General features: G+C 53.5%; 4 protein-coding genes across 7 annotated transcripts; 1 reads left to right on the top strand and 3 right to left on the bottom strand.

Moving 5' to 3' along the window:
* Positions 1-22340: 22340 nt before the first annotated feature.
* Positions 22341-32472, bottom strand: MRPL21 (mitochondrial ribosomal protein L21). Its single transcript, XM_055415327.2, has 7 exons — positions 32352-32472; positions 28457-28514; positions 26501-26586; positions 25744-25907; positions 24222-24274; positions 23776-23879; positions 22341-22477 (listed from the first exon to the last, which is right to left on the bottom strand). The coding sequence occupies exons 1-7, from the start codon at positions 32446-32448 to the stop codon at positions 22413-22415; spliced, it is 627 nt and encodes a 208-aa protein (XP_055271302.2). The 5' UTR covers positions 32449-32472; the 3' UTR covers positions 22341-22412.
* Positions 32473-32510: 38 nt separating this feature from the next.
* On the top strand, positions 32511-57594 carry IGHMBP2 (immunoglobulin mu DNA binding protein 2). 4 transcript variants are annotated; one of them, XM_088832084.1, is made up of 17 exons: positions 32511-32669; positions 34796-34965; positions 38349-38532; positions 39103-39200; positions 42649-42812; positions 43699-43899; positions 45740-45887; positions 48533-48658; positions 49441-49615; positions 51095-51277; positions 51541-51659; positions 52059-52153; positions 52705-52761; positions 53062-53185; positions 53787-54611; positions 55907-56079; positions 56528-57594. In XM_088832084.1, exons 1-17 carry the CDS (start codon positions 32584-32586, stop codon positions 56723-56725), a joined length of 3126 nt encoding a protein of 1041 aa, XP_088688210.1. In that variant the 5' UTR covers positions 32511-32583; the 3' UTR covers positions 56726-57594. The 4 variants fall into 4 exon arrangements, with proteins under 4 accessions (XP_088688210.1, XP_088688212.1, XP_088688211.1 ...); XM_088832086.1 differs by lacking the exon at positions 48533-48658; XM_088832085.1 differs by lacking the exon at positions 52705-52761.
* A 19532-nt stretch (positions 57595-77126) lies between these two features.
* LOC129548671 (mas-related G protein-coupled receptor member D-like) lies at positions 77127-83353 on the bottom strand. Its single transcript, XM_055415326.2, has 4 exons — positions 83240-83353; positions 82810-82953; positions 79513-80468; positions 77127-77568 (listed from the first exon to the last, which is right to left on the bottom strand). Exons 3-4 carry the CDS (start codon positions 80464-80466, stop codon positions 77542-77544), a joined length of 981 nt encoding a protein of 326 aa, XP_055271301.2. The 5' UTR covers positions 80467-80468; positions 82810-82953; positions 83240-83353; the 3' UTR covers positions 77127-77541.
* A 22012-nt stretch (positions 83354-105365) lies between these two features.
* On the bottom strand, positions 105366-113832 carry LOC129548329 (mas-related G protein-coupled receptor member D-like). Its single transcript, XM_088832259.1, has 4 exons — positions 113814-113832; positions 111000-111057; positions 105498-106331; positions 105366-105441 (listed from the first exon to the last, which is right to left on the bottom strand). The coding sequence occupies exons 1-4, from the start codon at positions 113830-113832 to the stop codon at positions 105366-105368; spliced, it is 987 nt and encodes a 328-aa protein (XP_088688385.1).
* Between the last annotated feature and the right edge of the window lie 6537 nt (positions 113833-120369).

The following is a 120369-nucleotide window of genomic DNA, read 5'->3' as shown; positions in this document are numbered from 1 at the left end:
GTGGGCAGTGAGTAAACAGGGACAGTTACACGCCAGGGTAGTGACAGTGATTTCTTCGCCAGCATCACTGGGGTTTGGAGAGGACAGAATGAAGTAATGCGGATGCAAGCAAAGAAGGCAGGCAGCTAGACCGTGTGCCGGTGAAAGGCACTCAGAGTGAGAGCATATCCTTAACTGAATGGGCTCAGCTTAAGACCCGGTAACCCTACTCCTGCATGTGGAACAAAAAAGAAATGAGAACCCACGTCCTGGAAAAGACGCATGCGTGAAGGTTTATGGAAGATTCGCTTCAGGTGACAAAACTCCAGAAACAACCTAGATACCCAGCAGCAATAGAATGGGTAAATAAATCGTGGTTTCGCCGTACAGTGTAATACTACTCAGAAAAAAGTAAACTACTGAGACATGCGGCAAAAGGAAGCCAAACAAACACACAAAAGTAAGTTTATGGCATGATTTCAATAACAGAAGTGAGGCTTACTGATGGCAGTGATGGTAATCTCTAGAAATACACAAAGAAGCCCCCGGTGTGGGCGTGGGCGTGAAAATGCATCGCTCTGTATGCTTAAGATTATACTCTTCACAATCTTTGCTCCCTGTGTGTTAAGCCTCAATTTCTGAAATCAAAACTTTGGAAAGATCCTTGAGGTCGAGATCTTGACAGGCCTGCCTGGACACTGGGACCTCAAAGACCAGAAAGAAGCGCCTGTCCTGCAGCAAGTATTAGCAGATGCCTTCATATGCAGATGAGAGCACTGAGGAAAGACTCCTGTGTCAAGATGCTGCCTCTCCCCCTTTGCAGAAGGAGATGGGGCAGTCAAGAGCTTTTGAGTGAATAGTTTTTAGACTTGCGGGAGGCTGGTTCACTGACCCTTTGAAAACCTGATGACAGCTACAAACCTTTTTTTCCAGAAAAATGCACACACACATAAAGAGCGGTGAAGAATATCAGCCGAGGAGCTTCCTAAGCCCTTGTACCAACTCCTGACCCACACAGATTAAGAAAAAGTATCCGCAATTTTGAAACAAGGTAAAAGGATATCTAAAATGTCCTTTCACTGGCTAACTGTCTTAACAGGCTACCCAGGGATTAGCTCTTTCTTTAGGGAATTGTGTCTTGAGTAAACCCTAGATGCTACAAAGTTACATGTAACTGGTAAATTTTTGTCCAACAGAAATGCAAGGGTTAAAACAGATCACAAATAAGGACCTACCATATAGCACAGGGGACTCTACTCAGTATTCTGTAATGGCCTATATGGGGAAAAAAATCTAAAAAAGAGTGGATATACGTATATGTATAACTGATTCACTCTGCTGCATACCTGAAATTAACACAACATTGTAAATCAGCTATACGCCAATAAAATTTTTTAAAAAAGAAAAAGAAATGCAAGGATTTCTATCGGCTGAAAAAAAGAATTTTCCCCAAAGTTGTGGTTTTGTTGCCCTGTAGAATATTAACCAGTTTTGTATCTATTTAGGAAAATCAGATTTTTGTCTACCTTCCTGTGCAGGGGAACCCCCAGCTCTTCCCCATTGTATATTTCTTCCCTGTTTGTTTTCTTTACTGCTGACAGGAAACATTTCACCTCCTTTTGGAAAGAATTTTCTTGTTTAAAACTTTATTTATTTGCCACACTGCATGACACTTGGGATCTTAGTTCCTTGACCAGGGATCGAACCCCTGCCCCCTGTAGTGGAAGCTCCGATTCCTAACCACTGGACCACCAGGGAATTCCCCAACACTTCACTTCTGAGTTTCTGGTCACCCAGTGTGTGGAGGTTTTCCCCACACCAACAAGCAATTCAGACACTGGCAGGGTGTCCAGGAACCAACTCCAGCCTGACACCCTCTATCCATTGACAGCGTCGGACTTCACAGGTTAAGGGCTTGGACCCACAGGACTGTCCCCCCTCTTCCCCTTCATGTCAGGCGCAAGCCCAGATTATCAGCTGTGCTTCTGACCACCTGCTACAGATCAGAGGTTCCCAAGAGCCCCTGACTTGAGTCCGATTGATCACAGAACTCAAGGAAACATATTCACAAGCTCAGTAAAGGGCACGATGAAGGACGCAGACGAACGGCAGGATGAAGGGCTAGGCAGGGCTCACCCGTGACCGTGGGCCCCGCCCCTTCCCTGGGCCCTGCCCTACTGAGACCCTCTGCTCCATTTCACTGTCGCCCCATCTCCCGCCAGGAGACTGCTCCTTCTGTAACCTGTGAATCACCCCTGCCCCGTCCCCCTCTCCCCTGGGACCTGTTCTGAGATGCTTTCCCTGGCTCGCTTCCATCTGCCCCTGCCTAGATGAGGTCCCCAGCTTCCTGCCTTGGCCCTACCTCTGCTTGCCAGCCTTGCTCCCCTGCGAGATTCCACCTTGCCACACTGGCACCTCCATTCTGACCCTCCCAAATCCCCAACAGAGGGGCCCGCTCCAAGAGAAATGACTCAACCTCCTTGCTCCCTGGGCCTGAGTGACCCGCCAGGAGAAGTCAAGCCTCAGGTGCCAGCAAAGCAGGGCCACAAGGAAAGGAAAAATGGGGGAGAGGTGTTATATTTTCTATGTTAAAGAAAGCAGCAAATAGCCTTCGAGGGGAAAATGAGACCCTTGATGGGATTTTCTTGCACTTATGTTAGTAATATGAGGGCATTTTTTGCTTGTTTTTGGCCATACTATGCAGATCTTCGTTTCCTAACCAGGGATGGAACCCACACCCCCTGCAGTGGAAGTGCACTGGACCTCCAGGGGAGTCCCAGGTAGGACTCACATGATCTGAATACAGCCCTGGTCCTATCCAGCCTATTCATTCACTTGTCCGTTCATTCGTTCACTTGGGAAATATGTACTGAGCAACTCAGCAGTGACAGAGCCTTTAGATCAAGGCCTGTCCTCAGGAGTCCACATTCTGGTGGAAAAGGCAGGCAAGAAACAAGTACCCTCTCCTGTGAAAAGAAAGGGAAAATGAGGAAACAAAGTTGAAAGTAGGAGAGAGGGTGTGTTGCCTCGGACAAGGTGGGTGGCGACTGGTATTCAATGGACCACAAGTTCCAAACAATGGGAACCCTATAGCCAGAACCTAGTATATCACAGAGCCTTAGAAATGTTAGCTGCATGATTAACTGATGAATCGGTGGGTGGGTGAGTGGTGAATGGATGGGTGGGTGGGTGAGTGGTGTATGCGTGGAGGACCCTGAAGGTTTTGGCTTCCTGGTGCCCCTCCATCTGGCCCTTCCTTTCCAGGCCCTCATCCCACTTCAAAGTCCCCTGCAGGAACGTCTATAAACTGTCCTGCACCTGAAGTCACCTTCTGGATCTCAACACCTTCTCTGCATCCTTTGACCTCAGGCAGATCTAGCTATTCACACATAATTTGCCTGGCACAACATGAAGTGAAAATGCAGACCCTTATTCAAAAGTTATCAAAACTTTCAAGACAGTGGTAAGAGCATTAAACCAACCACAGGGCTCTTCTGCGTGCTGACCCCACAGGTGGGACATCCATGCGACCCTCTGTGTCTCCAGGGCAGGCCCAGAAGGCCTCCCCAGACCCGCGCCCAGGGGACCACCCCAGCCTGTGCTGACAAGCCTTGATCATTCCTGTGCTCCTCCCGCTCAAGTCTTCACCCCACTTCCTGCCTCTGGACATCCATGCTTGCTGTCTCTGCTGCCCAGGGTGCTGTCCCATGCCATGGGCTAGGTGCCAGGGAGTGAGAAGGGGAAACCACACCCAGTCCCGACTCCCCAGATAAGATGGGTTTTGGAGCAGCTGCGGCCCTGCCCAGCAGTGAGGCCCAGATTGGGTAAACTTTCCTTTGTTGCAAAATGGGAGCAAGGAAGATCACACTAGGGCCACCCTTTCGAGGGAGGAGGGCTACGAAGTTGTGCTCATCATGGCCCTCCTCTGTCTAAAACATCCTGCTAAGACAAGATGAGTTCCCTGGTGGATCAGACAGTAAAGAATCTGCCTGCAGATGCAGGTTTGATCCCTGGGTCAGGAGGATCCCCTAGAGAAGGGAATGATAACCCACTCCAGTGTCCTTGCCTGGAGAATGCCATGGACAGAGGAGCCTGGCGGGCTACAGTTCACGGGGTGGCAAAGAGTCCAACATGGTTTCCTCTGACTGACTAGCACACACTTGATGGATGCCCTCAGCTCTTTCACCGATGAGCTTGATGGATGCCCACCAGCTTCCAACGCCTGCTGGTGTGTGTGTGGGGGTGCAGCCTCCTCTCTGACCTACATCCTGAAATACCAGCCACTGGCCACCTCCAATTTCACTTGAAAAATCCCCACTTAACCTTCAAAGTCCAACTCAAGACACTGTCAGCCCCAGAAGCCGGCCTCAGATGACCCCAGACAGATGCCCCTCCCACCCAGCCGGCTCCAGGACACCGGCCTTTTCTGAGATCCGAGGCGTCTCCCAGCCTCACTGCTGGTCCGGAACCGCGGTCCGGTCCCGTTTCGGAAGGCCCTGGGCCTGGACTCAGCCAATCTCCAAACCTTTTGTAGACAGGAAAAGAGGGAGACTGGCTGGGCGCTAACTGGCCGCCTGATACACGAATCCTTTCCCGGAGATCTCTTGCTTTTGGCGCGAGGAGGAAGACCCGGGGGATTTCGGGGTGGGTGGGGTGCGGAGGAGGAAGTGACAGCCCCGGCAGAGGGGGGCCGCGGGTGGGGAGATGCTGGGGGCGGGAGCGGCCGACCGGCAGTTTCTGGCGGCTGCAGGATGCAGTTTCAGTTGAAAAAAAAAAAATGCCCAACTGTCCTGCTCCCTCGAATCTGTGTGTTTCTCGCAGGAAGCGCGGAGGCCGATCCCGAAGCTTCAGTCCCCTCCCCTGCCCACCGGGGTACCAGCCGCAGGCCCGGGGAAGGTCAAGGCCCCGCGGGCCCAGCCGGCTGGGGAGGCGCTTGTGGCGGGAGGGGAGGGGCCCGGCTTCCTGCACTCTGCCTCCCCGCCTCCTCTCGGCGCGCACCGACGGCCTCCTATGCGTCCCGGGGTCGCCTGGGGCCGCCCTGCTACGCAGGAGGAGGAGCTGGAGGTTAGGTCCGGGAGGCGGCCTCTGCAGCGCGCGAGCTGTCAGCGCTCCCGCCGGGCTCAGCAGGCGGGCGGGACGGGGTGCTCCTCGCGCTCGCGGCGGGCACTCCGCCGGATCAGAGCTGACTTCGGGAGGTGCCGGTGGGGCGCGGGGCCGCGCGGGGGTGCGAAACCCACCCCCCTCCCCGGCCGATTTCAGGCCGCAGAGGGGAGGCTGGAGGGGGGCGGCGCGCCTGCCCTCCAGGCTGGAGACCCCACCGGCGGCGATCGGAGCTCGCCCGCCCTGCGCCCCCTCCGAGCGCGGGGCTTCCTCGTCGCCGCGCGCTTCCTGCTGGGGTGCCCTTGTCTTTGCGACCCCGGACGGATCCGCCTACGCCGCGGCCGGTGGCCTCAGGGGCTGAAGGGGGAGGTGGCTTCCAGGGCTGCCACCCCTTTCTTAAGCTTTTGAATGACGCAGTTGAGGTGTATTCAACAGGAAGCACTTTAACAGTAATCCCAAAGCTTTTTAATTGCCTGGAATCACACGCCCGGATAACACGCGGGTGCATTTCCTTTCCGACGTTGGTCAGCGCTATCTTTAGGTATCGTTTCACTCTCCTTTCCTGCTTGTTTACAAAACAGAAGTCGTAAGGTACCTAGTTTAGTTCAGTTGTGTCGCTCAGTCGTCTCCGACTGGGCTACCCCATGGACTGCAGCATGCCAGGCCTCCCTGTCCATCACCAACTCCCGGAGCTTGCTCAAGCTCACGTCCATTGAGTCGGTGATGCCATCCAACCATCTCGTCCTCTGTCGTCCCCTTCTCCTCCTGCCTTCAGTCTTTCCCAGCATCAGGGGCTTTTCCAATGAGTCAGCTCTTCGCATCAGAAGGTACCTAAGTGTTCCTGTTGGTGTTTTGATTCGACGCCTTTTATTTTCATCAAGTGCTAGATGGATTCTCTTGGAAGACGTTGGAAGACGTGGCACCTGCCCCCTGGTCACCTCCCTACCCACCCCATCCAACTCCCCTGTCTGGTAGTAACCTCAATTGTTAGTCTACTGGATATTCTTCCAGATTTTTCCACATTTTACATCACACTAAATATAGATGCTTTTATTTAGGGGTCTCTTTTACATAAGTCAGATTGGGTTGTATGGAATACCCCCACCTCCCACTGAACAGTCTGTTCAGACACATTGGAAATCACTTGGTTCAGACACATCTCTTTCTTAGCTACAGTGTTATTATATTCCACAGTTTGAAGGCACCTTCCTTCATTTTGAGCATTCTCTGTTGTCTGTTGTTGTTAGTTTGTTTCTAACCACTCACCCCAAATGTGTTTCCTGGACTCCTGCTGTGTCCCAGCCCCCTCCTAGGTTCAGGAAGTATAAGGATGAACAAAATCACACCACCCTCCTGGACCTGACCTACAAGGGTACTGCAGGTGTATGAGGAGGGGGTATTTATGTTTTTAATAGGGAATATGTTCCAATCATTCATTTGGCTCATATCAAATCAATACAAGAAATGTCTAGAAAAACATTGAACACACTCATTAGTTGCTTATATTTCCTTTCAGAATTTCCTTATGAAAATATAAGCAAAAATGAGTTGTATGTATATTTCCCTCCTTATTGGTATAAAATGAAGCTTGCTATAGCCCCCTGCTCTGTGTTTGCCTTTAATAGATTAAAAAAAATTTACTTATATGTCTTGGCACTATTTTCCTGTCCTCACAGGACAGAGCTTCCTGTTTAATTTTATCTGTGTATGATTTCCGGGTACACAGTACTATCATAGGGTTTATTTTGCTACAGTATAGCTGTGCCCTGTGACATTTTGCTGTACAATGTTGTAGCAGTGAATAGCTGTACAAAGGTCAGTTCTTCCACCTGGAAGTCAGTCCATAGAGTGGATTTTCAGAACTGTGGTTGCTGGGTCAAGGCCTTGTGTGTGTACAGTGTTGATGTATGTTACTGTTTGCTTGATGTATTAGTCAGGGTTCTCCAGAGAAGCAGATGGATATAGGAGATTATGTATATATAATATACATGTAATTTTATATATAGTATAATATAAAATAATAGTTATAAGGAATTGGCTCACCACTATAGAAAAACAATATAGAGGTTCCTCAAAAAACTAAAAATAGAGTTGGCATATGATCCAGCAATTTCACTCCTAAGCATATACCCAGACAAAACTATAATTTGAAAAGACGCATGCACCCCTATGTTCATAGCAGCACTAGTTAAATAGGCAAAACATGGAAACAACCTAAATGTCTATTGACAGATGAAAGGATAAAAATATACATATATACAATGGAATACTATTTAGCCATAAAAAGAATGGAATAATGCCATTTGCAGCAACATGGGTGGACCTAGAGATTGTCATTTAGTAAGTCAGAAAGAACAAGAAAATTGCCATATGATCTCACTTATATGCGGAATCTAAAATATAAGACAAATGTATATACCTAGAAAACAGACTCACACATATAGAAAACAGACCTGTGGTTGCCAAGCGGGTGGGAGGTTGGGGAGGGAAGGAATGGGAGCTTGGGATTAGCAGAGGCAAGCTATTATATATGGGGTGAATAAACAAGGTTATGCTGTATAGCATAGCGAACTACATTCAAAATTCCACGACAAACCATAATGAAAAAGAATATGAAAAAGAGACTGAGTTATGTTGCTATTCAGAAGAAATGAACACAACACTGTAATCAACTGTACTTCCATAAAATTAAAAAGAATTGACTCACCTAATTATGATTTGCAGTCTTCCAGTTGGTGAGCTGGTGGCTAGTTCCAGTCTGCAGGCCTCAGGACTCAGGAAGAGCCAATGTTTCAGTCTGAGTCCGAAGGCAGGATGAAAACCTTCCAAGGCAGAGCTGCCTCTTACTCAGGGGGAGACCAGCCTTTTCTATTCAAGCCTTCAACTGATGAGATGAGGCCCACCCAAATTTAGGGGGAGCAGTCTGCTTTCCTTAGTCTACTGATTCAAATGTCAGTGTCATCAAGAAACACCTTCACAGACAGACCTAGAACAATGTTTGACCAAGTTTCAGGGCCTCCTGTGGCCCAGTCAAGTTGAGATGTAAAATTAATCCTCATACCTTCACCAGTGTGTCTTTTTTTTTTGACAGCCTGTTGCACTTTAAATGTGTAATACTCGAGGTGAAAGAAAACTGCATCTAACATTATAAGTAAAAGAAATCAGTCATCAAGGGCTCCAGAGTGAACAGCATCTTCAGAACCTCCATGCTTATGTCTTTGCTTTCTGGGTGTAATTTAATAAGATCATCAACTCAAAGAATGGTAATTGCATCTTCAGTTGCAAATTTCAGACTCTTAACTTTAACCATGGTTGATTTAAACACCCCTGCTTGTGTGTTGTCGCAGGGTTTACCATTGACCAAGTCAAGACTGATCCATTTTAGATTTTTGTATTCTGGGTTTCCTTGAGCCTCTGAATTTTGCAACCGGATCTGTGGAGTCTTGGGCAGTATTAACTGCCGGAGTAGTAAGAATAACAAGAAGAGATCTTGCAAACTCTGCAATAGCAAGCACCAGTGTGTCTTAAAAAAATTTTTTTTAAATATATTTATTTATTTATTTTGGGCCGTGCGGGGTCTTTGTGGCTGTGTGGGCTTTTTCTCTAGTTGTGGCGAGTGGGGGCTACACTCTAGTTGCGGTGTGTGGGCTTCTTGTTGCAGTGGCTTCTCTTGTGGAGCCTGGGCTCGGGTGCACAGGTTTCAGTAGTTGAGGGGGTGGGGTCAGCGGCTGTGGCTCCCGGGCTGTAGAGCACAGGCTCAGCAGTTGTGGTCCACGGGCTTGGTTGCTCAGAGACAAGTGGGATCTTCCCAGACCAGGGATGGAAGCCATGGCTCCTGCATCGGCAGGCAGATTCTTTACCCCTGAGCCCCCAGGGAAGCCCCTGCCCCCCCAAGTGTGTCTTTTAAAAAACAGCATTATATTGGATGAACCTAGCACTTATTATAGAGAGTGAAGTGAGTCAGAAAAAGAAAGATAAATATTGTATTCTAATGCATATACATGGAATCTAGAAAAATGGTGCTGAAGGATTTATTTCCAGGGCAACAATGGAGAAATAGACATAGAGGACAGACTTGGGGACATGGGGAGAGGGGAGGAGAGGGTGAGGTGTGTGGAAGAGTAGCACGGAAGCTTACATGACCGTATGTGAAATAGACAGCCAATGGGAACTTGCTGCTGTATGGCTCAGGAAACTCAAGAGGGGGCTCTGTGTCAGCCTAGAGGGGTGGGATGGGTAGGGAGATGGGAGGGAGGTTCAAAAGGGAGCGGATATATGTATACCTATGACTGATTCATGTTGAGGTTTGACAGAAAATAGCAAGATTCTGTAAAGCAATTATCCTTCAATAAAAAATAAATAAAAACCCCCACAGCATTGTAAAAATATAATTCACAGCAGTTCCCTTGTTGCCCAGTGGTTAGGATTCCAGGCTTTCACTTTTGTGGGCTGGGTTCAGTCCCTGGTTGGGAAACTGAGATCCCATAAGCCACGCAGTGTGGCCATAATACATAAAATATAAGATATATATGTTATATATATATATTTAATTCACATATAAGATATAGTTCATCCAGCTGAAATGTATTCTCAATGCTTCTTAGTATAGTTACAGAGTTGTGCAATGATCACCATGATCAATTTTGGAAATTTGCATTATCCCCCAAAGAAACCTCTATAATTAGCAGTCACTTCCCATTTGACCCCATCTCTCTCAGGCTTAAGCAATGACTAATCTGCTTCAGGTCTGTGTGGATTTGCCTGTTCTGGACATTTCACACGCATGGAGTCATACTCTGTGTAGGCTTTGGGGCCAGCTTCTTTCACTGTGCATACTGCTTTTGACGTTCATCTGTGTGGTAGGATATGTCAGTATTCATTTCTGTGACTGAAGACTGTCTCACTGTATGGATATACCACGTTTTAAAAGTCCATTCATCTGGTGATGGATATTTGGCTTCTCCCCGCTTTTGGGCTGTGCACCATTTTATGCTCCCATCAGCAGTATATGAAGTTTCCACTTTCTCCATGTCCTCAGCAATACCTGTTACTGCCTGTAGTTTTGATTATAGCCATCCTCGTGGGCATGAAGGAGTCTCTCATTTTGGTTTTGACTTGCTAAACAGTTAATCTTTTGACAGATACTTTTAAAGAAGATTTTTTTCTATACATTTATTAGACTTTTATGGCTTCTGAATTTTGACTTAGAGAAAAATATTTTCCCTACTCTAGGATCATAAAGAAGATTTCCTATATTCCCTTTTAGGACTTTTATGTTTTCAAGTTTCACATTGAAAACTTGGATCCATTTGGATTTTATTCTGCCACATGCTGTGAAGTATGCATCAGCTTCTTTCCCTTTTCCAGAAGTTATACTGTGTCTTGGCACCTGTGCGGGGTGGAGAGAGGATTTTGATTGGGCGGCTGGGAAGCCCAGTGTAAGGAGGTGACATTGCACGAAGACCTGGATGAAGTGAGGAGAAGCGAAACCAGCGTGGCTGCAGGTGTTGGGGAGGCCACAGGTATGAAGAGGACCAGGTCACGTAGGGCCTTATAGGTAACCATGTGGAACAGGATTTCATTTGGAGTTTAATAGTACTGAGGAGCTGAAGGAAAGGTGTTTATAGCTGTTTACTTGATAAAATAACACCTGGAAAGGAAACTTCTGAGTCCAAGGTTGTGTGCGTGCCTGCTCAGTCATGTCTGACTCTTTTCAACCCCATGGACTGTAGCCCGTCAGGCTCCTCTCCATGGGATTTCCCAGGCAAGAATGCTGGAGTGGATTGCCATTCCCTTCTCCAGGGGATCTTCCTGACCCAGGGATCGAACCAGGGTCTCCTGCATTGCAGGCAGATTCCTCATCTGAGCCCCAGATACCACTCTCCCTTCCACCTAAGTCTGCGTTCTTTCAATACCATTTGGCATTTTATTAAATATTTTTGAAACATGGTTTAGTTGCTGAATTAAAAGAAAAACTTAATTGGGGGATGGGTGACAAGTAACTGGGGCTTCCCTGACAGCTCAGCTGGCAGAGAATCTACTTGCCAATGCTGGTGTTGCTGGTTTGGTCCCTGGTTCAGGAAGATCCCCTGGAGGAGGAAATGGCAACCCACTCCAAGATTCTTTCCTTGGAAATCTTATGGACAGAGGCGCCTGGCAGGCTATAGTCCATGGGGTCATAAAAGAGTTGGACATGACTGAGTGACTAAGCACATATATATAATACACAAGTAGTTGTGAAAACTAATAAAGGGAAACCTTACTTAAAGCGGAGTCCTGGGACTTCCCTAGCAGTCCAGTGGTGAAGACTGCAAGCTTTGGATGCAGGGGGCGCAGGTCCGATCCCCGGCCAGGGAACTGGGATTCCGCATGCCACATGGCGTGAATGAATGAAAGAGCAAATGGATAAAATGGGGCGAACTCTCCAAGTGCGGCTCAGAGGCCTCTCCCTGGAGGGAGGGCTGGCTGGCTGGGGGAGGTACTTTTGTGGCCATGAAAGCAACAAGCATTAACCTCTGATGGGATCGCCTCTTCTGTTGGCCCTGAGGGTACTCTGTACCTTGGTGGGGTCCCACCCAGAGCAGGCTGTGGTGGCACCAACAGCCCCAGCTGGAGAACTAATGATAGGTAGAGGAACACATCTTTCCTCCCCTGCCAGGACAAGCCTCCCCAGCGAGGCCTGGGGCCTCAAGCCCAGGTGCCTCTGCTAGTGCCCACACCAGCAGTGTGGCCTTGGCTGTGTTTCCTAACTTCTCCCAGCTTCAATTTCCTTATGTGTATTGATAATTAGAGGCTAAAAAAAAGCCTGCCTTGTAAGATTATTGTGAGAATTACATGGGTGTGATGGTTAATTTTATCTGTCAACTTGGCCAGGCTGAGGGATGCTGGTGAAACATTGTTTCTGGGTGTGCCTGTGAGGGTGTTTCGAGGAGAGATTAGTGCTTGAATCACAGAGCGAGTGAAGAAGGCGGCCTGACCCCCATCAGTGGGGCAGCACCATCCCCTCTACAGAGGGCCTGAAGTGAACAAAGAAACGGAGGAAGAGCAAATCTGCTCTCTGCTTGAGCGGGAACACCCACTCTGTCCTTGGACTTCAGTGTTCCTGGTTTTTACCTTTGGATTGGAATTTATATCATTGGCTCCCCTTATTCTTGGGGCTTCCCTGGTGGCTCAGACAGTAAAGAATCTGCCTGCAACGCAGGAGACCAGGGTTCAATCCCTGGGTTGGAAAGATCCCCTGGAGAAGGAAATGGCAACCCAATTCAGTATTCTTGCATGGAAAATCCCATGGACAGAGGAGCCTGGTGGGATGCAGTCCATGGGGTCGCAAAGAGTCAGACATGACTGAGCGACTAATGCCCCTGGTTCTCATGCCTTCAGGTTTGGACTAGAATGATACTCTTCTGGGTCGCCAGCTTGCGAGACAGCCTCCATAATAGCTGAGCCAGTCTCTCATAATAAATCTCTTTCTCTATTTCTATATATATCCTATTGATTCTGTTTCTCTGGATAGCCCTAATACAATGGGGTTATTTGGGGGATTTTATTGTTAACCTAAAACAATAAACAGCCAGGTATTTATTTATTTATTTTACCAGTAAACACGTTTATTCAAGAGCAGCAAAGAATGCAATACAGTCTCTAGGACAATGGCAAACCACATACGAATCCAGACCAGAGGAGAGGAAAGTCTTTTATAGAGGAGAAGGGGGCGTTGGGAAGAACTGTTGTAAACAGAAAGCCCATTGGAGGAAACTGGGGGCTGGAAGTGTAGTGTCTTTTCATTGGCCGAGTTATGACAGTCTCTCATTGGCTGAGCTGTTGCCAGGCAAGGAGAAAATCTTTGTTCCTCCGTCTGGAGGTAGTAAGCAGTGTTACTTCCTGCTCAGAATCTGAATTGGGGTCAAGTGGTGAGAGCGCCACCTTGTGGCCTCCTGAATCCATTTTTGATGAGGTTTCCCTTTATTAATTTTCCCAGGGTGAAAGCGCATGCAAAGTGCCTGGCACATTACGTGGCCTATAGCTAGCACCGGATGGAAGGTAGTGATGGAGTGGGCTCAGCTTGGCTTGAGGCAGAGGCAGACACCTTGCAGAGGAGGGGAGAAGGGCAGGGGCTGGGGGCAGAACCCCTCCCACAGCTGCTGTGGGCCACTAGGCAGTCCACATACAAACTGACCTCCCAGCGACCTCACCAGCCAGGTCCTCTCCACTTCTCAGAGGTGGAAACTGGGGCTCAAGACCCATAGCCATAGGAGTCAGTACAGGCTGGGACCCAAAGCGGTCTGGGTGCGTCCGGGCACGGGGTGAGATTTGGGTCACAGAAATGCAGTCTTGGACTTCCCTGGTGGTCCAGCAGTTAAGACGCCACCATTCCACTGCAGGTCCATGGGTTCAATCCCTGGTTGGAGAAGTAAGATCCCATATGCCACCAGGTGTGGTGGGTGTGTGTGTGGGGGTGAACACATGCAGTTTCATTTTCACAGTTAGGTATTTGTTTAATGGACTTCCCCGGTGGCTCAGATGGTAAAGCGTCTGCCTACAATGTGGGAGACCTGGGTTCAATCCCTGGGTCGGGAAGATCCTCTGGAGAAGGAAATGGCAACCCACTCCAGTACTCTTGCCTGGAAAATCCCATAGATGGAGGAGCCTGGAGGGCTGCAGTCTGTGGGGTCACAAAGAGTTGGACTTCACTTTCACTTTCACTGGTGGTTCAGCCGTAAAGAATCTGCCTGCCAATGCAGGAGACGTGGGTTCGATCCCCTGGAGTAGTAAATGTTAACCCACTCCAGTATTCTTGCCTGGGAAATCCCATGGACAGAGGGGCCTGGCGGGCTACAATCCATGGGGTTGCAAAGAGTCAGACATGACTGAAGTGACTGAGCACGCATGTACACAGCATCTTTACAATAAGTGAGTAATTTAATAAGGAAACTGTTTCCCTGTGTTCTGTGAGCTTTGCCAGTGAACTGTGGACTCTGAGGATGGAGTTATGAGAAACTCCAGTTTATTGCTGTTGGTCAGAAGCACAGAAGCCCTGCACCAGCCATGGGCTTTGAAGTGGGACTGGGTCAGGGGTCTCCCCAGGCTGGTGGTGTCGGAATTCAGCTGTCGGACCCCCAGCTGGTGTCCTGAGTCTGAGGACTGCTTGGTGTGGTGGAAGCTCCGCGTGCGGTGACCAGATGTGCAGTCCGGGTGGCCAGCTGTGTGGTCCTGAGCGTACAGCCATGTGAGGGTGTGGCGGAGCAGAGACTCAGAGAGGCGTTGCTTCTCCTCACAGGCCTTTGACGTTTTTTCTCTGTACATTTGGTCCTTTACTTCCTACCTTGGCATTGTATTCTCAGAGGCATAGAATTTCACTTTTTTTTTTTTTTTGCCTCACTGGGCGGCTTGTGGGCTCTTGTTTCCCTACTCAGGGATCAAACCTGTGCGCCTGCAGTAGAAGCTCGGATTCCTAACTGCTGGATCAGTGGGGAGTCCCAAAATGCCTCTTCTTTGTGCTCGCGTTTAGTCGCTCAATCGTGTCCAACTCTTTGTGACCCCCTGGACTGTAGCCCACCAGGCTCCTCTGTCCATTGGGTTTCCCAGGCAAGAATCCTGAAGCGGGTTGCTATTTCCTTCTCCAGGCGATCTTCCTGACACAGGGATCAAATCCATGTCTCCTACTTGGTAGGCAGATTTTTTTTTTTCCCACTTGAGCCAGCAGGTTTTTTTCGAGTTTCATTAATTCTCTCACACAGGCAACACTTGCCCGTGGCAAAAATTCCAAAGATACTAAAGGGCAGATGCTAAGTCACTTCAGACACGTAGGACTCTTTGCAACCTGCCATGGGATTCTCCAGGCAAGAATACTGGAGTGGGTTGCCATGCCCTCCTCCAGGGGATCTTCCCCACCCAGGGATCGAACCCGTGTCTCCTGCACTGGCAGGCAGATTCTTCCCTGGTTCTTTGCCACCAGGGAAGCCCAAGAGTTCCTGAGAAGACCAGAGAGGACCAGAGAGGTCATTTTCATCCCCAAAACATAGGCAAGTTCTTCCCAGGATGACTTAGTTTCCCCTTCGTTTAATATTTACAAGCCTTTGAAGATAAACAGGGAAGGCCTTGGGGGTGGTAGAAGGATTTCGGGAGCCACCCTTCTGGTCCTGTAAAGACTACATTTGTAAAACAGGGACAGTTTTGTTGTTTAAAAACAAAAACACCCTCCCCCCAAAAAAACAAAAAAGGCAGATCAGTTCAGTTCAGTTGCTCAGTCGTGTCTGACTCTTTGCAACCCCATGGACTGCAGCACGCCAAGCTTCCCTATCTATCACCAACTCAAACGCATGTCCATTGAGTTGGTGATGCCATCCAACCATCTCATCCTCTGTCTTCCCCTTCTCCTCCCGCTTTCAGTCTTTCCCAGCATCAGGGTCTTTTTCCAATGAGTTGGCTCTTCATATCAGGTGGTCAAAGTATTGGAGCTTTAGCTTCAGCATCAGTCCTTCCAATGACTATTCAGGCTTGATTTCCTTTAGGTTAGAAGGGTTTGATCTCCTTGCTGTCCTCGGGGTGACCTCGTCTTATCTAAAGTGTTTGTCACTCAGTCATATCTGACTTTTTGTGACTCTTTTGGACTGCAGCCCGCCAGGCTCCTCTGTCCATGGGATTCTCCAGGCAAGAACACTGGAGTGGGTTGCCATGCCCTCCTCCAGAGGATCTCCCCGCGGGACTGAACCCGCGTCTCCTGCAGTGGCAGGCGGGTTCTTTACATTAGCGCCACCTGGGAAGCTAATCCCATCTGCAAATGGCCTGCCTCCAAACAAACCTCATTTTTTTTTTCTTTTTAATATTTATTTACCTATTTGGCTGCACCAGGTTTTCGTTGCAGCTTGGAGGATGTTTAGTTGTGGCATGAGAAATCTAGTTCCCTGACCAGGGATCGAACCTGGTCCTCCTGCATTGGGATCTGAGTCTTAGCTGTTGGACCCCCAGGAAAGGCTCAAAGTCATGTTCTGAAGTTAGGATTTCAACGTATACATTTTGGGAGGACACCGTCCAGCCCGTTATGGCCACCCGTCATCCTTTTAGCAAGGCTGTCTGATTGGGCTCCCTTGTCCACGCCCTCCCTGGTGATGTGCTCAGGCTTCCTCCCAAGCGTGGGCTGCGGCGGGCCATGATGCCCCCAGACTGGAATTCCCCAAGGAATTGGCATGCCGCTTCCCCTTGAGGAGCCAGAGGCCTTGGACTTGGCTCTCGGGTGATTGGAGGACACTTGGGCTCTGATGCCCTGGCATAGGGGGCAATGCCCCAGGGCACTGGCTGCGGTCTAAGAACCTCATAAATCTTTTGTCTTCTTACCTGTGAGGCCATGAGCAGAGTTCAGAAGACTCAGCAGAGAGGCCAGGTCACCTGCCCACAGCTCTTGGTTCCAGAACATGGACAGAGAGGCCAGATATCCTTCCATCCCCGTCTGCACACACCCAGGCCTGAATGACCAGCAGGCATGCACTGTGAGTCCTCCACGTGGGCAGGCCCAGCTTCACCAGGAGCTGGGAGCCTCTGGGTCCCACCTGGATACCTCGCTGGGCTGTGTGCCGGGAGGCAGGCCCCAAGGTGTGCCTTGTCCGACACGAGACTCAGCATTTTATTCAGATGCCCCCTAAACAGAGGTGCCCGCGTGTCACCATACTTTTGCCTAAAAGCCCATGTCTACTCTTTCCACAGAGATTTGGGCCCTGCTGGTGGGGGATAGGATTGGTGCTCCTTGCGGCGACTGCCGGGGAAGCCCCGAGGTTTCTTTCTGTAAGTCCAGTTTTCAGGATGGCCATCTCTCTGGCTGTCTCTTGAAACGCTCTTCCTCTCTGCAGCGGCTGTCAGATGGACAGTTTCGAGGACATTTGAGCTTTTTCCCGTCTCTGAACCCCCTTTTATTTCATGGGTGGCGTCATGTCAGTGTCATGAAGGCTTCCTGGTCCTCCACTGGGGGTGCTCCCTCCTGGTCAGCTTCTGCCCCGGCTTCCTGTCTGCTGCTGCTGGTCTTAGAGCTCCCAAAATTACCTTGTCCATTCTGTGCAAACCACTTACTCAGTTGATGCCAGGGTCCCCAGCACAGCCCTGGGGGTCCATAGGAGGACTCTAGTATGTGGGGGTTGGGGGGCTGGTGGAAAACAATACCTCCCCACACCCCACCTGTTCTGGGATCCTGATATAAGTGAGAGGTGTTGTCCAACCTGCACTAGGTTTTCTGCGAGCGGGAAATAGACCCTCCCTGTGCGGAGCCCTGGAGGGAGGGGTTGATTTACTGTGGTGGGGTGGCAGAGTCTGTGCTGACAAATAACACAGGACGACTCTGCAGTTCAGCCAGCATTGAGACCTGTTTTCTGTCCTCTGTGGTTGACTTTCTTCGTGTGTAAAATGGTGAGAAATGATGGTGCCCACGCTGCGGGGCTGTTGGAGGCATAGAGGAATTAGCCCCCATGCCTGGCCCAGGGCCCAGAGCAGCTCAGCAAACATCACCACCGTCAGGGTCTGGGCACAAGTCTCCTTGGGGCAGGGGCTGCGTCTCACCCTCCCCTTTCAGAATTTCCGCTTTGGTCTGCTGGCTGCAGGCAGGCCCCACATCAGGTAATTCCACTTGAGCATGAGCCTTCACGACGTGCTCTTTGTCCCTCTGCGATTGTTCCAGGAAGACCTGATAACAGCTCTGCCAGTCGTGGACGCTGTCAGAGCCTGGGGTATGGCAGGGCGGGGTTGTAACTGTTCTGCACACAGAGGCCTGGGAACGTGGCCCAGGCTCTAGGGCATGACTGGTCTCTGGGAGGAGGGAGGGAATAGGACCAGATGGCGGGCGGCTCTGTGCCCCCCCCATTGCTGCCTCCCAGGAAGTGGGTCAAAGGGCACCTGGCAGCCGGGTGTGCCACCCTTATCTCCGAGAGCTGGGCCCTGGGGATTTGTGTTCTGACTCAAGAGGAAGTGGCCCCAGGAATCCGAGGTCCCCCAGGGTCCTGACAGCTGGGCCTCTCGCCTTCAGGAACCAGAGCAGCAACTGCCCACCCCGCGCCCCCCACCTGGCATTGTGATGTAATGTACAACTTTTAATTTTTTAAGAAAATGTTTGCGAGAGCTCAGCCTGGTGCTCTGTGCCCATGGGGGGACGTTGAGGGGGAGGGAACACTTACATCCTTATGGCTAATACATGTGGCTGTGTGGAAGGAACCTGTACGACGTTGTAAAGCAATGATCCTCCAGTGAAAACATTTTTTTTTTCTTTTTTGCTTCATTGTGAGACATGAAGGATCTCAGTTTCCCCATCAGGGATCAAATCTGTGCCCCCTGCAGTGGAAGCACAGAATTCCAACCACTGGGCCACCCAGGAATTCCCAGCCATTTACATCTTTAATGTTCATCTGTCTGACGGTGGCCCCGCCAGACGCGAAGAGCTCCAACTCTTTCATTAAACCACAGGGCCAGCGGCCTCCCCGACACCACTGGGTGGGTTCCCCGCAGCCCCCTGCTCCCCCAGCCCCCATGCCGCCCTCTGCACCGCCCGGAACCCAGCCTGGGACCCCGCAGACAGATGGAGCCACTTCAACGCCTCCCTGTCAGCAGCTGCGTGGAATCAGGGGTCCTGATGGAGACATCGCTGCGTTTACCTCCGTCCCTGTCTTGGGTCAGGTGTGGGAGTGGATGCTGGGTGTCCCTTAGTGAATAAAACTGAGGCCTCCCCTCTCTAGAGCCGGCGGTCTGGGCTGGGAGGGGGAGAAACTGGGAGGGGGAGAAACCCGGGACAGAGCAAGACCTGTGCTGACAGCAGGCAGGAGACGGGGAGCAGACACAGTGACAGGGAGGGACCTGCTGAAACAGCCCCTCTGAGCTTACGATGCGCTGCAGCAGCGGCCAGGCCCGCTGGGCAGGGACGGGCTGAGTCTGCTCAGAGCCCTCGTGCCGGGCCCCTCGCTGTCCCGCCCCCCCCGTCACCCCTTTCATGCCCTCCTTATGTTCTCACACCAACTATCTCGTGGGACCCGCTGGGAGGCTCTGGGGGGGGGCAGTGGCCTCAGCCACGCCTAGCCCTGAGAGGGTGAGCCCCGCAGGCTGGTGGATGAACTGGGGCAGAGGATGGAGTCCTTGAGGGGCAGGCGGGCAGGGTCAAGGTGGGGCCGGCGGGTGGGTGGCTGGGTTACTGGCGGGGGGTCGGGGGGCAGTGAGGCAAGCCGGTGCTCGGAGGCCAGGGTGGAGCCCCCACTGCTGAAGGGAGCGAAGTGAAGATGTCAGTCGCTCAGACTCTTTGTGACCCCGTGGACTGTAACCCACCAGACTCCTCTGTCCATGGGAGTCTCCAGGCAGGAGTCCTGGAGGGGCAGCCTCCCCTGCTGCTGACTGAACAGCAAAGTGTCCCTGTCAGAAAGGGAACAGAGACACTGTCCTGAGAGGCGGTGAGGGTGGTGCGGCAGCAGCCGCCTGCCGGCCTCAAGTGACCCAAGTCACCGCTAAGAGTCTAACAGCTTGGTCATCAAAGTCACGGGGATCCAATTTTTGTTTTTTGCTTTTTTTCAGTCAAGTGACGTGACTCATTAACCTAGTTTTTTCTTTCCTATTTTGAAAGAACTGTGGTGAAACGTATACATAACACACAGTTTACCAACTTAACCACTTTTAACTGACAATTCATCACCATTAATGACATTCACAACATTGTGCAACCATGAAACTCTCCCCTTCCGGACTTTCTTATGATCTCAGACAGAGACTCTGCGTCCCGGGAGCAACAATCCCGTGCTCGCCTCTCTCCCAGCCCCTGGTGACCTCAAGTCTCCTTTCTGTCTCTGAATCTGCCTATTCTGGGTATTTCGTATAAGCTGTTGCTGCTAAGCCGTGTCTGACTCTTCACGACCCCATGGCCTGCAGAACGCCAGGCTTCCGTCCTTCACCATCGCCTGGAGCTTGCTCCAATTCATGTCCATTGAGTTGGTGATGCCATCCAACCATCTCATGCTGTTGTCCCCTTCTCCTCCCACCTTCAATCATTCCCAGCACTGGGGGATTTTCCAATGAGTCAGTTCTTCGCATCAGGTGGCCAAAGTCTTGGAGCTTTAGTTTCAGCATCAGTCCTTCCAATGAATATTCAGGACTGATTTCCTTTAGGATGGACTAGTTTGATTTCCTTGCAGTCCAAGGGACTCTCGAGTCTTTTCCAGCACCACAGTTTAAAGTATCTATTCTTCGGCACTCAGCCTTCTTTATGGCCCAGCTCTCACATCCGTGTGTGACTGGAAAAACAGCCTTGACACTACAGACCTCTGTTGGCACAGGGATGTCCCAGCACAATCATAGGATGTTCATCCTTCTGTGTCTGGCTTCTCTCACTCAGCACAGTGTCCTCAAGGTCATCTGTCCCGTAACGTGTATCAGAACCCCATTCCTTTTTTTGGCTGTGCTGTGTGGCTTGTGGGATCTTAGGTCCCTGACCAGGGAAGCCCCACCGTTCCTTTTTATTGCTGAGTTTCCATCGTTAGAACTAATATTGCATTGGAGAAGTAAATGGCAACCCACTCCACAGCATTCTTGCCTGGAAAATCCCATGGATGGAGGACCCTCATAGGCTACAGTTCATGGGGTCGTAAAGAGTCGGACACGACTGCGACCTCACTTCACTAATATTCCATTGTAAGTAGAGGCTACATTTGTTTACCCATCTCTGGTTTACCCATCTTGTGAGTCACTTCTGCCCTCTGGCTATTGTTAAGGATGCCTAGCCTGGTTTTTAAAAGGAGTAAGCTTTCACCGGTGCATCGCTGGAGTCAATGCTCTGTAAGCACAGCACCAGCTCCTTAGAGCACAGCGGCTTTGCCTCGTTCTAGATCACAAACTGGCTGAGTACTGGCTGAACAGTTACTGTCGGCCAGAGTCCTCCACAGGAGAGGGTGCCAGGCTGGCCCAGAGGACTGGGAGACAGGCCCCGGGATCCAGAGCCGTGACTCTCAAGAGAAGTCTGCAAGAGCTATGAACTATGGTGTGTGGAACGTCATCCCAGGTCCCGAGGTGGCAGGGTCAGAGGGACAGCTCTGCTCGCTGAGCTGGACCCCCGCCCCTCCAGGACAGCAGCCCAAACCGCCAGCCAGAATCCGGGATCTTCATGTGCAGAACTGCTGCCCCCTGCTGTACAGGGAGGGCACTGCAGCAGGGCAGTGCCGTGTGCCCCAGGGTTGGACCAGAGGGCATCCGCCAGCGCCCCAAGGATGACCAGAACCTGAAGGGGGCAGGGAGGATGGGGAGGTCTCCTGAGGGCGGGCCTCAGCCTTTCTCGGCCCCCCACCCCTCGTCACAGGGACGACGCCCCCATGGACTTGCAAAGCCATCTTGCAGAATAAAGTATGAACTGCATTTGATAAAAAGGCTTTTTGTGCTGCTTGAAAGTCCTGACTTTTCTCTTGGAACAAAGCCCGGCCTGTGTGAAGGACACAGAACCAGGGGTCTGGACTGTCTGGGAACCCCCTCCCCAAGTCCTTCCATCTGCCCTCCAGCCCTGCCACTCTGGATTGGGACCCGTCCCTTTGCACAGGGGTGAGCTGCCTGCCTGACCTGCCCCCACAGGCCTGGGATCCCGAAAGGCTGCAGTCAAGATCTAGTCTGGAACTTCTCTGGCCGCTCTGCTCCGTCCTTTACATCTAGCTCCCGGAATGCGCTGTGCTGCTGCCCTGGGGCTCCAGGCACACGGCCCGCCCCGGCCGCCCGCTAAGCTGTGCTGCCCACCAGCATGGTGACCTTCCTTCCCTGCTGGACCCAGCGGAGCCGAAGGACGAGGGTGGGGGCTCAGCGCCCAGACCCCTGGTTTGAACCCCAGCTTCTCAGAGAAGCAAAGCACTAGCAGCAATCACTGGATTACCCAGGAGATGGCACTTTGTTCATCTTGCCCAGAAGCAGAATCCGGACAGTGTTTCTCGCAGTCAGATGCGGGCCTGAGCTGCGCCGTGCCCTACGTCACACCCCAGTGGCCCAGCGCCGGGGGGGACAGTGTTTCTCGCAGTCAGCTGCGGGCCCAAGCTGCACCCCACATCACGCCCCTGTGGCCCAGCGCGGGGGGAGGGTGGCCGGTAACGCCATCCTGTCTTTACACAAGCATCCAGGCTCCAGCCCCAGGAGGGCCATGCTTGTGATTCTTCCCGAATTCCTGGCCTCTCTGGCTCAGGGAGACTGCTGCTTACTAAGAATAAGCTCTCAGTCAGGGTGCTCAGTTTAGAACCACCCACAACAGGATTCAGCTTTTCATATCAGAGTTTTCTACAGCAAAACATAGAAACCTGGTGTCCTCAGAAAACAGATTTATTTTTATATTCCTATAAATATCAGCTAGATGATCAACACAGACGGGGAGCAATCTCGATGGTGTTTATCCGGAGGATGGTCTGCGGGTTCACGATGACTGAGAGAGAGAAAAGGGCCGGGGCGTCAGCGCAGACCCCGATGCTGTGAACGAGCTACCGTGAGACCAGCCACCACCCGCTCAGCCCAGGGGCGTTGGACTCAGCGAGGTCCTGCGTGGCGCGTCCCTGGGGCGCGCAGACCACAGGCCTCACCACTGACTCCCCGAGCCCTGTCAGACGCAGCAGGGGCTGCGACACTCCGGGAGCCCTTGCTGCGGCTCCTGGCCTCGCCCTTCCACGTGCCTGGAGACCCCTGCATGGCGTGGCGGGGGAATGGCGGTGGCATCTGAGGACCCGAGGCTCCTGGAGGAGAGTTTTCCTAATGACCTGACTCTAGGAAAGCTGAAGCTACGCCTCCGGTGTGTTTTGCCACCTGTAACCGAGGACTGGACCGATGTACATCTGCATGGGGGGCTCCTGAGGATTCCAGCACACAAGGACGCTCAAGCCCCTCACGCTAGATGGCGCAGTGTCTGCGTGTAGCCTGCACACTCCCTCCCGTACACACTAAACCATCTGCAGACCCCGCGCACGGCCTAACGCTCTGCAAACGCCCCTGTGAATAGTGGAAACACAGTAAGTTCTACGTTAAGGACCGGACCGATGTACATCTGCAGGTGGGGCTCCTGAGGATTCCAGCATGCAAGGACGCTCAAGCCCCTCATGCTAGATGGCGCAGTGTCTGCGTGTAACCTACACACTCCCTCCTGTACACAGTAAACCATCTGCAGATCCTGCGCACGGCCTAACGCTCTGCAAACGCCCCTGTGAATAGTGGAAACACAGGAAGTTCTACGTTACGTAGTTGAGATTCTGCCGGTCTCATTCCTCTTGTAGAAACGTGCCATCGTGCACGCGTGTGTGTACACGTGTGGATGCGTGTGTGTGCCCGGCAGCACAAGAATAAGCTCCGCCCACCAACCGGCTGTTGGAAGCGGTCGCACCCTCACACTCTAAGATCATCCCCCTGGGTGGAGGCAGGCACTCCCTGCACTCTGGGCAACATCTACCGACAGGGCGTCCTCCACCTGCGTGTCCGTTTCCCGGGACGCCAGACATGCTGCGGGGGTCTCAGCAGCTGCTGATGCTCCCGGCCGTGCTTCCAAGGGCCACGCCCTCCAGTCGGGGGCCTCTTCCCACCCCTGGTCAGAGCCGGGGCGGGGCTGCGCCCACCTGCTGGTCTCTGGGCGCCGCAGAGAGTAGGTGCCCACCGAACCCGCCCAGGGCAGGGCCCAGGGCAGGACCCAGGGCAGCACCAGGAGGACGGGAGCGCACAGCTCCGCTTTCCCCAACTTACTTCTCTTCCTTTTGTAGTTCTTCCTTTTCCGAAATCTCATGTTGACCCTTGGCCACGATTCTGTCTTTTCTATGACTGTGGCTTCTACTCGAACGAGGTCCTTTCTAGAAGACAGGAGAATGAACAGTGATGTACCTTCTTATTTTTCCATTTTCCTAGTACATTACACGTGAGAACTTCTGAAATAAAACTTCTTTTCTGCTAGTTATCAATGTTTCCCCCTGCCCCCTGCAGACACTACACGGTGAGGGACAGGGTCGTCCCACAGCCAGTCCTAAAAGGGCCAAACTGCAGTGAAGCAGTATCAGGCCAGAGACGTGGTCGGGACGCTCTGCATGCGGGGCAGTAAGCGTCCATGAACTGCAGGGTCTGCGTGTCGAGCTGGGCCTGACCAGGTGTGACGGAGCCCCTGCCCGCCGCCCGCCCAGCCCCCGAGGGCACGTTACCCGAGCAGGGGTCTGCCGAGGAGCGTGAAGTCGTTGGCCCCAACCAGCAGGACCTGAAACCAAACAGGCATGTCACCAACAGATAACACAGCCACACAACACAGAGTCGCCGGGACAGGCTGGAGAGGGAGACGGGCTTGCTGTCGCCCGAGGGACACGGCCCATCTGACTGGCACAGGGGGACGTGGGACCTGATGGCACATCTGCTCAGCAGATCACCTCCTCCAGAAATGGACTTAAACATTCTCGCTGAAGTATATACATACAGGGAAAAATGCACAAAGCAGACGGCGGGGGTCTTTAAGCAGTTGACAGTCCTGCGGATTCTATGAAAATTTAGGTTCAAGGGTGTTCTTTCAATGACTGCAAAACCCTCCCCCCGCCAGGCAGCAGGAGGGAAGCCGTGCCGCCAGGGGTGGCCTCAGTTGGAGGGGGTCTTATTAGCCGCTGGGAGACTGTCTGCAATTTTACAGATCAGAAGAAAATTCGATCACACTAAACCTAAATGTCTAAAGACAGAGCCTATTTTGTAACAATATCCATGGACTATGCATGTTAGGCAATGACAACCTTGTTTTACTCACTCTCAGCCTGACATGGTCTCTACTGCTGGGTTTCCTATATTTTGAAAATCATCTTTATTGGGTGGGGCTTCCTATGCTTTTGTTAGTGTGAAATATTTCAAAATAATGTCTTTTAAGAAACCCTTACAAATACACTTCTGAAGTGTCCGATTTTAGACATAAGAAGTAAACACGCTCTTGTCCATGAACTTGTGATGGAGCCCCAGGCGGCCCCATGGAGAAGGCGCTGTGCTGGCCGCGGGTGTCCCCACAGCACCCTCATTCAGCTCTGACTGGAGTGGTCCTGCTCAGGCCACAGGCTGCGGGAGCACCACCCGAGGAAGGGGAGCGTAATGCTGCCCTCGGTGTAAACACACCAAGAAGCTATGATCACAAAGGAGTTTTAAATCACAAAGAAAACCATTTGTCATATTACATCATGTCAGCAGTTAACCGTGTCACAGAAACAGGATCCAGTGCAGAGATCTCATATTTCATCTCCAGGAGAACAGGCAAAAACCAAGCAGGCCCCTGAACACAGCCAACAGAATCATAAGTGGAAGCTGACGCACAGAGCTAAGAACAGCACAGACCATGGAGCGGTTCTGGAGGCCAGGGCATGATCGGTGTCCGGGGAGACGGCTCGAAACCAGCGCTCACTGTTTAGGACAGCAGCGGCTGCCACACCTCACGTCAGGGGAGTGTGTGTGAGGCAGACTCACAGACAGACCCAGACACACACTCCTCCTTGGGGAAACGTGCTGAGCGTCTCCCCGTCGGGAGGGACCCTGCCAAGTCAGGGCCGCCCTTGGGGGCAGCCCTCCCCACGCCCCCAGGCTCCCCCATGCCCACCCAGCCGGCCTGGCCCATCCTAGGAAGGGTGCCGGCCTTCTCCACCAGAGCTGACCCTGGGGAGCAGGGACCGAGGCCCAGATACACTGAGAGACCCACGGTCTCACCTTCTCCAGCCGAATCCTCTCTCCGCAGGCAATGTCTAACTTGTTCTCAATTAGAATCAGGTCTTCAGCGGTGACCTTCCACTGGTGGCTGGCAAAGTGCACCACAGCAAAGAGCCTGCCGTACTGGCCCCCGGCGATGAGCTCGTTCACCTTCTCCACGACCTCTGCGGGGGGAAGGGTGGTGAGGGTCACAGCTCTGCTCCTGCCCGTGTACCCGGCGCCCCGCAGAGTCGCGCCACCCTGAGCATCTGTGGACTGGTGGCAGGGTGTGTGCCAGGGGCTCCTCCCTGCTCTCCCACCACCGCCTTCAACTGTATCTAAAACCAGGACGATTCCACGCATTGCTATGGATCTCCAGGTTTTGGAAACTAGGACCCTCACTGCCTCCCAGCGCTGGGCGAGCTGGGCACCCTGCCCTCCTCCCGACACCCGCGCTGGGGCCGCTTCCACCGATGAGCGTGCTCCTTGTTCTCTTTCCCTGAACAGCCACGTTTCTACGAGCAGTGGGGAGCCTGGGCTGGACCAAGCCCTGCCGCCACCCGTGTCAGCTGCCTGCTACTCGGCTGGTGCCCTGGGAGGGTTTGCTAGGTGAACGAGGGTTCTGAATTCTGGTGTTAAGTGAACTTCAGCGTTCCTGTTGTGGCGCCTCCTGTGAACAGGAACGCCCACATCGGGCCCTTCTCGGGCACCTAGAAACGTGATGCCCTTGCTCTGTGGCCAGGAGGCCACCCCTCCCCCTCGCTTCTGCGCCCCTTACCTGCATGGTGTCTGGCCTCCTCCACAGGGTCTGGCAGCACAACTTCTGGCCAAGGTGGTGAACTCAGTGAGGTTTTAGGAACGTATCTGTAAAAGTATTTTTTGCATGCAGGTCACACACACGTGAAAAGACGGTTCCACACCTGTGAGCCACAGCTGTGCTCAGCATACCAGAAAGCACAAGGATCCAGCACGTCTCTGATGCCACAGTCATGCGGGAGCAAAACCTGCCCCCAAATGTCTCTTAGGCGTGTGGATTACTTCAAGCTGAAAACAACCAAGGTCCAAGACTCTGGAAGACATTCTGGCGGGAAGCAGGCAGGCCTGGGTTTGCACGCAGCTGCCTGGAGATGGTGGGCCTGTCCCGAGACAGCTTCACCACAAAGGGTGCGGGAACATGCGGGCCTGGAGGACAGGGGCTGCTCCCTGTCCCATGGTCTCTGCAGGCCCAGCAAACGTTTATCCACCAAGCACTTGCTTTCCACCTCCACGTGAACTGCCCTCTCCCCCTCTTGAAGTCTCAGACCCCTACCCTCAACATCCTCTTCTGTCTTCAGCTGAAGGGAGCTGTTTCAGCAGGGGGCTTCAGTCATTCTGGCGAATGACTCATTTCTCCCAGGTCTCTCCTGTGTGTACAAGTTAGTAAACTTGGGTCTGATTTTCTCCTGTTAACCTGTCTCATGTCAACTGAACTCTTCGACCAGCCAGAAGACCCTGGAAAACTGGGGAAACTGCTGCTTCCAGCACAGGCCCAGGGCCCCCCGGCACTGTCACAGCAGGCATGCTGAACACAGATGTCCCTGTTGCAGTCAACTGGCCCCCAAATTAGGTTGTGTTTTAAAGCCGTGTATCGTGTCCAAGGCTCAGGACCCCAGGTGGCCCAGCAGCAGCCAGTCAGGACGAGGGACAAAGCTGCGAGGGGACCAGGGCAGCAGTGACCGCTCAGAGCAGCGCTGGGGGAAATCAGCCGGGTTCACGAAAGCGCCTCCGCCTCCAGCTTCATGCAGGGAGCCCACTGCTCCTTCAGGGAAACAGCAGGTCCTGGGTCCCCCGCTGCTGAGATTCTCGCTGCAGGAGGGCAGGCAGCTGTACTGAGAGCTTCCTACTGCCAAGTGCTTGCTGAAGCTCTTTTTTAAGGAATTTATTTATTGAGGTGCAGTTGACTTACAACGCTGCTAGTTTCTGCCGTGCAGCAAAGTGACTCAGTCACACATGCATGTATGCAATCTTTTTCCTGATGATCTATCACAGGATATTGAATATGGTTCCCTGTGCCATACAGAGAGACCTTGCCGTTTACCCATGCTGCATGTCACACCGTGGGACCTCATGCTGGATGTAACGGTTTGTACCTGCTAATCCAATCTCCCAATCCATCCCTCCTTCACGCCTTCCCCTTGGCAAGTCCTTCTAACAAGCTCTCTGGATGCAGAAATTCACTTGACTCTCATGAAAAGCCATTGCGATGCAGTCTGATATCACTTCCATTTCTCAAAGAGGAACTGAAGCCCAAGGACGACCCTGCTCATGGACCTGGGCTGCAAGGGCTGGTACGGGATCCTGTATATTCCTACTCAAGTGTGATTTTGTTAAATTTACCTTTTTTAGTTTATATTTTTATTTTTTTAATCTAAATATACAGTTTTAACACTAAACATGCTCCTTCAAATTACACAAGGTCCTCCAGAGAGTCTGTCCTGTGATTCAACCTTCTTGGTTAGAAATTTCCCAATTAGGAGTTAAAAGCTTTTCCTTACAAAGACACAGCCATGCATGGCCCAGACGACCTCCTTGGACTCTTGAGGTTCCGTCTGTATGTCTACGTATTAAGGGTCTGAGTAAAATACTGTCAGAACAGTTAAAACTTATATATTTTTAAAAACCTAAAAGTTCGAAATCTTCACTTTAGAAGAAAGGAAAGGAAGAAGAGTTAGCAAAACCCACATTTTGATATTACCCTTGTGGAGATGAAGCGCTCTGCGAACTGAGCCTCCGAGAAGCGGACCACAGGGAAGCTGAGGGAACAAGAGAGACACGCGCGGTTACTAGGACGGAACACAAACTGCCCCTTGTGAGGCTCAACGCACAAGTGCTGCTATTGTGACTGGCACCCGACTCAAACCACATCACAGCGCATCTACAGAAAAATCCAGAAAGAAAACTAGAAGACCGTCACTCATAGCTACGGGTTATTACCGTAAGTGTCGAGGGGCGTTCATTGCACCATCAAAAAGGGCCTGAAACAGAATCACCTACCTGCTAACTCATACCTTGACGCCAAGTGCCCACCAAGTTGAGGCCCTGTTTGGCACCCAAGTGTGGGAGCAGCCTCCAGGATACCCCTCCTGGGGTTCTCACCCCTGAGTCCTGCTCCCCTCTCCAAGGGAGCAGTTTTCAGTGACAAAGAGCATGTGGCAGAAGGGACAGGCCAGCATCTCTAAGAGCAGGTGATCAGAGGGCAGTTGCAGGCCTGGCGTCCTCGCTGCAGCAGGACCGCTGTGCTGTGAGCAGCCCAGGGAGGCCCCTGGGATTCCACCTTCCCAATTCAGGTCAGTGGCTCAGTCATGTCCGACTCTTTGCAACCCCATGGACTGCAGCACGCCAGGCTTCCCTGTCTGGGGAAGCCAGGAAGCAGCTTCTGCCGGCCCTGCTGACTGCTGACTCTAACCTGAAATAACCTGACATGAATCTAATGAGACAGGGAGCCAGCTCAGCCATGCCTGCATCCTGACCCTCAGTGATGGGGTGACATAGTATATGTTATCTTAAGCTGCTCGGTTTGGGGTAACTCAGGACACAGCATCAGATAATAATACACCTAGGGACAAGGCACCCACAGCCTGCTAAGAAGGGCCCAGAAACAAAATGCCCCATGCATAGGTGCAAGAAGCAGAGGGCAGATCTCTCAATAACTACTGCTGGTTTTTTCAACTGAGTTATAATTCATATGCCATAAAGTTCACGCTTTCAAAGCTCACTCATTAGCAGCTGTTCCCAATTCCTGGTCTCCTGAGTTGGTTTTTCTTCCCCTCCACCATCCTGGTGTGCTTGCAGTCTAAACCTGGGTCTCTGTGCTAAGTCGTGCCCCACTCTTCGTGGCCCATGGACTGCAGACCGCCAGGATCCTCTGTCCATGGGATTCTCTGGGCAAGAAGACTGGAGCGGGCTGCCTTACAACCTGGGTCTGACCTTGTCTTTATTTGTGGCCTTTCCTCCAGGATTACACCTGCTTGAATGGATTTCAGCGTCACCTGCACACCGCTGACTCCCAAGTGGACACCTGCGGCCTGGACTTGGACACGACAGGCATCTGGCTGTCTGCCGGCATCACCTGGTCGTCACCTTTCTCAGAACCTAACAAAGGCTTCTGATCTGCACCTCCCGCCTGCTTCTCCCACACCCCTCCACATCTCACATGACGGCGACTGCATCCTTCCAGTTGCTCAGGCCAAAAACCTCAGTCATTTATGACTTTTCTCTCTCACAGCCCACAGCCACCAACCTGTCAGCAAATGTCTCTCTGAGACATCTAGGCTCTGACCACTTCAATCACCCCAGCCGCCTGGCTTGTAACTGACACCCTGCTCTCATCCTTGCCTCTCTCTCTGCACAGCAGCTAGAGGAATCCTGTTAAAACTGGGGGCAGGGGACTTCCCTGGTGGTCAAAAGGTTAAGACTTCACATTTCACTGCAGGCGCCATGGGTTCAACCCCTGGTCAGGAAACTAAGATTGCACACACCATGCGGGGTGGGCAAAAATCCCCCCCAAACCAGAGAAACAAACTATGAGGACAGATCAGGTTACTATTTAGTGCAACCCTCCGAGAGCACCCCATTTCATTCTGAGAAAAAGGCAGTCTTCACGGTGGCCAGCAGGGCAGCGGGCAGTGTGACCCTGTCTCTCTGGGCCTTGCCTCATGGCTTCCCTGTGTTCCCTGCACATCTGCCACTTGGGCCTCCTGGTTATTCCTGGAAGATGCCAAGGACAACGGCCTATGCCTTGAATGCTCTTCCCCGGGACAACCCCGACCCCAGGAGGACCCCTAGGCTAATCCCCTGTTTCCTCTGGGTCTCCACTCAAACATCATCTCACTAGAGAAGGTTTCCCCAACCATCTTATTTAAAATTGAACACTTTCCTCCCAACTCGTGCTTTATTTTTTCTCCATAAGACTTAACCAGCTTTGAACCTGCTACGTAATTTGCTTCTTCTTAAGCTTCAAACATACTATGTCATTTGCTTCTTCGTAAAATTGCTCATCTCTCTGCAAACTCCTCTCCCCATCAGAATGTGAGCTCCGTAAAAACAGGGGTTTGTTTTACAAATTTAACTGATGTATTCACCATCCTGGACCAGAGTTTGACTTGTAATGGACGCCCAATACATGGCGAATGAACGAATGAAATCTCTTCTAAGCCATCAAACGAAGCCCCTGTGGAACAGCCCACAGTTGGGAACTCACGACTGGCCTCTCTTGAAAGCCAGGTGGCTCAGTAGTAAAGAATCTGCCTGTCAGTGCAGGAGATGCAGGAGACTCGGGTTCAGTCCCTGGGTCAAGAAGATCCCCCAGAGGAGGAAATGGGGAGCCACTATCGTATTCTTGCCCAAAAACTCCCATAGAGAAGCCTGGTGGGCTATAGTCCATGGGGTCACAAAGAGTTGGATACAACTGACAGATTGAGCACGCCTGAGAGCCAGCTCACTGATGAACGGTCAGAAACTTTCTGCACCTGATCTGCTTCCCTGTAATTCCTGCCTATGGCCTTAGCTTAGCTCCGACCCCACCGGGAACAAACGTGCACCCTCCTCTCCCCCAGGACCATCTTTCAATCCCTGAGAAATGTGATGGTGTCCATCCTGTTTCCTTCAGTCACTCTTCAAGATCCTGCCTGTTCACCATTTTGATCACGCTCTCTTTACTCAGCTCACTTCACCTGTGCTTCTTTCTGAAAATGGGGGGTCGGGAATTGAGCACAGCATTCCAGAGGTAGCTTTATGTTGGTAGAACAAAGTAAGTCCCGCTGCTTTTATAAAAACTTCCCCGCCTGCTTAAACCCAAGTTTTACTATGGAAAATGATAAGCACACAAAAGTCAAGAGAATAGGGAGTCCTCCTGTATCTCTTCCTAGACTCAACACTCATCAACTCATAGCCAAGCCTGACTCATTCACAATGCCTCCGCTCCAACTCTGTGGTGTATTTTAAAGCAATTGTCAGTGTACTTCTATGAAAGATAAAGCATCTTAAAAACAAACAAATGTAACCACAACATCACTATCACACTTAAAAGAGGGAAAACTTCTTTACATACATAAACATTCCTTCACACGAATACACTCCAACCATTTTGAGGAGAGGTTTACAGTGTTTTTGACCAGCAAAACCTTGCTGAGCTTCATGACAACCCAGTGCCTAAAATACAGGTGTAGCTTTTGCTGGACTGGTTACCTCTGGGCAATGACATTCACCACCGTTTTCCAGATGAGGACAAGGAAGCTTACAGAATGGTTTGCAGCCTGGGGAGTGATGGCTAAAGCACAGGCTTTGGAGCCGGACCAAGCTATCTGATTCAGTCCTCTCCCACTTCCCTGCTGTATGACCAAGGGCAAGTTACCTAACCATTCTGAGCCTCAGTTTGCTCCCCAACTTAAATGGAGCCTATATGGAAGTTGGAGAGCTATCACCAGTATTTAAGCTATTAACTAAAGGAACCAGGGTCTGAACCCAGGGTTTCCACGACCGATAATCACCGCCATGAAAAAAAGCGATCAACACCGGTCGGACGCAGACACACGTGGCAGGGCGCCCCGTGCGCCCAGCTTCCTCCGTTCGCCCCGCGGGGCGGGCCTCACCGGCTCCGGATCCCCACGCTCTCAGGACGCTGCGGCTGCATGCAGACGCCAGCCGCCCGAAGGTGACCGGCAGGGCCCGGGCCGCCACCGCCGCCATCTTCCCGCAGCCTCCGCCGGGAGCGGAAGCGGAAGCAGCGCGAGCCTGGTGCGTCGACGCGCCGGTCCGGCCGGAAGCAGCGGCGCGCGCGGCAGCCGGGCCTCCGCGGCTCTGGGCCCGGGCCGGACTGCGGCCATGGCCTCGACGCCCGTGGAGAGCTTCGTGACCAAGCAGTTGGAACTGCTGGAGCTCGAGAGAGACGCGGAGGTCGCGGAGCGCAGGTACGGCCGCCGGCGCGGCGGCTCCCCCAGGGCCCGGTCCTCTCCCAGCTGAGGCCGCACGGATGGAGCCTCCGGGGGCTCGGCCTGACAAGCCTGGGCCGGGATTTGCGCTCCTGACTGAAGGGGGCTCGGCCGCCGCCGGGGATGGGAGCCTCTTCACCCTCCGGGGCGGCGCGTTCCGTTTTGGGGACCCCCAGGGAAGGGTCTGCTCCCCCTGAGGCGCCCCTCTGGACTTGCCCCGCGGGCCCCGCCTGTCTCCCCACTTCCATCCTCATCGAGTCCCCCGCCCGCTTGCCTCCTCGTCCCCCCGTCGGTGTTTGCGCCTGTCCGGTGCCGGGCCTCGAATGGGACGGGGTCGTTGATCGTGGGCCCCGGGCGGCCGGTGGGGGCGCGAACGGCCCGCTTCCAGCCTGACAGGTGCTGAGCTGTGAGTGCAGGCCGAGTGCTGTGGAGGCGGGAAGGACCGCCGACCCTGCGGAGCCCTAGTGGAGGATGGCTTCCTGGAGGCGGTGGTGCCTGAGCACAGCTTGCAGAAAAATAGGGGTTAGGGTTAGGGTTAGGGTTAGGGTGATGCTAAAGCTGAAGCTCCAGTACTTTGGCCACCTCATGCGAAGAGTTGTTGCTGCTGCCGCTATGGCAAGCCACTCCAGTACTCTTGCCTAGAAAATCCCATGAATGGAGGAGTCTGGTAGGCTGCAGTCCGTGGGGTCGCTAAGGGTCGGACACGACTGAGCGACTTCACTTTCACTTTTCACTTTCACACATTGGAGAAGGAAATGGCAACCCACTCCAGTATTCTTGCCTGGAGAATCCCAGGGACGGGGGAGCCTGGTGGGCTTCCGTCTATGGGGTCACACAGAGTCGGACACGACTGAAGTGACTTGTTGACTCACTGGAAAAGACTCTGATGCTGGGAGGGATTGGGGGCAGGAGGAGAAGGGGACGACAGAGAATGAGATGGCTGGATGGCATCACCGACTCGATGGACATGAGTTTGAGTGAACTCCGGGAGTTGGTGATGGACAGGCAGGCCTGGCGTGCTGTGATTCATGGGGTCGCAAAGAGTTGGACACGACTGAGCGACTGAACTGAAGGAGGATGCGGGGAGGAGTTTCCTGGAGATGTGGGAAAGCAGCGCACCCCTGCAGCCAGGACTGGAGCCTTTTACCCCTAAGGCTGAAACTGAGAGTTGACGTTTATTGACGGGTGTAAAAGCACTCCACGGGCATCAGCCGCTTTAAACCTCGTGTCAACTCTGCGAAATTGATTACTCCGGTAACCGATTCTCATCTTGTGTCTAAGGAGTATGGAACTGAGATGTTAAGTCACTTGCCCCAGGTAACACAGGGTGAGCCAGGATTTGAGGTCACGCGGGCTGATGCCAGAGTTTGTACTCAACCATTGTGCTGCCGAAGTGGAGAGGCTTTGATTTAGAAGTTTTTGATGATGACGATTGAGAGTTTGGAGTCCTGTTGTCCTCAGTGGAATCTGGGGTCCATCGTTTATGGCTGGGTGACTTTGCAGCCCTAGTCGTCTTGTCTGTAAAATGAGGTCATCCTTACAGCAAACCAGTGAGGTGGGAATGCAGTGATCTAGAAGTCAAGGGCTCAGCAGCATCCGGAGGACAGAGTAAGCACCCATGACAAGATGCACAGGGGTCTGGTTGAGAAGGGCTTGGGGAAGAAGCTTGTATTATAGTCTGTTTTTGTGTGTGTGATGAGCTGCACGTGGGATCTTAATTCCCCAACTGGGGATCGAACCTGTGCCTCCTGAATTGGAAGCACGGTCTTCACTGCTGAATGGCCAGAGGAGTCCCTCTTTATCTTATATTCTTGTGCAGAGGATGGCCCTCGGCAGTGAGGGTGCAGGGGTGGATTCTGGGTACAAATGGGAGGGCCCTGGTGGGACTCAGTGACTCACAGGGCCCAGGAGAAAAGGCAAAGGTGAGTGAAGGTGCTGTCTTGGGGTGCTGCAAGTAGGGCATGGGGGGCTGTAGGAGGAACAGGTTTGAGAGGAGGCAGGATTGGAGTTTCCTGTGCATAGACTTCCTCTGTTCTTCCTGCACATTTGGAAGTACAAACTGGTAAAATACAAATACTGAAGCCTCAACATTGGATATTTCCCAGATCCTGGCAGGAAAACGTCTCTCTGAAGGAACTCCAGAGCCGAGGCGTCTGTTTGCTGAAGCTGCAGGTATCCAGCCAGCGGACCGGGCTGTACGGACGGCTGCTCATTACCTTCGAGCCCAGGAGATGCATGTCTGCAGCTGTGCTTCCAAGTAACAGCTTTACTTCCGGTCTGTATATTGTTGACAAGGGTGTGTGTTGAATATTGCAGTCCTCAGATGTGGGCTGTAAAGATTTAGTCACATTGGACCAGCTGGGGAACAAAGCATTGCAGTGGAGAACTCTCGCTTAGAAATCCAGCAGTTACAAGGCTTTCTGGTAGTTTAGATCGGCACTGTCCAGACTGGCAGACACCAGCTGAACACCCGAAATATGGCTAGTGATTCCTGCTCATGTCAAATGCACAAGAGAGTTTGAAGATTTAGCACTTTAAAAAAAAAAAGTAATTTCTATGACTACCAATTATGTTTTGAAATGAAAATATTTTTCATGCATTGGATTAAGTAAACTACTATTAAAATTACCTGTTTCTTTTTGGTTTTTTAATGTGGCTTCCCAGGTGACTCAGTGGTAAAGAATCAGCCTGCCAATGCAGGAGACATGGGTTCTATCCCTAGGTCAGGAAGATTCCCTGGAGAAGAAAATGGCAACCCACTCTAGTATTCTTGTCTGAGAAATCCCATGAACAGAGAAGCCTGGCAGGCCATAGCCCATGGGGTCGCAAAGAGTCAGACATGACTGAGCGACTAACACGTAACAATACATGATGTGGCTACTAGAAAATGTAAGGTTACACATGACTCTCATTTCTTGTTTTTCTCTTCCAGAATATCACAGTATATACATATTTTTTAATTTTATTTTTAATTGGAGGCTAATTACTTTATAATGTGTTGCTTTCTGCCATACATCAGCATGAATCAGCCATAGGTATACATATGTCCCCCCTCTCCTGAACCTCCCTTTGCACTTCCCATAGCCCTGGACAAAATGGTTCCTTGTACACAGCTATGTAGTCCCAGACCTTCCTGTACTAAGAATACTTTGGCTAAACTTGTGGCAGCCATGTTGGAAAGAAGGGGCAGTTCGAAGAAGCTTCTTCACCGCACACCTGGGACTCTTGTTTTCAATCAGACCTGGAAATGGAGAGAGCAGCGTCGCCAAGCACTGCACTTTCTCTGGAAAAGTCTCTCGGCCCTGATTTGGTGATGACAGGGTTTGTTGGTTTCATATTTTGACTTTCTGGCCTCTTGTCCCCCACTTACTGGAATCTTGGCTGCATTTGGAGACAGATAGGAGGAGGGGATGGAGAAGGCTATGGCCCCCCACTCCAGTCCTCTTGCCTGGAAAATCCCATGGACGGAGGAGCCTGGTAGGCTGCAGTCCATGCATGGGGTTGCTAAGAGTCGGACATGACTGAGCGACTTCTCTTTCACGTTTCACTTTCATGCATTGGAGAAGGAAATGGCAACCCACTCCAGTGTTCTTGCCCGGAGAATCCCAGGGACAGCGGAGCCTGGTGGGCTGCCGTCTGTGGGGTCGCACAGAGTCGGACACGACTGAAGCGACTTAGCAGCAGCAGCAGCAGGAGGAGGGGAAGCTGCTGGTTGGAGTCAGATCTTACACACTGTGCTGCTGAGTGGCCGGAAGTCAGTCATCTGTCCTCTAAAGACAGTTGAGCTTTTGACCTTACCATTAGGATTAAGTGGGCAGGACCAAACGCCTGCTGGGCGTTTGTAAACTCTGAAAACCAAAGGAAAAATGTATTATGTTCAGTTAGGAAGTGCTGTGGAGGACAGGACCTTCGAGGCTGATGAATAACTGATAAACAGCAAGTTGGAGGAAGGTGGTCCTTTAGGTGGAAAAGCACAGAGCTGAAATCTGCTGTGTTGCTACAGCTCTCGATCAACCGTAGGTGGGGTTGGTTGTTAGGTTTCCATTTTCTGAGGAGCAGTTTTAAGGCTCTGTAGCTTAGAGATGCGGAGAAGGCAATGGCAAGCCACTCCAGTACTATTGCCTAGAAAATCCCATGGATGGAGGAACCTGGTAGGCTGCAGTCCATGGGGTCGCTAAGGGTCGGACATGACTGAGCGACTTCACTTTCACACATTGGAGAAGGAAATGGCAACCCACTCCAGTGTTCTTGCCTGGAGAATCCCAGGGATGAGGGAGCCTAGTGGGCTTCCGTCTGTGGGGTCATACAGAGTCGGACACGACTGAAGTGACTTAGCAGCAGCAGTAGCAGCAGCTTAGAGATGTGAACTCTGCAATGTGGGGCCCCACTCAGGGCGGCTGGTGGGGAAGGCACAGTGGGGTTGGAGCCCCCAGCACTCAGCCCCATGGAGAACCCCCCACCCCAGGCACAGAGTCGGACCTTGGGCCCAGGCAGGGGAACTGCTGCCACCTTCTGTTTGTCTTTAAGTTGGGGAGGGAGACAGGAAAGATTCAAGGTACAGATGAAACTCGTTTCCTAGAAGGAAAATAGGTCAGGACTAAAATCACGTCTGGTCCCTGGTTGATGTGTGGCGTGGACTCTGACTCAGAATAAATGGGGTGTGAGTATATGGGGGCTCTGCTGAATCTCCACGTGGACTCTGGTTTGGTCAGAACTGTTGGTGTTCAAGGGACAGAAGTGCTGAGCCAGGCGGGCTTAGACCGGAAGGGACGCGTGGGTTGCGATAACTGCCAGGTGGCTCCGGGGCTCAGAGGGGTCACCTGGCCCTAGCTCCTCTCTGTGTGTTGGCTTCGCCCTCTTCTGGGTTGGCTCCTTCTCAGGCCCCACAGGGTGGCAGCGCCAGCCTCTCCGTCTTCCCTGGTTTCTGGTCTAGCCGGGAAGGGTGAGGGCCACCCTCCAGCTTCCCTGGGCAAAAGTCTCAGGCTCCGAATGGCCCCAGGCTCATCCCCAAGGGGCATGTTGAAGCCCTGATTCGCTTGAGTGCGGGTCGAGTGCCCCGTGCTCCTCAGACTTGCCTGGTGGAGGGTGAGTCACCAGAGCTGTCACGGGGCGGGAGGCCCAGCTGAGAGGGCAGCACCCCCGCTTCCCTGCTTCAGCAGCGTTCCCTTTCCACCTGGAGTGCTCTCCCCCAGGTGCGCTCCTGTGGCCACTCTGTTCGGGGCCCGCCCTTCTTACCTGTCTGCCCGCAGAATGGCCCGTCTCACATGCCCTGCAGTGACCCCGTCCTCACTCTGCCCTTCTCACTGAAGCCCTTGGCTCCGACCCCACCAGGTGGTTGTGTTTGCTGTCCTTCTCCCAAAGTGAGGGCAGGGACTGTGATTTATTCCTGATACAGACGAGCGCCCAGAGCAGTGCCAGGCACAGAGGAAGACTTGAAATATTTTCCTGGCTGTCATGTTTGTGTTAAAGAGTTCATTGCATGCAAGTGAATTTAATTATGTGATGTGAGTTAGAAGTTTTTTTTTTTTTTGCTGCTACCGACTTCATTTCTAATGAGAATAACAGATACAGTAGTTAAAATGTGCTGGCATTCGTTGAATGAAGTAATTCTCGGTTAACTTTGTTTAGCATTTACGTAACTGGTCTTTGCTCCTGCAGGTGACATCGTGGGTCTGTATGACGAAAGCGGTCAGCTGGCCACTGGGATCCTGACCCGTATCACCCAGAAAGCTGTCACTGTGGCCTTTGATGAGTCCCATGATTCCCAGCTGAGTTTGGACCAAGAGCATTCCTACAGACTGTTGAAGCTTGCCAACGACGTGACTTACAAGCGACTGAAAAAGTAAGTGTACATAACTGGAAATCACATGTACTGCTGCTGCTGCTGCTAAGTCGCTTCAGTCATGTCCGACTCTGTGCGACCCCATAGATGGACAGCAGCCCACCAGTCTCCCCTGTCCCTGGAATTCTCCATGCAAGAATACTGGAGTGGGTTGCCATTGCCTTCTTCGGAAATCACATGTAACATTTTCCCTAAACATGTCTCATTCCTGCTGGAGAAGACGGCAAGCACCTGGGGTCTGGGGTTGGTTGCATGCCCATTGAGGGGGATGGTGGGCTTCCTTGGTGGCTCAGACGGTAATACAGGAGGCCTGTGTTCGATCCCTGGGTTGGGAAGATCCCCGGAGGAGGAAATGGCAACCCACTCCAGTATTCTTGCCTGAGAACCCCCGTGGACAGAGGAGCCTGGTGGGCTACAGTCCACGGGGTCATAACGAGTTGGACACGACTGAGTGACCGAGCACACGGCACTCGGGAGACGGTGGGCAGTGGCGGCAGTGCTGCGGGGGCCTCAGGCGCTATATTAGTCCTCATTGTCTCTAAGCTCCTCGTTGTCCCTGTCCCTTGGCAGAGCTCTGATCTCCCTGAAGAAGTATCACTCTGGCCCTGCGTCCTCGCTCATAGAGGTCCTCTTTGGCGCGTCAGATCCCAGTCCTCCCAGCGAGATGAGTAAGAGCTTTCGATTCTCCTTTCCTGATGGACGTCACTGTGGATAGTATCGTGACCGGTGTGACGTGACCAGTGTGATCTTGGGCGATTTTAACAAGAGTTTGCAAATGCGGTCAGGGAGACGTCTAATTTAGTGTCTTTTTATGAACTTCTTTATGTGACTGTCTTGAACACGTCAGTTACCTGCACTCAAAGAAGTAGCTCATTCCATTGTTGTTTGTTTTAAAATAACGCTGTTTCTAATGTATCTGAATACTTTATTTTGAATTGGGAGGATATTTCTTCTGTGTCAGTGACCTGAGAGAACAGAGGATAGCCGATCACATTGGGTTGGCCAAAAGGTTCATTTGGGTTTTTCCATAAGGTGTTACTCATTGACTATGTTAAAGCCTTTGACTGTGTGGATCACAACAAGCTGTGTAATAAAAATTCCCACTCTTAAAGAGCTGGGAATCCCCGACTACCTTACATGCCCCCTGAGAAACCTGTGTGCAGGACAAGAAGCTACAGTTAGAACTGGACATGGAGCAATTACTGGTTCAAATTTGGAAAAGGAGTACGTCAAGGCTGTATATTGTCACCCTGCTTATTTAACTTATATGCAGAGTACATCATGTGAAATGCTGGACTAGGTGAATCACAAGCTAAAATCAAGATTGCTGGGAGAAATATCAAGAACCTCAGATATGCAGATGGTATCACTTTAATGGCAGAAAGTAAAGAGGAACTATAGAGTCTCTTGATGAAGGTGAAAGGAGAGTGAAAAAGTTGGTTTAAAATTGACCATTCAGAAAATGAAGATCATGTCAGCCAGTCCCATCACTTCATGGCAAATAGATGGGGAAACAGTGGAAACAGTGACAGACTTTTTTTTTGGCGGGGGGCTCCAAAATCCCTGCAGATGGTGACTGCAGCCATGAAATTAAGACTCTTGCTCCTTGGACGAAAAGCTATGTCAGACCTAGACAGTGTTTTATAAAGCAGAGACATCACTCTGTCAACAAAGGTCCATCTAGTCAAACCTATGGTTTTCCAGTAGTCATGCATGGATGTGAGAGTTGGACCACAAAGAAAGCTGAGTGTCAGAGAATTGATGCTTTCGAACTGTGGTGCTGGAGAAGACCCTTGAGAGTCCCTTGGACTGCAAGGAGATCCAACCAGTCCATTCTAAAGGAAATCAACCCTGAATATTCATTGGAAGGACCGATGCTGAAGCTGAAGCTCCAGTACTTTGGCCACCCGATGCGAAGAGCTGACTCATTGGAAAAGACCCTGATGCTGGGAAAAATGGAGGGCAAGAGGAGAAGGGGGCAACAGAGGATAGGATGGTTGGATGGCATCATTGACTCAGTGGACGTGAGTTTGAGGAAACTCAGGAGACAGTGGAGGACAGAGGAGCCTGGTGTGCTGCAGCTCATGGGGTTGCAAGGAGTCGGACACAACTTAGCAACTGAACAAGAGCAGCAGGAGCATAAGTTGTTACGGAAAACATAGCACCCGCAGTCCCTGCCCTGCGGCGTCCACTGCAGAGGCGGCCGTGCCGCCTCCACGGCCCAGGGTGCTGACCCGGACAGGTTAGACTGAAGCACGCTTGCATCAGAGCCTCTGAGCCAGAGCTGCTGCATGTGTCCTGGCCCTCCACACTGTGCCCCTGCTGCCCTGCGTGCCGGCTGCAACCAGGGCACCTCGTGTTCCCTGAAACAAAGCAGAGACGGTGCTAGTTTCCATAACACCAGTAGGAAGGTACGGAAAAATCTGAACAAACCTTTTGGCCAACCCAGTGCTTTATGCCTGATAGCATTTTTTTGTGGTTTGAAGAATCTCAGTCCTCAACATATCTGGTTATTTTTTCTGTGTCTTTCAAATTGAGGACAGCTTATATCTGATTGAGTGACGTGTGTCAGTCACAGAACATTTGGAAATAAAGTGGCGTGTAAACAGGGGGAGGAAATCACTAAAACACCTGTCACGTCGAGCTGGCCTCACTGCTGGGCGTGTGTGTTCAGATAGCTGTTTTTCCACATCCATGTAGAGCGGTGTCTCTCTCACTTACCCTCACACCCACCCGCTGTTCTCACTCCCGGTGGCCTGTGCTCTCTCATTGCCTTCAGTGTCTGGGAAAACCTCATTCTGAGAGGGGTTTGTCACCTCGTCAAGCAGCCGCCCTTCACTGAGCAGTTCTGGTTCTAACACAAGGGCCACCCCACACCCTTCTCCTCTCACATTTGTGCTGATACCCTGGCGGTGTTGTCTCTCAGCTCAGGGCTGCTTCCTATGGGGTTGGCCAAAAAAGTTGTTCAGGTTTTTCTGTAACATCTTAGCAACTTTCTGGCCAGCCCAATACTTTCTCAAATTCTGAAAGCACATTTAAATGAGATTTTGTTTCTGGGCTTCCCTGGTAGCTCAGTGGTAAAGAATCTGCCTGCCAGTGCAGGAGATCTGGGTTTGATCCCTGGGTTGGGAAGGTCCCCGGGAGAAGGGAATGGCAACCCATTCCAGTATCCTTGCCTGGAGAATTCCATGGACGGAAGAGCGTGGAGGGCTGCAGTCCATGGGGTCGTAAAAGAGTGGGACATGACTTAGCAAGCAAACAAGAGCTACGCATACACAATTGCAACCTGCCAGTTTTCTCAGAAGATTTTATCTCTGCCAGCCAGTTAGGGAGAGGCCGCTCTGAGCTGGGAAGGAAGTGAGCACCATGCTCGCTGTGTTTCCAGCTGCGCAGCGTGCCCTGGTGGTACCCGGTGTCCAGGGGAGCAGGGTCACGGTGTGGAGGGCCAGGATGCACGCAGGAGCTCTGGCTCGCAGGTTCCCATGGTTCCTGCAAGTGTGTTTCGGTCTTGCCTGCCCGCATCAGCCCCCTGTGCCCGCGCAGTCAGCCAGCACAGTCGTCTCCGCGGTGGGCACCGTGGGGTGGAGGCTGCAGACTCGGGGTGGGATACAGCGGCACCGGCTCTGAGCACAGAGCTTATGAAGCAGATCGTTGGCCTTGCTTATGGAAGGTTCAGATTAGAAATACTGTCCTGGATCTGCTAGTGATTCTTTTCCATTGTTTGCTTTTGTTGTTTTATGGGCGCTTAGAAAGGAACACTAGGGTGGAAACAGATGTTCCAAGAGACATTTACTTCCCGGAATCTGTTTTTCTGGAGCGTGAGTTGGCCAGCTGTGTCAGTAAAGGGACAGGTGGTGAACATTCTAGGCTCTGTGCGCTGGTGCAGCGGCGGGCAGCCAGGGACGATCTCCCAGGGAGCCTGCACACAGGACCTGTGGATTCCTGTCCAGGGGAAGACTTTTGAAAACCAAACAGGTTGACTTTGTGTCATCTGCTGATTCGGGGAGGGCCGGCTCTCTCCCCATCACATGACATCCTATATTTCCATCGGGGTGGGGTTGAGGGAACGGCACCGGGCCACGGGGAGCTGGAGTCTCACTGTCGCTTGTCCCGCAGCCCCGCTGACCTTCTGCAACCCCGCCCTGGACGCCTCCCAGCAGGAAGCGGTTCTGTTCGCGCTGTCCCAGAAGGAACTCGCTATCATCCACGGGCCCCCGGGAACTGGGAAGACCACCACCGTGGTGGAGATCGTCCTTCAAGCTGTGAAACGGGGCTCAAAGGTGGGCATGGGCACCGCGTTCCCGCAGACGCCCGTCCTCGGTCTGCAGGGGCCGTAGCCTGGGCTCTGGGACTGGGGTAGGAGCGTCGCCACGCATTTACTGCTGCCTGCTAGGCTGCGCCCCTGTGTTGTCTGACGGCTCTGGGGCCGTGGGCCTGCACCGGGGAGGCCTGGAGCCCCTCACTCAGCCCTGCGCTGTGTGCTCAGGCCCCTGCTGGGTGTGCCCTGCAGGAGAAGGCCCTGCGGCCGGGCATGGGAGACAGACCTTGTTCGGTTAATCCAAGGGTCCCGTTAGTTGCGCAGATGGCGTGTTCCCGGTTCCTGAGTGGGATGTGATGGTGTGTGTTACCAGTCACTTAGATTGTTAATGGCTGAGAGGGGCTCTTTCGCATGGATTCCGAGCGTGTGAAGTGCCTGTTGCCCTTCTGGGTTGTAAATGTCAGGTAAGGATAAGAACGGAGCAGTAACAGCAGCTGTAGGTTGACATTCCCTGGGTCCTTCTTATGAACCAGGCACCGTCTAAGCCTTCACAGTGTTTGCTCCTTCGGTCCTCGGAGAGACGGGTGTCCCGGCCCTGACTGACCATCCCAGGATACTGCGAGGCTTTTCCTTCTGGTTACTGGTCAGCCTTTCTGGTCTTCGGGAGCCCAGTTGGGTCTTTCGACCTGAGGTCTAGAGCCCAGATGTTGTGTCCGTGTGTGGTGGCGTGTCCTTCGGGCCACCTGCACTGGTCCTTACAGCTGGGCGTTTACACCATGATGTTACCAGCTGTACACGCTCCTCCCCCATCTCTTTAACTTTAGGACTTTCCACTTGTTCTAATGTAAACTTAGGTGATTGCGTTTAGAAAGAAACCCCCAAGCTGAGCTTGAGCTGTGCCTCCCCAGGTTCTGTGCTGCGCGCCCTCTAACGTCGCTGTGGACAACCTAGTGGAGCGGCTGGCCCGGTGGAAGCAGAGGATTCTCCGCCTCGGCCACCCAGCCCGTCTCCTGGACTCCATCCAGCAGCACTCGCTGGATGCGGTCTTAGCGCGGAGCGATGGTGCCCGGATTGTGGCCGACATCAGGAGGGACATCGACCAGGCCTGGGTGAGTGGCTCTCGGCCATGTCTGCTCCTCGTGTGGCTCTCTGGTCTGCAGCCTTCGCCAGGAGCGAGTGGCTTCCTCTGGCGTTTCTGGCCTTCGCCAAGCCATGGACTGGGCTGAATCATTGGGCCTGCCCGTATCTGCTGGAGACCTGTGCTGAGCACTGAATGGGGACTCACTGTCTTCAGGGTGGTTTCATGAAGAGGCGAGCAGTTTTCTTGCAGAAAACATGCTCTTAAGGGCTCCCTGTGTTCGGCATGTTGACTGGATAGTAATGACAAGGGAAAAAAAAAGCAGCCCAAAAATAAAAACTCAAAAAAGACGCGTCATTCCTAATTTTTCAGTCCATTAATACAAAATACAGTCTAGGGGCTTCCCTGCTGGTGCAGTGGTGAAGGCTCCACTTGCCAGTGCAGTCTGACCCCTGACTTTGGAAGACCCCACATGCTGCGGAGCAGCAGAGCCTGTGTGCACCACATCTGTTGACCCTGTGTTCTCGGGCCCACCGCTGAGCTCGTGAGTTCCCTGACGAGAGAAGCCACCACAGTGAAAATCCCACGCACAGCGCCGAAGACCCAGCTTAGCCAAAAGAAAGAAACAAAAACGTGGATTGTAATCCTTGTGAGAAAGAACTTGGTAGGTGATAGGTCAGTGGGAAGTGGAGTTTTTCGAACCTTCAAGCTCTCTGGTTCTCTCGTTTACACGTCCCCCCACACCCCGATTCCCTCCGTTGCGCACCCACCCTGTGTTTGCTCACCGTCAGCTCACCTCCTTGTGTCCAGGCCTGACAGGGCAGGCGTGGAGACTCAGCCTTCCCCGAGGCCCACAGGGTAGTGGGAGCCCCGGGGGCAGGCAGGACACTCGCAGGGTCACTCAAGGTTAAAGACGCTGGAGGCCTCTGCACTGATGTGATTCATGCCACCACACATGTGGATGGCTTCATTTTCTTGTTCCTGGTTATTTTTAAATTTTTTGGCTGAGCTGCAGGGCATGTGGGATCTTAGTTCCCCAAGCAGGGACCAAACTCGTGCCCCCTGCACTGGAGGCGAGCACAGTCTTAGCCACTGGACGGCCACAGAGGTCCCTCTTGTTCCTTTTTCAATCCGTGCTGTTAGGGTTCTCTTCTCTGAAAGGTAGGCGTCCCGCTCGTTACTCCTACCAAAATACCTTTCCAAGCCGAAACCACAAATAAGGAAGGGGTTTTGTGTCTTTTGAGTGTGGAAGTAAGTCAAGGTCTAGGTGAACATTTAGGGGCTGAAGCAAATATTTTCCTCTTCTGACGAGTGTGGAAAAGAGAGGAACTCAGCCTCCCTTTGTGTAAACCACTGAAACCAGTCCTGCAGCCGCAGGCGCTGTTTCCTCCCCGGGAGCAGTGCTGATGACTGCAGGGTGGGGCTGGCTCCCCCAGGCTGAGGTTACTGTTCTCTGGGCCCCGCACTCTCCCACCTGTCAGCACAGCTGACAGGCTTTAGGACAGGCTTTAGGACGTCATCTACGTGGATCTGTTGCTCCTTTCAAGAAAGACTTTTGACTTTTTAAAAAATTTATAATGTATTTATTTATTTGACTGTGCTGGGTCTTAGTTGAGGTACAGGATCTTTAGTTGTGGCGTGTGGACCCTAGTTCCCCCACCAGGGATTGAACCCAGGCCTGCTGCACTGGGCGCGCAGAGTCCTAGCCCCTGGACCACTAGGCAAGTCCCAAGACTTCTGACTTTTTATCACCTTCAAAGGACCTTAGGGAAGCAGACCAATTGATGATAAATAAAAGCGCTTTGTGAATTAAAAGGAGCTAAAATAAAGCAAAGTCAAGTCAGAATGATTATGTTTCCTTTTCTTTGTAGGTGAAAAACAGAAAGACCCAGGATAAGAGAGAGAAGGGTAATTGTCGAGATGAAATCAAGCTGCTGAGGAAGGAGCTGAAGGACAGGGAGGAGGCAGCCATGCTGGAGAGCCTGACGGCGGCCAGTGTAGTCCTCGCGACAAACACGGGTGAGGGGCCTGGCGTCCACTGCCCCACCTGCCTCGGTTCCCCGCGGAGGGTGGGGAGTATGCCCGCTTCCTCCGCTTTCTGGGACCGTTTCATAGAGTTGTCTTTAAAATCTGGTAGAATGCACCAGTGGAGCCCCTCTGGGTCTGGAGGTTTTTAATTGCAAATTCAGCTTCCTTAATTGTCATAGAATATTCAGAGTGTCTCTTCTCAAGAGAGCTCATGTCTTTCCAGCAATTTGTCTGTTTAATCTGTCTTGCAATCCCAGGCATAACATTGTCCATAATGACCCTTACCACGTGAAACACCTGTAGCGCCTGTGACACTGCTGCCTGTCTCCCTTCTGATGTCGGCAACTGTGTCCTGTTTTCTCCTCTGGTCTTCTGGCAAGAGGGTATTAATTTTATTGATCTCCTCAAAGCACCAGCTTTTGGTGTCAGCAGTTTCTCTGTTATTTTTCTGTTTTCTGTTTCATTGATCTTGGCATTGGTTCGTATGATTTCTCTCTCTGCTCGCCTGGGTTTAATTTGTTCTTCAGTTTCTCTTTTCTTCAGGTGGAAGTGGAGGTCTTTGGTCTGTATTGATTTGAGGTCGTCACTTTCATGCTGGAGGCATTCAGTGTTATAAGCGCTTCCCCGTGCACTATTTCCATGGCATCCCATAACTTCTGATGTGTCGTGTTTGCATTTTCATTCATTGTGAAATACCGTCTCATTTCCCTTTTCTGTTTTGACCCACGGTTATTTAGAATTGTGTCATTCTCTTTCCCCGTCTTTGGGGATTTTCCAGATACCTTCCTGTGGTTGACTTCTCATTTACTTCCACGTGGGCAGAGGCTACACCGTGTCCCGCTTGGATCATTTCGTCGAGATTCATTTCATGGTCCGCAATATGGTCTTTGTGAGTGTGCCGTGCACGCTTGAAAGACATGCGTTCCTGGGTCTATGGAAGGTGCCTGCATGGCTGATACTGTGCTTCAAGTCGGCATCCTTCCTGATTCCCTGTCTTCTTATCCTGTCACTTACCGAGAGGGGTGTTGAAATCAACTGTCACTGTACATCTGTTTCTTCTTGGAGTGCTGTCTGTTCGCCCTGTGTCCTCTGTAGCTCTCTTATTAGGGGCTTGAATGTTATGTTCTCTTTATTAATTAACCAATTTATTATCCTGAAACGACCTTCGTTATCCCTAGTATATTGTTTTTTTTGAAATCTTACTATTATTTAGTCATTCAGTTGTGTCCCACTCTTTGCAACCCCATGGACTGTAGCCTGCCAGGCTCCTCTGTCCATGGGATTCTCCAGGCAAGTATACTGGAATGGGTTGCCACACCCTCCTCCAGGGGATCTTCCTGATCCAGGGATCGAACTCTTGTCTCTTGTGTCTTCTGCACTGCAGCAGATCCTTTACCCCTGAGCTCCCTGGGAAGCCTTCTGAAGTCTGCTTTGGTATAAAAAGAGCCACTCCAGCTGGAGACCACGTTTGGCGGCTTTAGGCCCTTCTGATGTGGCCACTCGATTCTTAAAAGCCAGCGAGTAAGAGTGTTGTAGCAAGATGGGTTACAGTCTTTGGTAACATCACCACGACGTGAACCCCCTGTCACCTTGGCCGTGTTCTGTTGGCTTGAAGCAAGGCCCGGGTCTGACCCACTCTTCAGGGAAGGGGCTACCCGGGGTGTGACTGCTAGGAGGCCAGGATCAGGATTGGGTGGGCGGCCCTGGGGTCCGTCTGCTGCAGCCTCTCAAAGGGGGTGCTCTCAGGAGCAGAGCCCCGCTTCTGATTCACTCTGGAACCCTTGCTTCGGCCGGTTGTCTGTTAGATCAGACGGGATGAAAACAGAATCGCACAAATACTGTCATGCTGTCTGTTACACTTACCCGTGTCGATGCCTTTACTGGTGCCTTTGCTTCTTCTGTAAGTTTGTGTTCCTCTCTAGTGTCCTTCATGTCACCCTGAAGGCCTCTCTTTAGTATTTCTCGAAGGACAGGTCTCAGCTTTTCTTTATCTGGGAGTAGTGACTGTTCTGTTGGAGACAGAGTTCTCGGTTGATAGGCCGAGTTGTATGAACGTGCCGCCCCGGCTCTCTGCCTCCATGGTTTCTCCTGAGATGGCGGCGTCAGTCTCTCTGAGGATCCGCTGTGCGTGAGGGAGCGCGGCTTTCTTTGTCTTCCGGCCGCTTGACTGTGACGAGTCTCCCCGTGGCTCCCCCTGGGTTAGCCACGTGGAGTCTGTTGAGTGCCCTAGGTCCGTGCGCTGTTTTTTTCATCAGATTTGTGAAGCTTCCAAATTCCGTTATTTTTCCAATACTCCTGGCCCGTCTCTCTCCTTTCCTTCTCGGGCTCCTGTGATGTGCTCGTCGGTGCCCTCAATGGTGTCCTGTGGGTCTCCGAGGTGCTGGGCGTTGCCCTTCAGTGTTTTTTTGTTCTGTTTCTCCGACTGAATAATTCAGCTGGCCTGACCTCAAGTTTGCTGTTTCTTCTGCCTGTTCAAATCTGCTGTTTAGCTCTTTCGGTGCATTTCAGTTGTTGTACTTTTCAACTGCAGAGTGTGTTTTTTTTTAATGGCTTAAGTCATTTATTTTTTTCTTTTTGTTTTATACCAGAGTGCAACTGATTTATAACGTTGTGAGTTTTGGGCTTTTTTTTTAAAGGTAATCTCTGTCCCTTTATCGATAGCCTTGGTGGGACATCATGCTCAGACAGCCCTTTATTTTGTTCGACGAGACTTCCTTCTCTTTGTACACATTTAAAGTGGCTGGTGATAAAGTGTGTGTGTGGTAAGTCTGCCGTCTGGGCCTTCTCCGGGATGGTTTCTGTTGATGGCTTTGCACCCGTGGGCGGCCGCACTGTTTCCTGTGTGTCCTCAGACTTTTGTCGCAGACTGGCCATTGTCGGCGGCCCTGTGTGGGGCGCTGCAGGCCAGGCCGTCTTCCCTCCCCCGGCCTGTTTCTGCTCCTTGTGGGCCTTGTCTGTCCAGCGGTTTTCCTGAGCGGCTTCTTGTCCTGGGGGCCACTGCAGCCCTGCTGCCTTAGCTCATGGCCGGGTGATGGTTGGACGGAGGCCCGGGTGATGGTTGGACGGAGGGCCTCCAGGTCCTGGGACCACTGAACCGCTCTGTGTCCAGGAAGGAGGAGCTGGGTGTGGTGGTTCTGTGTCCTTGGGTACACGGTGATTTTCGCCCAGCAGTTAATTGTTCTGTGTGTCCAGAAAAGCACCTGAGAAGAGAATTAACTTAAGTTCTAAATTCAGAAAATGATACAGAAGTAGTATTTAGAATTAAGGCAGCCTTCTTTGGGGTCCCAGCCCCAGAAGAGAGATTGACTTTGGTGAATGAAGTGTTGGGGTGGCTCATGGCTGGGGCTCACCGCTTCACACTTAAACACAGGGGCTGGAACCACAAGCCCCGGAACGTCATGCTGACCTTTATTCCAAAAGGCAAATGTACCACACAAGCTTTAATGCACAGCCAGACTGTGAACCGGTGGCTTGTTAGACCTCTTCCGGGGTGACCGCAGCTGTCAGCGCCTCTGTGAAGGCTCACGGCTCCGGTTTCCACCAGGTGCCTCTGCGGACGGCCCGCTGAAGCTGCTGCCTGATGACCACTTTGACGTGGTGGTCATCGACGAGTGTGCCCAGGCCCTGGAAGCCAGCTGCTGGATCCCCCTGCTGAAGGCCCGAAAGTGCATCCTGGCCGGAGACCACAAGCAGCTGCCCCCCACCATCATCTCCCACAAGTAAGACCCCTCTGCCCCTTACCCGCCACCCCCTTGTGTGTCCCTCCAAGTCCAGCTCAGAAGCCTAGGCACACCCAGAGGCCCTGGGCCAGTGGGAAAGCCCGGCCCATGGACTGAGTTAAGATTGTGGGGGGCAGGTGGCTCCCTCAGCATCAGAGCCCCCACTTAGGGGAGGGAACACCTCCAGGTCATTTTGACTGAAGGTGTAGTTTCAGTTACACCCACACAGAGGAAGTAGGGTCTCACGATGTGTGACTTATAGACCCCAGAGGTGGGGGTGGGGGTGCGGTGAGCGGGGCGGGCGGCTGGCTGGCCCGGGTCAGCAGCAGGCAGGGCTGGAGGGCAGGTGGCAGACCTGTCACCTATAAGGTGGTGGGGGCGGAGGTCACTAGCCTTTCCCCGGCTTCGGGCTCTGTGGGGACTGTGGAAGGCGCCCCGGGTAAAGCAGAGTGGGAGCTGACGGTGGGGACTCTGAGCTCAGGGCCTTCTCTGGACACACAGATGCTAGTGTGAGCTGGTGGTCACACCGTGACACCCCCGGGGCCGCGGCTCCGTGAACAGAGCTGTTGCTCACCGCCGGTGTGCCGTCTACCGCGTATGCCTGTGCTGGCTCCTTCAGACGACAGCTTAGTCAGACCCTGAGCTCCTTGAGGGTGGGTCACCTGGTGTGTGCTCAGGCCCCGCCTGTTGAGTGGACGTCCCCTAACGTGGCAGGTGGAGGTGTGAGACTTGGGTGTGTGAGCAAGGCTGTCATCAGTGGATCCGGCAAGAGGGGAGCGGGGACCCCAGAGCTGAGGGGTGTGCAGGTCAGGGTCCCACAGGGAGAGGGCGTCCAGCCGCCGGGGGCTTCAGAGTGAGGATCTGAAGGGGACTTTGGGCTGGATAAAGGGAGGACAGGAGTGTGTTTTGGAGGATTGTCCTGTTGGAGCCAGATGTCCTGGTAGGGGTGGGGATGGACACTGTCCAGGAGGAGGGCTTGGAGGCCTTGGGTCAGTGGCTGGTTCCGGAGGAGGCCTGAGGGGCCCTGTGGAGTGGGCCTCTGTGTGGACCGTGTGCCCTCAGGGAGGCTTATGGAACTGTGTCTGGGGGAAGTCGGGTGATTTGGGGTGATGTGTGGGGTGGGGTCATGCTGGGTGTTTCTGGGTTTGCGGTTGGGACTGGAGTCCCTTCACCCCTCATGCCCACGGCCCTGCTGTTAGTAGGCGCCTGTACTGAATAGTGGTAACCCAAGGAGGTTAGGAGGGAGCACGGGCCTGCAGCAGGCCCAGGCACCGTCCCTCGGCGGACCGAGGGTGGCTCTGTGCCAGGCGGCCCGGCTGGGTCGCAGCTCCGTGGCTTGCTGGTGGACATGGGCACTTCCGGGGGCCTTGCCCTTAGCTCTGGGAGGGAAGTGGGCTGAGGTTTGAGGGCTGCCTTCTGCCCGACCCCTGGTTCAGGCTGCACGTGGGACTCGGGCCCCCTGCTGCTCTCCCCGGGCAGGGCCGCACTGGCGGGGCTGTCACTCAGCCTGATGGAGCGCCTGGCGGAGCAGCGCGGAGCCGGGGCAGTGCGGGTGCTGACGGTGCAGTACCGCATGCACCAGGCTATCGCGCGCTGGGCCTCGGAGGCCCTGTACCACGGGCAGCTCACCGCCCACCCTTCCGTGGCTGGGCACCTCCTGAGGTGAGTGACTCAGCGGTGCCCCGCCCGTGTCCCCTGAACCGCATTCCATAAAGATGTGGGGGTGAAGGTCACCTCTGAGACCGGATTCCTGGCCAGAGCGCTGGGTCGGGCTCCTCCAGGATGAGGTCCTCCAATCACATTATCTGTGCTCCCCTCCCCCTGCTGTCTAGTTGGGGGGTCAGGGCTGGGGAAGGGGGCAGGAAGGGCAGCAGGGCCCTGCCTGTCACCGGGGCCTCCCGTGTTCGGTGTCGGCCCGTGTGCAGAGACCTCCCGGGCGTAGCGGCCACTGAGGAGACAGGTATACCCCTGCTGCTGCTGGACACGGCCGGCTGCGGGCTGCTGGAGCTGGAGGAGGACGACGAACAGTCCAAAGGGAACCCCGGTGAGCAGGCTGGCCTGGGCCCTCTCAGTGGCCGGCATCAGAGAGGAGCCGCAGGAGGGCAGGGGTGGGTGTCCTGAGCCAGGCACCCTGGGCGGTGGGGCCCCATGGGCGTGCCTGACAGGCGGGGCCCTGGGTCAAGGCAGAGGACCCAGGCAGGGAAGGGCCCCCCTCAGGGCGGCCGGGTGGACGGGGCGCACACCTGCTCCTCACTGAGAAAGTAGGCCTTCCGCGGGGCCCTAGGCCTTGTGTGTGGGATCCGGCGTCCCCTCCCAGGAGGCTACTGCAGGCTGAGGGTGAGAGCCACCTGTCGTCACAGCTGGAAAAGTGCTTAGAAACCAGCGCTGGTGACGGGCGTCTGTGAGGGAGCCCCTCGTGCTGAAGGGCCATCTGTCCCCCCAGGTGAAGTGCGTCTTGTTGGCCTGCACGTCCAGGCGCTGGTGGACGCGGGTGTCCGGGCTGCCGACATCGCTGTCATCACGCCGTACAACCTGCAGGTGCGTGTCAGGTGACTCCCTGCCAGAGAGGCCAGTGGAGCAGGGTGATTGATGGGCTCTGGTGGCCGAAAGCTGCGGGGTGGAACTGAGCTCGTGACTGCATCCAGGGCTCAGATGGCCTCAGCAAGAGCTCCGTCCGTCCGCCTGTCTGTCCCCTGGTGGTTGCCTTCCCCACCCCGTCCCTGGCTCTCACTGGCTCCCTGTGTCAGCTGATTTTTGGGCCTGCCCTCAGGGCCAGGCAGCCTCAAGCTGACATCCTTCCACGCACTCCTGGGGTGGCCTCTCTTACGGTGTTCCCCATGGGAGCCCTGGCTTTGAGTCTCTGGGCTCAGGTTGGCCCATACCCGAGCTGGTGGCTGTGGCCAGTTGCCAGGTTCTTGCTCCCTCTTGAGTCGGCTCTCCGGCTCGTGGAACACCACAGGGTTGGGTGTCTCTGGAGGCTGCCTAGGGAAGGTCGGGGGCGCCGCCTGGAGAAGGGTGCGGTGGTGGGCAGCAGACGCCCTAAACGTCTCCTCCCTTCTCTTGGGCTTTATTCCCATCTCCCCTCTCAGGGCCTGTATGCTCATGAAGCAAAGCCTGTCTCCTTTGGTGGGAAGAACACACCTGAGGTCCGTGGATGCGATGCCATCCTGGTTTAGAGGCGTCACGCCTGGGGGTGTCTGAGCCCAGGCCGTGGTGCCGTGAAAGTCTGTGCTGGGGTGTGGGTCACCCCTGCCACTGTATGTGCTGCTTTGTCTTTCACGCACATGCCCGTGGGAAGGGAGGTGCTCAGACGCCGTCACCCCGGGGCTGCTGTGGGCCCCATGGGCTGAGTGGCTGTGCAGGGCCAGGCCTCCGCCAGGTTAGAGGGCAGCGTGTGGGGCTGCCCCGACGTGAGCTGTGGTGCGAGGCCTTGCTCGGTGTTGCAGGTGGACCTGCTCAGACAGAGCCTCGCGCACAGGCACCCGGAGCTTGAGATAAGGTCTGTCGATGGCTTCCAGGGCCGGGAGAAGGAGGCTGTGATCCTGTCCTTCGTCAGGTCCAACAGGAAAGGTGCGGGGCTGGGGCTTCCCTGCAGTCCAGTGGTTAGGGCTCGGCGTTTCTGCTGCCCAGGGCTTGGGTTGATCCCTGGTTGGGGAACTAGGGTCTCACGAGCCCCTCGAGGTGGTTGTGCAGGTGCCCCCGAGAGCCCAAAGCTCATCTCCTGGCCCCACGGCCAGTATAGCCTCAGGGCCTGGATTCTGCAGCTTGGGCTTATAGATATTCCACCGGGTAGTAGATTTTTCCCCAGAAACAATTGTTAGTGAACAGCTCTGTCAGGTCGAAAAAAGATAAGGAGGGGGTAAACTGAGGCCAGAAGGAACGCCCTGGAAGGCCCCTCATGTGTTGCCCGCAGCCCTGGGCTGTGTCCTGGGTCTGGACTCTGGCAGAGGACTCTGTACTGACTTGGGGATGAGCAGCAGGCGTCACTGCCAGAGCCCCAGGCAGGACTAGTCAACCGTCCTAGACAGCAGCTGGGGGGAGCCTGTGGACGGGATCCCACGGCTGTAGGGCTGATAGAGCCCGGGCGGCCCTCTGGGGTATGGCGGCGGACGGGGGAGCCTGCCTTCCTGTCCCTTAGTCTCTGCTCTCCGCGCTCCGGGCTTGTGTCCAGGTGAGGTGGGCTTCCTCGCCGAGGACCGGCGCATCAATGTGGCGGTCACCCGCGCACGGCGCCACCTGGCCGTGGTCTGTGACTCCCGCACCGTCAGCAACCACGCCTTCCTGAAGACCCTGGTGGACTACCTCGCGGAGCACGGCGAGGTGCGCACGGCCTTTGAGTATCTCGATGACATTGTCCCCGAGAACTACTCCCACGAGGGCGCCCAGGCAGGCGGGAAGCCCCGGGGCTCTGCCGCGATGGCCAGGAGGGCCCCCAGGGGGTCCGGGCCCAGCCGGAAGAAGCTGAGCGGGCCGCCCTTGGGCTCCTCCGAGCCGCAGCCTCAGCCCAGCCTCGACGGAGGCGACCGGGAGGGCGCCGGGAACAGAGATGGCGCAGATGGCTTCAGGGCCGCTATTGCGGAGTTCATGGCGAGTAAGAAGACGCAGCTGGAGTTCCCTGCGTCCCTGAACCCGCACGACAGGCTGCGGGTCCACCAGATCGCCGAGGAGTTCGGGCTCAGGCACGATAGCACCGGGAAGGGGAGGGAACGCTTCATCACGGTGAGCAAGAGGGCCCTGCCCACCCCCGCGGCTCCTGCACCCCCTGCGGGGCCCAGCGGCAGAGTCCCTCTGTGTCCCGAGACCCCCAGCTCCGAGCAGCCGGAGCCCCCTGTCGGGGAGCCGAGCGGCCAGGGCCAGCCGGACCTGAAGGCACTGCACCTGGACGGAGTGCAGAGGGCGGGGGCCCAGCCGGAGCAGCGGGCCAGGGAGGGGCCCCGCGCCCCAGGCCCCGCACCCCGGAAGCTCCCGGAAAAGAAGAAGAAGAAAGACACGAGAGGTAAGCTGGTCGGCTCGTGGGAGCACAGGCGTGGCGTCCCCTCCACTGGAGTGTGAGGCCCACCTGCCACCATGAAGCAGCAGGACGCCTCCCACGGGGCCCCTGCCTGGGTCCTGCATCTTGAGCCCCAAGCCCCTGTGGACCACGCTGGCCTCAGTGGCCTCTGTTCCTGGGGCCTCGGGTGGGGTCCAGCTGGGCCACCAGAGCTCCTTCTGCAGGGAGAGGGCTGGAGGAGCAGCTGCGGCAGGCGGGGCCCGGGGGTACAGAGGGCCACGGCGGCCTGCACGGCCGCGACACTCCTTCCACGGGCTCTGGGGTCCCGGGCAGGGCTGCGCACTCTGCCGTCACACCCTGTGCCGTACTGGCCTCCACCGGGCACCTGGGCACTGTTCGCTCTGCCCGCCACCCACCCCCATGCAGTGTCGTGCTGGGACTGAGTCCAGGGCACGGCCTGGCTTTTCTGGGTGAGCCCTTGTTACAGCCACGTCCCTCTAGGCAAGGCCGTGGGGTCGGTCCGGTTCCCCGGGCCCCCGAGCCCCGGGGAGCACAGCCCAGAGACGACTCCCCGCCTCAGGCCTGTCTGCGCTCACTCTGCGTTGTGAGTGGCCCCTTTGTGGCGGTCTCTGCGCTGGGGACCAGGAGACGCCATCCTCCCCAAAGGGAGCAGACACCCCACTCCTGCCTCCACCATGCTCATAACACATCACTGCCAGGCATGGCCAGAGGGTGGTCCTCCCTTCAGGGGAGGGTGTGGGTCATGGCCACCCGAGAATAGTGCCCCGGGAGACATCACCCATTTCAGGGGAGCTGGCACCGCCCGGGTGCTTCTTCAGACTGCCAGAATTAAAGACGTCATTTAGGGATTATAATCGTGTCTCCTTCCCCCTTTTGAGCATTTTCCTACAACTTTAAAGGATTTCCACACAATTGTCTGGTTACAGATGTTACGTTTTCAACACTGGGCCGTGAATGAATACACTGTATTTCCCTGGATGGCAGGGTTAGTTTGGGGATTTGAGTTTACAGTCAGCAGCGTAAAGGATATGCTCATATTTAAATGCTCTTTTGGATTTTTGTGGGTGAGCTTTGAGGAACACGCGCCCTGCCCAGCTGCACCGTCCCGTGTGGGTCACAGGCTCGTGAGGGACCCGCTCCATCAGCGTCTGCTCACGCGCGGTGGCCCTGAGGGCAGGGGTTGGGCCAGGCCGCTTGGGCAGATGTGGGTCCGGTGGGGAGTTGGCGTCCGACTTCCTTGTCCTCGCCTGTTGGGGTGTTTGACGGCTGTCTCCCCCCAGGACCCGTGGCCACGGAGCTGCCCGCCGAGGAGGACTTTGACGCCCTGGTCTCAGCCGCCATCAAGGCGGACAACACCTGTGGTTTCGCCAAGTGCACGGCCAGCATCGTGACCCTGGGCCAGCTCTGCCCCCACTGTGGCCGCCGCTACTGCCTTGGCCACCACCTGCCCGAGGTCCGTGGCCCTGGGGGAGAGCAGCGGGCTTCGTCTCCAGATCCTGGGCCGGTGGGCTCCGGGCAAACCATGGGCCTGTGTGTATGTGTGAGAGAGACCTGCATACAGGCTCTGGGCCTGTGTGCGCACCCACACATAACCCGTGGGCCTGTGTGTATCGTGTGAGTGACCCCTAAGTGGACCCCACCCTGCACTGCTGTCTGCTTGGAGGAGGGTCTGTGCTTATCCCAGGGCAGGGGGGCTCTAGCCACCAGCCCTATCAGGGCGTGGACCCTTCCTGCCCCCCCACCCCACACTGGGAGCCTGTGGGTGAAAGTCAGTGTGTGGAAAGAGCAGGGAGCCCCGAGATCGATGCTGGGGCTTCGTGGCCCCCGAGCACTGCATTGGCAGAACTGGGGCCTCGTCTGTCCCCACTCCTGGCCCAGCACTGCCTGTTGTGTCCCCCCAGGTCCATGGTTGTGGGGAGAGGGCTCGTGCCCACGCTCGGCAGAGGATCAGCCGGGAAGGGGTCCTCTACCCCGGCAGTGGGACCAAGGACAGGTCCCTGGACCCCGCCAAGCGGGCCCAGCTTCAGAGGAGGCTGGACAAGAAGCTGGACGAGCTGACCAGCCAGAGGCGGAGCAAGAGGAAGGAGAAGGGGAAGTGAGGTGGGCACCCTGCCGCCCCCACGGCCTCTGGGTCTGGGACCAGCAGGACCCGCAGTGCCTTTCCCTCCCAGTGGCGGCTCCGCATGGCTGCGTGGCAACCAGACCCACGACGTCCCCTGGCTGTGGGGCAAGGTGCCTGCTGAGGACCCAGCGATGAGCTGCTCTCACGAGCCGGGACAAGGCGGAGAGGCTGGGGGACCCCAGCCCAGGCTGCTTCTCAGGGCTGCTGTAGGGGGTGGGAGCCCTCGTGCGCTCCCCACCCCCGCCCCAAGGGTCTCCTGTGAGCCCGCCATCCGGGATGCATCGTGGGCTGCTGCCACCGGGGTATGCACTCCCCTGGACTTGGGCCTGGGCCTGCAATCCATGAAGGTGACAGACGGCCTCATGGCCCAGGGCTGCAGCTCCCAGCCCTTCAGGTCAGACAGGACAGAGGACGTCTCAGAGCCAGCGTTTCTCCCAGACGTCCCCACTTGCGGCTCGGCCCGCAGCGGGTCTGTGACCTCAATGGGGCCAGTTCTGTCTCTCTTCTCTGGGGGCTGCAGTGACCCCACCCTGACCCCAACCAACGCAACTCTGGCCGTTCTGGTGCCCTGGAGGTCAGAGGTCATGTCTGGGTGTGGTTTGGGAAGGCTTCCTGCCAGTGCCCACCTGCCCGTGTCACTGTCCACAGTGATGGTCTCAGGGAAGAGCCCTCTAGAGCCCCAGCCTAGCCGAGCCTGCAGACTCGAAGCCCCCGGAGGGCTGCTCCAGGGTCCCTTCTCGAAGAGAACCTCAGATGGATGTTTTATTTTATTCTCAGAGCTTAATTTGTTTCAAAGAAATATAAATTATTTAAAAATTAAATGAAAACATGCATATGGCCACAGTATGTCTGTTTCGTGTCTCTGATGAACGTTCTTCCGTTTTTTCACTTTGGCCTGGTTTAGATGGGTTTACATCCCCTTTCCCAAGGTGGCTGAGAGCCTGCTGAGCGCACAGGGACTCGGGAGGAGAGAGGGGAACACTTGTCCCGGCACAGCTGACCCAGGAAGAAGCCTTCCTGTTCTGTTGGATGTTTCTTCAACCAGGAGGGAAGTTTCAGATTGGCACGTGTAGGGGTGTGACCTGGACAGGAACACACGGGCCGGCTTGGAGGAATGAGGTGGGGAGGAGGGCGGTTTGTCTGGAGCTGCGCCTGGGGGAGGAGAGGCCCGGCCGGCTCTGGGGGCGCTGCCCTTGGCTCATCCCCTCCTTCCCCGCCGCTGCCGAAGCCTCCCTCCCTCTGGCCACGCCTCCCTCCCTCTGGCCACGCCTCCCTCCCTCTGGCCACGCCTCCCTCCCGCTGACCACGCCTCCCTCCCTCTGACCGCGCCTCCCCGCCACTGACCACGCTCCCCCCCTCCCCCCCCCCGCCACCCTTCACCCCCACCCTAGTGATCAGGTGTCTGTTCTGACCTCCGTCACCCTAGGAAGCCCGCTTTTTCTTTTTGCACCGTCGGGCCCTGGAGTCCACTTACCCAGCACCTCCATGGATCCTGACCTCCAGACCCACACGTTTGTCTGCCCTGCTTCTGACAGTGCTGGGCCCTGCCCCCGGCCTGGCGGCCCTCTCTGTGCCCCCTCCTGCGGGGATGTGCCCCCTGCCTGGGCCAATGCCTCCAGGCACATGGCCCCTCCCCCTCCCCCTTCCATGGATGCCTTCCTTACTCGCTCTCTTCCGGTGGCTTTCAGTTCAGTTCAGTCGCTCAGTCGTGTCCGACTCTCCGCGACCCCATGAATCACAGCACGCCAGGCCTCCCTGTCCATCACCAACTCCCGGAGTTCACTCAAACTCATGTCCACAGAGTCAGTGATGCCATCCAGCCATCTCATTCTCTGTCGTCCCCTTCTCCTCCCGCCCCCAACCTTTCCCAGCATCAGAGTCTTTTCCAGTGAGTCAACTCGTCACATGAGGTGGCCAAAGTATTGCAGTTTCAGCTTTAGCATCAGTCCCTCCAATGAACATCCAAGATTGATCTCCTTTAGAATGGACTGGTTGGATCTCCTTGCAGTATAAGGGACTCTCAAGAGTCTTTTCCAACACCACAGTTCAAAAGCATCGATTCTTCGGTGATCAGCTTTCTTCACAGTCCAACTCTCACATCCATACATGACCACGGGAAAAACCATTGCCTTAACTAGACGGACCTTGGTTGGCAAAGTAATGTCTCTGCTTTTTAATGTACTATCAAGGTTGGTCATAACTTTCCTTCCAAGGAGTAAGCGTCTTTTAATTTCATGGCTGCAATCAGCATCTGCAGTGATTTTGGAGCCCCCCAAAATAAAGTCTGACAATGTTTCCACTGTTTTTCCGTCTATTTCCCATGAAGTGATGGGACCAGATGCCATGATCTTTGTTTTCTGAATGTTGAGCTTCAAGCCAACCTTTTCACTCTCCTCTTTCACTTTCATCAAGAGGCTTTTGAGTTCCTCTTCACTTTCTGCCATAAGGGTAGTGTCATCTGCATATCTGAGGTTATTGATATTTCTCCCGGCAATCTGGATTCCAGCTTGTGCTTCTTCCAGCCCAGCGTTCCTCATGATATACTCTGCATATAAGTTAAATAAGCAAGGTGACAATATACAACCTTGACATACTCCTTTTCCTATTTGGAACCAGTCTGTTGTTCCATGTCCAGTTCTGACTGTTGCTTCCTGACCTGCATACAGGTTTCTCAAGAGGCAGGTCAGGTGGTCTGGTATTCCCATCTCTTGAAGAATATTCCACAGTTTATTGTGATCGACACAGTCAAAGGCTTTGGCATAGTCAATGAAGCAGAAATAGATGGTTTTCTGGAACTCTCTTGCTTTCTCCATGATCCAGCGGATGTTGGCAATTTGATCTCTGGTTCCTCTGCCTTTTCTAAAACCTGCTTGAACATCTGGGAGTTCACGGTTCACATATTGCTGAAGCCTGGCTTGGAGAATTTTGAGCATGACTTTACTAGCATGTGAGATGAGTGCAACTATGCGGTAGTTTGAGCATTCTTTGGCATTGCCTTTCTTTGGGATTGGAATGAAGACTGACCTCTTCCAGTCCTGTGGCCACTGCTGAGTTTTCCAAATCTGCTGGCATATTGAGTGCAGCACTTTCACAGCATCATCTTTCAAGACTTGAAATAGCTCAACTGGAATTCCATCACCTCCACTAGCTTTGTTAGTAGTGATGCTTTCTAAGGCCCACTTGACTTCACATTCCAAGATGTCTGGCTCTAGGTCAGTGATCACGTTATCGTGACTATCTTGGTCGTGAAGATCTTTTTTGTACAGTTCTTCTGTGTATTCCTGCCACCTCTTCTTAATATCTTCTGCTTCTGTTAGGTCCATACCATTTCTGTCCTTTATCGAGCCCATCTTTGCATGAAATGTTCCCTTGGAATCTCTAATGTTCTTGAAGAGGTCTCTTGTTTTTCCTATTCTGTTGTTTTCCTCTATTTCTTTGCATTGATCACTGAGGAAGTCTTTCTTATCTCTCCTTGCTATTCTTTGGAACTCTGCATTCAGATGCTTATATCTTTCCTTTTCTCCTTTGCTTTTTGCCTCTCTTCTTTTCACAGCTATTTGTAAGGCCTCCTCAGACAGCCATTTTGCTCTTCTGCATTTCTTTTCCATTGGGATGGTCTTGGTCCCTGTCTCCTGTACAATGTCACGAACCTCCGTCCAGAGTTCATCCGGCACTCTATCAATCAGATCTAGTCCCTTAAATCTATTTCTCACTTCCACTGTATAATCATAAGGGATTTGATTGAGGTCATATCTGAATGGTCTAGTGGTTTTCCCTACTTTCTTTAGGACTGAACTTTCTGGGAAGAGCAAGGAGGGTCTCCAGGGGCCACACGTAGTCCGAGGATGATCCAGGTCAGCAGAGAGAGTGCTGCTGAGTGCAGAGCCACCGTTTCCACTGCTCGCGTGCCCTGGCTGCCTCATGATGCGTTTGGGTCAGAAACATCCTTTCGTGGTTGCTGAGGGCCCCATGGCAGCTCTCTCCCCCAAAAGGATGCTAATCCCTGCCTCTGTGTTAATAAGCCCTGATCCTCTTGCCACAGGGAGGCTCTGAGTCCTCGGCCGGATCAGAGAACACACCTGAATGGCCACAGCAGGGCCAGCTTTGGCGACGGGTTAGAATTCAAGCAGGATCCACCAGGATCTGCCTCCTGGGTCCACACACAGGTGCTAAAGGAAAGATGCTGGTTCTTCCACTGGGATGACCCACAGCCACCCCTCCTGCCACCTTGAGGAAGCCTGTCTGCAGGAGACAAGGAGGCCAGCACAGAAGCAGAGTCAAACCTGGGTATGGGGGAGTCACCGGCTCACGATGTCTGAGCATCCGGATCTAGCCACACCTCATCCCCATGCCGTTCTTCTCAGAGTCTCAGACTAATACATCCCCTTTTCTAGATGACAAAATCTGCCATTCCTTGCAGCTAAAAAGATCTGCGCTGATCCAGTTGTGCCCACGACGGTGTATCTTACTGGGTCTGTCTAGTCCTGGCACGGAGGTGGTGCCAAGTCAGGGCCCCTCCCCTCATTAGGGAAAGGGCAGGCCCTGTACCTTTGTCTGTGTGCTCCCCCAGTGGGCCAGCCCACTAGGAAGAGCTCCAAGCAGAGGAGGAAGGCAGCCCTGTGTGGCAGGGGTGGTGGGAGCCCCGAGCTGTGAGCCCTGAGTGTGGATCCAGCTCCGCTGGACGTGGCTTTAGCACGTGGCTCCCCTTTGAGCCTGTCTGCTCCTCTGTCACAGGGACCGGGGAATGGGCCACCTTGCCAGCTGTGCTGAGATGTCCACAGAGAGGCAGTGGGCAGTGTATTGGTGAGGTCTGGTCCGCGCTACTGGTCTCCATGGCAGTAACCCCCAGCCCCACGTGGGGTCCTCATCTCCGCCACTGCCCTCCACTCAAGCCGGGTCTGAATGGATTTAAGCGTGGTTAAAATGTCGTGAGTTGAAACAGCACAGAAGGTTTCCATTTCTCATCCCAGAGAGAGTTTGTTCAGAAAGTATTTGTAGCTTAAAAAATGTCATGGAGTTCCTTGGTGGCTCAGACGTTAAAGAATCTGCCTGCAAAGCAGGAGACCTGGGTTTGATCCCTCGATCAGAATGATCCCCTGGAGAAGGAAATGGCCACCCACTCCAGTATTCTTGCCTGGAGAATCCCATGGACAGAGGAGCCTGGTGGGCTACAGTCCATGGGGTTGCGAGGAGTCAGACAAGACTGAGTGATTAACCATTAACCTGGAAAGGGTAGCCCAAAAAAGGAGAGAACAGCCCAAACCAGAGGGGTGTGGTCTGCCTGCACGTGAAGGTTCGGGCTTCCTGAAGGAGCAACTGGTGTTGGAGTCCCTTCTGGGCGGTCGTGCGTCTTCTCCTCCATGGGGGACACCCATGTGGGGGCCCTGCTGTTTCCTTCTTTCTGGTGTGGGGGTGATACAATACAGCATGGAGCCCTGGCTTTAGAGCATGTCAGCCCTGGGGCACACGCTCAGATCTGCCTTGTACAGGCTGTGTGGCCGTGGGCCTCAGTTTCCTCATCTGTCAAATGGGGACATAACAGGACACCTCACAGGGTTGCTGTGAAGCGGAAAGGCTTTAAACTCACGAGGCCCTTGACACAGTGCTTCCGTGCTCAGGAAGTGTCTGCTGTCCTTGACATCTTGTTGCAGAGCTGAGATGGCATAGGTGGCTTCTCTTCTAGGTTCACTAAGTGGTGTTCCTTGCGCTCAGCCAAGGCCAGGGTGCCTGGGGCCCCAGGGGCCTCCAGCCAACATTGCTGTGTGTCGAGCCCTGCGCCTGGGGTTGGGGGTGGGTATCTTGAGCTTCCTTCCACGCAACAGGGTGCACCCTCCTCCCATGCTGGTGGGCTGTGGGCAGCAGCGGGGCTAGCCCTGCCCTGCCCCGCCCCATGTTTACCTGGGTTTGTGTGGAGCGTTACCAGGCGATCAGAGAGGGTTGATGGGCACCCGGCTGCTTTGGGGATGGTTTAGGCCTGACTTACAACCTGGCATTTAACAGGAACTGTGTTCCATGCCAGGAGCATTGCAAAAGTTGCAGCCTTATTTGGTCTGGAAACTTCTCTGCTCAGAGGAAAAGTGGAGCCAGGGAGCCAATCTGGACTCACCCTGGGCGGCCAGAGCCTTAGTGATGCCAGCGTGGGTTGTCCGGTTCATGAATTCTTCTCATCTCTCACTTCTGTCTTTGTGATGGGCTGCCTGCCCTTTTCAGCGATTGTTCCCTCCTTTCCCACCAGAACCTCCGCTCAGCTCTCTCTCCCCTGCCCACAACTGCCAATGAGGTATTTTGCTGCACAGCTTTAGTGAGGTGGGGTGATCGTACCATGAAACCCACCCATTGCCAGTGTACGACACAACGAGTTCTAGTAAATGCACAGGACTGTGCCACCCTTCACCCCGCCCCCCACTCATGTTCCCTAATGCAATACTAGGGCAGGAAGTTCCTTTCCATCCTTAACTTGCTGAGAATTTTTGTTGATTTATTTATAAATTTTTATTAGCGGTTTTATTTTTAAATCACAAATGGTTTTGGACTTTGTCATAGGTTTTCCGTGCCTATGGGGATGACCACGTGGGATTCATCCTTTATACATAGCCCTCTGGTGGTGGTTTGTCGTTCAGCTGCTAAGTTGTGTCTGACTCCTTGCTCCCCCATGGACTGCAGCACGCCAGGCTTCCCTGTCCTTCAGTATCTCCCGGAGTTTGCCCAAACTCATGTCCATTGAGTCGGTGGTGCCATCCAACCATCTCATATGGTGGATGGCGTGAATTGAATTTTGAATGTTAAGCCAACCTTGAATTCCTAGGGTAGATCCCACTGGTCTCAGCATACAATGTTGGTATGTGTTGTTGATGGGGAATGTGATCAGAAACATTTGGAAATCACTGTTTCAGCATCTGTTGCAAATCAGAAGCGAGTCTCCTCAGGGCAGGGGTGCCCAGTCTTTTTGGCACCAGGGATCGGTTTCATGGAAGAGAGTTTTTCTGCATGTGGGAGTGGGGGATGGTTTCAGGATGATTTAAGTGCTTTACATTTTCGGACATTTTAATCTAATGGTGCCACTGATCTGACAGGGAGGACTGGTTGCTCTGTGGTCCAGAGACTGGGGCCTCCTACTTTAGGGGGAAGCCATACTTGGATTCTTTTCATGAACTGAGTTAGAGATTCCAGGACCCGGAGAGATATAAACCCAGCAGAGGGCTGCTCATGCCTGTCTTTTTCTCTCAAACATGTTCTGAGGTTGTCATGTCACTCGTTTTAGCCTTCAGCCCCACAGATTCAGCAGTCAGAGGGGCCTGCCCCTGGGGCTGGCCTGCTAACCTTTCTCGGGGGTGGATGGAAGTAGCTTTTGGGGTGAGTTGGAGGTTGAAACCCACCTGTGCCCAGCCTAACAAGTCTGGTGAAACCAGCTACGGTCACTCAGAGGAAGGGCTTTCCGTTACTTTTATTTTGGCCATGCTGTACAACATGTGGGATCTTAGTTTCCTGATGAGGAATTGAACCCAGGCTCTGGGCAGTGAAAGCACGGAGTCCTAACCACTGGACCGTCAGGGAATTCCCTTTTTTAAATTTGCCCAGAGATGCTGCGGAGGCTGCTGGTGACCCTGGACAGACAGAGGCTGTGAGTGGGTACGGGGCTGTCCAGGGCTGGCTCTCACAGCCAAACCAGGGCAGGGAGTTTCTGGTTGCTCCTCTTCAGTAAAGGGAGCGTCCTGGTGTCTTTTACACCCTTTCCTGGAGCGAGAGGACAGAGGGCACGCCTTGCTGGTGAGCCTCCTCCCTGCGTTCAGCACGTGGAGCCCCAGCAAGCCCCGTAGGGACGGCTGCCCCTTCTCTGAATGTCCGGGGAATACCCCTCCCTGTGGGAGCCGGCAGGTCCCGGATCATCTGGGAATGAACTTGTCTCTTGCTCCCCCAGCATAGACCAGCCCTCTTCCAGTCCTCGGCAAGCCTGGGGACAGTGGTCGTGCCTCTCTGTTTTTTATTCCCCGCAGTGAGGCCCCCATGGGGTCCCCCAGCCCCCATTGTGAAGGGCGGGAGTACAGAGCTCAGGCTTCTGGTCAGGACGGCGTCACGAGTTGGGTCTCAAGTTGGGGCAGGACCCTCACCCCTGATCCCTGACCCGACACTCAGCAGTCCTAGTAAAATGGAAAAAGGAATTCTAAACACATGAAGCCACACCCCCCCCCCAAAGATAAACATCCCCGTGTTCCAGAAAACAGACAGAAACTGGGCAGTCCGAGGTGGGAAGCCGCGGGCCTGCTGGGCTCCTGGTCTGGTTGGGGCTTTCCTGTTCGTCAGAGGCAGAAAGGCTGCTCCCGTTGCTATGGCCACATAACAAATTTACCCAAAACTCCGTGGTATAAAACCACCGTTTATCCTGCTCCCTGTTCTGGCTCAGGAATTTGGACAGAACTCAGCAGGACCCAGCGATTCGAGATGCTGGCCCGTGGCTCAAGGCGGGAGGACTCCGGTGAAACCGGCCCCTGGCACGTCGAGGTCAGGCCGATGCCTGTCTCCAGCCAAGATCTTCTTTTTGTTTGGCTTCCCCTGAGCCCACCCTGCGTCTTCTCTCTTTTGCCCTGAGTTGTCGTTCCCCATAAGCCAGACTCCTGAGTCCTGTGCTTCTGGGAGATGGGGCCTGAGCCTTAATGCCAATTACATGCCAATTTCATGCTGATGGCTCCCCAAGAATTATCTTCTTTACAATCTTCCTTAGCTCCAAATAGAAGTCCGCTTGCATCTGCCCTTGGGTATTTAGAGGCATCCCAAACTCAACATGTCCCAATCTAAGGGCCTGATCAGCCCCTGGGCAGTGGGCTGGATGGTGGCCCCCAAAAGCTATGCCACATCCTGGTACCCAGAACCTACGAATGAGATCTTTTTGGATAAAAGGTGTTTGTAGATGTAATGAAGGATCTCAAGGTGGGATCATCCTGCTGGCTCGTGGGCCCTCAAGCCAATGACAGGTGCCCTTATAAAAGACCAAAGAAGACAGACGGGAGGGAAGGGGGGAGGCCATGTGGAGAATGAGGCAGAGGCTGGAGGGATGCGGCCAGAATCCAGGAACACCTGGAGCCCCAGAAGCTGGGATAGGCAGGAAGGCATCTTCCTCCCCTAGGGCCCTGGGAATGAGCGCAGCCCTGCTGACCCCTTGATTTTGGACTTGCAGCCTCCAGAGCCAGGGGCAAACAAGGTTCTGTGGTTTCTAGCCGCCCCAGGACACCGACACGCCTTCTAAACCTGTCTTTCAGGTCACCCGCCGGGCACCCTCACAGTCACCCTGTTCACCTCTTTCTGCCCCCGCAGAGACCTGCCAGCAAGTGCGCTGTGCCCCGCCTGCAGACCACGCTGCAATCTGCCCGCATCGCCCCCTCCTCCGTGGCCGCCCCCCCGCGCACCTGTCTGCCCTGGACCCCGGCCCAGCCTCCGCCCTGTCCGCCCTGAGCTCTGCCTCGGGGTCCCCACGGTCTCACGGCGTCTTTCTCCCCCAAGTCCTCTTTCTCTACTTCTTTCTGTGATGCCAGGCTGATGCTCCGCCAACCACTTCCTTATCCTCCGGTCCTTCCGGGGCTGGGTCCCTCCTGTCCTCCCAGTGCCGGGGGTGACGGCTAGCTGCTCATTTTCTCTGCACAGCTGGAGTCCTAGATGCGATCCTGGGTCTCAACTGCCCACGGTGCTCCCCTTTTTCCTGACCAGAATCCACTGGCTCCCTGGTCGCCCAGCTTCCAGGCTTGCACCCATGAGCTGGTCTCAACAAAGCAGTTGGGGGGTGGGGGTGAGGGGTGGTCCTGACACACACAGACAAGGGGGCCAGAGTTTGCTGGAAGGGGGACGGCGCTGGGGTTCTGGGTGAAGTTTCAGAGCTTAGCAAAGTGGAACACAGGAGGACGTCCCTGGTGGTGCAGTGGATAAGAGTCTGCCTGCCATTGCAGGGGACACGGGTTCCATCCCTGTTCTGGGAGGATTCCACACGCCGAGGAGCCACAGCTACTGAGCCTGAACCCTGGAGCCTGCGGGCTGCAGCTGCTGAAGCCCGAGTGCCCTGGAGCCTGTGCTCCGCGACAGGAGGAACGACCACAGCGAGAAGCCCACACTCCGCAACTGGAGAGAAGCCTGTACAAAGCTACTGCCTGAAACGAAGACCCAGCAGAGCCAAGAAAAAAAGAGTGGAACATGCAGGACTTGATTTTTCACACTGCTCCCTCCTCCAGCCAGATTAGTGTTTTGTTTTTCTTTCTTTGACTTATTATTATTATTTTTTACAGTAGGTTCTTGTTGGTTATCTATTTTAAATATGGCAGTGTGTACATGCCAACCCCAGATTCCCCCGTCTATCCCTTAAACCCCTCCCCCCCCCCACTGGTAACCATAAATTCTTTCTCTGTGTCTCTGAGTCTGTTCCTGTTTTGTCAGTAAGTTCTTTTATATAATATTTTTTTTTTTACAGATTCTGCCTATAAGGGGTATCACATATTTGTCCTTCTCTGACTTACTTCACTTACTATGATAGTCTCTAGGTTCATCCATGTTGTTGCAAATGGGGTTATTTCACTCTTTCTAATGGCTAATATTCCATGGTTTACACAGTAAGTTCCCTACAAGCAAACATGTTTGGTTCCAAGATCAAGGTCCTCAGTCCAGTTTATTCATGAGTCCAACAAAGTTAGCCTCGATACCAACTAACGCAGTTGGCCATAAAGCACTGCGCTGTAATAGGTTTATGATGTGGACCGTTTTCTAAAAAGTCTTTCTTGAATTCGTTACAGTTTGTTTCTGTTTTAGGTTTTGGTTTTTCGGCCTCCAGGCATGGGGGATCTTAGCTTCCCGACCAGGGACTGAGCCCGCAGCCACCCCCAGTATTGGAAGGAGAAATCTTAACCCCTGGGTCACTAGGGAAGTCCTGTACGGAATAGGTTTCTAATACTTTTCACACAAATAACACGTAAAACACAAACACAAAAAATAAAGAAAACATTTTTGATCTAATGGAACAGTACCTTGAAAAGTACAAGGCTACCAGCTCCATCACTGCCGTTTTCATGCTTGATTCCAGACACCCTGGGCTTGAGATAAAGACGACCTCTACGCAGTACTGTGCAGAACTCAAAAGCACAGAAGCTTGTGCACACACGAGGCCGTGCACACCAGACACGTGCCTGGACACGTAAACACACATTGGCATCTTTGAAAGTCTGCAACTTGAAGATTCATATGTAGGGGCCTTAACTGTATGCACAAGCATTTTGCTTCTTTTTTAATTATTATTAACTGTGGGCTATGCTGGTAGCTCAGTTCAGTTCAGGCTCTCAGTTGTGTCCAGCTCTTTGCGACACCATGGACTGCAGGACACCAGGCTTCCCTGACCATCACCAACTCCCGGAGCTCACTCAAACTCATGTCCGTTGAGTCGATGATGCCATCCAACCATCTCATCCTCTGTCGCCCCCTTCTCTTCCCGCCTTCAATCTTTCCCAGCGTCAAGGTCTTTTCTAGTGAGTCAGTTCTTCGCATCATAGCACAACCTGGTAAAAAAAAAATCCGCCTGCAATGCAGGAGACACAGGTTTCACTCCTGGGTCAGGAAGATCCCCTGGAGAAGCGATAGGCTACCCACTCAGGTATTCTTGGGCTTCCCTGGTGGCTCGATGGTAAGGAATCTGCCTGCAATGTGAGAGACCTGGGTTCGATCCCTGGATTGGGAAAATCCTCTGGAGGAGGGCGAAGCAACCCACTCCAGTATTCTTGTGGGGAGAATCCCATGGACAGAGGAGCCTGGCAGGCTACAGTCCATGGACATGCAAAGAGCTGGACACGACTGAGCGGCTAAGCACAGCACAGCATTAGCTGTAGCCCACACCCGAACGGTGGACTGTGAAATCCACATGGTGAGCTGTGACCCGGGATTTTAACAAACAGTGACATGAAATAGAAGGGGCAGGGAGGCGTGATCAGACAGTGACACATGAGGCCAGAGCAGGCACTGTCTGGTGAAACTTTGCTCAGGGCTTTGTGTGTGCATGATGGTGACGTAAATGCATTTCTTTCAGTGAGTCTTGGTTCACGGTGTTTGTAAGCTTCACGGGGGTGGATCTGCACCCGTCTCGCCCCTGGGTCCACCTCCTGGGGCTTCTGATCATCTGTCCAGCGTGTGACTGGGGCTCGTCCCTCTGCAGCCGGGCAGAGCTCTCTGACGGCTCTGCACTGGGAGGGTTTCTGAGGTTGTCTTGCTGTGGATTTTCCTCTCTGTGACGCATCTCTGCCCTTTCTCTGGATTTCCTCTAATGCATAGGGCAAATCTGGACATATTTTCTTTTTACATTTTCGGTTTTCTCTCTCTTGGTCTTTTGCTTTCTTTTTATGAGCTGTTCCTCAGCCTTACTTGCCCAAGCCTCCTACTGAAATTCAGGTTTTAAATTCCCTCCGATCACATTCTCACGGTTGAGAATCCTTTTTTTCCTGCGACCCTCTTCCCGTCTTGCTCCTCCCTCCTCTCTCGGGGTGCAGTTAGGGCCCTGCTCCCTGGGCCCCTCTTCCTGCGCTGGTTTTGTTCAGTATTTCTGTCGTCTGCCTCTGCTGGCGGGCTCTCCTCAGACACCTGGTCCCTGTTCTCTTGGATCCAGTGAGGCCTGGCCGCTCAGATGCTCACGGGCTCCCTGACCGAGGGCTCTGCCGGGGAGCCAGCTGCTGGGCCCTGGAGCTGGGGCTCGGAGATCGATCGCTGTCAGTCTCCCCCCTGGACTTGTCGGACCCCCGGCAGTGCCGGGGTGGGGGGGCTCATGGCACCTGCTGCTCGTCTCTCCCCCTCACACCCTTTCCTCTGCGCGGGGTCCCTGCCCTGACTGTGCCCCCGGCCCCAGACCAGAGGGGCCCGTCTTACCCACCGCAGAGACCAGACCTGCGCCGACTCTTCTCCTGGGTCGGTGGAGGGGGCTTCGCGGAGTAGCATGTCGGATCTGATAATCAGACTGTGTCTTTTTCAATGAATTAATTAATTCATTTAGGCTGAGCTGGGCCTTCGCAGTGTTGATGGGCTTTCTCTGGTTGAGGAGAGTGGGGCTGCTCTTCGTCGCAGTCCGGGAGCTTCTCCCTGCTGTGGCTTCTCCTGCTGCAGAGCACGGGCTCCAGGCACACAGGCTGAGTAGTTGTGGTCCAAGGGCTTCGTTGCTCCATAGCACGTGGGATCTTCCAGGATCAGGGATCGAACCCGTGTCCCCTGCACTGGCAGGTGGATTCTCATCCACTGCATCCAAGGGAAGTCCCAGGTCCCTTTTCTATTTTTTAAAAAAATCATGGTAAAATATACATAACATAAATTGTACCGTCTTAACCATTTTGAAGGGTACAACTCAGTGGCATTGAGTAATTTCACAGTATTGTACAACCATCACCACTGCCCACTTCCAGAACTTTCTCATCTCCCTAGAAGGAAATTGTGCCCCCTAAACCGTATTCCCTACCTCAGACCCTGGTCACCTCTCCTCTACTTTCTTTTAAAAAATTTTTTTAAATTTTATTCTTAAATTGAAAATATTAAAAAAATTTCTGATCACATCCCACGGCATGCAATTCCTTCGGGTTCCATGGATTGAACCCACACCGCCTGCACTGGGAGGCAGAATCTTAACCACTGGACCACCAGGGGATTCCTGCCTCTGTTCTAGTTTCTGTCTCTAAAGGGATTGCTTCTCTGAAAGGCTTTCCTACCTCCTTGTTAGTTTATTGCCTATGCACGCCACTTCCTCAGCACCCAGGGCCCTCCACTTCCTGAGCTTCTGGTGATTCTGTGGAATCAGTCGATTTGACTCAGGGGTGGCCTTCAGTTGATGTATGTGTTTAATCTGCCATCTGATCCCTGGGTGGGGAAGATCCCCTGGAGGAGGGCATGGCAACCCACTCCAGTATTCTTGCCTGGAGAATTCCATGGACAGAGGAGCCTGGTGGGCTATAGTCCATGGGGGTCACAAAGAGTCAGACACAACTGAGTGACTAACTTTCACTTGGCATCTTTACCCCAAAGTTCCTTATAATATTTAGGAATTCATCTTTTTTGCAGATACTTTGTAAAAATCAAATGGTAGAATCATCTTATAATCACATTGTGTAATCATTTAATGTTAATGCTTAATGATAAAAATGGGATGCAGGACTAGCTATTCAGTAGGCTCCGATTTGTGTAAGAGCTTCCCATGTGGCACAGAAGTAAAGAATCCGCCTGCCAATGTAGGAGACATGAGTTTGATCCCTGGGTTGAGAAGATTCCCTGGAGGAGGAAATGGCAAACCACTCCAGTTTTCTGGCCTGGAGAACTCCATGGATCGAAGACCCTGGCCAGCCACACGGTCCATGAGGTCACAAAGAGCCAGACACAGCAGTTCATGTAAAAGACACCCACGTGCATATAAAGGATGGAAAGTCGAGAGGCCGAACTGTAACCATCTCTGACCTTTGGGATTTGGTCTAGTGCTTGTCATTCTATTAAGCTCTTGCACTTCTTAAAAGTTTTCCACAGTGTTGAGTGGGGTCCTCGCGTGCTTCTCTATCTTGGGCATCCTGTGGTCCTGGTTGGCTGGGGGTGGGCCTGGGTCTCACACAGGTGGGAGGAGGGGGAGATCCCCCCGATTTGTGTTCTAGAAAAGTCCCTGTGGGGCTGGCCAAGAGGAGGAGGTGTCTTAAATGAACCAGAATCATGCAGGAAGGGGTAGGTAGCCAGAGTCTGGAGACGTGACCAGGCAGAGAAGGGTGAGGGGCACAGCTGCTAAATATTCGTGGGTTAAATCATCAGAATTTGTCGCCTGATCCCTGTGGGGTGAGGGACTGGGAAGACGTCCATATTTCTGGATTGGGTGAAGGGTGACTTAATGGTTCAGGAAGTCCCGCCCAAATGTTCTCAATAATAATCTTATTTGTCTCATTTCTAATTCACACATGCGGCCCAGAAGGTCTGAATGCCTGGCAGGGTGAGAGGGTGAGGAATTCTGCATTTTCCAAGCCTGTCAGTCGGGGCGATTGGCAGCGGCCTGCAGTATGTTCCCCTGGGCCCCTGTGGGCCCTCGCAGGGTGAGAGGGGGAGGGGGCAGGGCAAGAAAACTGCAGCCCCCCCGCCGGGGGGAGCGGAGCTTCCATGGAGATCTCTGTCCTCCATGCGGAGAGGCAGCCAGCGCCCTGTGTCCAGCCCTCCTCAGGCTGACCAGACGGGGTCTGAGCCCTTGCTCTCCCTGGCCCAGGGTCTGTCCCGTGTAGGCATCGCTGCATTTGTATTGGATGGAGAACTCGATGTTACGTATTTGTGTGGTTCTGACATCTGGCCCGTTCTCAATGGCACTGTTCAGCTGCTGTATTCCCCCTCCCCCCATTCTGGCCAGCTCCTTCGGGACTTCTTTTTAAGGTAAAATTCACAGAATGTAAAGTTAACCACTTTATTTCATTGTTTTGTTTTGGCCATGTGTCCTGTGGGATCTTAGTTTTCCAACCAGGGATCAAACCCACGCCGCCTGCACCGGAAGCGCGGAGGCTTAACCACTGGACTGCCAGGGAATTCCTAAACTTAACCATTTAAAAACTAACTTATTTTTGGATGTGCTGGGTCTTCACTGCTGCACAGGCTTTCTCTCCGGTTGCGGTGGCTTCTCTCGTTGCGGAGCGTGGGCTGTCGGGCACCCAGGCTTCAGTAGTTGTGGCTCCCAGGCTCTAGAGCTCAGGCTCAGTAGCTAAGCACACGGGCTTAGTTGCTCCACAGCGATCTTCCTGGGTCTGGGATGGAACCTGTGTCTCCTGGACGGGCAGGCAGATTCTTTACCACTGAGCCTTCCCTTTACCAGGGAAGCCTTAAAGTGAGCTGTTCAGTGGCATTCTTAATGTTGCACAGCTATCGTCTCTTGTTCTTGTCGTTCAGCCGCTAAGTCATGATGGACTCTGCGACCCCATGGACTGCAGCATGCCAGACTTCCCTGTCCTTTGCTGTCTCCCAGAGTTCACTCAGGCCGCTGCGTCAGTGACGCCATCCAACCATCTCATCCCATCTCTCACCTCTATCTCGTTCCAAAATGTTTTCATCCCTCTAGAAGGAAACCCCAGACCCACCTGCAGTCACTCCCCAGTCCCTGATTCCCAGCCCCAAGCAACCACAAAACTCCTGTCTCTTTGGATTCGCTTACTTTGGACATTTAATACAAATGGAATCATACAATATGTAGCCTTGAGTGTCTGGCCTTTTTCACTGAACCTTGTCAAGATTCATCCACGTGTCAGTGTAAATTCCTTCTTACACCTGACCACTCTTGTATGGTATGGCCCGACCACGTCTTGTTATCCATCGGGGTGGTGGACATTTGGACTTTCCCACTTTCTGGTTGCTGCGAATAGCACTGCTGGGAACATTCGAGTGCGAGTTTTTTCCTGAATCGGTTTTCACTTCTCTTGGAGTGGAAGTGCTGGCTCAGATGGTCACCCTGTGTCCCCTGGACTTCTTGAAAAGCACATGGTGGCTTGTGCCTTCTGGCCTGCGCTTGAGTCAGGCTCTTTAGGACTGTGAGGGAGGGATGACCATTCCCACCATGGCTGGTCTGGCCTCTGCCTCTGTACCACGGAGGTGCCGCCTTCTGATGGAGGAGCTGGGTTAGTGCTGGTGAGGGCAGGGTGGGCCCCTATGACCCAGGCTGTTGAGGAGCAGCCTGACTGACCCCGGAGACCCAGGGAAGAACTGGGAGGGGGGCGCTTGTGAAGGACGGTGGCCGAGCAGGCCACCGTGGGAGGAGGGCTCTGCTCAGGGCTCACCCTCTGGACTCACCCTCTCACTCCCCACTGCTCCTAGAAGAGGGAGCCGGGGCTCAGCAGTGAGTGACGACCAGAATTGAGTCCCAACCCCCAATATAGCCCAGAGTTATGATCTTGATCACTGGCTGTGCTGCCTCCCCCAACCTCTGAAATTTCACTTTACCACGAATTACACTGAGCCAAGAATTATACTGAGTCTTCTTGGAAAAAAACAAAAAATTGGAAAAACGAATGATGAAACTCCTCTTACTCTGCTTACCCAGCTGGGCCTTTTAATAGTTTACAGATCACCCTCCATAAGTTTGCATGTTTTTACACAGTCAGCACCCGGCTGCTCATACCCTCGTGTGTTCTGCTATTTTCCCGTTGATGTGTCATAAACATTTTCCCATGTTTTAAAAATATTTGTCACAATTGTCATTCAAAACCGCTTCATCATATTACATCATGGAGCTCCCCCAGAATTCAGTAAACCATTTTCCCAATGTTGTTTGGATCAGCGGTGGCCAAACGGTTGCCCTCAGACCAAACTTGGGCCCCTGACCCTTTCTTTGGGTGCAGCCCGCAAGCTCAGAATGAGTTTTAGTAATGGTTGAAAAAACTCAGAATTTGTGACACACGAGACGGGTTGAAAATGCAAGTGTCAGTGGCTATTAACGAAGCTTATTTTGTTCTCATGTCTTTGTGTCTGGCTGCCCTGGGCCTTGGTCGCTGCACAAGGGCTTTTCTGTAGTGGGGGCGAGCGGGGGCTTCTCACCGCAGTGGCTTCTGTTATTGTGGAGCAGCAGGCTCTGGAGCACGTGAGCTTCAGTAGTTGTGGCACAACGGGCTTAGTCACCCCTTGGCATGTGGGATCTTCCCAGACCGGGGATCGAACCCGTGTCCTCGGCATTGGCAGGTGGATTCTTAACCACTGGACCACCAGGGAAGTCTGAAATATTTCGCTGTAATGATTCCATTCCATGTTTTAGCGTGTGTAAATATGTTACCCGGTTTAAAATACTGAAGATCTGATTCTGCTACAGCTAAGAGACAAACATGGAAAACAGGACCCTCAGTCCATCTGAAAATGTTACTGGATGAAAAGGTTAGGAAGTGGAGCACCTGCCGTGATTCCACTGGTCAGTCTCATTTGGTTCAATGAATGCTTTGTCTGCCAGGGGTACCCTGCAGCATCGTACTTCAGTGATCTTTCAGGCAGCACAGGCTGAAGTAGCCCTGCAAGGAGCTGCTCTTTCCTAATTAAAAAAAAAGAAAAATAGCTCCAAGTCCACTGAGAGATATTAGTCCAAATTTGTTCTAAGATGCTGTTTGTGGTCATTTGTTACATAAGCTACAGGAAATAAGCATGCCTAGTAAAGACTCCTCCAGCCTCTGCCCAGGAAACTGGGCGGGGGAAGGCTGTCCCTGACACACACAGTGTGTGTGTGTGTTGTGAGCATGTGAGTGTGTGTGTGTGTGTGAGCATGTGTGTGTATGTGTGAGTGTGTGTGTGTGAGCGTGTGAGTGAGCGTGTGTGTGAGTGTTGTGTGAGTGTGTGTGTGTGTCTGAGTGTGAGTGTGTGTGTGTGAGTGTTGTGAGAGTGTGTGTGTGGCTGTGTGTGAGTGTTGTGTGTGTGTGTTGTGTGTATGAGCATGTGAATGTGTGTGTGTTGTGAGTGTGTGTGTGTCTGTGTGTGTGTGAGCGTGTGTGTGTCTGTGTGTGTGTGAGCGTGTGTGTGTGTGTGTATGAGCATGTGAGTGTGTGTGTGAGTGTTGTGAGCGTGTGTATGTGTGTCTGTGTGTGAGCGTGTGAGTGAGCGTGTGTGTGTGTTGTGTGTGTGTGTCTGTGAGTGTCTGTGTGTGTGTGAGTGTTGTGAGCATGTGTGTGTATGTGTGAGTGTGTGTGTGTGTTGTGAGCGTGAGTGTGTGTGTGAGAGTGTCTGTGTGTGAGTGTGAGCGTGTGAGTGTGTGTATGAGCATGTGAGTTTGTGTCAGTATGTGTGTGAGTGTGTGTGTGAGTGTGTGAGTGTGTGTGAGTGTTGTGAGCCTGTGTGTGACTGTGTGTGTTGTGAGTGTGTGTGTGTGAGTGTGTGTGTGTGTGAGTGTGCATGCGCTTAGTGGTGTCCGACTCTTTGCAACCCTGTGGACTGTAGCCTGCCAAGCTCGTCTATCCATGGGATTTTCCAGGCAAGAATACTGGAGTGGGTTGCATGCCCTCCTCCAGGGGATCTTCCCAATCTGGGGATCAAACCTGCATCTCCCGCATCAGCAGGCGGGTTCTTTGCCGCTAGCTCAACCTGGGAAACCCAGCGCATGTAGCGTCACCTTTTCTCCAGTTTTCAGAACGTGCTTCGCCTAGGCTCTGTCTTGGCTGGAGTCACTGCATGCAGCCCTGAGGCTGGTTTACTTTAGGATGGAGGATACTGAGCATCCATCCGTTCGTCTGCTCACTGTTAACCTGCAACTTCGTGCCAGGCTCTGGATTTGCTGAAAAGTATGGTGGCTCAGACAGTAAAGAGCCCACTTGCCAATGCAGGAGACCCAGGTTTGATCCCTGGGCTAGGAAGATGCCCTAGAGAAGGCCATAGCAACCCACTCCAGCATTCCTGCCTGGAGAATCCCATGGATGGGGGAGCTTGGCAGGCTGCAGTCCCTGGGGTCACAGAGAGTCTGGCACGGCTGAGTGACTGAACTGCAACAACCGGTTGCCACGTTTTGTTTCCGGGCTGAACGCCTCTGCGTTTAGTCTCCCTCTTCTGCATCCTCCTGGCTCTCGCCCAGTCAGACCGCAGGGAGCCAGGTCTGAAAGGGCACATGTTCCCTTGGCAAAAGGAGCTGAGAGGAGCTTCTAGGGCCACAGGGGTTGGACAGCAGAGTGGACGGGAGTGGAGCTGTCTGACCAGGCTGGAGGGAGTCATCCTGGCGGCCCTCTGTCATCCTGGCCCCCCCGGCCACCCTGGCTCCCCTGGTCATGCCCACCTGGGTCCGCCCCATCCAGCCCCCTTGGTCAGCCTCACTGCCCTGAGCGTGCCCTGGGCTCTGTGAGTCCGAAATGGAGCTCCCGAGTCAAGGATGGGCACAGCCTTGCCCTGGAAAATGAGGCCTAGGTGATATAAGAGCCACATCAGTCCCAGCCTTACCTGCGTTGAATGCTCCTCCTCTGAGATCCCACGAGTCCCCTGGCGGGCTGACGTCTTTTACCTGACCCTTGGTGGACCCAGGGACAGGATGGATGGGGCCCGGGGTGGCTCAGGCAGGGCTGGGCTGGGCTATGCCCAACCAGCTGTAACGCAGCTTGGGTCCCCTCTGCAGAAGGCCCCGGGACAATACTTCTCAGTGTTTGCTAAAAGATGGAGGCCAGACCAGCACACAGCAGCCTGGTGGGGGCGGCAGGAGGTGGCTGTCTCCACTTGACAGATGAGAAGACAGCTCCGTGAGGACAGAAGGCCCCCAGGGAAGGGATGGCGGAGCTGAGGCTCAAAGCCAGAGCCAGTCCTTTCCCCGCCCCCGATCACTGTGGTCCCTCAGTGAGGGCGGGGCCTTCCCACTTTCTCATCCCACTTTGCCGTCACCCAGGACTGACTTCTACGTGGGAGGCGGGACTCAGGAACCACAAGCCCACTCACTGCAGTGGTGGGTTTAATTCTCAAAGTTACAACTCCATCCAATTCTGACTTGTTTACAAGTAATACATCTTAACAGATAAGGATACAGAAAGCTTGAAAGTCACAGAAAGAGAAGATGCACCATGCAAACAGCAGGACAAGAAAGCTGATGGAGCTGTGATAATATCAGACAAATAGACTGGAAGGAAGTAACACCGCTTGGATTCACGAGGGCAGCTTCATATTCTACCACCAAAGCTCCAGTTCCCCAGGATAGAACACCCCTAAGCTTGTACGCTCCTAATAACACAGCCTCAAAGCAGATAAAGCAAAGAAGCAGCTCATGTGCAAGCTTGCTTGTTCATTCTGGAAGTCAGATTTTGGTGATGGACGGCAGTCTTTGCCATCAGCCTTCAGCAAGGTTGTAAAGGATCAGGCCTTCCTCTTCGGGAGTCTGCCCTACGAAGGGGAGAAAAAAAATAACACAGATGCATGAAACAGCTGAAGACCAGTGGTCAGCACCGGGTGAGGGCGGTGTGGGTTATGTACTATGGGCATGCCACATAGATGGACATCAACAGGCAGACACACCCGTCACACACTTTCGTTCACTTGTGCCTAGATGAACGCCAACGCTCCCATCTGGGTTTAGGGGAGGGCCCTCATGGGGTGTGTCATTTGAGGGGGGGCCCTCTTGGAGATAAGTATGGACTGGAGCCACATGGGTTACCACCCCATCCCATAATCGTGGCTGCTGTTCCCTGGGCCCCCAGGCCTGCCTGCCCAGCGGGACATTCCACAAACATGTCCTGGGCCCCTCTCTGTGCCAGGCATTGTCCTAGGTGTGGAGCACAGCTGTGACCCAAATGGACACAGTCCCTCTTGGTGAGCCTGTAGCACACAGTGGTGAGCCCACAGGGCAAGTGGAGTGGGCTGGGAGGACCAGAGGGGTGTGAGTGCTGTATTATTTTATGTAAGGTGGTCAGGAAAGGCCTCTCTGAAGAGGTGACACTTGAGTGGTGACCTGAAGGAGGTGAGGGAGAGAGCTCTGCACGCAGCTGGGGGAGGGGCATTCTGGGCAGTGAGAACAGCAGGTGCAAAGGCCCTGAGGTGGACTGGAGCTGGTGGGCGAGGTTGCAGGAGGGGTGGTCAGAGGATGGACTGGAGCAGGGTGGGCGGGGTTGCAGGAGGTGCGGTCAGAGGGCATGGAGCGGGGTCGGGGAGACCATTGTTGCCCAGGGGTCCATGCAGAGGAGGCAGAAGAGCGCCAAAGGAGGGGTGGATGAAGCCAGGGCACACCTGTGAGCACCCCGTGAGCACTGGCGCTCGACCAAACAGCTGCTGTTAAATGCCTGTTTAAATGTTAAAACACCACCTATTAAATGCCTGCTGTATGTGTGGTCCATGCAGGGTGCCCACTGCTTTAGAGTGTGGCTGAGCAGAAACCGCCTGCCCTTGTGTCTCCTGATGGGCACGGACCCGGCAGGGTGGCAGTCCCACCCCAGGCCTCTGTTTATGGCCTGAAGGCCTCTGGGTAACCAGGGCGGCTCAGAGACCCATGGCCTTGACAGATCACGTGGCTCCCAGGGTCCCGCCCTTCGCAGCCACCCCCATACCCTGGCCGGGTCTGGGACCCTGGGAATCCAGGCGTGTCTCCCAGGTACGCTCCTCCGTTCACTCTGGACCGCCCGCCCTGGAGCTGGCTCCATGCACGCCTTCTCTTGCCCACGGACCTGCGTGTCCAGTGACGATACAGAACCACTGGGACTTCCCTGGTGGTCTAGTGGCTAAGGCTCTGCACTTGCCATGCAGGGGGCCTGGGTTTGATCCCTGGTCAGGGAACTAGATCCTGCGTGCTGCAACTAAAAAACCCCGTGCACCACAGTGAAGATGCACGTGGCGACAAAGATTCTGCAGCTGAGACCCGGGGCAGCTGAGTAAATCAGTGTTAAAAATAATACAGAACCATCTAGATACAATGGCCCACTGGCCCTCACCCTGAGTCCCCTGATCATCCCCACCACCATTGCCCCAGTTGCCCGGCCTCTCCCGGGACCTCTCTGATGATCCAACAACTGAAGGGTTGGCACCTGGCGGTGGGGAGCACCCACCAAGGCTGTGGGGTGGCTAACAGCTCTGTGCTGTTCACCTGACTGCTGTCAAGAGTTTCTATGTTCCTGGGCCCGGGACCTCAGCTTCCTCCTCACTGCCCTGCATGCTCACCCCCCTGGGACCTGGTACAGAGCAGCTGTTTTCCTCTGGAGTGACCACAGGATGCTGGGCGCGGGAAAGGGAGGGAGCCAGGCAGGGAGCCACGGGGCAGGGAGGCGCGGTGCAGGGCTCACATGGCTGGCATAGGGTGGGCGGCTCCGGGCAGGGCCCCAGAGGCTCTCAGACCCTCACCTCGTCGCTGGGGTTGGTGGAGGGCGTCTCGCCCTCCTCCAGCTTGGGCTCCTCCTGCAGCACCCTGCTGAGCACGGCTCCCTGGGGCTCCCGCAGGCTCAGGTGGCCCCCGCTGCCCACCAGGAAGTAGATCATAGGTTTGCTGCTGCTGCTCACGGACAGAGAGAGGCAGGTGAGGTGGCCGAAGAGAGTCTTCGCGCGCTGGGGCAGGTCCAGCCAGTAGAGCAGGAACCCGGAGATGCCGAGGGGCAGGGCACAGGCGAGGAACATGAAGACGCAGAGCAGGACGGCCATGTAGAGCCGCGGGAGCGGCCGCTGCCACGGGCGCGAGCTCCTCTGCACCTGGATGCAGAGGGCCATGCCGGACAGGGCCATGACGGGCGTGAAGCTGACCAGGGTGAAGAAGTGCAAGACGGTCTCCGCCTTGGATCCCGGCCACGGGTGGGGACGCCCGGCTTCGTCGTGGAAGTACCAGGCTGGCACGATCAGCAGGACGGCCAGCAGCCAGAGCGCGCAACACACTGTGGCCGACAGGCGCCGGTGCCTGCGGCCCCGGTTCCAGGTGGGGAAGAGGCCGGGGAGGCAGGACTGGGCACTGGCGGCCGTGAGTAGGCTCAGGCTCACTGTGTAGGCCAGGTACCCGGCGCTCCTCACCGCCCGGGGGCCCAGGGGGTGCAGGCGGGCCCCCCAGGAGCTGGCGCTCAGGACGGTCAGTGCGGCCAAGCAGAGGACGAAGAGGAGGTCGGCCACGGCCAGGTGGAGCAGGTAGATGCCCAGTGGGCCCCTCCGCCACCGGGAGCTCAGCAGCCAGACCACCAGGCCATTGCCCACGATGCCGCCCACGCAGGTGAACATGACCAGCGCGTCCAGCACCTCCCGCACCGTGTCGGGGGGCGCCGGGGTGGGGCCTGGACTGCTGCTCCTGGAGCCGCTGCTGTTGAGAGTGTTCTCCATCCCTGCCAACAGGGGGAAGACAGCTGGGGCTCCGGCGGCTCAGGCACCCCCCCACCCCCCAGGGACAAGGCCAGGGCAGGAGACCTCCGACTTGGCCAGGTGGTGACTGGACGTCCTCTGGTTGCCACTCTTTGGAGCTGTCGCTGGCCACACCAGGCCACGTTCGCTCATGCCTAATTCAGGTTACGTGCTCCTGGCTCTGGGGCAGGCCAGGGTCTGTTTCTGTTGCTGGCCATGAGGGTGGCCAAGCTCGGGGCAAGGCTCCGAGTCCCCAGGCTTGGCCGTCGGTGACCGGTGCAGGCCTGGCCTCCACCCTACTAGGGGCGGGTCCCTCGGAGCCTCTGAGTGGCCAGCTCCCGGCCCTGCAGCAGTCAGCGTGGGTGGGCAGAGTGGCTGTGCATGGCTGGTCACTGTGAGGTGCCCTCTGGGAGAGGTGGTGGGCACTGCTCCTTCCTGGGATCAGGGATCCCTGGGCCTGGCACCCCATCATGGTGGGGGGCCCGAGTGGGACACACAGCACACTCGGTGAGCCCCCTGACCCCTGACCTTCCAGGTGCCAGAGTGCGCCCCGGGGCCAGCCCGGCCCCTCTGCAGTCACTGCAGGGCTCGTCTCCCGCCAGACCCCAGAGCTCGTCGCCGTGAGCACTGCGCTGGGCCCGGGGAGGGCGCGATCTGCGCACACACCCGCCGTCTGACTGACGGCCCGGGGCGCCCCAGCCCTGAGCTTGTCCACACTCTGATGGGCCTGCGCGTCCCTCCAGCCGGGGCTGCCTTTCACTCCTTTCGTCCACTGACTGCCTGGTCTGACCCCCTCTCCCTCCACCTGGGCAAGCGGGGCTCAGAGACCCAGGGTGGCAAAGCTCAGCGTCCTCGGGGCCCGGCCGGGACCTGGGGCGGACTCCACAGCCCGGGACTGGAAGCACCACATGCCCTTGCTCTCCCGGCCTGCGGCGCCCACTGGGGACACTGTCCTCACTCACAGGGCTCAGCTGCCTCCTCAGACCCAGACGCGGGGGCAGGGTCCCCCGGGACCTCGACTCACACGTCAGGGCTCTGGGTGTGGAATCAGGGAATTGGTCCCCGGGGCAGCTGCTGCTTTATTTTACAAAGGTTGTTTCTCTCTGAACTAACGGTGTAATGGATTGTATCGCTTCTAACCAATATTCATGCATGCTCAGTCGCTCAGGCGTGTCAACTCTTTGCGACCCCATGGATTGTAGCCCACCAGGCTCCTCTGTCCATGGGAATTCTCCAGGCAAGAATGCTGGAGTGGGTTGCCATGTCCTCCTCCAGGGGATCTTCCCGACCCAGGGATGGAACCCGCCTCTCTTATCATCTCCCACATTGGCGGACGGGTTCTTTACCTCTAGCGCCACCTGGGAAGCCCCAGTGATATTCATATTACTGATCATGTTGTTTATTCTCGAACTGGTCACTGAGGCCTCCTCAGCCTGGGTGAGGGTGGGGATGGGACCTGAATGAGGCCCCTTCCCAGTCCCGAGGGACCCAGACGCCCTCCCACCTTCCCCCAGAGTCAGGGCCTAGAGATGCTGCTTGGGGCTGAAGGGGCTGCTGGCGGAGGGGCAGCAGCCGTGGCCCCAGGCCGTGCGCCCTTTACCTCTCCTTATAAGGGACCCTGAGTCCACCACCTGAGTGTCCCCCTGCAGATGCGTGTGGAGGACAGCGTGGGGTTGGCTGCTGAAGGCTTCGGAGGGATCAGGAACCATGGGATGCCGCATTCCACCAGGACAGTCCTCCCGCCCCTGCGCTGCCTCTGGGCGCCCTCCTCCCCTGCTGGGGCCCCCACCTTTGGCTCAGACACCAGCACATGTACCCCTGACTGTCCAGTGCCCACCCTGGAGTCGTGACCCTCCTCCAGCCCCTGGAGACCCCTCCCTGTCTGCTGAGAGGGCCACTCAGGTCCTTTGGGCCATGGTCATCGGGTGGGGCAGGGATATCAGGGGACAGGGGGGCCGGCCAGCCTCAGCCCCCTGACAGCTATTCTCGGCCTGGACGCCCACCCCTGGATGGCAGAGCTGGGCACCTGGCACGCGGGGGTCTCCCATAGTCATCTGTCCGACGAGAGGAGGTGTCTGGGCCATGAGAGTCCCTCCCATCCCCGGTACGCTCAGTGAGGACTGTCTGTGTTCACCTTGACCTGGAGGCCCTTGCTGGGGGCCGGACAGACGACACCCAGGCACCCAGGGCGGGGCTGTTCCAGTGCGGGGCTCATGGCACCTCGGGTCCGCCTGAACCCTGGCCCCAGAAGGAGCGGCCTTGCTCGGGGTGCGCTTGCCATGCGGGGTAAGGTCTGACCTCGGGCTTGAAGCAGCGGCCTCTCACCTGGCTCACCCGCACTGTCCGCGCCTGGAGGAGGACCCGGCTCCCTGGGGCCTGGCCCTTTGGCTTCTCCGGCGGCGGGTCCGGCTGCAGGCTCGCGGAGTCCGACGGGCTGTTCCCTGGGATCCACCCCAGGCTCTGCCTCCTCTGAGGAGGAGAGACGCCCAATCCGTCTACAGGAAGCAGGGCCCTTGGGGGACCAGCTGCATTAGGCCTCTCCCTGCAGGAGCCCGAGGCTGAGGGCTAATGGACTGCCCAGGAGGCCCCACAGGAGGGTGGGGACACGGAGGAGCACTGGCAGCCAGCCCCTCACCCCGCCCGGCCTCCGCAGGGAAGGTTCGGGGCACCGGGCTTTGGGAGGGTCTCCGGCTGGGAGCTCTGGGGTCCACTGAGAGGCCAGTGCCTCCGGGAGCCAGGAGACCACGAGCCTCACCCTGCAGGGTCGGGGCCAGTGGAGCACCTGCGTGGAAACTTCTGGATCTCTGAAGCTCCTCCCTGCAGGAGGTGGAAAGACAGACCTGGATAGGGAACCCCCAAGAAGGTTTAAGCCCGGTTCAACCCCAGCTGTTGCGTGACTCTGGGTGACTTCTGTCCCCTTGGCCGGTTCCTCTATGTGTAACAGGAAGTTCCACAGAGGCTTCAAGGGAGGCCGGGGGAGGTGGCAGGTTTGCTTGGGGGAGGGGGACAGGAGGATTTCTTTGAGGCAAACCTCTGATGGGCAGCGACCGCACCCCTGGCCAGGGGTCCTGCCTCTCACCGGGGACGCACAGAGGCCCACCCTGCTCCAGAAGGGGGTCCTGTGTGTTGGGATGGGGATGCCTGTCAGCATGGCACATGGTAGCCCCAGACGCAGGCTCCTCGGGGGTGAGGGAGGAAGTCAGGAGCCAGCCCCACCCCCAGCTCGACAGGCGCCCCAGGGTGTGCCTTGGCGAGCTGCTAACTCTGTGTGATGACGTTTCCTTGTGGTGGCAATGTCCACCTCATGGGACAGTTGGCGCCTGCGTGTTGCTGCAAATGCAGTGTCTTCCAAGCAGACGGGCCACTTGCCACGGTTCCCGGTTGCTGTTCAGTTGCTCAGTCTTGTCTGACTCTGTGACCCCATGGCCTGCAGCATGCCAGGCTCCCCTGTCCTTCACTATCTCCCAGAATTTGCTTAGATTCATGTCCATTGAGTCAGTGATGCCATCCAACCATCTCATCCTCTGCCGTCCCCTTATCATTTTGCCCTCAATCTTTCCTAGCATCAAGGTCTTTTCCAATGAATTGGTTCTTTGCATCAGGTGGCCAAAGTATTAGAGTTTCAGCTTCAGCATCAGTCCCTCCAATGAATATTCAGGACTGATTTCTTTTAGGATTGACTGGTTTGATCACCTTGCAGTCCAAGGGACTCTCAAGAGTATTTTCCAACATTACACTTCAAAAGCATCAATTCTTCAGCGCTCAACTTTCTTTATAGTCCAACTCTCACATCCATACACAATTACTGGAAAAAACACAGCTTTGACGATATGGACCTTAGTCAGCAAAGTCTCTGCATTTTAATACACTGTCTAGGTTTGTCATAGCTTTCCTTCCAAGGAGCAAGCAGCAGCCTTTGAAGGGCAGGTGAGTGTTCTGCAGAGAAGGGGTCAGCTGTGAACCCTCCTTGGGCCCAGAGAAGGTGAATCCATCCATGATGGTGCCCATCCAGTCAGAACTTTCCAGAAGCCCCTTCCTCACCGCCCACAAGGTCTGTGACAGCAGACTTGACGTCTCATTTCTGAAACCAGACTTTGTTGTTTGTCCAGGGAAGTTGGGGCCTGGCCAAGTTTTCCTCCAAAGCTGGGGAAGAACTGACCCCTCTAAGTCAACATTGAAGAGTCAGAGGAGGAATAACAAGGCGATCTTTCTGATCACGCCCCTTGGATTCTGCTTGTCACCAGCCAGATGGGGCCAAGATCCCCCTGGGGACACCCTTAACCTTGACAACTGCATGGACAGGAGAGAGGAATTTGACCCCATTTGACTTGTAATAAGGGTGCTGAAAAATCTTCCTCTTAGGATGTGGAAGTCCTGAATGGAACCAAGCCTTCTCTAGATGATGAGGTATCCCTTGGCAGTCTAGTGGTTAGGACTCTGAGCTTTCACTGCCGAGGGCCCAGGTTTGATCCCAGGTCGGGGAACTAAGGTCCCACAAGCCTCATATCGTGCAAAAAAAAAAAATCCCTTCGATGTGAGTCAATATTCGATATTGACCGTATCACATACTGAATATCAATATGTTCAATGTTCACTCATTCATTCATCAACATGCATTTAGGAGGCTCCAGCTGGGCTCCAGGGACCGTGCCGGGTGCTGGGAATCCAGCCTTGAAGAAGCTTCAGGCAATAGATGGGCAAAGACACAAGAAGATGCCGAGGGGCGCAGGTGGTACAGCGGAGCTCAGGGCGCTGCTGCTCTAGAGTGTACTGCGGCAAGCCCTCCCCCGCCCAGGGGTCCGTGCTGAGATCTTAATGGTATGAGCGAGCCAATTATACCGAGCTCAGCGGGGGAAGTGAGTTCCATGCCAAGAAAAGGGAAGATGAAGAGCTCTGGGTCAGAAGAGCTCTGGGTGTGTTTGAGCAGCAGCATGACGCAAGACGGGAGGGGAAGACAGAGGTGTGATAAAGGCCCGGGATGGGTCAGGCAGCGCTCAGCGCGCACGAGCCGGGGTGCTTTCTGGGTAAGGGGGCGGGGCCTCGCTCCAGTGATCCCCAGCAGCAGGGTGGGCTTCCTGGGCACCTGTTCACATGGGCTTGTTTTTGTGAAAAATTGAGCTCTCATCCACATACCATAAAATTCACCCCTAAAAGCATGACAGTGCAGTAATTTTTAGTCAATTCACACAGGTGTGCAACCACACCATCTGATTTCAGAATATTTCATCACCCCCCCAAAAAAAAACCCTTCCCAATAACAACACTCCCCCACCCTCCAACCCCGCTTTGTCTTAGGGGTGGTGCCTGTACTGGACATTTCATATACACAGAATCGTAGGATATGTGGCCTTCCGTTTGTCTGGCCTTGTGCACTGAAAATGCTGTCTTCAAGGGCCATCTGGCTTGTAGCCTGTGTCAGAGGGCCATTCCCTTTTCTGGGGGCGGGGGCGTGCTGGGCCTTCACAGCTATGTGGGCTTTTCTCTAGTTGTGGCAAGCAGGGACTACTCTCTAGTTGCTGTGCCTGGGCTTCTCATTGCAGTAGCTCTCTTGTTGTGGAGCACGAGTTCTGGGGCCCTTGGGCTCAACAGTTGTGGCTCCCGGGTTCCAGAGCACAGGTTCAGTAGTTGTGGTGCTCCGGCTTAGTTGGTCTGTGGCATGAGGGATCTTCAGAGATCAGGGATCAAACCCATGTCTCCCGCATTGGCAGGTGGATTCTTTACCACTGAGCCACCAGGGAAGCCCCAGAGTGCCATTCCTTCTTCATGGCTGAGTAATATTCCACAGTGTGGACGGGTCACAGTTGATCCATAATCTACTGATGGACACTGGTTACAATGAATATGTGTTGTGGATTTATGAATTACACATATGTAGTGTGGCTCTTGGAAAAGGCAGTGGCAACCCACTCCAGTATTCTTGCCTGGAGAGTCCCAGGGATGGGGGAGCCTGGTGGACTGCCATCTATGGGGTCACACAGAGTCGAACATGACTGAAGCGACTTAGCAGCAGCAGCAGCAGTGTGGCTCTTATGAAGCTTGCTGCTATGAACACCCACGTGTGAGTTTTGTGGATGTGTGTTTTCAGTTCTCTCCGGTGGAAGGTGAATCTTGAGCTGAATTTGACTCATCCTCCTTCCCCCGTTTTATCTCCCCTCTGCTGTCCTTGGAATCCGCCAAGAGCCTTCGCTTGCCTCACTCTGAGGAGTGGGAAGGGCAGTTCCCTTATGGATAAGGGAATGGTGCCTGCTCCCTGCACTGGGAGACCTCCCGGGCCCTGGGCTTCCTAACCCAGGGTTATGCGGTCTGCCTGCCGCATCCCTCCTGGGCCCCATAATGGGGGGCGGGCAGACTCGGAGGCCAAAGGGAGTGGGCTGGGTGACAATGCCTGGCTTTACCCTGAAGCTCTCCCTGGAGGCCCAAGTTCTCAGTGCACATGAGCCATCCTCCCTGGGAGCGTCCAGAGGAGATGGCTGTGCCCCCCTCAGAGGGCATCCGGACGGGCTGGGGGTGCTGCCCAGCTCTCAGGTGGCTCCTGGGCTGGGGTTGGCGTTGCCCCTCAGCCACACGCTCTTGCCTCTGCCTGTCCCCCCTCCCTCCAGGCCTTGGATGCTCACTTTCGTCCATCCAGGCCACTGCCTGGACCTCCAACTATTGTTCTGTTTCTTTTCTCATGTTGCATTTTTATGATGGAATTTTAAAGCCATGTGCAATAGAGAGACGCGTGTAGCAAGCCCTCAAGTTCCCGTCTCCCAGGTTCAACAGTTGTCACCGTTCTGCTGTTCTTGTTTAATCAGTCCCAGTACCCCCCTTTTTGTCTTTTCTTCTGGAATGTTTTAAAGTAAATCCCAGGTATTGTATCATTTCACTCATACAATGCTTTTATGCACCTCCCAGTGCAGCGGCATAGCCAACGGAACGAATGCCAATTCGTTCCCAGCATCCAACCCCCTGGTTGGTCCTGCTGTCCTCGGGGATGGAGCTGAGACCCCAGCAGGGCCCACCCTCCCCTTTGCCTGCCGGCTGCTCCACTCTGCTCTTCTCCGAGTGGTTTCCACAGCCTCTGAGCATCCTTGATCCATTATTTCATTAGGAGCTGCAGATGGATGGTGTCTTAACCTGGTCATTCTGAAGCTCTGCTTTCCAGTAAACAACTTCCTGCATCGCCTAAAATGTGGTCCTTACGCTCTGTTCGCAGAAAATGAAGAAGAACTAAAAAGCCTCTTGATGAGGGTGAAAGAGGAGAGTGAAAAAGCTGGCTTGAAACTCACCATTCAAAACACTAAGATCATGGCATCCGCTCCCATCACTTTATGACAAATAGATGGGGAGAAAGTGGAAACAGTGACAGATTTTCTTTTCTTGAAAATCACGGCAGATGGTGACTGTAGCCATGAAACTTAAAAGATGCTTCCTCCTTGGAAGGAACACTATGGCAAACCTAGAGAGTATATTAAAAAGCAGAGACATTGCTTTGATCACACCAGTTAACCCTAAAGGAAATCAACCCTGAATACTCACTGGAAGGACTGAAGCTGCAGCTGACGCTCCGACACTTTGGCCGCCTGAGGGGAAGAGCCGACTCACTGGAAAAGAGCCTGATGCTGGCAAAGACTGACGGCAGGAGGAGACGGGGACGACAGAGGGTGAGACGGTTGGATGGCATCACTGACTCGGTGGACGTGAATCTGAGCAGGCTCTGGGAGACAGTGGAGGACGGAGGAGCCTGGTGCGTTGCAGTCCATGGGGTCATAAAGAGTTGGACACAACTTAGCCACTGAACAGCAGCAACAGGAACGCTGGTTTAAATGCACACTCCTTCTGTTCCCTCATCAGTTTTCGGATGAATGAGTCGTCATACCCCTCCAGTGTGACCAGGGAAGCACATGGCTGGTTTTCACAGGAGACTCAGGAATTCACCCATTTCTGATGTGCTTCATCAGATCCTTGGACTGGCCAGTGGCAACCTCCCCAGATATTCCTAACACCTCATGTATGGCATAAACTTTTGGGGCTGAATTTTGGGGACTTCCATTTTTTTAATCCAAAAGATCCCCACCTTGTGAATTAAAAGCTTGGGTAACACCTTTGCTACAAGAGCCGACTTCAAAATGGAATTGCGGTCCTTGCTTTGGACCCCTCCCATGGGGACAGAGCTCCAGGCTGGGGCCCCGAGGGGGACTGAGATGAGCAGGGGAGACATTTCAAACCGTCAGGTGTCACGTGGCCTGTCATCTTCTTGGGCCTCATGGTGACAGGTGATGATCCTTCTGTGAGCCCTGGTGTCGGACCCTCCTGGAGCTGAAGTCCTGAGGCTGATCCTGATGTTGAGGATCAGGTGAGGGTGGGCCTGCACGGAGCTGCAGAAGGACGGGATGGGCCAGCAAGCCTGGAGGGTGGGAGGAGCCGCGCTGGGTGGGTGCCTGGAGCCCCACAAACTGCCGTGTCACCTGGCCCTGAACTGAGAGAGGGCAGAGAATGACGGGGATCTCGGGGACGTGGGCACCCAGCCTTTGTTTCTTAACCCCGTGGGAAGACCGCGAAGCCCCCCTGCTTCAGTTTCCTCATCTGTAACACCGGCAATATGACTTCTCACTCTAGGGGCTGAGGATTCGGCTGCTAACCAAGCTCCAGGTCGGAGCCCAGTCACAGCCCATTCAGCTTGGCCATCAGGGACAATGATCCGAGTTGGTGATCTAGAAGAAGTTGTAACTAGAGTCTTTGCAGATGTAGCCAAGTGAAGATGAGATCATGGGTGGGGGGGGGGTGTTAATCCAACATGCATCGTGTCTCATTATCACTCATGAGACTCCGGGGGCCCAGAGTGATGGTGGCCTGGGTGCGACTCACGCTGGGGAACTTAGCGTGCCTGAAGAAGGCTTTGGCCATCATCCTTGGGGTCTCCTGCATTGGGGCAAGTGTCTCCTGTGCCCAGATGTGGCTGTGGGAGGAAAGGTGGCCAGCGTGGGGTCACCTTGGTTCCATTCAGCTGGGCTGCTCGGCAGAGGGAGGCTGGAGGTGAGGGAGGGGTCTCAGACACAGCGTCGTCCACTCAGGAAGGTCTCGGGGACACAGAGTCTGTGTTCATTGTCCCAGGCCTGCTGGGAAGGGAGAAGGGCTAGCCTTGGAGTTCAAAGCCTGAGTCTGGGTCGAGCCAGGCACGACGGGCTGCTGCAATAAGCATCACCAGGCCCAGGCAGCTTCAGGCTCCCCCGAGGTCCTGCTCGGTGTCACAACCGCCTCAGGGAAGCCCACTGGGTGGAAGGGATTCTATGTCCATCGTTTGTACTAGTGAAGTCTCTGTGAGTGCTCAGTCATCTCCCTGAGATCCCATGGACTGTAGCCTGCCAGGCACCTCTGTCCATGGATTTTCCAGGCAAGAATACTGGGGATCTTCCCGACCCAGGAATCAAGCCCATGTCTCTTATGTCTCCTGCATTGGCAGGTGGGTTCTTTACCACTAGTGCCATCTGGGAAAAGTGTTAACTGCTCAGCTGTGTCCGACTCTTTTTGACTCCATGGACTGTAGTCTGTTAGGCTCCTGTCCATGGGATTCTCCAGGCAAGAATACTGGAGTGGGTTGCCATTTCTTCCTCCGAGGAATCTTCCTGACCCAGGGATTGAAACCATCCCTCCTGTGGCTCCTACATCGCAGGTGAATTCTTTTACTGCTGAGCTACCCTAGCGAGGTCTAAAAGGAGAACAAAAATTGCCCCAAATTAGCTTTTATTTTCATTTTTCACAAATCAGGTTTTTTTTTTTACCATAAAAGTGAATGAAGGAAAAATGTACTTTCTCCACTTTGCATTTTTCCCTTTGAAAAGAAGTTTATTGCGTCTGCAGGATGGAAATGAACAGGTGGGGGAGGGATTCAGGTTGGCATGTCCCATACATGGGTACCCTGGATGGGACAGTTGGTCCTCAGGGATGTGGTGAGTGGCTGGTTGTTCCCATGGGCAGAAGAGGTGCCGACAGAGGAGCGAGCTGGGGTCACCCAGGGGGAATGTGCGGAGAAGGCAATGGCAGCCCACTCCAGTACTCTTGCCTAGAAACTCCCACGGACGGAGGAGCCTGGTGGGCTGCAGTCCGTGGGGTCGCTAAGGGTCGGACACGACTGAGCGACTTCACTTTCACACATTGGAGAAGGAAATGGCAACCCACTCCAGTGTTCTTGCCTGGAGAATCCCAGGGATGGGGGACCCTGGTGGGCTTCTATGGGGTCACACAGAGTCAGACACGACTGAAGTGACGCAGCAGCAGCAGCAGCAGGGGGAATGTGGCTAGTCCAGCCTTGGACCTGGGACTGTGGCGCCCCCTGGGAGTCCTCTTGCCTGCTGCCGGCTCCAGCATCCTGTCCTTTGGGGGAGGGGGCCCAGCCCACCCATGAGCTGGAACCTGGGGCCTCAGCTGCTGCTCTTGGCCTGGGACTGCCGGGCAGGGCCAGCTTGGGGGCAGTCTCCTGATGCTCCTGGAAGTCCTACCACTAGGATCAGAATCCGTGTCCTCCAAGAGGCAGGAAGATGACCTCAAAGGTCCAATGTGCGGAGCTGAGAGGCAGAGGGAAGCGGGCTGTTCCGGGCCACAACCTCACCAGCTCCTGTCCAGGGGAGGGCAGGATTTACGAGCAGGGGTCCCTGTGTCCGGGACAGCTGACCACCGAGCTCTCAAGAACATCACAAGCTGAAGCCTGGGGCGTGTGGCTGGGCTGGCAGAGGCCAAGGGCTCCTGACTGTGGCTATTTCCAGTTCTCGAAATCCCTTCTAAGCAGGGTCCCCGAGTGCAGAGGTCAGAACCTGGAGTTGGAGCCCTGGGACCACGAGCCAGCTCTGCCAGTGGTCCAACTGTGGTTGGCGGCCTCTCCTCGTCTGCCCCGGGTCTGACGATCACTCCCTCGGTTCTGTCACCTCCCGTGAGAATCGGCGTTTGAGGTTGTGCTGTGACGGGAGCTGGGGGGCGAGGCAGCATCTGCTCAAGGTGCCCAGTGCTTCTCCTGCCTTAAATGCCGGCCAGTCCTTGGGGGTGGAGCTGGAGGAGGCAGAATCATGGCCCCAAAGAGGTCCATGTCTGTTATGGAATGGATTGTGTCCTCCCAAAGAAGGGCTGGTGGAGTCCTAACCCCAAGACCTCAGACTGTGACCTTATTTGGACTAGAGTCTTTGCAGATGCAACCAAGTGAAGATGAGATCATCAGGGTGGGCCCTAATCCAACACGACTGGTGTCTCTATAAGAAGGGGGAGTCTGGACACACGTACCTGGGAGGGAGACGTGATAGGGCTGCGACCACGGAACACGGACATCTGCAGGGACCACTGCAGGCCGAGAGGACACTCTCCCAGTGCTTGCAGAGCGAGCACGGCCTTGCCAGCGCCTGATCCCGGACTTCTGGCCTCTGGAGAGCTGTGAGATGGTTCATGTCTCCTTTTTCTAAGCACCCCAGTTTGTGGTGCTTTGTTATGGCAGCCCGAGGAAATGAATACAGAGTCCTGATTCCCAGACCCGGGGGTGTTACCTTACACGGCGAAAGGGACTCTGCAGGGGTTGTGGAGTCCTGTCCCCAAGCCACAGGTGCGAGGCCTGACACCAAGGCCACAGAAGCGGAGCCTAGAGCCAAGGTCACCTTCGAAGCCTACTGTTGCCAAAAGCCCTCCACCACGATCATCACTAGCAGCCACCCTGACCCCAAGTTAGGCGAAAATGCCCATCCCAGTAGTCACCTCACAGCGCCCTAGAAAGTGAACGTGGACAGTGTCAGTCACTCCGTCATGTCCAAGTCTTTTGTGACCCCATGGAGTGTAGCCTATCAGGCTCCTCTGTCCATGGGATTTCCCAGGTAAGAATGGTGGAGTCGGTTGCCATTCCCTTCTCCAGGGGATCCTCCTGACTCAGGGATCAAACCTGGTTTCCTGCATTGCAGGCAGAGTCTTCACTGTCTAAGCCACCTCCCTGATCCTTATAGCACCCTAACCAATCACTTAGTGCCAACCTTTCAGTAGGAATTTTCTTTGTCTTGAGGCTATAAAAATTGGCTACTAACCCACGAAAATTTTTGACACTCCCTGGCCTGTCTGGAGGTCAACGGGCTGCCTTGGAAGTTCCTTCATTATCTCTGCCCCCTGCTCTTAGTAAACTTACTCCCTTCTGAAAGACTCAGTGTCTAGGAATTACTTTCCAACCCGCGCTCTGCCACAACAGGTGTGATTAAATTAAGGGTTGTGAGGGACTTCCCTTAGTGGTCCAGTGGCTAAGACTCTGAGTTCCCAATGCAGGGGGCCCAGGTTCAATTCCTGGCCGGGGAACTAGATCCAACTTGCCACAACTAGAGATCCTGAATGCCGAGCCTAAGACCCAGCACAACCAAATAAATATTGAAAAAAAATTAAGAGTCATGAGATGGAGATATCAGGATGGGCCTCGAATGTAACCAGGGCTTCCCTGGTGGCTCAGATGGTAAAGAATCTGCCTGCAATGCAGTCAACCCAGATTCGATCCCTGGATCAGGAAGAGTCCCCTGGAGAAGGCAATGGCAACCCACTCCAGTATTTTTGCCTGGAGAATCCCATGGACAGGGGAGCCTGGTGGGCTGCAGTCCATGGGTCACAAAGAGTTGGACACGACTGAGTGACTAACACTTTCACTTTCAAATGTAACCACAAGCATCCTTAAAAGAAGGAAGCCGGAGGGTCAGAGTCGGAGGACACGTGACGCCAGAAGCAGAGGATGATGGGATGCTGCAGGGTCACAAGCCAGGCATCTAGAAGCTGGAAAATGCAAGGCAGTGGATATCCCCCTGGGGCCTCCAGAGGGATCACAGATGTTGACTTTAGCCCTGAAGATCCCTTTCAGACATCTGACATCCAGAATCATAAGATGATAAATGTGAGTTGCTTTAAGCCACTAAGTTTGTGGTTATTTGTTACTGCAGCCATAGGAAACCGGAGTGTTCAGTATCCTGGTGTCGCTGGCTGGTGGGTGATTGAGCATCCTGTGTGAGTTTTCCTGGTCGTGGTCCCTGGCTGGAGAAGCGGGAAGCCTGGGATGGTGGGAAGCATGCTGACAGCAGGTGGTGGTAAAGGTAAGGGTGCTGGGCATTGATGAGGAGTGCACAGAAGGAAGGGCTGGGACTTCTGATGATGCGGTACCAGTAATGTGGATTCCTTGGAGACTAAGGGGCTCCCACTAACCCCAGTCACTGTAGGGAAATCAGTTAATTTTTCCTGCTCAGGGCTAATTCCTTCTTCCTCTGAGAAGACCACCTAGGTTTCCCCTTACCTCTCTGTTTCAGGTGGGTTCATAGGTTGACATGAGTCCTGGGCCAGCTACCGCCCATTGCACCTCCTGCCTAAGCCTGTGGTTTCAGGAGTGGGCATTGACTCAAGCTAAGTCCATCGTTTTCCTGGGGCATTGGGAAACTCTTTGGTCCTCAGGAGGAAGTAGATAGAGACTAGAGGTGCTGGTGGCAGGCTCACCCACACACCTGGAGTTGGCCTGAAAAGAAGTCCATAAAAGAAGTCAAAGGGGAAGGACCAGGAGAAGCAGATTCCCGATCATGCCTAGATCCAGCCATGCCTGAAGCAAACTTGCCCTGCATGTTTTGACTGGGAGTGCCCGTGAGCCTCTGGAAGGAGTGGGTTTGATCTAGTTTACATGGGTCCTACCGCTGGGAATGGACAGATTCCTAGGTGATGCAAAAACCACTCCCCAGCATTGGAATGCTCCATATGGCCAGCCTGACATATGGGGTTGGTGGGGTCTGTATGGGCCATGGGCAAGGAGCATCTCCCAGCGCCCAGTGGACAGCAGCAACCTTTGATACCAGGTGGCAAGGGGTTGTGAAAACCTTTTTTGTCTCACTCTATTTGTGTGTTTTGCTGACACTGTACATGGACTGGGGATGGAGTCTGTGTGGGCTTGCCTGGGCAGCTGTAACAATGGGAAATTATTGTCTCCCAGGCTTGGAGACCGGAAGCCCGAGATCAGGGTGCCAGTGGGGCTGGATCCCTCCTGAAGCCTCTCTCCTGGGTGTACAGAAGGTCATCTCCTCCCCACGTCCTCACAGGGTCATCCGCCTGTGTGTGTCTGTGTCCTGACCTCCTCTTCTTATAAGGATACCGATCCTATGGAGTTAGAGCCCCACCCCTAATGACGTCACTTCACCTTAATTTCCTCTTAGGACACCTAAACCCCAAATACAGTTTCATCCTGAACTGTTCGGGGTCAGGGCTTTGACATACGGATTGTGCAGGGCACACAGTTCAGCTCATCACAGAGCCTTGGAAGAATGGGTAGAAAAGGTCTGGATTTCAGAGGCTCCTGGGGCTTTGGAGTAAAGTGTCAGACGGGTAAAACCAGGATCCTGGAAGCTGAATTTTCTGAAAATGGGAATCATACAGCTGTGCAGAGAGAGGTCCTTTCTGCCAGGGGTTAGCATGAGGGCGACCGAGAGTCATGTGACCAGGGCCCGTAGGGAGCACTGACTCCTGTTCCAGGTGTGTGTGTGTGTGTGTGTGTGCGCAAGTGATCAGTCTCTCAGTCACGTCCAACTCTTTGCAACCCCATGGACTTGTGTGTGTGTGTGTGTGTGTGTGTGTGCAAGTGATCAGTCTCTCAGTCACGTCCAACTCTTTGAAACCCCATGGACTTGTGTGTGTGTGTGTGTGTGCCGCACAAGTGCTCAGTCTCTCAGTCATGTCCAACTCTTTGCAACCCCATGGACTTGTGTGTGTGTGTGTGTGTGTGTGTGTGTGCCGCACAAGTGCTCAGTCTCTCAGTCATGTCCAACTCTTTGCAACCCCATGGACTGTAGCCCCCAAGGTTCCTCTGTCCATAGGATTTCCCAGGCAAGAATCCTGGACTGGGTTGCTTTTCTCTTCTCCGGGAGATCTTCCCAGCCCAGGGGTCAAACCCTGGTCTCCCACATCTCCTGCGCTGGCAGGCGGAATCTTAACTACCGTGCCACCCGGAAAGCCCATTTCAGGCCTAGGTTCCCGCAGAGGCCGGGGTCCTGCCAGTTGACCAGGGAAATCCCACCAGAGAAGCTGGACGCTGTCTGGACCGTAAGAGTCATATGTCCCATCAGCTGTGACCCGGGGGACAGGTCAGGTGGCCAGGTGAACCCTGTTGGGGAAAGAGCGGTCACATCCCAAAGGAGCTCACTGATTCACAAATGCAGAATTGGTATGTCTGGTTATTCAGCAACCACCACGTCACCCAGACGGTGGGGAGGTGGCCCCGTGGCGTGGATTTCCAGCTCCGTGTTCCCGGGGCGAACACTCCAGCTGCTGTGCGTCGTCTTACTGTGAGCGGACAGACGCACTTGTGTCTTAGTTGCAGTGAACTTACAGGATGGCCCCGATTTTCACGACACTTTCTCTGTCCCTCCTGCGGTTGCCTGGGCAGCACATCCGTGGTGGTTTGGACAGTTTATTGCATTCCTCGGCACTCCCAGGAAGGTCAGGCTCAGTTCAATCTCCTGCTGTGTCCCTCCCCAGAATGTCACACAGACGCAGCCAGAAGCTGAGGGCTGGGGGTTGCAGGGAGTCAATGCCTGCCGTGTCGTGGGAAGGACCACAGTTTGGCTTTGACTGATTGGAACACGGAGATGCTAGAATGCACGTGCTGTGTGGGGCAACCGTGCTTTTCAGGGAGTTGGCGGCCGGCCCAACTCTGAGCCAGGCCAACTAGCATCTGTGAGCTCTCGCTCCCAAATATGAGCCCTGGGGGGTTTCAGGGGGAATTCCAACCTCACATCTGGCTCCCCATGAGTATAATGTCCTTCAGATTCAGAGAGTCAGCGAATTCCATCCCCTTGGCGACGTAATTAGTTTGGGAAAAGGTACATGAAAGACTAGAATCCAGTTTATCCAACAGGAGTCCATTCCAGGAGTTTTATGAGAAACACTGAAGAAAAGGCGTTTCCCACCCCCCTCCCCCGCCTGGGGTGATGAGCAGGTGGGATGGAAGTCTGAGAGGCTGGGGCCCATCGTGCCAGCATCAGGGAGACCCCATCCCAGGGTTCACAGCAGGTATCAGAGCCAATTAGAGAAACAAGTTCTCAGCGACACCTGGATCCACCCACACCTGAAGTCATAACACTGGGGTGTTTTTAGTTACAAGATCCAGCAAACTCCTTCTCCCTTTTATCTATTACCCTCAGTTTCATTCACTCGCTGCCTAAAGCATCTTCACCTGTGCAGTTACCTGAATGACAACAGTACACATCTGTTCAGATTGTTCGGTTAGGATGGTCATCATCAACCCTGTCTGACTTAAGGGGAAAAGAGAAAAAAGAAAGACATGGATTAGAAGCAGGTTAGGGAGACCAGGAATTGACTGGTGCCCAGAGATGGGGCTGGAAAGATAAAGGAGCTGCTCCAGGGTCAGAAGAGGCCGAGCCGGGGACACCTCTCTGACTTGTACGTGGGATCTAGAAAAACCGAACTCACAGAAGCAGAGGGTAGGGGGCTTCCCTGGTGGGCCAGTGGTTGAGACGCTGAGCTTCCAGTGCAGGGGGAGTGGGTTCGAGCCCAGGTTGGGGAACTAAGATCCCACATGCCGTGGCCAAAAAAAAGTAATAAAAATTAAAAAAAGAAAGAAAAGGAGCAGAGAGTAGAATGATGGTGGCCAGGGTCTGGGGATGGGGAAATGGGGGGAAAATCTGTCATAGATGAATAAGGTCTGGGGGTCTGCTGCCCGGCACGGGGGCCGGAGTTAACGATACCATCTTGCACGAGAGTAGACAGCACGTATTGCCACCACACACACCATGCAATCAGGATGTGAGGGTGTCAGTTCACCGCAGTAATCATTCCACAGCGTGTGCCGGTGTTAAATAAATCACCACGTTGTATTCCTTAAAAATAATCACATTGTGCAACCTGAAGAAAAAAAAGCCTGGGAGGCCACTCCTCTGCAGGAGTCCTGGTTCACTATGAACGGGGACCCGGTGAGGGACCACCCCCAGAGCAAGCGCCCCGGCACACCGCACCCTTCTCCCGAGTCACTCGTCCCCTTCACGCCCAGCCTCTCGGAATGTCCGGGCACTGCCTTCTCCCTGGGAGTCTCATGTCCTTCTGGGTCCTCTCTGGGGCTGTGGCGGGGGCAGGGTGGGACTCCCACACCAGATGTCCTTCTGCTTTCTGTGGCCTTCAGGTCCCTCCGTCTACATTAACCAGAGGACTCTGACCTCCCAGCCCCATGCCTGGGTGAGTTTCAGACTCAAGTTCACGGTCCTCAGGCTCCCGGGACCACATCCCACCTCATGCGGTTTCTGTAAACACATGCTGATCGACCCATTCCACTTGGGCTTGAGTAACTTTGTGCCCTGGACCCTTATGCACGCCCCAAGCCCATTCCCACAAAAGTCACCCATAGGTTTTCTCATTTGGGGTATGGAATTTCTGCTGTTCTCTCCACCCGCCCTAGCTCGGGTGGGACCTGGTTCAAGGTAAGGAGGATTATAGGGGAGAGGCAGGAGAGGGTCGAAAGGAGTTTCCTTAGCAGAGCTCCCTGGGGTCGTGAGCAGCTCCTCAAGGAATGGTGGGGTGGCCTCAGACAGAAGGAGGGGGGACCTTCCAGCCAGAGAAGTTGTGGGTGGTTCCAGGGAGCTTGGCTCTTCAGGGTTGAGATATGCCCTGTGTCTTCTGGAACCTTCTCAATATCTCTTTTTCCACGGACAGATGTGCAGCCTCTTAGAAGCAATGCCTGGCTCATGGTAAATGATCATAAATGTTTGTTGAGTGGATAACAGACCTGTGAAGTTGTGAATTCAACAGATGTTTTAATTCAGCAAATTGCAGAAACACATTGTGAGTTCTGTTCGGTTTGTTTGTTTTCCAAATCTGTGTCAGCCTCCAGGCTACTAAAATTTTTTTTATTTTTTAGCATTGGTATGGAAAGGACCTGAGTTTCAGTCCAGATTTCAAAACAAGAAATTAGGGATTTGAGTCGACTTAAGTGGGGTCGCAAAGAGTCGGACACGACTGAGCGACTGAACTGAACTGAAGGTACCCAGTGCTGTTAGAAGCAGCCTCCCAGCACCCCCAGCTCCCAGAACCCTAGCGGCGGTCCTAGGGCCTCTCCCACTCTTTAAGAGTCTCCTCCCACTTTGTGGGGCTCCGCCCACTCTTCTCACGGGGCTCCTCCTACTCTTTGTGCGTAGTCATGGCGACAGTTCTGTGGTCACCGCTCAGGCCGTCCTACGTGGACCAGAGGTCCTGCTGACCATCCCAGAAACTGAATGGGAATTACTCTGCCTTCTATCCAGGGGCAAATTTTGTGGGCCCCCAAGTTTATCGATAAAGAGAGGCATTCTTTAAGAAAAAACTACAGAGTTTTAACAGCAAAATTAGATTCAAGGAGCATTTGTTTAGGAGAAAAGAAATCACAGCAAATCACCGATTTTAAAAAGCTGACAAGTACCACATATAATACCAAACATAGGAAAACATCTGCAACGTCTTTTTCCTACCTTTTTTGGCTGCACACTCTGTGATAGCCTTTTCATAGTCAAGAGTTTTGATTATTTTCCACATAGAGCTGAAAGATAATTCAACTTTTTGTTTAGCATGGTTGATCATTTGTTTTGTAATAGTAAATAGTTTGAAATGTTTCTTGGGACTTCCCCGGTGACCCAGTGGTTAAGAATCCACTTTCCAGTTTAGGGGATATGGGTTTGATCCCTAGCCAGGGAGGTAAGATCCCACAGGCCACAGGGGACACTGAGCCTGCACGCCGAAACCATGACCTGATGCAGCCAAATAAAAAAATATTTTAAAAATGGTTCTTAGCCTTGCTGTTCATTATTGGTGACGTCCTATACACTTTCAGGATTGTGATCAAATCTGGGAAATTCTCTGTCAAGTTTTTTTCCATACGTGTGTGATGATTTCAAGGGCATTTCAAGATTCCTTGTGTGGTGATTGGTCTGAAAGTTTGAATTGATGGCACTTGTGAACGTTGTCAGTGTTCTTGCTGTCGTGGTGACTTATGAGTTTAAGCAGCCTTCAATGATGCTAAACCAGCACGAAAGTTAACTATTTCCCAATGCGTTCTTTTTTTAGAATTATTTTATTTTATCGGTATATAGATGGTTGGCTTTTCTGGTAGCTCAGATGGTAAAGAATCTGCTCTCAGTGCAGGAGACCTGGATTCGATCCCTGGGTTGGGACGATCCCCTGGTAAAGGGAATGGCAACCCACTCCAACATTCTTGCGTGGAAAGTTCCATAGACAGAGGAGCCTGGCGGGTTACAGTCCATGGGGTTGCAAAGAGTCAGACCCGACTGAGTGACTTTCACTTTCACTTCATTGTTGCTTGGCAATGTTGTTAGTTTCTGCTGTACAGCAGCGTGGATCAGCTGTATGTATACACACATCCCCTCTTTTTTTGGATGTCCTCCCATTTAGGTCACCACAGGGCACTGAGCAGAGTTCCCTGTGCTGTACAGCAGGTTCTCATTAGCTATCTATTTTATACATAGTGGTGTATGCTGCTGCTGCTGCTGCTAAGTCGCTTCAGTCGTGTCTGACTCTGTGCGATCCCATAGACGGCAGCCCGCCAGGCTCCCCCATCCCTGGGATTCTCCAGCAAGAACACTGGAGTGGGTGCCATTGCCTCCTCCAATAGTAGTGTATATTTGCCTCAGCCCCAGTCTCGCAGTTCGTCCCACCCACACCTTCCCTCCCTAGCGTCCGTACGTCTGTTCTCTGCACCTGTGCTTCTATTTCTGCTCCCAATGTGTTTTTAAGACACATTCCTCTTCATCAACCAGGTTATCAAAATCTAAGAGCTATTCCTTTCTTCCATCCTAAAATGATTTCTTCCTCTTAGTGAATTACTTTTCATTATAATTCAGCTATCAATTTCAAACTAACTTCTATCCACTTCATTATTTATGCTTTGTTCCATAGTTCATTACTTTTGGGGCTTCCCTGGTTGCTCACAGTAAAGAATCTGCCTGCAATGCAGGAGACCTGTGTTTGATCCCTGGGTTGGGAAGATCCCCTGGAGAAGGGAATGAATATCCACTCTGTTATTCTTGCCTGGAGAATTCCATGGACAGAGGAGCCTGGTAGGCTACATGCCATGGGATAGTAAAGAGTCAGACACGACTGAGCAAATAACACTTTCACTACTTTTCATTACTTTTAATATGAACTTAAAGAAGGTCCCTTTCATATCTATTTAAGCCATGAGTTTATAATTTTTCAGTCTTTTTTTTTTTTGGCATGGGAGTGGAAATGTTCCACATTTGAACAATCTTTTTTTTGTCATTTACAATTTGTTTTTTTCTTCCTTGTCCAGTCTTCAAAAATACATCTTGGAGTCTTGAAAATGTCACCATCCCGTGACGTCAGGCCTGAACAGCTTTGTGATGGGAGCTCGTCTTGGTATGGTGGCTCTTTAAGAGGAAAAGCCAGGCTGGGTCTGTGTTGAAATATTCCATTTACAGGGTGAACTTGGAAAGAACACCTATAACCACTGGAAATACTGCAGAAGTCAACAGCCATGTGGGCGAGCTTTTCACCTCTGATGGGATCTAGGAGGCTTGATAGCTGTTTGCCACATTTCAGCATCCCTGGGAACAGATTCTTCCACTTAAAATGCTATGGATCTGATAATTGAAAGAGTCTCCCATTGCCTGCCTCCTGGCTGTGCATTTCTCCTCCCCCACCCAGAGTGTTCATGTCCTGACCCTGGTAAACCCATTAATCAGACTCGGGAACCATCATTACATAGAAGTGATCGTGAACTAGGTAAATGCACGTGCTTACAGCTGAGTTGCTCAGTCGTGTCCGACTCTTTGCGACCCCATGGACTGTAGCTCGCCAGGTTCCTCTGTCCGTGGGATTTCTCCAGGCAAGAAGACTGGAGTGGGTAGTGATTCCCTTCTTTAGGGGATCTTCCCGATCCAAGGATTGAACCCGGTTCTCCTGCATTTCAGGCAGATTCTTTGCCGTCTGAGCCACCAGTTTCCCTAAACGTCCATCAGTGGCCACTGCAATGCCACTGCCATGAGGGGACAGAGACAAGGAAAGGTGGCAGCAGGAACAACCAGACCTGGTCAAAATACACCAGCCTGTAAATTCCATGAACATACGACATCCTGGGCACAGGGCGGGGCCGCCCCCAGGACTTAGGTGGAGCCCACCCATGGGGGAGCTTTGGGCTTGGGCTTTATCAGCCTTACCGCCTCATCCAGGTCTCAGTTCCCAGTGTCCTGCATTATCCACCGGAAGATCTGCTGCCTCTCTGACAGGAGTTCTCAGGTAAGTTAGTGCTCCTTGGTGCAGGCAACAAAAACCTCTTGTGGCCAGGCAACAGAGGAAATTAACTGGAAGCAGATCAGAGAGCTCGCGCAGTCAACACCCAGACTGGAGAACCGGCTTGAAAACAGGGCAGTCGGGGTCAAGATCTAAGTTAAATGTCAGGTTGCCATTGTGGGAATGGATGACTTGCAAATGCCTCTCCTGCCCCTGTCTCAATGCCGTGCCCTGGGACTGAGGGACCTGGTCAGCGTAGGTGCTGGAACCAGCCCTCAGAGGCTCTGGGATGGTGAGGACTTAACAGGAGGAGACTCAAGGAACTCCTGCAGTCTCTGGAGGGGAGATCTCCTTGATTAACCATGGTGTCCTGCCAAGTGGGACAGTAGGAAATTGCAGGGTCCTAGCAACCAGACTGGAAGCTGGGTGCACCGCTTCCTGATCGTCCAAAATACCTGGCGCATGAAAATAGTGACCACTTACTGCATCCTCTCTGTGAGTCGCATACTGCTGAACGGGGCACAGTCATCTCAATGAACCCTCGTGAACCCGTGAGACAGGACTGGTATCATCTCCACTTCAAAGACACCAACAGGGGGAATTAGAGTGACTTCATGATTTGACTGGGCTTCCTTGGTGGCTCAGATGGTGAAAAATCTGACTGCAGTGTGGGAGACCTGGGTTGGATCCCTGGGTTGGGAAGAACCCCTGGATCCCTGGGTTGGGAAGAACCCCCTTCAGTATTCTTGCCTGGAGAATCCCCATGGACAGAGGAGCCTGGTGGGCTAAGTCCATGGGGTTGCAAAGAGTCGGACACGACTGAGCCACTAAGCACATGATTCAACCAGTGTGCACAGCATATGTGTGATGGGGGCCAATTCAGCCCCCTCCCTGCCCGTGTGACCCTGAGTTCTTGTTCTTGGACCTTCTGTAACATTTTCTGTAGGGAAAACAGAACGAGAACTTGGTTTTTCCTCGTGATCAGATTTATTTCACAGTATCGGTAGCTGGGATGCATACCGCATGCAGCTCCACACAGACATTTTGGCAGTGTGTCCTTTTGCTCCATAATTGTATCTGCAAAGACAGGATGTCTCAGAAATTCCTTTTTAGCACGTCTCCTCTAGAGATAAATGTATAGTGTATTTTACAATGATATGTGCTGCAATTTCAAGCAGATTTCTTGATGAGGGTTGTTCCGACCAGGCGTTCATGAGAACGGAACCGCCCCATAGACTAGCTTCTTGTTATGTGTATTTCAAACCTGTTTCTTCTCCACCAGCCATGACCCACTCACTTCTGGCGACATTCAGATGTCCTTACAACTCTGGGCCTGCATTTTTCTCCATGAAACCAGCCAAGCTGACACAGAGGGTAGTGGCAATACCCCTGAAAGACATTCCTTTGCTGAGACGGCTTGCACTGACCCAACTATACCTAGAAGTGGGGACTGTGAACCTCATAGATTCCCATGAAGCCCACACTGCAGGTGCCACCAGCCCAGCCTTCCCGGACCTCCCCTGATACCAGCATCACGTGGCCTGAAGTGGCAAGTGATGAAGGAAGAGTTGGCGTAGAGACAGCCTGTGGTCTTAACTGGTGTAGAATATAGTAAATTTTATCGAAATATAATGGTGTGAACAATTTCTATGGCTCCTCTTCTTCCACATGAAGCTGAGGGGCCCTGTGGTGGCCACTTACCCCGAGAGGTGAGGTACCCTTCATCACCAACCATCTGTTTTGGATGGGCCACTTGGTCCCCGTCCAGGTCAGAGGAGGCGTGCATGGAGAATGTGGTTTGGGTCAAAAGATAAGTGTTGAATCATAGCCTTCTTTCCTTTCTTCTTTTCGGCTTCATAGTATGTGGGATCTTAGTTCCTTGACCAGGGATTGACCCTGTGCCCCCTGAAGTGAAAGTGTGGAGTCTTAACCATTGGACTACCAGGGAAGTCCTGAATCATAGCCTTTCTATTCACTGGCTGTGTGACTCTGGATAAAACAGTGACCTCTCTGAGCCCCACTGCTGTGCAGCACTACACAGGTGTTAGTTATTCTTATGAGCCAAATGAGTGCTTACTAAGTGCTTACGGCATGCAAGGCCATGCTGGTGCGGGGTGCTCCATAAGGTGCCTGGAATGACTGCTAAAGAGCTTCCCACCCCTCGTGTTCCCCTGGGACACACAGATCTGGGGATCCGAGCTGAGATGGGAAAGCAGGTGACCCAGGAATCGGACATGGAGAGCACACCTGGCTCCGGGGGCTGTCCATCCCTGGCTCCTTCAGTGAGCTCCAGGGCGAGGCCGGGATGGGGGGAGGCCCACGGGAGGCCAGGACGGGATGGGGAACCCGGGGGGAGGCCAGGACTGGCTGGGGACCCACAGCGGGGCCAGGATGATGGGCCCCAAGTTCCCGGGACTCCCAGCTGTACCGACTGGGAGGTTTGCTGCCACACGGTGCTTTTTATAGATGATCAACAAGCCTTTCTCTTCCTTTCTGAGGATCTGACCATCGTGCCAGCTGGCTCAAAGCCTCCATCTTTCAGGAGGAGCTTGGGAACGGCTTCGTAAGGAGGCCAAGAGAAAGAACAAGGTGTTCTTCCACTTCTGATGCACAGAATAGGCAGCGCCAGGGTCCTGGGAGCCGGCCTTTCCATTTCCTGTCCAGAAATCCTGGATACTGGACAGTAGCAGAGGGTGTGATGAGTGCAAAGTAAGAGAGGCATCCACTCCGGTTCTGGACCCAGGAGACAGTGGGAAGAAAGGGAAGTGGGGAGAAGGGCACTGCCCCCAGGTTTTCCCTCTTGGAGCTTTGGCCCCAGAAAGGGGGAAGTGTTTGGGGCAAGTCGAGGGGTGCAATCAGGGTAAAGACTTTTCTTCTACGGGACACATGGGGCTCTGGGAGGCAGCTGTCTCCAGCTGCCTCCCCTCTCCTGGAGCACAGTCCCCTCAACAACTGTCCCCTCAACTCCTGTGAGGCCGGGCAGGGACTCTCCAGCTCCAGTGCGGCCTCATGGAGGAAAGCGATCAGACCCGCCAAGGGGGCAAGGTGACCAGAAGACAAAGGCCAGTGGTCAGGTGCTGGCCACGTGGAGGACAGAGCCACTTCATCATCGGCAGTCAGCAGTGGCGACTCAGTTGATGGGCTGCAGCCTGCACGAAGGGAGGGGGTCAGCTGGACACCCGGCGGGGAGTGGAACAGGGGCATCACCCTGGGGCCAGCTGCACATGCCCAGAGACCAGCGAGGGATAGCTAAGTCACATGAATTACATCCTACTTCCTGTACCAAGATGCCCTCTTGGAGGGAGGAGGCTGGGAGAAGGGACCTTCTCACCAAATGGGATGCGTGCCATCTACCTGTAGAGGCTATTTAGGTAAATAGCATCAGACAGACCAGGGCTGAAAGCTCCCACCTGCCTTCTGATCAGAAGATCCTCCCTGAACAACAACAACAACAAAATTACTTCATCTTCCCAACTGAGTTGCATGGTGAGGTCTTGGACATGACAGTCAGTGGGGAGCCTTGGAGGGTGGGAAAGAGACCCCCACAGGATGAGATGCAAAAAGCCTTCTGGGCTCCCAACCGCCAGCCAGCCAGGCAGGCGGGTGTCCAGGGTGCTGAGCCCTCAGGTCCCCGGGTTGGTGGTGCTGGTGGACAAGGGTGTCTCCCTCCCCTCCAGCTCCTGCTCCTCCCTCAGCGCCCTGCGCAGCATGGCCCCCAGGGGCTCCCGCAGACCCTGGCTCTTCCGCCTGCCCACCAGGAAGTAGATGACCGGTTAGCGCTGCTGTTCATGGCCGAGGAGAGGCGGGCAAACAGGCTGAAGAGAGTCTTCGTCTGCTGGGGCAGGTCCAGCCAGTCGATGAGGAACCAATGGATGCCAAGGGGCAGGGCGAAGACGAGGGACACCAAGACGCAGACCAGGATGGTCACGCACAGCCGCGTGGGCCGCCGGTGGGTTGCTGCGGAGCTCCTCTGCACCCGCACACACAGGATGAGGCTGGACCCGGCCATCAGGGGCGTGAAGACCCCCATGAGGTGGATGCTGATGACCAAGTCCATCGTGAAGCCCTGCTGCTTATCCCAGCCCCAGAAATCACTGCAGAAGAAGGTGGCCAGCGTGTTCAGCAGGAGGGACAGCGCCCACAGCAGGGCGCACACCACGGCCAACAGGTGCTGGGGCCGGTGACACTTGTACCAGATGGGGAAGAGGACGGAGAGGCAGCGCTGCGTGCTGATGGCGGTCAGCAGGCTCAGGCTGGCCGTGTAGGTGAAGTACGTCCCCCTGCTCACCATCTCCAGGGCCATGTGGCCTGTGTCGCCCAGCGGGAAGCAATTCAGGATGACCTTGGAGGCCATGCAGAGGAGGAAGAGGAGGTCTGCCACGCCCACGTGGAGGACGTAGACGCTGAAGGGGCTCCTCTGCCCCTGGGAGCCCAGTAACCAGACCTCTGGGCCGTTGCCCACAACGGCACCCACGCAGGTGAACAGGATCATCGCACTCGGCACCCAGTGGGCGGTGCCCAGCTCCTTCACCTCGGGGCTGCTCCCCATGGCTACCAGGACCAGGGCGCAGTACAGAGTTTGGTTCATCCTATGGAAGGGAGACGGAGAAGGCAATGGCAAGCCACTCCAGTACTCTTGCCTAGAAAATCCCATGGATGGAGGAGCCTGGTAGGCTGCAGTCTGTGGAGTCGCTAAGGGTCGGACACGACTGAGTGACTTCACTTTCACTTTTCACTTTCACACATTGGAGAAGGAAATGGCAACCCACTCCAGTGTTCTTGCCTGGAGAATCCCAGGGATGGGGGAGCCTGGTGGGCTTCCGTCTGTGGGGTCACACAGAGTTGGACACGATTGAAGTGACTTAGCAGCAGCAGCAGCAGCATGGAAGGGAGATGGACCAGTGTGAAATTTTGCATTGCTTGGAGCCCCTACCCCAATTTTCTTTTTGCAATAGGCAACAGTTGCTCCCCGTGGCTCCCACCCTGCCTGGATCTACCGGCTCGTCCACCATTGCAGACTCAGAGTTATTAGAGATGTCTTTTGTCAAGCTAAAAGGGTCTCTTCTATCTTGAGTTTAGGTTCTTTTCCATCATGAAGAGATAAATTGACTTTTATCAAAGGCTTTTCTACATCTATTGATAGTGTCATTTTTTTCACACATAATCTTCAAATTCTGTGAACTACAGTTTTTTAAACTGGACCTCAGGTACAAAGAATAGTTTAATTACATGCTGATTTTATGGCACACCAGGATCCTCCAGCCACTGAAAAACAAATACAATCCTTTAATTGTATTCCACCCTCATTCCACCTCCCCTCCCCTCCCCCAACTCACATCAGTTCTAACCTGTTTAATCTACATCCTTGGACATCTGACTATCTTTTGGAACAGGTGGCTTCCCATAAGTATTTTTAATTTACACAAACGCTGTGATTTAGAATCTGTGCTGTTTTTTTTTAGTCAGCAGTATGTTTCTAGCGTATCCCTATTTACCAATGGGACTGTTTTTGAGCTCTCTGTTCTCTGTCATTGGTTTGTCTGGTTCTATTAACACACTGTTATTGTTTTTGAAGTATACATGGCTAGCTGAGTCTCTTCACTGTTCACCTGAAATTACCACAATGGTGTTAATCAGTTATACCCCGATACAAAAGGAAAAGTTTAGAGTTTGGAAAAAAATAAATACTGCTTTTGATAGAGAAAAACAGCAACAAAAACTAAAGAATGCTTGGCTTTGTGTGATCCCCGAGAGTCTCACCTGACAGCTTCATCCTACTCTCCACAGCCAAGATTTTAGAGAAGGACTCGAGGGCACCTTCTGCAGATTTCTGGAGTTCTTTCTCCAAGGAGCTGGTTTTCTTCTCTCTGGTACCCCATCTCACAAATTCCAGCCACATCTATCTCCCCACAGTCTGACTTCTGTCTCTTTAACTCAGGGAGACCAGCATGCTCCGCCTGGCTTCCCCCGCTTCCTGCACCACTTTCCAGAGAGTAGCTCAGGCAGAAAACTGGGGTGATACTAATTTTTATTAATCGGACAAATGACTTCCTTTAGTTTATCATATCTATCACTTGGTTGAATATTTTGATTGGTGATGGACAGGGAGGCCTGGCGTGCTGTAATTCATGGGGTCGCGGAGAGTCGGACACGACTGAGCGACTGAACTGAACTGAACTGATGCATCTCTCCTCATATTTCTAATTTCTCTTTCATGTCTTATAGCACAGCCCAGACACCTAGTATTATGTTTAACAAAGACTGGAATCAGGCATGCTTTATTCTTCCTAATCCTAAAGAGAATGCGTTTAAAATTTCTCCATTAGATACGATGTTTGCTCTAAGTTTTTGGTACTATCTTTTTTCAAGGTGAGAAAGTTCTCCTCTAGTTTTCAAAAAGTTTTTTTTTTTTTTTAATAAATGAGTGATGGAATTTATCACAGTTTTTTTTCTGTGATATGTACTTAATAATTTTTTCTTTTTTCTCCCTTGTCTATTTATGTGGTGAATATGTATTGATACATTTTCTGGTGTTCACTTGTCCTTATATTTCCAGGATAAACCATTTCCACTTTGCTCTGTTTTTTTAATTTTTTTCCCCCTCTTGGTGCTCTGATTTTATTTAGAAAATTTTCACCCATGTTCATAAGTAAAATTGACCCATAATTTTCCTTTCTGGTACTATCCTTGTCTGTTTTTGTTTCAAAGCTGTAAGATTATACAGGCTTCATAAAATGACATGAAGAAAGAGCTCTTTTTCTCTATCCTCTAGAATAATTTGTATCATGTAAGGATTATCCTTCTTTGAAGATCTGGCAGAAGGTAAAGCCATCTGGTCCGGTGATTTTTATATGAGTGTTAGTGGATACACATGGCTTTAGGAAAAAAACTACAACTACAATTTATTTAATGTTTTAGGTTTATTTAGATTTTTAAGCTCTTCTCGAGTTAGGGTAAGTTATGTTATTTTTCTAGAAAATTGTTCATAGTTTCTTGTCCCACAGTTATTGGTATAATACTTCGCACAGTAATCTTTCAGTGTTTTTAAAAACCTTGATTCTATTCATCATTTAAGATTAGTGACTTGTTCTTTTTTCCTTTTCTTTATCAGTTTGCCAGAGGTCTGTTTTTGGGAACTATTTAAAAACAAATCAACTCTGTTGTTTCTTTTCTTCCCATTCCCTTAGTTTATCCTTTTATTTCTTCCACTTTCTTTGTTTACCTTGTGATTTTTTTCAGCTTCTTGTGTTGAATTCTTTGGTTATTAATTTTCAAATATTGTTCTTTTTCTAACAGATATTTACGTTTATAAACATGCTAGTAAGTATGTCCTTGGATGTTTCCTGACTTATGTAGTGTTTTCATTGTTGTTAATATCTAAATAGTTTGCATTTTAAAACATTTAAAATTTAAGTTTCCGTGAATTATTTAGAAATACCTTTTACAACGCATACTTTGACTATCTTTTGATATTGATTTCTAACATCATGGTCAGATAATGTGGTCAGTTATTTGACATTTGTTGAGACTTATTTGGTAGCATGGCCATTTTGTTTACTTATTTGGTTTAGTACTTTATGTGTTCATTTGATAAAGCTTTCAAAATTGCATTGTTTAAATGATCTATATCCCAATTAATTTATCTTCTATAAATATTAACCAATTATGATTGTAGTTTTGTTGTTTTTCTCTTTCCTTCACCTATTTTCTATTTCCTTCACCGTGTTTAGTGTATGCAACCCAAGATTATTATATCATCCTGGTGAATTGTACCTTTTATGTAATGGCCCTCTGCATCCTTATTGCTTTTTTAGTCTTGAAGTCTGTTTGATCTGATGTCATCTTTTAATGAACGTTTCCTAATCTCCCTATTCATTTCACATGTGCTTTGCAGTTACAGATTTTCCTCTACAGGGATACTGTGACTTCTCATGGGAGACCCCCTAGGTTGCCAAACTTTTGCTGCCCAGATGTTTGGCGTTGGCTTCTTTTGGGCTTGCAAAGGATTTCTCTGGTCCAAGATCTGGTTTTTGTTGGATTTCTTGGCTTGGAGATTTGGTGTAAATTCAGATTCTACGCCTGTAAATGGTAACAATTTGGGGCTTGGTTACTCAAACTGGTGCCTAGCTCCACTCACTGCCTACCCCCTGCTGAACCTTGGGCAGCAAGAAGGTGCTAACCGCATCTGGGTAAACTCTGCTTTTGTTAAGCAGCAGTGTCCTCCCAGGTTCTGGCCTCATGGAGGTCCCCTGATCAAGTTCTTTCTTCCACTTATGCAGCTCCAAGGCTAACCCTCAGCCCCTCTCTCCTTCCTTGCCCCAGACACACCTAACCTCTGTCCCCAGAGCCTCTACCCATCTGATGTATTGTGGGCATCAGCTCTAACTGCAAGTTTCCTGGGGCACCTGGAGGTTTCCCTTCCTGTCCTTCGTCTTTCAGCTCTGTATTCTATTTGGGTGAGAGGGAGGGGGTTATGTTTTCTCCCAGGTTTCTTTGTATCCAGAGTGAGCGGATGTCACCCACCACACAGATACCAACCTCCACAGATTCCCGATGGCTACGGTCAGAAGTCTTTCCTTTAGGTTCAACACAAGTTTAAATAACATTTATCAAATTTATACCGTGTACTACACATATACAATAGTGTATATACGTGTATATCACACAAAACCTCTCCCTACATATAACACACACAGTTTATATATATATGATATGTGTGTGTATGTGCTTAGTCCTTCAGTCATGCCCGACTCTTGAGACCCCATAGACTGCATGTAACCTGCCAGGCTTCTCTGTCCATGGGATTCTCCAGGCAAGAATACTGGAGTGGGTAGCCATTCCCTTCTCCAGGGGCTCTTCCTGATCCAGAGATCCAGGGTGTAGGTCTTCTGTGTTGTAGGCAGATTCTCTGCCATCTGAGCCTCCAGGGAAGCCCAATAGCACATATATAGGCATATATATATAGGCACATACACATACCATAGCAAACACATATAGCAGCGTATACATATAGACCGCGTAAAGACACATAGGTAAATGCAGACACACACAAACAGCACATGTGCACGCACACAATACGCACGCACGTGTATTTAAGTGCACACAAGCGCACAAGCAGAGCCCACCTACAGCAATGACTGACGGACAGAGCCCATCCTCACAGAACTCACAGTCTACTGCCAGAGGGGAAAACACAGAATCAGACCAACGCCCCGACCACCGGGCATGGTGCTGGAACAGGGGTGGGGGTGACTAACGAGACGCCGGGGACTCGGAGCGTGGGTGGGGCTGGGAGGTTCTGAGGTCCACGGGCAGCTGGGAGAGGCCAGGCGAAGGGGGCTCAGATCCCACCCCCCAGCCCCTCCTCCATGCCGCCAGCCTAGGGCGCTGCCGCCGGGTCGCTGCCCGCAGGGCTCCGAGAACGCAGATTCATGCAAGCCACACTCTGTGAGCTGGGTTGGGCTGCTCTCCCAGGACCACATCCTCCCCCTTGCTGAGCGGGGAGGTGGGGGGGAGATGCACACAGTGGGCAGACCCCCACCCCACCTTCCCCTGCCTGATCCGGGTCAGGGACCCTCAGAGCACCTGCTCCTTCCTGACTGTCAGGTATCCACTCTGCAAACGCTGATGGAGAGTAGATGGGGCAGAGCTGCTGGAGGCGCAGGACAAGAAGACAGGCACGTGCTGTCCTCCTGGGAGGAGGCTCTGAGGGCAAGTGATGGGTCAGCAAGGAGAACGCAGCTTCCAGTGGGCTGGCTGTCCCAGAGTTGGTGACAGCCCTGACCCAGGAGCTTAGAGCTCACAGCTAACAGAGCAGGAGAAAGGTCTGGAATGGGCAGGGGTGGGAGGGACTGCTGATCCCAGAAAACCCCTCCCCGGGGGCAACACTCAGCCCCAGAGACCCCCAGGTGCACCGAGGAGCCTGCTGTGGGCCCAGGGAGTGCGAGGGACCTTCTGAAGGCGTTTGTCTTATTGGGTGAGAGGGTGGGAAGAAGGCGGAGAAATGAGATCCAGAGGCAGAGGTTGCATTTATTTAAATAAAAAAAAAAAAGATTACTACTTGGTTGTATGTGGATGGGAGTGATTCAGCAGGCAGGGGGCAGCGGCAGGGGCGCTGACGGTCAGGAGAGCTGCAGGGGAGGTGAGAGGCCATGGGACGAGGCACTGCCCAGGGGCTGGCCTGGCCCGGTTGGGGACTGGGGTGCCAGCCCAGAGAGAAGCAGAGACTCAGGCCACTGGCAGGACACAAGAGGGAAAAAGCCGTTGCTCTTTTTCAGGCACCTTCTTTTTCAGTGAAAATGGTGGTGCTGGTGGTTTAGTCACTAAATTGTGTCCGACTCTTTATTGACCCCATGGACTGTAGCCCGCCAGGCTCCTCTGTCCATGGGATTTCCCAGCCAAGAATACCAGAGTGGGTTGCCACTTCCATCTCCAGGGGAATCTTCCAAATCCAGGGATCCAACCCAGGTCTCCCGCCCTGCCCCTGCCGCAGCCACCTTTACCCACTGAGCCAGCTGGGAAGCCCTTCAGTGAAACTAGAAGGGAGGTCAAATAGTGAGACCGAGGGAAAGTAGAGGGGTTTGAAGGGAGGAGGGGCCCTTATTCCCACTGATTGCGGACTGAGTTGTGTCCTCCCTCAGACTCATCTGTTGAAACCCTATCCCCAACGTGACTGTTTGCAGATGGGCCTTTAAGGAGGTAATTAAGGTCAAAGGAGACCGTAAGGGCCGGGCCTCGATCCAGTAAGGTTGGTGTCTCTTTTAATAAAAGATCGATTTTGTTTTTTGGGTGCACCACTCGGCATGTGGGATCTTAGTTCCCCGACCAGGAATTAGATCTGCTCCCCTGCACTGGGAGCGCAGAGTCTTAACCACTTAACCAGGGAAGTGCCATGACTCGTGTCCTTTTAAGAAGCGATGCCAGAGTTCTCCCTCCCTCCCTTGCCCCCTTCCCTCCTCTTTCTCTCCCCATGCCACGCAGGACACAGCGGCAGCGAGCCTGTCCGCAAGTCAGGAAGAGAGCTCTCACCAAGCGCCCAACTGGCTGGCGTCTTGATCTCAGACTTCCAGCCTCCAGAATGGTTAGAAAATACAGGTGTTCCTTCATGCCCTCTGTTTGGGGTACTTGGTTACGGCAGAAGAGCGGACTCACGCCCCAGTGAAGAGAAATACTGAGCTGTGACTACTTCCTAATAAAAGGAAACAGCACACACGCGCGGCTTGAAAATGGACCGGGCGGTGTCCATGCATGGCTTCTCCTCGCATGGGGGGAGGTTTGTGTCTTGGTGGCCCCTGAGTCAGACCCCGGCGCGCAGTGTGAGCTCAGTGAATGGGGAGTGACCGCTAGACTCAGTGCCATGCTGTGGGCTCCCTGGACACCCTCATCCTGCGTGCCTCCGCCCGGCCTCACTCACTGGTTCAGTAGGTGTATCTACCTTCCTCTCCCAGGTTGGCCTTGGTCCGACTTGACCCCGCTCCACAGCCTTCCGGTCCCCAACGCAATGCAGGAGTAAAGGCTCACTCACAGCTTGTTGACGGATGACGGTTTAAAATATAGAACGGGGACTACCCAGGCGGTCCAGTGGTTAAGACTCTGAGCTTCCACTGCAAGGGGCATGGGTTCGATTCCTGACCAGACCCTGCATGGCGTGCAGCGAGAACAAAAATAAAATAAAATAAGGCACAAAATCTGCCGAGTTAGCTGTGGTTTTCCTTCCTGTCCTTGAAAACCTCGTTTGAATTTTTGTCTCTTCCATGGAAGACTTTCGGAAATGTGTTATTTCCCACAACTGTTATGACATTGTCTATTTCTCACTGCACTTTAAACATTGTTTTAAAAAATTACATAGATTAGATACCAAAGCAGTCTTACTTTTAAAGATTCAAATGGTAAAGAAAAAATAAGGTATTGCCCCGTCCTTACCCTGGGTCATACCGTTTGCTGTGAGTGTATCCTTGAAGGTTTTTTTTTCCAGTGCCTAATACACTACCCGGCTGTTTCATAAGCTGATTGTTCAAAAGTCGACTGTATGTCTTCTCTTTAAGTTGGGTTTCCCCAGCACCTGGTCTCACCTTTGTCCTGATTTTCCATTACCGTTGATGGCCCCGGAGAGCGATAAGAACCCATCGCCTGTTTAAATATTTTGAAGGGAGGCTTCACGAGGTCATTTTATCTAGAAGATGAGGGCTCGGAGGGGCAGCCTGTCCTGCCTCCACCCAGAGAAGAGAAACCAGGGGCTCTCACCTGCTCCTGCCGTGCTCAGTCCTCCAGGGAAGGTGGCGGTCCCCTCCTCGCTCCGGCGCTTGGAGTCTCAGCCGCGCCCCTTGGGCCCAGCCCCCAGGGTTTGCCTGCCCTCGTCCTGGCTCAGCAGGGATGCTCTGAACTGTCTTCTGCCCCACACCCTGGCCTCAGAGGTTCCTGGCCCCTGGGGCCCCAGGAGAACCTTCTCCCGGCTCCCTCAGAAGAGCAGGGTGGGGAGCTTGAGGTATAAATGCAGGAAGGGCAGCCGCCCCACCCAGTGGCGCGAACGCTCAGATGTCGGGACTAACGGGCCTGGTTGGGCGTGGCCTCCCCGGCTCCCTGTCTGGGGGAAATGGAACACGAGACTGGGGGCCCACGAAGACCGTTTTTGGGGGGTCACCCCTCTCCTCCACCGTCCCGGCCATGCTCCCCTTCCTGAAGGCTGTTTGGGACAGCCACGGTGACCTCAGGGTATCGGCCAGTCCCTTGGGGGCTGGGGGTTAGGGCGGGGCTGTGGAAGGAAGAGGGCCCTTGTCGGCTGAGAGTGTGGAGGGAGCCCATTACGTCCGTGCAGAGATGCTCTGGTTGATGGGCTCGCCCAGTGCTCTCTGTGTGGAGGGTGGGGTGGGGGAGAAGGCGCGCAGGACCTGGCCTCCAGGACCTTGCTTTCAAGTCTGAGTTCTACAGCCTGTCAGCTGGAGATATGTGTGGTTTTAGGGGACCTCTCTGGGCGTCCTGGGGGTTGACTGTGAGGGAGCCCCATGTTGTGTCTCGGGAGGCAGGTCAGCTCTGCCCTCCAGGGCTCTGAGGTCTCACGGAGGCCACTCAGCTGAGGCCAGAGGGCTGGCTGAGCCTCCGGACGGTGCCCGAGGGCTAGAACATTGTGGGCCTGGGTTTGGATTCAAGGAGCATGATTCAGCTCAGAAGAATCTGCTTCTGGTTTCCAGCTCATGGAACTGACCGAGAGCAAAGGAACCAAACACCCTGAAGGTGTTCAGAGGGCAGCCTTGCTCCCGTGGGGCCATCCGGAAGTGGTCTCTGGAGGCGTCTCATCTGAAGGCTGAGCTGGGGAGTGACTGGCTTCCAAACTGCCAGTGTGTTGATGGGACCGAGTTCCTTGCAAACCGTTGGACTGTTGCTGATCGTTAACCAGAAGCTGCCAACTGCTCCTCACCATTGAGGTCTCCCCAGTATGGCAGCTCCCAACATGGCAGCTTGCGTCCTCAAAGCTAGCAAAGGGGAGAATCTGCTGGCAAGGTGGGAATCACCATCTCATGCCTTCCACTCCATTCTGTCGGTCAGAAGGGAGTTACCTGGTCCAGCCCACACTCAGGGGACCAGAGGTGGGCTGACAGGGGCACCTTGGGTTCTGGGGGCCATGCTTATTGGCTGACCAAGAACCTCCCCGGTTGCCAGTCCTTAATACTTCCTGTCCAGCGTAGAATATGCTATGGACCAGTACCATTGTGTTTTGTTTCTGCTTTCTCCTTTCCAGTTCAGTTCAGTCGCTCAGTCGTGTCTGACTATTTGCGACCCCATGGAATGCAGCACGCCAGGCCTCCCTGTCCATCACCAACTCCCGGAGTTTACTCAGACAAATGTCACTTGAGTCGGTGATGCCATCCAACCATCTCATCCTCTGTCGTCCCCATCTCCTTTCCAGATGGGATTAAAAAAAAAAAATCATAGTTATTCCCTTTGTCCTGTCCACTGTGAGTTGTGTGTCTTTTTTTCATATATTTACAAACACATATTTATTTGGCTGCATTGGGTTTTAGTTGCATCATGTAGGTTTAGTTGTCCTGAGGCATATGGGATCTTAGTTCCTCGACCGGGGATTGAACCTTCATCCCCTGCGTTGCAAGGTGGATTCTTAATCACTGGACCACCAGGGAAATCCCTGAATTGTGTGTCGTTTTTATTTTGGAATTGTGTGTCTTGAGAGTGACCATCATCATTTGGATGGGATGCATGGTACCCATCACTAGGACTGCGTACCAATCTTAGAGGAAGTGCCTCTGGATGCAACTCTCCCAGATCCTGGGCTCAGTGCCGGGCAGGTGTCTCTGGGATTGACTTTAGTTTGTCTCTCCTCTGGATGGGAAAGGGGAGTGCGCTTTCTGCTATGAATAATAGAACTACAGATCTGTGATAGGAACATCATAAAACCATAATGTTTTATAATGAAAGAAGTGGGTGTGCGGGTGGTGGGCCGTGGTCTGTCTTTGGCACCTTACATGCTGGCGTCTCCTTTCCATGCTTTTTATTTGAGCTCACCTCTTTCCTGGGCTTCCCTGGTGGCTCAGCAGGTAAAGAATCCGCCTGTAATGCAGGAGACCTGGGTTTGATCCCTGGGTTGGGAAGATTCCCTAGAGAAGGGAAAGGCTACCCCCTCCAGTGTTCTAGCCTGGAGAATCCCGTGGACACAGTCCACGGGGTCGCAAAGAGTCAGACACGACTGAGTGACTTTCACTGACCTCTTTCCCACTCTGTCTGTTGGGTTTCAGCGAGGTGGGCACCCCCTTACTCCCCAGGGCCTCCCACTAGAGGGGAGGGCAGGTGACTGGGGCCTGCCCAGGGAGCATGAGGGTCGGGACTTTGTCAGAATTACCAGCAAAGGGATGCTCCCTTTCTGCTGAGATTGCTGACTTTGTCAAATGTCAACTAGGAACTGCTAGTTACCTGCCGTTTAGTTGATTCACTGAGAACAAAGGCCATGTAGACCAAATGGGAGGAGCAGAGGAGAAGAGAAATAACCTCAGGAACATCATCTGAGGCCCGGATCCAGCTACGTCTGTATTGAAAATCACCTGTGGGCTTTTGCTGGTACGTGAATCAGGGAGTTCCTTTAAACACAAGCATATGCCCCACCTATACCACCCACGCCTCCCCCTCAGCCGATTAAACTGGGGCGTTTCTGTTGCGTGCGTGCTCAGCTGCCAAGTCATGTCCGACTCTTTGTGACCCCATGGACTGTCGCCCGCCAGGCTCCTCTTTCCATGGGATTTCCCAGGCAAGAATACTGGGGCAGGTTGCTATTTTCTTCTCCAGGGGATTTTTCCAATCCAGGGATCAAACCTGCATCTCCTCCATTGGCAGGTGGATTCTTTACCACTGAGCGACCTGGGAAGCTGGGGTTCCTGTTACTTGTCACTGAAAGTTCTGGCTGATAAAAATTCTGCTTATGAAACTAATCGTAATCTAGAATCTACAGTTGCATAAGGCAGAGGTGAGTGGTTGCCTCAGGGTTGAGGCAGAGGCCGGGGATGATGGGCTGGGTGACCTAGGAAAATTTGAGGGGCTGGTGATGGAAATGTTCTTTGCGGGGGATAGAAACATTCTGTATATTGATTTGGTGATGATGTAAACATACACACATGTGTCAAAGATTATTGAACTCTACATTAAACGGATGCAACTTACTGTATTAATGCGTCCATTAGACTGCCATTAGATAATTACAAAGATTAAAAAACAAAAATCTGCCTGAGTAGGGAAACCTTCTCCTGAGTCGCCAGGAAACTTGGTGCTGGCGTTCTGACTCACTGAAGCAGAGTTTTCCATGAGTTTTAATTTTATGAACTGTGCCCTGTTGTTTTCTCCAAACCCCTACTGGCTACTCTCCAGCCCCAACTGGCCGAGAATGTGATATTTTCGTACTCATGTTCTCGATTGTCTTGGTTCTGGAAGACTCTGCAATAGGTTTGCAGAGCTCCCTGACCTTGTAGCCAACCCGCTTAGGGACAGGCTTCCTTGGACCGGGGCTTCTCCCCAAGCATTGAGAGGCTGGATCATGAATGGACTCATCTCTCCATCTTGCCTTCGAAAGGGAGCTCTTGGTTCTCAGGACAGAGGAATCCTCTTGGCTGAGGCTTTTGTACTAAGCTTTGCAGAAAAGCTCTTGGGCTTCAGAAAATTCTGGCATGAAATACAAACCCAAATTTATCTCAAAACCACACTGGCAGGAGATACGGGAAAGCTGGGCAGATGCTAGAGAGGCGTTCCATTTCCTCTTCTTAGGATGGAAGATGAGACAGAGGAGATGTCAGCTTCCAGGCTGTTCACCGCACTGTCTGCTGAACACGCATGCCTTCGCATCCCCCACTTCATTCCAGACATCCACAGCCTGAAACTGAGCTGTCCCCACCTTTGGTTACTAGTGACCGTGGAATAAAACAAGGCTGGTCCAGGGTGTAGTTGGGTTGTGATGGGCTTGCTATGTCTGGCTATCACCCCTGAACCTCAACTCCCAGTGCTTGGCCGATGGAAAACACAGAGGTTCAGAGGTCTGAGCTTCCAAGGAAACAAGAAAACCACTGTGCCGGACGGTGACTGGGGCTCCAGAGAGGGCTGTCCACCTGGCCGGACTGATCTTCAATGGGCAAACCCATTTCTGAGCCCCGGAGTCTACAACGGCCGCGAATTGTCTGTACCGCAGAGTCCTGTCCTGAAGATTAAAGGTTATTGATTCATGGAGCTCAGTCCAGGGCCAGCTGCACACAGGAGGTCCTCAATAAATGACGGGATATCGGATGAGGGGTGGGAAGGAGCCTCAAGAGGGAGGAGATATAGCTGTACTTATAGTTCATTCACACTGATGTAGAGCAGAAACTAATACATCACTGTGAAGCAATCATCCTCCAATTAAAACTATAAAGAAATAAACAGTAGTCGTTGCCCTGACCAGCAGGGCTGGGATTGCCTGTTCCCATGAACGTCCCCCCTTCAGTGGCCACTCCCCTCCCCTCCAGAGTCTGCCGGTAATGCGGGAAAACCAGGGCACTGGCCGCCGAAGTCCCATGATTCGTGGGAAGTGGCCCCCTGCTCATGTGTGTAGAGACAGCGGCGACAGGAAGTAGGAAAAAGTGGGGAGGTCTGTCCTGCCCGAGGCCACCCCTCCCCCTCCCTCCACCACGCTTATCCTACGGGGTGGGGGCCTTGGGGGGGCGCAGAGAGACAAGGATTCTTTCTTTGTCCAGCCACCTAGAAGCTGCCTAGTGTGTGTGGAGACTGCACTTCCCAATTCTATGACTCTGTTGATAGCAGTTGTCAGGGGAGACCCATCAGACCTCTTGCCCCAGGCAGTTTCAGGGTGGAAATCTGTGATGCTTGGTGGACCCTCGCCTTCCTGCCTTTATGGAACACCCAGAAAGAAGGAGACTTGGTGGGGGGGACTGCTGGGGGCTGGGCTGGGCTGTTTCTGGGGGTGAGGATAGCTGAGGCATATCACCCCACCACTGCAGTGGATTCTGGAGGCCCCTTTTAATAATTAAACACCAAAGGAGGGAGGAGGAGAGTGGTCCAGGGCTGAGGTGACTGCTAGTGGGTGTCTGTGTCTTTACCCACCTTTAGCACAGACCCATCAGCACAGAAGCGAAGTGGTGGGGTGTGGGCAGGTTATGCACAAAAGCTTCCTGGGGTGGGGTGGGGTGGCAGGGGGCTGGGGCGGTAGGGAGGCTTGGCTTCTTGGCAAGATTGTAGGGAGAAGGGGCCAAGGGCTGGGAGAGGCCTCAGTCCTGGAATTTGCATCCCCCCACACTTTTTGGCTTAGCACCTGCTAAGGGCACACGTGTGTTCAAATATACAGCTGCAGCCCTGCCCTGACCTCCAGGCCCTGCTGTGGGCCAAGGTCGCCTATCCACCCACCAGGCCTGGGTTCTGTATCGAGGCAGCCGGCAGGGATGCCCTGGTTGAGTTCCTGGGTGAGTTGGGGACAGCTTCCTACGGGGGACTCAGGGCTTGAGGGCTGGGGTGGGGGCTCCTGAGAAGAGGTGAACCCCAGGGATGCACTGTGCCCTGAGGAGCCAGCCCTGGTCGGCCTCCTTGGGCACCTGCAGGCCTAGAGGCCTTCCTGCTGCGTGGAGGCCTGAGCTTTCCAAGTGACGGGTCCAAGTCCCGGGCCCGGTCCTCCCATGCGTGTTGTCAGGACCCCACATGGTTTCTCTGGGTCCTCAGAAATGTTAGCGGTGCTGGCCTCCAGCTCTGCTCTCCCGGGGTTCCATCTGGTGTGTGGAGGGGAGGCTGGGGGAGGGTGAAACCCAGGGGCTGGGACAGGGGACGCGGGCACCAGCCCCAACACCAGAGCTGCTGAAACCTTGGCCTCTGGGCCACACAGAGCAGGGCCCTTGCTGGAGAGGCGGCTGGGGCTTTGAGAACAGGGAGCTCGGGAGTGGAGGCCTGAGGGGGCCGGTCTTCGGGGCCACGTACTTGGGGGTCAGCCAGCCTGAGGGGGTGTTGCGGCCTGGGCTCCGGCATCACCAGGGTGAGGCAGAGGGCGTCCAGGGTCTGCAGGCAGAATGCCAGCCGCAGGGCGGAAGTGCTCCCTTGAAGGGCAGTTCCCTCCATTGGCTTCCCTGCCCTCCCCCCCGCCATCTCCACAGAAAAGGG

This window comes from Moschus berezovskii, chromosome 25 (assembly GCF_049115385.1).
Source record: "Moschus berezovskii isolate FMDL1 chromosome 25, NW_MosBer_1.0, whole genome shotgun sequence".
NCBI classification, from domain to species: Eukaryota; Metazoa; Chordata; class Mammalia; order Artiodactyla; family Moschidae; genus Moschus; species Moschus berezovskii.
Note: the sequence above shows the minus strand (reverse complement) of the source record. Positions and strands in the feature narration are given on the sequence as shown.

What these genes read in the sequence shown, in the direction of transcription:
- MRPL21 (XM_055415327.2), bottom strand. Translation starts at nt 32,448, where the DNA reads ATGGCGGCGGTGGCGGCCCGGGCCCTGCCGGTCACCTTCGGGCGGCTG. An exon ending in GGAGGCCAGACACCATGCAG is followed by an intron (nt 25,908 to 26,500) that starts GTAAGGGGCGCA and finishes TTCCCCCCGCAG; the next exon opens with AGGTCGTGGAGAAGGTGAAC. An exon ending in CTCGGCAGACCCCTGCTCGG is followed by an intron (nt 23,880 to 24,221) that starts GTAACGTGCCCT and finishes CCTGTCTTCTAG; the next exon opens with AAAGGACCTCGTTCGAGTAG.
- IGHMBP2 (XM_088832084.1), top strand. Translation starts at nt 32,584, where the DNA reads ATGGCCTCGACGCCCGTGGAGAGCTTCGTGACCAAGCAGTTGGAACTG. An exon ending in ACTTACAAGCGACTGAAAAA is followed by an intron (nt 38,533 to 39,102) that starts GTAAGTGTACAT and finishes GTCCCTTGGCAG; the next exon opens with AGCTCTGATCTCCCTGAAGA. An exon ending in CTGTGAAACGGGGCTCAAAG is followed by an intron (nt 42,813 to 43,698) that starts GTGGGCATGGGC and finishes GTGCCTCCCCAG; the next exon opens with GTTCTGTGCTGCGCGCCCTC.
- LOC129548671 (XM_055415326.2), bottom strand. Translation starts at nt 80,466, where the DNA reads ATGGAGAACACTCTCAACAGCAGCGGCTCCAGGAGCAGCAGTCCAGGC. An exon ending in CCACCAACCCCAGCGACGAG is followed by an intron (nt 77,569 to 79,512) that starts GTGAGGGTCTGA and finishes TCCCCTTCGTAG; the next exon opens with GGCAGACTCCCGAAGAGGAA.
- LOC129548329 (XM_088832259.1), bottom strand. An exon ending in CTCCGAGTCCCCGGCGTCTC is followed by an intron (nt 106,332 to 110,999) that starts GTTAGTCACCCC and finishes TCCCTTCCATAG; the next exon opens with GATGAACCAAACTCTGTACT. An exon ending in AACCGGTCATCTACTTCCTG is followed by an intron (nt 105,442 to 105,497) that starts GTGGGCAGGCGG and finishes CATGCTGCGCAG; the next exon opens with GGCGCTGAGGGAGGAGCAGG.